This window comes from Dendropsophus ebraccatus, chromosome 1, assembly GCF_027789765.1.
Source record: "Dendropsophus ebraccatus isolate aDenEbr1 chromosome 1, aDenEbr1.pat, whole genome shotgun sequence".
Taxonomy (NCBI): Eukaryota; Metazoa; Chordata; class Amphibia; order Anura; family Hylidae; genus Dendropsophus; species Dendropsophus ebraccatus.
Window position 1 is genome coordinate 69528720 of NC_091454.1, and position 144179 is coordinate 69672898.

Below are 144179 nucleotides of genomic sequence, written 5' to 3' on the forward strand. Positions count from 1 at the left end.
AGTGGGTCACCATAGAAGCCTGTGACTTCAGAATGACATCATGGAATTTCTGTTTTCATGAGGTAAATGGGTGAATTAGAAGCAGATGCCAGCTGCCAATTAGGTCACTGCTTTATATCAGTTATATAGAAACAACAGGAGGGGCAGATTGTATCTTCAGCACAAAAATATACAAGTTGAGGCTATAGTTACACACTGTTGGAGGCCGGCCGTTCCGTGATCCGGACGGTCTTTGAAAACATCATACTGCAGTACGAGCCGGATGATCTTTAGCGCCGCTTACTTCTGATGGGGCGCGCACGGATGCCTCAAAACTCTCCACTGCACACTATGGAGCGTGCGGCCGGAGCCGCTCGCTTCACAGTGTGCACTGACAGAGTTTTCTGCGGCCACTATTCAATGAATATCGGCCGTAGAAAACGGACATGTCAGTTTCTCGCAGCACAGCTGGGGATCCCGGATGTTGTGTATACTATGTGTATACACTCCAGCCGGGATTCCATAGGCGGCAACGGCACGCATATTTTTGTATTAATCAAGGCCAATCGGCAACAACGGCCAAAGGTATTTGAAAATATACGTAGTGTGAACATAGCCTGAAAAAGTAAATAAAAAAATGTAAACCATGAGACCAATGTAGAAGTCCACCGTCCTATTTGTTCATCTGCTAATAGGCCCCGTTAACACTACGTAATTGGCGCTGAGATTATGGGCAGAACTCCTCCGCTCGGAATCTCGGCAGCGATTACGTAGTGTGAACGGGGCCTTAGGCAGCATCATATTTGGCTCACTCTGTCGTACCAAATGTGGAGTCTGGGGCTCTATTACATTGTGTACCCTCTTAAAGTTTGATTTGTTACTGATACAGAGCCACATTATGAAACATGTTCTTTTCTAGTCGGTTTCTATTTAGAGATAGTATTTTTTATATAGTTTTATTAGGGATGCCATCTTGCTTGAGCTATTTTAACAGAATTTGGAGATATGCACTAGGTGATTCTACAGAGACGGTATGCTGAGTTGTGAGCAACAGCTATTGTGTGTATTTTTACTTGGGTTGGTTATTGTGCAAAAATTGTTAAATTGTTTGAATTTAAGCGATGTTGTGTAAATATAACAAACAAATAACAAAAATTAGTTTGTATGTCGTTGATCATGTCTTTTGAGCTGGCCTCAAAATCATTCTTAATTGTTTGTTAGTCTTTCAGTGTAAAGACCTATCTTTCACAGCATATAGATACGAATGCAATTACGAACATTCATGGTATATATATGACCGCAATTACGATCGTATTGATGACTTCTCTTAGCAATTTATTATTGTCTAAACATCTGTTGTTTATGGTGCGTTTACAGAGATTTATCTGACAGATTTTTAAAGCCAAAGCCAGGAATGGATTTCAGAAGAGGAGAAATCTCAGTCTTTCCTTTATGACATGTTGTCTGTTTATATTCCTGGCTTTGGCTTAAAAAATCTGTCAGATAAATGCATTTGCAAAATTGCTTTCTTTTGCATTTCCCACCACCTAACAAAATTTTAAGTAATAGGAATACCCCTTTAAGAATAATTAAAATACCGTCTCTTAAAGATTCCTAAAGTAATAGTACCAAAAATGTCAATTACACCCAATAAAACAAAGTGCATATATATTAAACACCACAAAACTGTACAAAAAATTGCTTCTCAAAACAACATAATTATCAATATTCTTTAAAAATCACAAGCATGAAATTGTGTACCATAAAGTTCTACATTTTACACAATGTAATACAATGAACGATTCCACAAGTCGTATGTATAAGATCCAGGCGCCATATAATACATTCAATTCATCACACCATTCAAAGTGCATTCTTTTCTTTTCAATAAGTATTCTTTTATCCATATTTGAGTGCGTTATGTCCATTTTAGTAGGGATCCCTGGCTAGCCAATCACCATACAGACATGCATACCTGTGTAAATAGGAAGATGCTTATATTGTTATGGGCTTGTTGTGTCCCATGGCATCACAGGACAGTTGGCATAGCAAGTCTGTGTTCAAACTAGACACACAACCTAAAGTTCCTGGGCTCCAATGCAAAACCTATAATATGGCCTTAAACTTACCATGTACCATTTATAATACTCTTCTTATGTGACAGAAGGGTCTTGGGTGCAACTGCTATGTCTATCTTCATTAAACTTGCACCCCTGGTTCAATCCAGGGCACTTGGAAGACTGGGATAACCTACCTACATTTGTATTCTGCATGCAGAATTCTATTTCTCCAGGAAAGGGACAGAACAATCTAACCTGTTTATATATCCTTAGGCTTGCTGTATTCCTGGTCTATGTTCACAGACATACTTTTGGACTTATTTTTTTTTTCCAAAAGCAAGACTGAATTTCAACAGAGGGAATGTAAAATTATGGAGGCAAACACCAACTGTGTACATGAATGTGCGCACACAAGTCCGCACATTCAGTACAAGAATTATATACATGATATTTAAATCATTGCTGACAGAGTATTCCTGTTATGAGCTACACCATCAGACCTTCAGAAATCTTGTGTAGTTCATGCCTTGAGACAACGGAAATCTGTTCGGGTGGAATAAAAGGAACCTACATAATAGGCAGGTGGTGTCATGTTATAGCTGATTGCTGTATCATAATAAGACTTCCAATGCACTCCATTCTTGGTGTATTGTATTTGGAACTTGTAAAGAATGTAAATAATAATCCAGCATAAGGCACATCCACTTTTTTTGGACTGTTCAACTATCAAGTGTTGATAGCCTCACTATGGTGATTATTACTTTTTTCAATTTTATATAGCATTTTTTATGGTTTTAGTGTTCTAACTATGGCTCACTTTAGGGCCCTATTAAATGGAGCGATAATATGCCATATTAGGCCGACTCAAGCAGATTTCACTCTGCGTAATAAAGACGTCAATCAGCTGGAGAGGCGCTCATCTTCTGACCTTTTTATTTTATTTAAAAATCATCTCTATGTGTAATAGAAGGCGTGTGGCCAAGGCTGATTGTTACATAGTTAATAAGGTTGAAAGAAGACAAGAGTCCATCAAATTCAACTTACAGAAACCCTACTGTGTTAATCCAGAGGAAGGCAAAAACTCTTATGAGGCAGATGACAATTGCCCCATCACAGGGAGAAAAATTCCTTCCTGACTCCAATGTCAATCAGAATAATTCCTGGATTAGCGTCCTATCACATGAAATCTAATGCTCATTACTTGAAATGTTATACTTTTCAAGAAAAGCACCCAGGCCTCCCGTACACGTATTTAATGAATGAGCTATGACAACATCATGTGGCAGAGAGTTACATAGTCTCACTGCTTATACAGTAAGATGGTGTGATATATGGTAAAGATGATGATGTTGTAAAGAAAAATAATAAAGATTAGGCTGGGTCCACACTACGTTTTTGCAATCCATTTTTTTATCTGTTTTTGCAAAAAAGTGATGCATTTGTGTGCAACCGTTTTGATCTGTTTGTTCCATTGACTTTCATTGTAAAAAAAATGGATCAAAATGTATTGTTTTTTTTTAACGTAAGGTCAACTACGTTTTTGTGTACATTAAAAAAAAAGATGCGTTTTGATCCTTTTTTTTATAATGGAAGTCAATGGGAAAACATGCACACACATGCATCACTTTTTTGCCTTAGGCTGGGTTCACACTAAAGTTTTTTTTATTTGCTAACAGATCCGTCCATGCTAATTTAATCGGTAAGCAAACAACTGATGAGCAAACTGATGCAAACTGATTGCAAAATGTGCACCTTTTTTCATTGTCCGTTTGCATTTTGGCTTCAAAAAACTGACTTTTGTCGATCAGTCAGCATAATTTTGCATCAGTCAGCATCCGTTTGCATATCAGTTTATTTTTTTTCCTTTGGTTTTTCACTTCTTCAGCGCATGCTCAGTGAAATAACTAATGCAAACTGTTAACTTGCAAATGGATGTGAATGGAAATACCCTCTGTTTAGATCTGTTCTCATTGACTATAATGTAAGGAAACCAGAAGTGCACTTTCTGTTTGTGTTCCGTTTTTTCAAACAGGAAAAAAAGCTGCATGCAGAATTTTTTTCCTGTTCATAAAAACGTAAAACTGACAAAATACATGCAAATGGAGCATAACTATGACAAACAGAGCACAATAAAAATACATAGAAATGAATGGGGTGTTGGACGGATAAGTCAGATTCCGTTCATGTTGTTTAAAAATGAAACAGGTAAACAGAACTGTGGTGGAGAGAATAACGCCAGTGTGAACCTAGCCTTATTCTTACTTTTCCATACTCCCCGGTGTTCTCTTGTGTGTTTCCTGCTGACTGGAGCCACCAATGAGGCTTGTACAACCATCTCTGAACTAACAGGCCGCTCAGCCAATCACTGGCCGTGGTGCTGTCCTGTCTTGGCCAGAGGTTGACTAAGCAGCCGGTCATTACACAGAACTTCAACGGTGACTGCAGTGAGCAGGACACCAGGGAGCATGAACAGGTAAGCATGATGTTTATTACTTTCTATTTAAAACAATGGTTGCACGGACATAGCTAATGACTGCATAATAATCAGGCAGTTTAATTGGCTCTGTAAGTGAGTGCTAATCTAGCAAATCTGTGCTCGCTTAGGCTGGGTTTACACTGTGTTTTTGCTGTGTGTTTAATGAAAAAAATAGATGGTAAAAAACAGATGCATTTGTGTGCATCTGTTTTTGTCTATTTTTTTTCCGTTGACTTCCATTATAAAAAACTGATCAAAACGCATCTGTTTTTTTACACAAGTACAAAAAAAGGTGGCCAACCACATTTTTATGCACACTACAAAAAAAAGATCCTTTTTTTCCCCATAATGGAAGTCAATAGAAAAAACTGATTAAAACATGCACACAAATGCATCAGTTTTTTCACCTTTTTTTCCCATTAAACAGACAGCAAATATCTGTCTTGACCCTGTGAAGATGGAGACAATTTACAAGCATGGCTGTGCAGATCACACTACAACACAACCAATTCACTGTTGACAAACACCATGGTTACTATATCTAGGTCTCAGGTATTGTATATATGTTTGTCTCTGACCACTTGGCCATTTCAGATCCCATTGTTATGCAGCTACTGTACCTGAAGCTCTTGCCACAGTTCCACGTTTGTAAGCAGTGCTAGAATGCAATGCCATGCTGAGCATATGTACAATGTCTACTGTATGCAGTGCACTAGTCCCCCAGTGCAACCACCACTAGGCACAGGCGTACATGGTAACTAGTTCCAGAGGTATGAGCTGTTAGGGATATATAGGGAATCAGTGAATGCATTTCTCTAAGCGTTTTCTCATCATTAGGTTGCTGCCCTAATTCATCATATTTACAGAGCTGCTTATCCAAGAGGTTCTGCCATCTTAATAATGTATTACACAACTAGGCTGTATATGTATGTGTCATGCCTTATGGGTTCTGCAATATATTATAGCTCTGATTAAACATCTGTCATATGTATAAGGTTCTTCATCACCTTGGTAGTGATATATTGATAATCTATAGATTGCATTGTGTAATATATAATTTCTAGGTTATTATGTATAAACATTAGCTCCATAAAAGAGGTGTTTTAGTAGCTGAGGTTTGATATACTAAGAAAGCTCATAATCTGTTTTGTAACGTATGCAACTGCTAGGTATTGTGGATGATATAGAAGTCTATTGCAACCAAGTATCAAATAGCTGGGCTGATCTAAGGGGTTCTGCAGCAGCTGGGGTAATAGACATTATGTAGTACACCCCTAAAAAATTTTGTGCAACCAAACTTTGGGGCTGTTGGCTGCTATCTGAGGTTCTGCAGCAGATAAGGTATAGTATAAAGTAATCGTGCAACCAAATATATAACTGCTGAGCTGATGCCTGTCATCTCTAAGAGGTTCTGTAACAGCTGGTGTATTGGTGGTGATAGACAATCCCTATAATGTACTGTGCACCACTATAACTACTGGACTGGTACCTATCATTTCTAAGAAGTTCTGCAGCAGCTGTAGTATTGTTGGTGATATAGAGAACCCCTATAGTGTATTACACAGCCACTTATATAACTGTTGGACTGATGCCTGTCACCTCTTAGAGGTTCTGCAGCAGCTGTAGTATTGTTGGTGATATAGAGAACCCCTATAGTGCATTATACAAGCACTTATTTAACTGTTGTGCTGATGCCTGTCACCTCTAAGAGGTTCTGCAGCTGCTGTAGTAATGTTGGGGATATAGAGAACCCCTGTAGTGTATTATACAACCAGTTATATAACTTCTGGATTGATGCCTGTCACATCTAAGAGGTTCCGCAGCAGCTGGAGTATTGTTAGTGATATAGAGAACCCCTATAGTGCATTGTGCACCAGTTATATAACTGCTGGACCCAAGCCTGTCACCTCTAAGAGGTTCTACAGCAGCTGTAGTAATGTTGGTGATATAGAGAACCCCTATAGTGCATTACACAACCAGTTATATAACTGCTGGACCCAAGCCTGTCACCTCTAAGAGGTTCTACAGCAGTTGTAGTAATGTTGGTGATATAGAGAACCCCTATAGTGCATTATACAAGCACTTATATAACTGCTGGGCTGATACCTGTCACCTCTAAGAGGTTCCACAGCAGCTGTAGTATTGTTGGTGATATAAAGAACCCCTATAGTGTATTACACAACCAGTTATACAACTGCTGGATTGATGCATGTCACCTCTAAGAGGTTCCGCAGCAGCTGGAGAATTTTTTGGTGATATAGAGAACTCCTATAGTGTATTGTGCACCAGTTATATAACTGCTGGACCCAAGCCTGTCACCCCTAAGAGGTTCCGCAGCAGCTGTAGTATTATTAGTGATATAGAGAACCCCTATAGTGTACTGCACAACCAGTTATATAACTGCTGGACCCAAGCCTGTCACCTCTAAGAGGTTCTGCCGCAGCTGTAGTATTGTTGGGGATATAGAGAACCTCTATAGTGTATTGTGCACCAGTTATATAACTGCTGGACTGATGCCTAAGACCTCCAAGAGGTTTTGCAGCATCCGTAGTATTAATGGAGATATAGAGAACCCCTAGAGTGTATTGCACAACTAGTTATATAACTGCTGGGCTGATGCCCGTCACCTCTAACAGGTTCTGCAGCAGCTAGAGTATTGTTGGGGATATAGAGAACCCATATAGTGTATTGTGCACCAGTTATATAACTGCTGGACTGATGCCTAAGACCTCTAAGAGGTTCTGCAGCAGCTGTAGTATTGTTGGGGATATAGAGAACCCCTATAGTGTATTGTGCACCAGTTATATAACTGCTTGACTGATACCTGTCACCTCTAAGAGGTTCTGCAGCAGCTAGAGTATTGTTGGTGATATAGAGAACCCCTATAGTGCATTGCATAACAGTTATATAACTGCTGGACTGATGCCTGTCACCTCTAAGAGGTTCTGCATCAGTTGTAGTATTGTTGGTGATATAAAGAACCCCTATAGTGTATTGCACAACCACTTATATAACTGCTGGTCTGATACCTGTCACCTCTAGTTATATAGAGAACCCTATAGTGTACTGCACAACTAGTTATAAAACTGCTGGGCTGATGCCCGTCACCTCTAAGAGGTTCTGCAGCAGCTGTAGTATTGTTGGGGATATAGAGAATGCTTATAATGCATTGTGCACCAGTTATATAACTGCTGGGCTGATACCTGTCACCTCTAAGAGGTTCTGCAGCAGCTGTAGTAATGTTGAGGATATAGAGAATCCCTATAGTGTATTGTGCACCAGTTATATAACTGCTGGACCCAAGCCTGTCACCTCTAAGAGGTTCTGCAGCATCTCTAGTATTAATGGTGATATAGAGAACCCCTATAGTGTATTGCACAACTAGTTATATAACTGCTGTGCTGATGCCGTCACCTCTAAGAGGTTCTGCAGCAGCTGTAGTATTGTTGAGGATTTAGAGAATCCCTATAGTGTATTGTGCACCAGTTATATAACTGCTGGACCCAAGCCTGTCACCTCTAAGAGGTTCTGCAGCATCTGTAGTATTAATGGTGATATAGAGAACCCCTATAGTGTATTGCACAACTAGTTATATAACTGCTGGGCTGATACCTGTCACCTCTAAGAGGTTCTGCAGCAGCTGTAGTATTGTTGAGGATATAGAGAACCCCTATAGTGTATTGTGCACCAGTTATATAACTTCTGGACTGATACCTGTCACCTCTAAGAGGTTCTGCAGCAGCTGTAGTATTGTTGGGGATATAGAGAACCTCTATAATGTATTGCACAACCAGTTATATAACTGCTGGGCTGATACCTGTCACCTCTAAGAGGTTCTGCAGCAGCTGTAGTATTGTTGGGGATATAGAGAACCTCTATAGTGTATTGCACAACCAGTTATATAACTGCTGGGCAGATACCTGTCACCTCTAAGAGGTTCTGCAGCAGCTGTAGTATTGTTGGGGATATAGAGAACCTCTATAGTGTATTGCACAACCAGTTATATAACTGCTGGGCTGATACCTGTCACCTCTAAGAGGTTCTGCAGCAGCTGTAGTATTGTTGGGGATATAGAGAACCTCTATAATGTATTGCACAACCAGTTATATAACTGCTGGGCTGATACCTGTCACCTCTAAGAGGTTCTGCAGCAGCTGTAGTATTGTTGAGGATATAGAGAATCCCTATAGTGTATTGTGCACCAGTTATATAACTGCTGGGCAGATACCTGTCACCTCTAAGAGGTTCCGCAGCAGCTGGGGTGGTTCTCTCGCCCGGGCGGCGCAGTGGCGGCAGCCCCGGGTAATGTAGGACAAAGGTCTCCGGTGAAGCGGTGTAGTGGCAGCGGAGCGGTGCGTTGCCCCGGCCCCTGTGCCCTCCCCTTGCCGGCACCCCCTCCCTCTGCCGCCTCCTCCTCCTCACTGAGCTCTTCTCTCTCCTCAGTCTGGGAGCTGCACTCGCTGAAGATGGCGGACTGCAGCACACTGCTGGATGAAGCGCTCGAGTCCTTCGTGTTCAGTTACCTGACTGACAGCCCGGTAAGAGCAGCCCCCCGGGGGCAGAGCCTCCGCCGCTGCATGCAGTGCACGTTACTTGCCGTAGATGCACCAGTGACAGGTGGGGCGCCCCATTTTCCTGCAGACACCCCATGTTCTACCGCTTCTTGGGGGATATTTAGGGTGCCGGCACTTTATACCCGCTACAGCTGGTGCAGAGCCCTCCGTGCCCCTCCGCCTGCCCGGCATGCCCCCCCCCACTCTTCCCGAGCCCTCTGCTGCCCCCCATGTGCGTGCCGTGCCCCTAATATGCTGGTGTGCCCCCTGCTTCCTCACAGCTCCCCACGTGGAGTGCCGTCTGTGCCCCGTGCAGACCGGCCGGCGCGCCGCAGTGTGTGAACAGGCTGTCAACTTCATTCATTCCCGTCACCTGACACGTGGAGCGCCCAGAGCGCCGGGGGGACGTGTGTGCTCAGTGCCCGGGCTCTATACACCGTGCCCGTGTCCTGGCGCTTGGCACCGGCGTTCTGTTGCCCCGGTTTCCCATGCGGTTTTCAGCAGGATGTATCATGCGGTGCTGGAGGGGGCGTGTAGCCGGCCTCTGCCTATGGGAGCCGCTTGTGTGAGTCACTCCGGTAATCCTGTGTCCATGTGGCGGGCACAGTTCCCCGGTGCCAGGCATGGCGGTGGGCACGGATTACACCAGTAATAGCCCAGGCTGGCAGGATATTGGCAGCTGCGGCTCTTGTTACTTTGTTGTGATCTATTCCCTATATTGACTTCCTCTCCCATAGATAATGTGTGGTTGGTGCTGGGCACTGTGCTAGGCGTTACATCCTATGGCTCCTCATGCCTATAGGTGTGGGCACTATCCTTATAGACCCAATATGTGTCCTTCTACCAGTGCCACCTGAGGGGCAGAGCTAGGGGTGATGGCAGGTGAACCCAAAATAGCAGTATGATACCTACCATATGCCATGCTTATCTATGGACCCATTGCTGCCCTTATGTCCTACCATATGCCATGCTTATCTATGGACCCATTGCTTCCCTTATGTCCTACCATACGCCATGCTTATCTATGGACCCATTGCTGCCCTTATGTCCTACCATACGCCATGCTTATCTATAGACCCATTTCTTCCCATCACATTGCTGCCCGTGTGTCCTACCATACGCCATGCTTATCTATAGACCCATTGCTGCCCTTATGTCCTACCATACGCCATGCTTATCTATACACCCATTGCTGCCCATCACATTGCTGCCCTAGTGTCCTACCATACGTTATGCTTATCTATAGACCCATTGCTGCCCATCACATTGCTGCCCGTGTGTCCTACCATACGCCATGCTTATCTATAGACCCATTGCTGCCCTTATGTCCTACCATACGCCATGCTTATCTATAGACCCATTTCTTCCCATCACATTGCTGCCCGTGTGTCCTACCATACGCCATGCTTATCTATAGACCCATTGCTGCCCATCACATTGCTGCCCTTATGTCCTACCATACGCCATGTTTTTGGCTTCTTTCTCATTTTCCATGCTTGACTCTGTATTGTACAGACCTGTAGTGTGGTGCTCCAACTATTCCAGAACTACAACTCCCAGCAGGCTCAGACTGCCAACAGCTGTTCGGGCGTGCTGGGAGTTGTAGTTTTGCAGCAGCAGGGGAGCCCTGCTCTAGAAGATGTTACACAAGCTGTGTGTATCTAATGTAGAAGCAATATCACATTTCCATCCTGCCTCCTCCACCTGCAACAACAGTTGATACAGTAGAGTGGAGTTTGTCATTAGGCATACTATTTGTTTACATAAGACTACACATTTATGGAGTAGTCCAAGGCTATGGTCACATGAAAAACTACAATGGAAACATCCTACGCTTGAACATAGCCTTTTAGATGGCTATTACATGGATATTGTGAAACTCCGAGTCTGAGGAGTCGTGTTGGGATTAGGGGGTAGATCTATAACATAAGGATCGTCTTTGTGCCAGTCTTATGGTCGGTTTAAAGCGTCTATCTCTGTAATACTGTACATTACAGGCAGCAGCTGTAGACAGAAGTGTGTATAGTAGTAAGCACTTGTGCAATGTTATATAATGCCTGGCTATATACTGATCCTGCCAGGTAGATATATCCTGATCCTGCCAGGTGGTGTGATGTGAGGAAGTGGCTACCCAGTGCTGGCTCCATAGTAATGGTGTCCCCGGGTCTACAGACAGCATACACGGTTATGTTAGTGTCACTAGTGTTGGTTTCATAACAGCAGCGCAGAGTAGTGGTTACAAAACGGAGCTGTTCTGGGCATGTGTGTGATGCAGCCTGCTCCAGGCTATTATTATAGGCAGAGAAATCCTGCTATATTGACATTTATAATGGATGGAGACGTGATTGCATGAATCATCTCCACTAAGACTGCTGCGGCTGCTTCAGATGGCATCTTACTCCAGCTAGACTGATCAGGTCCTTGGGTTGATGCTTGTAAATGATGGGTAATGTTTGGGCAACAAATGCATAGCTGCCTTATGCAAGATATGCTCAGGCTTATTAATGTTAAGCTGGAGGATTGCACCATTGTGCCTCTATCTGTGTAGAAGGAGCCATTAAATGTATTGATCTGTAGTTACCATGTTGATATGTAAACAAACATAGTCAATGCCCTCTTACCTCAGTCTTGATCCCCATAGCTCTACCTTTTTACTGCAGCCTAGACTATGTTTCATTTACCCCTAATAGGTTCAATATGGCGTATCATTATTATTGCATTGGTTTACTTGTACATCAAGGATGTGCAGAAATCTGTAGTAGCAAATGTCCCTGGTGGTTCAGGGTTCTGACCATCTCTCACCTTACTGATCCCCTGGAGCTTCTGTGACTATACTTCCCTCTTTAGCAGACCCCAATAAAGACTTGTAGAGCATGCCATTTGTGCAGGGATCGGGGATGTGTCGCCATGAGCTCCAGAGGATTGAGAAGGTGAGTATAGCGCTTAAGGGTCATATTCTCATCTGCAGATTCTGCTGCATAGAGGATACAGACTCGTAGACAGATATTGTGTCCCCCATAGCATTCAGTGTGACAATTCTTCATCTAATCTATACACTCTCTGCAACAAAATTGACATGCTGAGGATTAAAAGACCTTCACTAAAGGTTGATATCCATTGTACAGCATTTGGAGGAGATTTAGAAGAATTGGGTTTGGAGCAGATTTCCTCTAGAATGGCCAATATGGTTTTTTGATGGACAGACAGTAGGAACTAAACAACCCAAGAAGTTAGGTCTAGGATACAAATCTCTAGGTGTAATGGATACCTGGCTCCTATGTATATACTGCAGATCTACCAGGAAATGTAGAGTATTTGGCCTGTCTCTAAGGTCAGGGAATTGGTCAAATGGCTGCTGGCTAGTATATTGGTGTCTGTTAAGCCACCTGTCGCCACATTAGGGGATGCCCACAAGCAGCTTGGTGAATTGTGGTTAATAGCTGCTGGCCCAAACAACTTTATGGAGGCAAGACTGGTTTCACACAAGTGTAACATGGTGCACATTTTCGGCTGTATTAATGCTGTACATACCAGCTTGAGCGCAGGTGGTTGGGCCTTGTGGCCATGATATGGGTGCACAAAGGTGCCGTACTACTCTTGGTGAAACCATGCTGTGTACCGTAACTGACATCAGGCTAAACTCGCTCATTTAACCTATGCTTATTCTTTCAAATGGAATATACATGTGTTTCATAGGGATAGACTATACAGAACAAATCATAGCTAGTCATCATGGATGAAATTTTATGGGGCAAGAATTGGAATTTCTTCAGCATTTGTAATGTCACAATATAATAATATGACACAATATTTAGTGTCTGCCTTTAGTATCAAAGACCTAAGGCTCCATTCAAAGATTACGGGGAGCAAAGGTTATGAGTGTAATAAGTCTCACAAACAGCAGTAGTAGCGGGAAACTGTAAAACCTGGATTAGATTAACACACAATGGACTGGAGATTAGCAGGGCACTGCCTGTGACATCTTCTATACATCCCTATGGGCATAATATGTGACTGTTTTATCATATGTTAGCACTGTGGGCCCAGTCATTGCTCTACCATGTTTATTTCATCTCCATATGTAGAGCTCTCTGTGTAGGCCCCAAGCATGCAGTTTATTGCTTCTCAGCCTCGCAGCCTAAAGCTACATGAAATGAGATTAGAGATCGAGTGGAAATATAACCCTGCATGTTAATCCCTTTGCTGGTCTGGCTGAATGGATGTTGCAAAAGTGATTAAATAGTCTAAGCCGCCTGGTAAAATATTACCCAGCGTATGTGTGGTCAGCAGTTGGCTGGTAATGCCTAGGTGCAAGTGTCATAAGGCAAGAGTGGCATGTGCTTCTGCTTGCGTGTCGCAGGACTGTGTAGTCTCTGATGCAACTGCGTGTAAGGCTTCCTGGAGCAGTCACATGCTTTGCTATTGTAAATTATAAATGGAAGGCGTATGTCCTGACGTCCCTATTACTACCTCACCAGCCCCCTTTACACCCGCCCCCCGCCGGCCTCCTCCTTACTACTCACTGATATGTGAATGGAGGCAGCTAGAGCAAAGTCTGCTTGACTGCATGCAGTGATATGAAGGACATGAGGCGGCAGAGCAGTGTGCTTCCTCCTAGATGTCTCTTCCTCTCTAACATGTGCTCTGTTGCAGGCCATTCACTAAGGCATTTGTAGGCCGCAAATTTTCTGAGTAGTAAGAAAAAGCCATCAAATATTTAATAATTCATATTCCGTAGGTTTATATTTTTTACTTTTATAGTAAACTACTGAATTGAGATGTTTTACAACTTCTACTTTACAAGAGTGGCGACAACATTGAATTTGCTTATAGTAGCAGTAAATCCACTTTGTGAACCTGTATTGCTCTCTCTTGCAGGTTAATAGACTGGTTTACACCTGCAATTCACTATTAAAATACAATTTGTGTCTTTTGCTTGAAATAAAAAGCTCCTGATTTGTGGTGGTTGTAGATGTGGGAATGGAAATCTACTTCGCTAACCTTCAGTACACCTCATATAAGTTGGCTCGGTGGCACAGAGTTCACTAACAACTGATTAACCAGCGCATATTCCAGAGTGCGGCCGGCATATTTATCAGGAGCTAGATACCACCGTGCTAGGCATGGGGATGGTATGTAATGACTTTACAAGTAGGTAGCGATAATGCAGACCTGCAGGCGCTAGTTAACCGGTAACAGAAGTGAAGTAAGCCTTGCAAGTCTGCTAAAGGGATTTACATTGTGTTCTATAAATCTCTTTGGAGTTTATTAGTGGGAGGCTGGGGCTTCAGGGCTTATTATTCTGTTTTTTTTATTGAATCATTCACCACATACTTCTGACATTTTGTGTTATGTTTTTGATGAAGTGGTTTCTGCATATTGTAAGGAAAGATGGCTGTGGGTGACATAGCAGTGCTTCATATATTGGGGACTTCTGTTGGCGAAGTTGAGATGTGTGATAACAGATGGGTACAATGGAGAATACATTTGATCCTAGGAATAACAATCCTACCGTAACCTTTCATAAAGTGCTTTTATGGGTATATGAGACATGGCAGATTATTTTTGCTGCGGAATTTACTTAGTATAAAAACGAACACTCCATAGTCCAACAAACTGACATGTTTCGGGCTGCACGCTCTTAGATGCAGCCTGAAACATGTTGGTTTGTTGGACTATGGAATGTTCATTTTTATACCAATAAAGATATTTGCATTGGTACCTTGGACTGGATTTGGATATCCATTTCCAGTATCCTGAATGGCTGCATTGCCACACAGCAGTCCTGTGCTCCATGCTTAGTATCGATAAGAAAAGCGGTGAGCTGCTTTATTTCCATTTGGACTATACCAACTAGTGTTGAGCAGATTTGCCAAACTGTTAGTGTTTCGGCAACACTCTCCGAATACGAACGAGAAGTTGGTGTCTGGAGAAGTTGAATGCCGCTCTAGAGGGGCTTAGAAAACATGGATAGGCTGTCCTGGCAGCCCCAACTTCTCCAGATGCCAGGAGTAAATGCTGTTTAGCAAGTCCACATCAGCAGCAAGATTCAAAGGCCAGGTCTGATTTGCTCATGAGTCTTGTAAAACAAATATATAACTCAATGGACTTTAATTTGCTCAGGTGTAAGTCGCCATATCTTTTTAGTATGTGGATGCGTTTTCTATACCATCATCTATGTCTGCTGTATTTTACTGTAATCCACTTTAAATTTCAACTTGTAAAATCTTTACCGAATCCTCGACATGTTGGCCATCAGCTACGGTGTTGCAGGCACTTCCCAGATATGCCCAGCACTGCCATAGTACCTCTTATGCCTTTGTTCCCTGTTGAGTAGATGCACAAAGAATAACAATAAGTAATTTTCACCATCTCCGTGTAATTGGCAGCACCCTCAGCCTCCTGCTGCTTGCTTCACAGAATGTGACAAAACTGCAGATTTATTAGACTTGTGATGGGCATTGCCACATTTTCCTGTGCTGCTTATGAAATGATTAAAGTTTCTCATACAATTTATAGTTTCTGTGGTGTTTTTTTTTTTTAGCTGTGAATTAAACACTGTATTGGATTTCAATAGTTGTGATCGGTGCCTTAGCAATTTATTCACTCGCTAAACTGTGTATTGGAGTGCTGGAAAATATCTTGTCACATATGCCAATAAACAGATGTAATGGCTTCATGACAGCCATGTACCCAAACCCAAGTTTTACAGGGCTCCAGACTAAAAAATTTACCTAGGAGCCATTGGCTCCTAACCTGAAAAATTTAGGCGCCAAATAGAATATTTGGTCGCCAACATTTTAAACCATGTAAAATTAATGTTATGTTAAATGGGACTTACTGTGTGCAGAGGCCACGGCAGCATCCTCCTCCTTTAGATCCTTTCTTTTCTTAGTTTGTATATGGTTGTCAAGTTGCAAGTTTCCATGTTGAACGTTTTCAGTCTGACTCAGTACTTCAGCCTCACTTGGCTAGCCTTCTAATGAGGCTTACTCTTCTGAACTTGAACTTAAAGGGAACCTGTCGACCCCCGTGCCGGGGTGACAGGCTCCCAACCCCCCGTTAGAACCCCCTATACTCACCTCATCGCGCCGGGTCCCGCTTCTGAAGATGGTCGGGTCACGGAGATCTCAGCCGCTGCAGCCCGGCGTGCGCTGAGAGATGAGTCCAATGCTCATAGAGAATGACGGGAGAGTCCAGCGCTCCGTCATTCTCTATGAGCATTGGACTCATCTCTCAGTGTGCGCGTCAGGCTGCAGCGGCTGAGATCTCCGTGACCTGACCATCTTCAGAAGCGGGACCCGGCGCGATGAGGTGAGTATAGGGGGTTCTAACGGGGGGTTGGGAGCCTGTCACCCCGGCATCGGGGGTGACAGGTTCCCTTTAAAAGCTTGCAACAGTCTATACATACTGAGCTAGACTTCTGACTGCAGCCATAGTGACCCCCCCCCCACAAGATGTGTATATAGATAGATATATCTCACCTAGTGACTAATGCAAGTGACCCCCTACAATACAGACACCTGAGGGGCCCTGATAATAATAATTGTGCATATATCTATCTCCCAGTGTCTGCAGCCAGTTTGCCCTACACTTATAGATGGCCCCCTCCCCTTATAGATGACCCCCTCTACCCCCATTATAGATTCCCCCTCCTCCCCCCCATTATAGATGCCCCCTCTCCCCCCCCCCCTTATAGATACCCCCTCCCATTATAGATGCCCCCTCTTCTCCCCCCCTTATAGATGACCCCCCCCCCTTATAGATGCCCCCTCTCTACCCCCATTATAGATGCCCCCTCCCCCCCCCCATTATAGATGCCCCCTCTCCCCCCCCCCCTTATAGATACCCCCTCCCATTATAGATGCCCCCTCTTCTCCCCCCCTTATAGATGACCCCCCCCCTTATAGATGCCCCCTCTCTACCCCCATTATAGATGCCCCCTCCTCCCCCCATTATAGATGCCCCCTCTCCCCTCCCCTTATAGATACCCCCTCCCCTTATAGATGCCCCCTCCTCTCCCCCCCATTATAGATGCCCCCTCTTCTCCCCCCCTTATAGATGACCCCCCTCCCCCCCCATTATAGATGCCCCCTCTTCTCCCCCCCTTATAGATGACCCCCTCCCCTTATAGATGCCCCCTCTCCCCCCCCATTATAGATGCCCCCTCTTCTCCCCCCCTTATAGATGACCCCCTCCCCTTATAGATGGCCCCCTCCCCCCCCCCATTATAGATGCCCCCTCTTCTCCCCCCTTATAGATACCCCCTCCCCTTATAGATGCCCCCTCTCCCCTTATAGATGCCCCCTCTCCCCCCCCCATTATAGATGCCCCCTCTTCTCCCCCCTTATAGATACCCCCTCCCCTTATAGATGGCCCCCTCTCCCCCCCTTAAAGATGGCCCCTCTTCTCCCCCCATTATAGATGCCCCCCTTCTCTTCCCCCCATAATAAAGCCCCCCCCCCCTTTCCTCTATGCTAAGCAATATTTAAAAAAAAAAAAACAAACAAACTCACCTGACAACCCGCTCCCCCGGCGATCCTCTTCTTCTTTAGGTGCTGTCCCCGGCTGATGCGCGGCTGCCGGGGGTGTTCCGTCCTATCCCCGGCAGCGCGGCGCGTCAGTGTACGCCGGGGCTGTGACTTCTGACACAGGAAGCGTCTCTGACGTGCGCTTCCTGTGCCGGAAGTCAGGGCCCCAGGCAGCTCACTGATGCGCCGCGCTGCCGGGGATAGGACGGGACACCCCCGGCAGCCGCGCATCTTAAAGAGACAGCGCGCCGCCGCCGGGGCCAGTCGCAAATGGCGCCCAGATTAATAAATCTGGGCGCCATTTGCAAAATGGCAGTCGCATTGGCGACCATTTTGGTCGCCATCTGGAGCCCTGTTTTAGGTGATCCATAGGCCGACACAATATGATTCAATTGGTTATTAAAAGGGTTACCAAGAATCAGAAAAACATGGTTGCTTTTTTTTTTGGGGGGGGGGGGGGGGGGGAAGCGCCACACCTATCAACAGGCTGTGAGTGGTATTACAGGTTTGCCCATTTATCTCTGTGTTGCTGGGTTAGAATTGCAGATACAACCTGTGGACAAGTGTGGAGCTGTTTTTTAAAGAAAGCAGCTGTGTTTTTCTAATCCTGGACAGACCCTTTAAGGACCTCTTAAAGGCATGTTTAATTCATACAGTCTCCAGTGACTGCTATGGGGACTAGCTTCCATACACATTAGATTATGCCTGGAAGAGGTCACAGTCAGTTCAGCTTATTTTAACCTCATTTGTAGGGTCAGGTTTACCTTCTAATGTTCCCATTCCTATCCAGATAATTTTAAGCAGGTCAGCCATGCACTTAAAGGGAACCAATCGCTGCCAAAACAGTCCTGCAGCACTACATACATTGCTATAAAGCCGTCAGCACTGATTCTGACTATAAAACTATTGGCTACCAGCTCTCCTCCTAGCCTCCTGAAAACTTCCTGTGCCGTATGTTAAATACCTCTATCTAGTCATCTGGGCAGTCCTCTCTAGCCAAGTATTCACAGCTGGTGGGAGATTTGTGCTGTAATCACACCCAGAAAGCCGTGATTACAGTTGCAGAGCTTGGAGGGGTGCCGTCCTGTATGCACACCAACGCCACAGCAAGGCTGTAGCCGAAACAGTCTATAGATTAGACACTGGCATACTCTCATGTCCGGCCTAGTGACGCCATCCGCGTCCATACAAGATTACAGGAGCCCCCCCCCCCCTTGTGACTCTGCAAGCCCTGCAATTGTAATCAGGCCTCTTGAAATCTTCCACCAGCCGTGACTACTTGGCCTAAGAGGACCGCCCAGATGACTAGCTAAAGATTAATAGCATGTGGCATGTGAAAAAAAAAGTTCTTTTTTAAAGTGACTGTACCACCAGGCCCAGGCTGAAGCACTGGAGGCGGGCCGACCCACCCTTAGTGGAAAGGAACTCCAGCCCCTCCATGACTTGACATGACTTAGAATCAATCGAACCCTATCATAGAAGGGCGGGGGTTTCCTCCCACTAAGGGTGTGTCGGCCTGCCTCCAGTCCTTCAGCCTGGGCCTGGGGGTACAGTCACTTTAAGGTCTAGTATTGTCAGAATATGTGCTGGGGGCCTTTTATAGCACTATATGTAACACTGCAGGGTTGTTTTGGTGGTGATTGGTTTTCTTTAAGGTACCAATGTAATAGCTGTCAGACAGCCAGCTGTCTTTTCTGTTACCTCCATACACATGAACTCTCTGCTTAGCTGAGCATTCAGGTGTTTTGGATTGAGAGAGGAGAGGTAATCCGCAGCCATTATCTGTATGGGGAAGGTAAGGAGGCCCCCGTACACATTTGACAGTTCACGATTATATAAAAATCCAAATGAAGATAAGTATAGATCTGTTATTTCTTATTGTCCCAATGTGCTGGTGTCCTGTTAATAACCGATCAACTATACAGCTGCATTAAATAAACCATCTTGTCCCCATTATGACTACACTACTTGAAGACTCAGCCAAACATGACATTTTTAAGAAAAAAAGTGACATGTTTATAGTTCATAGTGACAGCTTTTTCAAGCAGCAACTGAACCTTGGATGCCACATTACTCTTGCCTGGAGCCCAGTGCCGATGGCTCTGAGACAGAGTAGAAGTGGAGTATGCAAGCCTTGATATGCTATTGACTCTAGATTAGTGGCTGCAGCCTTTGTCCTGATGTCTGTGCATTCTAATCAGTATCCCTGGAAGTGGAGAATATTTCTCAGAAGCCCTGAGCAAGTCTTGTACACTACAAGCCGAAACTTTCCCAATGAACTCCTTGACATTTGTGCAAATGGTTTCTGTTTTAAGGATGGAAGGCTAAGAATGCATTAGGACGATACAGAATCATTCTGAACTTTGCAGAGACTTTCAGAATCCTCGACAACCTTTGGTAACATAATTGGAATAAGCTCGGAACAGGATTTGTAACATTTGCTGCAATTCCTGAACTTTGACACCAGTAACTATAAAACACATTTCAAGGAATTTTATGTATGTTATATTTAGTAATATATTAGATCCCATTTGGCTACAGCAATAATACAAGGGTCACTGAGACAGTAGAAAGTGCCAATCAGAGTTCTTGGTCTCTGGGTGGCGCTATACTACTAAAGCCTGTGTTAGTTATTTTACACGACCCCATATCCTGCCCATGACCTGTTTCTGATTCGCTACCTATTTTACACACGATACAATCACACAGGATCAGAGGGCATCTGGTCGCTTGTAGCAACAAACTAAAAACTCTATTTTTATACTGATCTTAGGTCCTTGCAAGTGTTTTGGGCCTTCCTCTGTGAACATGTTTTACATAAATCACTGTAGCAGAGTTAACCACATGCAGATTCACAGATCAGACAAAGCATTGATAACACCTACTATTTTGTAGGTTCCCCTCGAGCTACAGACTGCTTTGACCACTGATCTACAGGCTCCACAAGGCTTTTAAAGGTGTTCAGGGTTAACTTTTTCAAATTTTTTCCTGTGAGATCAGGCTAGCTCCATTCCCTGTATGCATCGATGAGCCTTGAGCCCCTATTACATGGGGCGATGAAGAGCAAACGAGCACTGTTAGTGCTCACTTGCACCTCGTTCCCCGTTTGCTGCCAGTGCTATTACAGGTGTTGGCAGCGAGCAGGCAAGTGCTGCGGGGCTGCCTGGGTGATCACTAAATCATCAGGGCAGCCCATAGAAGATAGCAGCGATCTGCTGCCACTGCTCCTATTCCATGGAGTCACTGCAACAGATCGCTAGTCATTTTTCTTTCAACATGTTGAAAGACGACAGACGACGGTCAGCCGACATCGTTCATATTGGCTGATCGTTGTCTTCTATTACACAAGACAATTGTCGTCTATAACGGCCGATAATCAATTCGAGTGATAGCGCCTTTAGGCTTCCACTTCTTGGTTGCTGTTCACCAATTCTTCCTTAGACCACTTTAGTAGGTACCAGGAATACCCCACAAGGCATCTCATACAAGAGATGCCTTTGTCTAGCCATCTCAATTTGGCCCTCATCACTTCCTAGTCTACACCACATTAGTTGTGACCTATTTATGAACCGGGGATCCCTGGATGAACAATGCTCAAGCCTTCTTTAAGATTGGTACTAGTATTAAATTTTGAGCAAGTCAATCTACCCATTTGAAATCCCTTAATTTATTTGAATAAAGCGATTCGGTTGCTTCTGCCAGCTGTGTCACCTCAATGGCTTTCTGCGCCTTAATGATGTCTGGTTAAGGGCAGATCCGACCCTTATCAGATTTCTCTGTGGTTACTTGTATCATAGAGCGGTAACAGTGCAGTCCAAACAAGCTCGATCTGTTTTCTGTGTGATTAATCCGCATGATTAGTTTGGTACAATGCCGCTATTGGGCTCCATAAATCATATTATTTGTACTGGTAATTGTGAATGCAAGCTGGCAGCATGGGTGTTTCTCAGATGTACATGATGTACCACAATTCTTCCTAATGTAATAAATGGGGTTTTGATGACAAGTGAGTACAGCAATACCCTTTACATTCCCGGTAACTATTCATGTGCCGAATGAAGTTCAGAGAAGCGAGACATTGATGTTGGTATAGGAGGAAGGATGCAGATTATCTACTAGTTATCTGGTGATCAATCTCATAAACCCAGGGACAAGCCTGTTTAGCTGCCATGTAAACCTTATTGCTGGCTTCTATAGGATCTACACAAGGCCACAGGCCACCGAAAGCTAATAATCTATCACGTGCTGCTATGTTCAGTTAAACTTTCAGTGCTATAGGCACTGGGAACGACCTTGGTTAAATAAAATGTAGGTTATTCATTGAAAGTTTAAGGGCAGCCAAGCATTTACCATGATTGGTTCCCAGTATCCCCCCTCCCTGGAGACCCTTGGTGCTTTTTCATTTCCTGCAGATCATTAACAAAGACTAGGAAAGGTGTCACGGGCGAGAGGACAGGTGCTGGCTGCAGCTGATTTTACCTGTAGGGTGGATGTATATGTATGCAAACCAGGCTTCCTGACTGTCTGCAAATGTATGAGGAAGTAATCCTGCACGTACGCTGTGTACTGTCACACAGCCGCAGCAGACAAACCGCATTCAACTCTATGGATTATTATACATATTCTGTGAGAAGAGGCAAGTCTAACCCTGCTGTTGCTGTTCTAATTCTATCCTACGCCTTCTCACTCACACGAGTCCCCATCCTACGCGCATATTTTTAAAAGCTGCAGCACTAAACGTGAGAGATGCCTACTGTGATATTTTCCTGTACGGACATGATGTTCGGACTCCATCAACATTGCCGGGTGCGAATAGGACTAGTATATTTTCATGGTATCTTTTATAATCAGTTTTTTTTTTTGCCAGTAACGAGAAATACAGCACAGGATATCAGTGTTTTTTATATGGTGTTTTATGCTTTTAATAAGCATTATCGATTACAGCGTGACTTTCTGCTGGGGCCCTATCTGATATACCAATGTAATGCCTAGGGTTCACCATCTATGGAGGAAAGCCAGGCAAAAAGGACATACATGGCTTAGTCTACCTTTTTATTTTCCGTTTCAAAACCAGCCAGAGCAAGAGAAATGGTTGGCTCACTAGGGGGCGCCTCACAGTTTGAGAAGCACTGTATTAAAGCAATGTGTAGATTATGGCCGGCATGACTACATTGACAGTAGCAGAGCTGCTTTGCTGTCAAGATCTATATCCATTGTGGTATTAGACTCTGATTCTGCTTAGTACCTTTTGCTACAGGACCATATGACTGACGGTAGACATTGCAAACTGTAAAACCTTTATGGAATTTTGTCTACCTGTACTCAAAGATTTAGCACTGGCCCGATCAGCGAGAAATCCAATCTGCTGTCAGAAGTTTGGGTATCCATGAATACAACCACACTGGATTGGTAGTGTGCACGACCCCCTTTCTGATCCGCTTAAGCTTGTGCACAGTTCTGACCCGGCATGGTCGTATCCATTGATACCCAAATTTCTGGTGGCAGAATAGATTTCACCCAGACGGGTCACTGTACTTTATAACAGGTACACTTTAACATAATTTGCAGCGGGCATATTCTTTAACATACTTAAGTTGTGTAGGACAATGCACAAATGTCCCCCCCCATCATCCCCATACTCCATAAGAAGCTCTTTTACTGGATGCATGTAACACTGACACAATTGGGGTTCATTCACCTATATCTTTATCAAATCCATTTGCATTTATTATCCTATTTCGAGAGATTTTTGTTTTTTATACCCTGTTTACACACCCCAGATAAAGTCCTCATAGAAAAAAAATGGCTAAAGGCTGGTGTCATGTGAGTATATTCCAGTTGTATTTTTGTATCTGCATTACTGACGTAAGTCCTGGCCTGACTGTGGGTTTGATGACACTTGTCAGTTCAGGTCATCAAAACAGCAGTCAAGGCTGGACAATGGAAGACGCCCTGACAAAGTAGCGTTTTCTGGGTGTCCTCCATTCTACATAAGAATAAACGCAGTCATGAAAATCTGGAACATTGCAAGCCCGTCTGCCACAGCGCCTGAGGTTTGTTATTTTCCCCTTGACTATAGCATTATTGCCCACATGGATGTGTGTCAAACGTTCAGTTCCGTTGCTTTGTATTTTTTTTTTCTTCCTTTTTGGAGATCTACAATGAATCACCCAAAGCAGAACAAAGCATAGGGAAGCATTTCCACCATAAAAACCCTAGTGCAGAGATCTCAGGCCATGAGGAGGGTGCGAGTGACTGCTTCCTTGTATGTGGTTTCTAAGAGCGCTAGGCCAGGATTTCCAGATTTAGATCGCGTTCCATTGCTGGCTAAAGTGCTGTGTGACAAGTCTTGTGACTCTGTATCAGACTGGAATGCATGAGAGGGGTTGTAAGGCGCTGCCTCTTCTCTTTACTGCTCTGTTCTGCTGGGAGAGGGTTTTTTGTGATTTCCTTTTAAAGGCATGATTCCAAACAAAACCCTCCTGATGTTCCTGGGGGGGCGACCACTCGCATCCTTCTGCTCGCTACTTTTAGAGCAGAATTGCAGTTTCTCATGTGATCGACTTGAAGTGGAAAATTTGCAGCCTCCATGCAGCACAATCAGACTGATTGTTCTCTACCTCCTCTTCTCTCACATGTGATGGTGAACATATTTCCTACCACTGCAGAGACATGATATGCAGGCAGTACAGAGCTGCATGGACGTCAGAGCTGACAGCAATGTGCAGCAGTGTTTAGCATAGAAATCGAAGCGATGCAGGGGAGCGTGCTTTGCACACATTTGTCCTCATTCTGGAGAGCTTGTCATGTTTTACATGGTGTATTGCTCTAAAAATAGCATAAGTTGTGTCAGCGATACCTATAAGTCCGCCTCTAGGTTCGGTCATAGTCATTCTTAAAGGGAATCGGACAGCTTTCAAATGCAGCAAAATCTATAAAATCAGCAGTGTATGCTGTATACTAATTTCAGCAAAGTCAAGGGGGTGATGGTGCTGTCAGGAACAATTACAAAGGGGGAGATTTAGCAAACCTTGTGCAAGGGAGCAGTTACCCATAGCAACCAATCAATTGCAACTTTCATTTAATTAGTTGCAATAGCGAACTGCTCCACTGGTGTGATAAATCCCCAGTGGTTATTTCTCCGAACCCAGATTGGGACACCACCAGATCTCACATACGTGAGTTTTGCCTCGTACTACTTGGACATGCGCAGTGAAGCTGGACTCCTTTCTGTAAAACAAATGCATGAAAACTGTGCTTTGGAGATTTGGAGGGGGCTGGTAGTAATGTAACATGGCTAGGGGTGTATGATTATAACCTTGGGGGGTAAGTTTAGAAACTGGATTATGTGACACATTATCATGCCATCGACCCAATGACTCTTCACTAGTAATTTGTATACAGTGGGTTTTATTCTATTTGTTGACTTCATAAATTTTGCTTTATTGGGGTATGGTGTTTTAGGGGCTATATAGGGATGAGTGAACAAGCATGGTCAAGTTTGTCTAAACCTGAGCTTGAGGCATTTGATTACTAGTGGCTGAAGAATTTGTATCTAGCTCTAAGGGCCCTATTACACCAGCAGATTATCTGACAGATTTTTTGAGTGACAGCCAGGAACGGATTATAAAAAGAGAGCAGGTAATAAAGGAAAGACAGATTTCTCCTCTTTTCAAATTCATTCCTGGCTTTGGCTTATCAGATTATCTGTTGGTGTAATAGGGCCCTAAGGCTGCCTGGAAAACATGGGTACAGCCATAGGCTATGTTCACACATGTTTGACCCAGCCGGGTCAAACAACAGCTGATGTCTGAGATGTTCACCCAGCCAATACTGTAGTATCAGCCGGATGAACATTACGTTATTTGAATTGGAATGCAAACACATTCGCGTGTGCCCGCACTCAAATTAGCCATAAACCACAATGTAAAGTACGGCCAGGAGCTGTACTTTACACTGTGAGCACAAGCTATTTTGTATAGCCACTGTTCACTGAATAGTTGCCGCACAAAATAGACCTGTCAATTATTTTGTACGATCTCATAGAACACAGGCTGTAGTATATACAGTGTGTATACATCACGGCTGTTGTTCTTATACACTTCAGGGTAAGCAAAACAACGTCCCTTATTGCAGCTTGCAAAAACTAACTAACATATACAGCGTGTGAACGTGGCCATAGGCTGTATCCATGTTTTTAGGACACTCTAGGGCTGCATCCAACTTCTCTAGACTCTGGTAATCAAATGGCCCACGCTCAGGTTCACTCATCTCTAGTGCTAAAACAGGTTCTCCAAAATAACGTTAGTATAATAGATGTGTGTAAGATTGTGGTTAAAAATGCTAGGTTGGTTAAATATATAAATTAACCTTCCATCATTAACCCATCCTAAATTTAATCATTGATTATTTTTGCAGCATTTTTTTTGTTATGTCATGTTATAGCCATATGTTGTTATTGTGATTAGTTACTATACCACATTACTACAGCAAGGGCTGGAAACAATGGTTCAGACTTTAGGAGTCCACCAGCTGTGTGTGTGTGTGTGTGTGTGTGTGTGTGTGTGTGTGTTTTTTCTCCCCCTCTAAGAGTGTTAGCTGTCAATTCCTTCTCATGTTGACCACAAATAATACCAACGACAGATCTGGGGTCAGTATGTTCATTTCGCCTGTACAAGGCATCACCACCGCCTCAGTCCGTAACACATTAGCATCTACAGAGCAGTAAATGGTCCACGAAATAAGAAGCTACATTGATCGGAAGCACAGAATATTCCAACGTCATTTTAGCATCCTCCATCTCTAAACATAGCTCATGCCTTGAATGCTAAAAGCTAGCGTGATATCACAGCCTCTGCTTCACTGGTCAGTAAAATGAATAGTGAATCCTATTCCCTGAGGATGTGCGTCTCTTGCACACAGCTTTATTGGCTTCACTTTCTGTGATCATATGACTGCCGTGCTCCTGTCAGGTGCATGATAATAAAGATGGGGGTGTAGGTAGGCTGCTATCTCTTATCTAGCCCTAAAAGCCTGGTTGTTTGGTGTGTCCATGGTGCACAGGTGGATGAAGATCAAGCTTAGTCAGTGTGACAGATTTATGTCTAGCTGATGGCTGAGACATCTGGACTATTGAGAGGATAACCTTTAAACCTCTTCTACTTGGGGGGACACGAGGACTGCTACTGAAAAGATTTGGTTATCTCTAGGAGGATTTGGGTGGCAACAAACATTTCTTTACCCTACTCATATCATACTTGATTTATTGTATATTCCTGCATCACCACAATTAATATACTTTTATGGTACATAATGCAAAGCTCTTTTCATACCCTTTTTTCTGACATCCAGCAAGGTATCAGTCTATTTGCATGATCCAGCAAGCAAAAGTACAGAAGAACACATTTCTTTTACTTGTCAGCTAAAATTTTTGGCGTCGAAATTCAGGACTGAGTGGTCCATCATCGGAAGGCAACAAACAATTTTTCTATGTGTTTTCTTATAGGGACCTCAACATCTGTTAAACAAGTCAGAAATGTCTCTGTCTTCTTAAGACTTTTATGCACCCAGTACAAACCAAAAAATAAGCCTAATACAGATCAATCTTTGAATATAGCCACAGCTTCTCCACTGAATTTCTTTCTTAAATGAATCTTAGAAGGCCACCCAGGGTTTTTGAATCCGATGGCCGCAGCTTATAAAATATGTTTATAGAGGCTGACTAAATTTGGTTACTGGGTAATGGTGGACAGCTGCCAGCCACCCTGAAGTGGTCAGTCTCGCAATAAAAGATCACTGCACCCAGTCCTTTAGGAGAGGCTGCCCCTTCTTCTATGGATGTTGACTTGTAACCTGTAGAAGCTGAAATGTCCAAAAAGGTTTGAATGATTTTTCCCTCCATTACGGTAGTATACCTTCTGCCTTGAGCACTGTACAGTTCTGTAATAGGAAGGGTAGAGGGGGTTGTCACTCAAAAGAGTTCTATTTCTGTACTGTGTGCACACTAGCTATAGCATTTCATATACGTAAAGCATTCAATGTTCTACCTCCTGTCTCTTGCTATAGTCAGTTGGCTACGCTCTCTGGAAAAAAGGCTGCTTATAACCCTTAATGGATTCCATTTTTGGATATCTATGGCTCCAGGGAAAGCTACTTATTCATGCAGGTGAAATTGGTCATTTTCTTCCATTACACAGGGTACTGAACACGGAATCCCCTGAACCTGCTTTGAACTGTATTCTATCACTGGTGAACAAATTTCTTGATATTTTACAGAACGTTGTGGTCTCATCTTTCTGTATCATACTGAATTACAGTGCTACCTAGCGTAGTGCATAAAGAGTACCTGGAAAAATATGATCAGCTGAGTCTTTTTGGACCTTTTCTTCTACTACCTCTTCTCCTGCAGCTTTTTGTTTAAATGTTAGGTGCTAGCTTTCTATTTGTGAGCCAGGAAGGTCAGGATGAACAGTCCTTAAGGCTGGAAACACACACAGCAGTTTTTTGGAAAACTGCTTTTTTGTGCCAAAACCAGAAGTGGATTCTAATGGGATGGACAATATAAAGGCAGGACTTCTCTTTTCTATTGGATCCTCTTCTGGTTTTCTCACAAACTACAGTGGCAGTTTTTCAAAAAAACTTGTATGTGTTTCCAGCCCAAAGAGAATGTATTTGCAGTGATTTTTCTTTTACTGAGTCAGATACTAAAAGTTGTTCTTTTATTCTAATGTTTCTATTTTCTGACAGTAGTTTCTTTTTCTCTTTTTTTTTTTTTTTTATAATTTTTATGGGGCTGCCATCTTGTCTGAGCTGTTTTTACAGCAAGCTTCATGGACATAGACTGCAAAAGACATAGTCTGTCCCTGTGCTCTGTGACCTTTGAAGTGGTCATTCTACAGGGGACTGCTATTGTCATCTCTATCTACTGATGTTACATGTTGCTGCAATGCTGTACAGATGACTTTACAGCGGCCTCCTCTTATCACCGCAGACAGAGCAGGAAGTCTCGGCTTAGTTTTTGCCCCAGTGATGAGAATGAGAACTGCAACTATAATTATTTGAACAGTAAGACATTTTCTGATGATTCATTAACTTTAAATAATTGAGGGTAGAATAGCCAGTATGTTAACAGTTTGTCTAAGCCGATGATGATACATGCTTTTTATATATATATATTTATTTTATACACACAAGATGATTGCCATGTTTTTAATGCCTGGCATTGAGGGAGAGGTTACTGCACTGGCAGAATGTATCCAGCTTTAATGTATAACTGTATGTGCAATGAGCCCGGTGACAGGTTCTCTGTATGTTATACAGAAGGAAAGGGATCCCTGTTAGACTTGTCACATGCCAGAACACATCCGTTGTACGTGTTCTATGGAAATCACTATGACTAGGCAACATCTCTGCATTTTTTTTAGAAAACTTCTGAGAACCTGCGTGACAGATGTATAAGAACATTTTCAGATAGGAGCAAAGTTCTCCAAAAATTTGGACAATCGCTTTCTGTAAGAAAGAACCATTGACAATAAAAATAAAGTCATAATGAGCCTCCCTATCGCAACCCCCAGTGATCAGCTGTAATCTGTGGAGAACCCGTCTGAAAGTGTTCCGCTTTTCTGCAGCGCCAGTGTCTGGGCTTTCTTTGGCTTTTCTTAGAGAGTGGCAAAAGCAGAGCACAGATTAATAGAAAGTCTGAGACTTTCTATGAATCTGCATGTGTAAAGGTGGAGTTCACGTGCTAGAACACATCCATTGTACATGAGAGTCACTGTGACTAGGCAGAATCTGCATCTACAAAATTAGGGCTAATCTTAAAAAGACAACATTTTTGGAGAGCAGTCAAGTTTATTTATTTATTTTTTAAACCTTAATTACAGGGCTCTTTTAGAATATAATGATCAAGCCGTTTTGGTCTTTCCATTATCTCATTCCATTTGCATAGTTTTTCTGTCAATATAACCATGATGTGTTTTTGTGGGACAAGGTCTTTTTGTTTCCCACCTTTTTTATTTGTACTTTTAGATTTATTGTTCTATAAAAATTAATGTTATAGTTTTATATATGCTTACTTGTTGTTCGTCCCACAAGGGGATTTTGACATGCTCCTGTTGAGTTGTGCCTATAGTACACTGCACTGTTAGTAGTCATGCTGTGTATTATGCTCGGCTGCACAAAGCTGACAGGCAATCTATTCATCCCTTCCATATATCGATATGGCTCTCTGCTATCTTGGAAATCCATTGGCACCTGCAGATTGTGTCATGGGGGTGGTGATGGGCAATAGATCCCTCAAACTGCCAAGATGTTGTGATGACTAGTTGACTGTGGCATATAAGAGGGTAAAATACCAGGATTGGTTGTTTCTACATCCCTGGCGATTAGAGCGGTAACATGACAGTGTAACTTCTGTGATCCCGTGATTCGCAACATGGAAGACCCACACCAGACTATTTCTGCCATCCGTAAAAAGATGTGTATGTGCTGGGAATAAGGCCGTTTAGTGACCATAATACAAAGGTATCTTGAGAGTCACTAAGGAGTTCTTGTCAGATGATACATGCATTACAATAATGTGTTCACATGCTAGAACACATAATTTTCCATGTTCTATAAAAATCGCTATGACTAGGCAGCACAAAACTTGTAAAAGAGCTACATTTTTGAAGAGCCGCCAAGTAATCCCTAAAGGGTTTTAGCTGTTTTGGACAGTTCCTGCTTGTTAAGAGGGACCCGTGACAAAAAAATAAGTTTATCATAAAATGTCCACCTGTTGCACCCCCCCAGTGATGAGCTATAATCTGTGGAGGAACTGGTAGTGAGTGTACACTGTTTCATTACAGCGCCAGTGCCTGTAGTTTTTATTGGTGGGGTCTAGCTGTTCAGACCCTAACCAATCCCTAAAATGAAGAGGCCCAGCTCCCAACTGAGCAAATGTACATCTTAACACCCGGCCCCCACTGATGAACTTCTGACAAGTCAATGTTGGATGTTTGTAGAAACAGGTTATTCAATAACCATTCAATCCAATGAATTGTCTGTGTGATATAGGACAGACCCCAGAACAAGAGACAATACTATGGTCGAGAGGTAATATGGTGCATGACATGGATAGTCCTTCTTGGTTTGCTATCCTCCATCCATAGGCAATAACAAACTGAATGTTGGGGGTCCAACTGTCAGCACCCCCATCATTCCTGAGAACAGGGAATGATGAATGGAGAGCTTGCTGCACCTGCCCAGCCTCTGCACCCTGTACTCAATTAATTCCGGGTGGGGGTAGGTTGGGTCCCTAGCAATCAGTTGTCCCCTTTCCTATGGATAACAAGCTAAGATGGGAATAACTCTTTAATGCTGCGTTTACACAGACAGATTTATCTGACAGATTTTGGAAGCCAAAACCAGGAACAGACTATAAACAGGGATCAGGTCATAAAGGAAAGACTGGGATCTATCCTCTTTTCAAATCCATGCCTGGGTTTGGCTTCCAAAATCTGTCAGATAAATCTTTCTGTGTAAACGCACCCTAAGTGTTATAAACATATTCTAATAGCTACCATCAAACAGTGGTGCCCCGTCGATATTTGGAAAGTCCCCCAGTTCTGCAGTACAGTGTTATGATCATACCAGAGAAACCATTGCTCCTGTCAGGCACACTGACTTTAAGCAGTAGCTGGTCTATTACCAAAGCATTTTCAGTTCTATAACCAGAGGCAATTGTTTATTTTCAGCCAAGGAGGAGGCATCAGTGTGCCGCGCACAAAGCTATTAAGTCAGGTTGTTAACATAGCCCGGATTCTGAAGACAGCGGCAGGAGGAGTCCTGTGCCTCCTAAAACTCCTGTTAGTCTTCTATGTCTTTTATGGATTGATCCTCAGATCTTTATTTGTGTACCGATGGCTTTTGTCCTTAAGAAGATGTCCTACTATACACAGCATTGTTCCCTCTTAAGGTTTAGTTTTTGAACTAAGAATATACATCTCCCATTGTAAGTTTCGCTATTTTAGGATTTGTCATTGTCTTTTAAAAGGATATCTTTTCCATGCCGTTGGTTTTATGGTGAAAATGGCAGATGTCATTTAGGTGGGATTGTCTTTGTCTTTTTTTTTTTTTTTTTTTTTACCGGTCTTACTTTGGTGTTTTTAAGACCTGATTTCTAGAATAGAGTGCTGCTCTTATTGTGTGGGAAAGTGAATCTGTTGACTTTTTGGCACTTTGTGTTACTCCCTGTGACTTTAGTAAGAATTGCTTGAAAGGTGTAGCACCACAAGCAATGCTTTTTATATATAATTTCAGAGTTATGGAAACAGCTTAGCTTGCAGTGCTATGCAGTTTACGGCGCTCCCATTAAGCTCTATGGGAGTTATTTAAACTGCATATAACACCTATTCAGCTGTTTCCAGCCTCCCAACCACCTCTAGTAACCACAAGCAGGCTGATAAGGGTTGGGAGCCCTCAGTCTCAAGATAGATGCAGGTTCCACTTCTAGGACCCACACCTATTACACATGTATGACATCCTGTGGCTATGCCATAAATTTCACAGCTGTGAATACCATTTTAGGTCTCATTACCCATTAATACTGCCTTGCCTTAAGGGCCCTATTACACCCAAACTATTATCGGTTGTACTTGGCCCATTACAGGCCGCTCCGGATGATAATTATTTGTTGTAATAGTTCATATTAAAAGGCAATTATGAGCAGACATGCAAGATGACGACGACCTCTGCTCTCTTGAATAGGCCACCACCAATCCCACCACGTCTTCCTCGTTTGATGTTTGTGCATGTAATAGCACAGACAGCGAGCAAGTAATGAGGAGGAAGCGAGCACTGACCTGACAGGTCGGTGCTCACTTCCCCCTCTATACGGCCCTAAGGCTGGGTTTTCATGTAGAAGCTGTTATACAACAAAACTTTTACAGAAGTCAATGCGATTTTCAGATCGACCACACGTCATGGTGGTTCTTGTGGCATCATGGCCACATTGTGAGAACCCAGCTTTAGTCAAACTCTCCTTCGAAAGAAATGCTTTTAATGCCAGGACATCAATTGACTAAAATCACAAGATAGTCTTCACTGGGAATACCATTTATTTTTTCCATTCATTGTCAGTATTTGTTTCAAGCTTGAGCCAAACTGGATGTTTAAATCTCTGTGGGAAGATTCGGTCTTGGCAGCATTGAGAGAAAATTACTCTGAAATTACATATCGCACTGTACTGGTTATTGGTGCTTAGCAAAAATGTAAGCTAATTGTTATGAGAGCAACTGTTCTGGTATGTAACAAGCAGTGACATAAGGGTACGCTAGAAATCCTGGCTGCTTTCTAATGCTCGGGTTGCCCTGCAAACATCTTTGATGCCATTTAAAAGCAAGCGACATTCTGTTCGGGCAACCTTGTCTATGCAGTTACAGAAGGTGGAGTGGGCTGAAGCTGTTAGCTGGCTGTTTTACACTGCCCCCTTGTGGGTGTATTTACATTTACTTTTTTATGCTGTTCTGTTATAACTCAAGGTCAGGATTCTACTTCTTAAAATCCTGCCAATTCATTTACAGGAGCTGTCATTCCAAAGCTTTAGACTTGAGATTATGTTGCAAGGAGCTATTTTTCCTATTTGTTATGATATCGGATTGGACAATACAGTACAGAGATTATCTTGCATAAATAATAAAAATACTATAAGCTCAAAAAAGTAATTATCAGGACCTGAGGGGTATAGTGAGTATACACATCCAGCCACACCTGCTTTATGGATGGCCCTATATGAAGGTCTGACTTGCCAATGGTGGAGAGCAGCCTGGTCGAGTCTGACTTATCTTGATTCCAGGGAATTTCTGTAGTGTGCCAAGTGTTATCGAGACGTTTTATAGCTACACAAATACTCTTCTCTAAAGGTTGCGCTACAGGTTCAGCTGAGAGAAGGAGACCAATTGTACTGTGATTTTCCCTCCTTCTTTCCGTTGGTCTCTTGCATTCAGTACAAAGGAAGGCTAGGCAGAGTATTACATCATAGGATCTTAAAGCATGTCAAGGCGCATTCATTTTTTGTTTCCTCAAAGTAGCTACACAATATGAGACTGGATATATATTTCAATGACTGTAAATTTCAATCGGCTGACAAATGAGCATTTGCTTATTTTTCATCCGATTGCTGGCCCCATTACATGGGCCGATAATAAGGGATGAACATTCTTAGTCTAAGGGTCAGTAGGGATCCCAGCAATCAGATCCCTATTGATCAGTAAGTCAAGGCATATCCTATAACATTAGCAGTCTACTTTTCTTTCTGAGCCTGACTATATAACCAGCATTAGAGATGAGCGAATCTCGAGCATGCTCCAGTCCATCCGAACCCGATCGTTCGGCATTTGATTAGCTGGGGCTGCTGAAGTTGGATAAAGCCCTAAGGCTATGTGGAAAACATGGATATAGTCATTGGCTGTATCCATGTTTTCCAGACAACCTTAGAGCTTTATCCAACTTCAGCAGCCACTGCTAATCAAATGCCGAACGATTGAATGGACTCGAGCATGCTCTAGGTTCGCTCATCTATAACTAGCATCAATAACCTAGAAAGAAGTTCACACTGGCCACTTATTACTTCTCAGTATGTGATCGAAACTGAGTACAGTACAGACTAGCAGAAGTATGAGGTTCTTTTTTTTTTTTTTTTTCTTCCCCCCCAAATATTCTTGGTTGACCTTCTTAGAAACAGATGATTGTGTCATGTTTGGACTGTACAGAATTGCACCATATACATCTTAAAAGTATTTATCTTCTTTATAGATGATGAATAAATGAGTGAAAAAGAACTGGAAACTGCTACTTAAAGTGTTGTTGTCTTTAGAAATGTAACCATGTATCTCTCTCCTCCTGCACTGATTACTTTCATTTTACTAGTAAAAAGAGGGATTATCAGTTCGCCGAGAGCTCTAGTTACAGCTGCTGCACTTTATGGAGAAAGGAAGGGAAGGAGCAAATACTGCTCTATAATGTCCTTTATGCTGCTGCTTCTGAAGGTGAGATATAGGGGGAGCAAGACTGCATGTTCTACGTGTGCCCTGTGTTATAGGAGATGTCATAGCAGCAGGTCTCTTTCCAGTGTAAGGTTGATTTCAGGGAAAACTAACAAATAAAAGTGGAGTCTGCAGAGGGTGAAAACTGCTGGTAAATGCAGGATACATGTTATGTAATAGACAGAGAGAGTCATACACCTCTCGTACACACACAACAGCTTATTCTGTATAGTCACCTGAAGTGGCAGTTTTCTCTGAGGATTTTTTATGACTAGAAATATTAACTGTAAATTGGGAATTATGGAATGAGTCAGTTGTCTTGGGCTGATCTGTAATACCAGATGGAGCTTGGGTACAAGTTGGAATTTCTAGAGTATTCTCAAAATATCCAGAAACATCCATTGTTGGATCACGTCTGAAAGCTAAGATCTCTGAGGCTGCAATGGGCACACAGGAAAATGAACAGAAGAAAATACCACCTATAGGAACTGATGTGCTCATTTTTGAGTTTATATACTGTATTAGCTTTATTATATTTGGCATGGTTGCTGACCATCTGTTTAGACTTCAGACTCACCATGTCCTAATCCAGCAGAAAACCTTTGCAATGTGTTGGAATTGAAGATAAATGATATTACAAAGTAAATACTTTTATTTTATTTATTTTGCATTACCTTGTTACATTAAAGCATAAATGTAAGGCTAGGGCTCAGAAGCCTCCCTGTATTTTGTAGTGTTTCTTCTAGTTTACTTACAAGGCTGTCTCAAGAGCAACACGCAGGATTCCTAATCGATTATGCAGTCAGTAATCAGATCTCTTGTCGTGGTAACAGGAAGGTGAATTGGAAGTTAATATATGAGTGCGCTGATCTATTTCACTGAAACCAATCCTAACATAATGAGCCATGTAGACGGTAATATGGCTGCCTTCTCTATGTGCAGAAATGAAGTGTGATGTACCTGGATTCTGTTTTTTGGTCACCATCTTGAAGGCATTGATTTAACCCACATAGTAGCTCCTTTCATTTCTGATACAAAATAGTGTTTTCAGGACACTGGCTTGTAAATGCTTATTATTAATTCCTTCTCGATTATTATAACAGATTCCTTGCCGTATAGTAAGATGTGACTATATAGCATGCACCTTCTTCAATGTACGGTCACTGCCCCACTTGCAGCGTTACCTTTGATAATAATGCAATGCAGCACTTCTCTGTGATTTCCTTTTACAGTATAGCTGGGTGGCTGCTGGCGAGCACAAGGGATCTCTGCATTCCTGCTCCTTGCCTTGTTTGGTCCTCCTTGTTATCCCCTCTGCTTTCTCTTCTTTTACACTGTCTGTGCATACGTCTGAAAGCTCTGTATTAGGAATACAATGTTACAACATATTTACACCCCTTAAAGCAACTCTGTACCCACAATCTGACCCCCCACCACCACTTGTACCTATGGATAGCTGCTTTTAATCCAAGATCTGTCCTGGGGTCAGTTCGCCAGGTGATGCAGTTATTGTCCTAAAAAACTACTTTTAAACTTGCAGCCCCGTGCCCAACGGCCGAGACTTAGAGTATCTGTGCCCTAACTTTGCACCACCCTTCCGTCCCTCCTCCCCACCCTAGGGGCATTCCTAATGATGAACATTTTCTCCTGTCTTAACATTGCACAGGTGCCTTAACGATCCAGCCCATGTTCAGTATTCACACAGCTGATGAATAGGAGACAATCTGCCTGGGGCATTCCTAATGATGAAGAGTGCGGGGAGGAGGGACAGAGAGGTTGTGCCAGCCTAATGCATACACAATCTAGACCACGGCCGTCTGGCACAGGGCTGCCAGTTTAAAAGTTGTTTTTTAGGACAATAACTGCATCACCTGCTGAACGGATCCCAGGACAGATCTTGGATTAAAAGCAGCTATCTGAAGGTACAAGCAGTTTGGGAGGGGGGGGGTTCAGATTGTGGGTACAGAGTCACTTTAACTCTCTGGGCCACTTTGGTAGAAGAAACGTTGCCTTTGGATAAAAATTAGAAACATCATTGAGATAGAGATATATCTTAATTAAAATTTTTTATATCTTGGAAAGCCTTATGCTACAGCTATAGGTGCTATAAGCTTCATGCTATGTTGCCTATAGATGAAACATAGGATTTTGCAGAGTAATATACATAGTCATGGTAAAGCATATGATTAATTGTAGCTATTAGTTATATAGGATTAAATAAATTACTCATAAATAGTGTGTGCCTGTATAGTATATGTAACATAGCCTGGGACCTATAATAGCTATAGATGCAGTGTAGGGCTTTAAGAGTAATTTCCTTAGCTCAGTTATGCCACCCCAGCCCCAGGAAAGTCTGTTACTTCTCTACAGCACCAACAGGAACCAATCTCTGCTAATCCAAGCTCCTCTTCTTCCATCGGTCGAGAGAAGCAAATGGCGCTTAGCTATCATGATGGCATCTGGTAATACATGAGTTTGGACGGTGGCAGGACCAGCACCACACTCAGACGTAGTTATGTCTGCAGGGTTGAGACCATATACTGTGGTGGCGCAGACAATGGCCATCATGTGGGATTATATTGGGGGCAGTCACTGAAAACTCCCAGACTGCCCTTATAATCTGCCCTTGGTTGGGCTCTCCTAGGCCCAGGGCACACTCTTTTGTATGTTTAGCTTCAAAGCAAACAAATCAGCTTTTGGTTTGCATTTTTTTATTCTCCTGTTTTTGTGTGTGTGGTGATACATGTTTTGTTTTGCACAGAATATTTAGTTGTGCCCATCATATACTGTATTGTTAACTGTGGTCTCAGTACTAGAATGAATGATGATGAATAGCAGACTCATTTGCATTGGGGTTATACTTGTTTTGATCAATATGAAAATGATTTATTCTCTGGAGCCTCATAAATCAACAACGGCTCAGTAGGTCACATGCAGAATTGGTTCACTTTGTTGTTTAGGATGGATAATGGTGTAATGCAGCCTTGATGCAAGCTTTATATTATTGAAATTGAACTCTTTATAATGGGTAAATGCACCATACAGTGCAGTGGTATAGAATTGTACGAATTTCATATACCGCCATACATGATCATTGTCATGCACATGACGTCTAAGGGCGCCTCTACACACAGAGATATTTATCTGACTGGTTTTTTTTAAGCCAAAGCCCAGAATGGACTATAACCAGAGAATAGGTCATAAAGGAAAGACAGAGATTTCTCCTCTTCTCAAATCCATTCCTGGCTTTGGCTTCAAAAATCTGTGTTGTGCGGTGTGTTTACACAGCAAGGCTGGGTTCACATCTATGTAGGTGGCTCCATTGGCTGAATAAATGTTTTCTGGATTGTTTAACTTGGACATTCGCAACTTTGGGAGCATATAAGGAAGAACCAGCAAGCCTAGGTGGTTCTGTAGAGTTATGAATTTTTGATATTGGTCCTGGCACTGGATTATCGGTAAACACTGAGCGGATTTATGGCCTTCCAGTAATTCACAATCCAGTGTGGTTTATGTCGGTTTTCTGTCCCGATGTAGACAAAATCAAATAAGAGCAGTCACGCCAAGAAGTAGTTGCTCGATAAACAGAAAAGTGTAAAGCAAATATATAAACTTTTTCTTCTCCTGTTTAGGATATAGACGTTTTCCTGTCATTGTCTCTCTCCAGAGCTAACTGGCTGGATGTAGTGTGTAAACAGTAGTGTGTGTACACAGTCAACACCATTTGTGTGTGATGTGTTTGCTACTTTGTATACAGTGTAGACATTTACCTGTCTGAGCCAGCAGTCCTGTCAGCTTGGTGTAAACAGCTCCTTAATTATTGATAATCACATCATCAATAATGTGCAGCCTGTCCCTTTAATCTTACAACATAGGTATAAAAAAAATCCAGTCTGTCAAGTATATAACGTCTGCATACCACACGTAATACATGTGTGAACACAAAAGGACAATTACAGCACAGCAGATACAGACATGTAGGTCATATTGCTGTTATAGGACTACGTGCCAAATCTTCTTGAAAGTTAGTGCCGTCATTGATAGGTTGAAACACGCAGCCATATAAAGTTCAAATTAATGGATACGCATATCTAGGAATATATATATATATATATATATATATATATATATATATATATATATATATATAATGTGTATGTATATGTGTGTGTGTGTGTATATAATATGCATTTACATAATTTGTAGCTTTCTGCTCCACCACTACAATGAAATGTAAAAACAGTGCCATATGTTAGTGCAGTAAGGTTTGACATGTTGGTAGATTGCGTTAGTGTGACCTGCCATGTCCTTATCACTGAAGGGTGTGATGTGTCACAACGAGAAGACCATCAGGCTGACGTGAAGACTTGAAGGTCATGTATTGGTCCACTGGGAATAAAATATGCAAAGTACCTTACCAACAAAAGAAAATGGGCTTACTCTCTGCTGTTACCTTTTGGAGGTAGCTGATAAGATGCAAGAGCCCCCCCCCCCCAAAACGCTGTCTACAACTTGAGTAGATTCTGGTTCGGGTAGTACTCCCTAAGCATAGCTCAAAGCTCTTCAGAATGTCCCTGTCATTTACAAAATACTTGACCATGATGCATTCATACCCCCCACCAATCGTTAGAACGAGTCTGGGGAAGCACGCGGCTGTGCACTTCATCACTCCCTGGCACACTGCAATCTACTTCCAGTTGCATGTTACTAATTATTTTTGTAACCTGTAAAAATGTGCCCAGGTAATGCATTTGCATTTAGTTGCAGCACTGCAGTCTTGGTTTTAAATCGGACTAGAGCAACATCTGCCTGGAGTTTGTACATTGTCCCAATGTTTGCATGGATGTCCACTCCTCCATGAGTTTTCCGGTCTCCTCCCAGGCTCCAAATAGGTTAGATTGTCATCTCTATTCGGTGCAGGCGCCAAAGAAGTAAGCCTCTAACTTCTTTATGTCCATATAGTCTCTTCTCTACTTAAAAGCACAAATATAATCTATTGTGGATTCATTTTGTACAGAACATTGTATCCTTTCATATCCTATGTACAGAGCTTTTATTAGTGTTCTTTCATTCCAGGCTCTAAGCAGAAGCAGCCTGCGGCAATGCAGGTTTTCTTAAGGGATGTGACGGAGCTGTCCTCCGCATGCGCTCCATTGGGCAGCGATAATAAATGAGTTGGCTATATTTAGACACGCAGTGTGTAGTATGGTCACGTGGCTGTCAGCACATTTTACTATACAGTGTATACAATCTCACCTCTGTCCACTGTTGCAGGGCTTCTCGATGCATCTTCGCAAAGACATTTTCTATTGTGTCAGTAGAAAGTAATGTGAAGGCTGCAAGGGTCTACCCAGAAGCAAATGAATGACATTCCAGTTGAGCAACTTGCTCTCTTCTGCAAGCTCGGCCTGTCATGGAGTTTTACTGCTTTATTTTAAAGGTTATAGGAGAGGACGTAATACATTTTCAGCACACACTACTGTGATGGTACGCTCTTGGAGCCGGCTGATTGTTTTGTGCCTACGTAAAGTGTTGCCAGAGCCAACAGTTAACATATGTTTAGTTATTTTTGGAAATGCAAGGTTGTAATTGAGCATCATCACTTTCCCAGCGTCCCCCTTTATTGCAACCTTTGGGTTAACAAGAATGAATTATTTCCTATCAATCATGCTGTCAGCCTGCAGGATTTGTGGAGAAGATGCTGCAGCTGCTCCGGATCATTCCTTAGCAAAGCTCACATAGCGGCATTTATCTGTGCTTTGTAAAATCAGACTGAACACTGATCTGTCTATATTATTGTATGTCCGTAAAGACGATACACGGTATAAAATTGTACAGAGCTGTAGCTGATTGTTTTATTTTTTATGTTTTCCATGCAACTGACTGCATCAGAATTTCATGTTCAGTCTATAGAGAAGTATTCCATTAATTAAAGACTAGATCACTTATCAAAATATCAGAAGGAATCTGAAACCATGAAGCCTTAGTTAGTCATGAAATGGGACCCTCCGACCATCTCGACAAAGGACGATGGTACAATGACAGAACAAGGATAATATGATAGATGGGGAGATGGCCACGGAAATGGCGTGTATTAATTTTGTAGCATTAAGTATTGTTGGAGAGAACTGTCGGCAATGAGAAATGTGCTCAAGGGTAGAGTTTTTAAACAGGTGCCATTAGTTCATGGGTGCTTGCTTATTGAGTAGGAGGGTAGGGATATGTAGGAATTGTCCGTTGTATGCACCTTATCACAGCTTTTTAGAAATCCTTTTGCTAGGTCTTAAAGGTATTGTTTATTCGGTGATGGAGCATCCTGTCCAACATAGCTGGTATTGGCTATAGTGTGTCTGTTCCTGGGATGGACTGTGATCCCTGGCAGGGACAAGAACTGATGTGAGTGTGTGAGTCTTGCTCTACACAATATTCAAAACTGTCCTTTTAGTGTCGCTCTGGTTTCCTGCCGTTAGATGCCATTGGCCTCTGTTCTTAGTGCAGACATTGCTTGTGTTGTAATTTGCGCCCCTGAAGCTATTAACTGAGTGGTTTAGCAAGTTCTGGTATTTCCCAGGGAGGGCACTTGGGTTGAACAGGAGAACAGAGAGGAGTATTCTGATCCCTTATTAATTTTGTACTGTTGTAAGCATTCTCCTGGTACATAGGAGATGTTGGTAACCCTATCTAGAGGACAATGCAAGGTCTGCCGATTCCAGTGTTCCCTTGGGCTCTCTACTAACCGCAGATGAGGGTATTCTTTACAGTATAAGGCTATTAAAAATTAGCATTATTTATAATATGGACCATCTGCATTGGTGCCACTGAAGCCCCTTATTCTCCGATGTGACAGACAATACAATGCTGCTTACATGATCTTAAAGCTACGGCCACACTTTCTGAATAGAAAGGAAAATAAAATTCAGTGAGATTTGGTATGGTTTTGCAACTTTGTTTCATTCAAGTGAATGGAGCTTTATTGCAAAACAATATCCAAACTAGAGACAAGTGTCATGCTGTTTCTGGAAGAAGGTTGCCATTTTTCTAATCCTAGATAACCCCTTAAACTCTGAACCCACAATTTGCCCCCCCCCCAATCACTTGTACCTTCGGATTGCTGCTTTTAATCTTAGATCTGTCCTGGGGTCCGTTCGGTAGGTGATGCAGTTATTGTCCTGTACCACCAGGCCCAGGAAGAAGCACTGGAGGCGGGCCGACCCACCCTTAGTGGGAAGAAACCCCAGCCCCTCCATGACGTGACTTCATTAGAGGGGCTAGGGTTTCCTCCCACTAAGGGTGGGTCGGCCCGCCTTCAGTGGTTCAGCCTGGGCCTGGTGATAGTCACTTAAAAATTTTAAACCTGTAGCCCTGTGTCAACGGCCGTGGCCTAGAGTAACTGTGCTTTGCAACACCCCTCCGTCCCTTCTCCCCACCCTCTTCATCATTAGGAATGTCCCTAGAACATTTTTCTCCGGTCTGAACACTGCACAGGTGCCTTAACGATCCAGCCCATGTGCCGTGCTGACACAGGTTATGAATAGTAGAAAATCTGCCTGGAGCATTCCTAATGATGATGAGGAGGGTGGGGAGGAGGGACAGAGAGGGTGTGCCAGCGTAATGCATACACAATCTAGGCCACGGCTGTTTGGCACAGGGCTGCAAGTTTAAAAGTTGTTTTTTAGGACAATAACTGCATCACCTGCCGAACGGACCCCAGGACAGATCTTGGATTAAAAGCAGCTATCTAAAGGTACCAGTGGTTTGCGGGGGTCAGATTGTATGTACAGAGTCGCTTTAAATTCGTTGGGGAAATTGAAAAACTGTGGATTTATAATTTGTACTTTAGGTCTGTTTTTTTCCCCTGCAGCATGTGAGAACGGTTTGTTAAATTCACTTTACTGGTGCTTTTATACGCTGTGTTTTTCCGCCCACAAATCTGAAGTAGAAAATTTGCAACATATCTGGCCTGTGTGAACAGGGGGTAAAGTGGATCATATCAAAGAAGCATTTAATAAGCAATCGTTTAATTATATATTTTTTTAAGTCTCTTGGATACTTTATAAAAGCCAAAAGAGAACAAAATGGAAGTATAACTTAGATGGAAACATCAAGGCCTTAGTCATGTTGGGCGTAAAGACTTTGTAGAGTGTGCTCGTCTGACAGTCTCTTCAAGAGGAAGGACAATAAGAAAAATTGGTTTGAAGAATTTGCAGCAATAGATGTGAGAGATTCACTTTTGACCTATTTTTTTCATAGTCACTCTGCGGATAAATTACTCGTTTATTTTTCTGTGTCTTTTAAACTGAACAGATAGCATGCACATTATATAACTGGAAGCCAGCGATTTGAGGAACACTCTTTTGATTACATTTTCATTTTTAGCCAGCCCTTTGTATATACATTTATGTGAATATACATTGCTTATTGCTTTCCATTTACAAGTGAAAATATACATGTAATTTAAATGAAACACACACACACACACACACACACACACTGTATATATACACACACACACACATATATATATTATACACAACAAGTCCACCTGAGCATGCTCACATCTGCCTAAACCAGAGTGTGCAGCATTTGATTGGCGGTTGCTGCAGAAGTTGGATGAAGCTGTTTTCCAGGACTTCCAAGGGCTGCATCTAACTTCGCCACCACTGATAATCAAATGTCTTATGCTTTGTGCTCATTTTCTAATATACAATGCAAGGTTTTGGCTTGATTGGTGTAAAGGAAAATGTACCATGGAACCACCCTCTCCAGTAGTCCAGTTCTGATCCACATGCCCATAGAGCTGGTTGTAGAACCACTAGGATAGTAAGCTTCTTAAGGCAGCAATAAACAATCAAAGGGGAAGAGGAAAAAATATTTTCTACTAAGATATTGAAAGTTATTTAGATGTCTCAATGTATGTGTATGTATTACTGTGTCGGTGCAGTTCTGTCGCTCTGGCAATTGATTGACATCTAGGAAGTAAAGAAAACTGGCCTTCCTGCAATCCATTCTGTCTCCTGCTCCCTCTGATGGCCTCCCTCAGGAGACAAAGATCATGTGACCACTGTCTCACATTCACTTTGTTTGCTGAGTACAAACTAAGCATGCACATGTGACAGGATGCAAAGAAGGGGTTGAGCATGTGCTAGAAGGCCCAGAAGTAGGCAGGACATGGCCTTTTCCTTTTTAAAGGCCAGTTCGCAGTGAGTAAATTTGGCGGTGCTCTCCGCCTCGGAATACCACCTGCCTCAATGTCAAACTGAGACTTTATGGGAGGGCTCTTGTGCCTCTGCTCCCTGTCAATTCTTTTGGCACACGCGTCCCCACGTGAAGACACTGCAGGACACTGAGACAGACAGGATTCCGTGGCGGTGAACTGGCCCTAATCTAGTATACGGTTTCTGTTCTGTGGAAATCATTTTCGGTCATCTTCTAAGTATGTTACATATTAAGATATCACATAAAGGTCTAGTAGACAATCTGATCAATTCCAGCCATGTAATCTCTGGACATAGACGACCTTTTCAGAGTAATTAGTCATATTCAGCTTGATATGTGGTCAGTACATCATTCATCACCACCGCCCACAAGTCATTTTGTCTTTGGAGGATCAGCATTTTGCTTGCTAGAACCCTGAAGAGCAGCTTGACGTGAATCCAGAGTGACTTGCTATCACATCCGTAGCCCACCAGTCTTCTAGGCTCAGCACTTATCATTGCCACATTTCAAGTGGTTTCTCCTGAAATGTTTTGTGGCATCCAATGTAATTCATGTATGGGAGTCACTGGAAGATAGAAATGGAGGTAGTGATTCCCACTTTAATGCAATTATCTAATAACATTTTCCTCTGAGACTAATGTAAAAAATGTAATTTCTGGAGCTGGTAGAGCAGGTAATTTCTGAGAGTAGGGGGAAATACCCTCAAGTGTCTTGTCAGCAGATATGACAAGGTTTAGGAGTGAAGAATAAACAGGACATTGAAGGGCAATTTCCATTGATGCATCGGTAGGCTTCCATCTGTGTAACTGCTGAGTAGTCGCAATGATACAAGATGGGCAATCCAAAGATGGCTCTCTATTCTCATAAGGTAAATGAACATCTTCCACATAGGATAAGGAGGCCACCGTCTCTAGGGAATGCAGTTGACCCTGAGCTTCGCTTGAAGAATTCAGAATTTCCTAATAAATTTGATGAGTATCTTCTCTGAAAGGTGTTCATACCTATATTATACAGTACTGGTAGAAAAATATGCAAAGTATCTTTTATTGAGAAGAAAAGGAGCTTGCACTCTGTCTGCCTATTGATGGTATCTATTGTGTCTATGCAAGTCACTGCTGGATACTTTGATGACTGTCAGTAATAATAGAAAACCTATGTAGTACATTTAACTTCAAATCACTTTTCACTTCTACGTTCAGGTTATATGTTAACAAATTAGCAAAAAGGTATGCCGACATATTCCTCAGGTTAGTGATATTTAGTGGACTCATTGTAGTCTACTGCTGACTATGTTCTATCCACTTATTGAATGTATACTACCTCTTTGTGGGACTCAAAAGCACAGCAGACCATAATATTGAGTCCTGTATAGAAACTGTATATGTTTGGGAAATCAACTGGACATAGCGGTAGACAACATTTGTTCCATTAAACTTAGCAGACTCACTGAGAGTATGCGTCGGCACATTTTTTTTTTTTTTTCTGTCACTATACACCCCAAACATACTAGTAGGCTACGTTAGTTCCATTAAAGGGTATATTCACACTACGGAATCCACACGGAGACTTCAAGCAGATTCAGCCGGGTGGCCTCTGCTTGAAGTTCTGCCTGCCCCATAGAGTCAATGATATTTGCTGGCAGATTCTGCAGTCTGTCCAAAGAATTGACATGTCAATTCTTTGGGTGGATGGCTGAATTCGCCGGCAAATATCATTGACTCTATGGGGCGGGAGGAACTTCAAGTAGAGGCCACCCGGCGGAATCCGCTTGAAGTCTCCACACGGATTTCTTACTGTAAACTTACCAAAACTCTGCAGACTCACTGAGAGTATACATCAGCACACCTTTTTGCCAACGTATACCCCAAACATACTAGTTGGTTTCATTAAACTCAGAGGGTATGCTGTGGTATTCATTGGCATACCCTTTCACTGATGCTGACGTATACCTGGAATGTACGAGTAAAACGTGATGTGAATGGACCGAATAAAAAAAAAAGTCTGAAAAAACAGTGAAATTGAAAAGACTAAATCTAATAAGAAAAGGCATTCATTGTACATTCTGTGCTGACGTGAATATCTAAAACAGCTACCATTGGGATTTGATACTTATGTGAACCTGTGCAATGTGCAAGCACATAGTGAGTAACAGTACATGACAGGCTTGCAGTAAGTGACGGTACATGACATGCAATAAGTGACAGTACACATGATGCAGGGAGTGATGGTACATGGCATGCAATAAGTGGCAGTACTTGATATGCAGTAAGTGACAGTATTTATCATGCACTAAGTGATGGTGCACAATGTGCAGTGAGGGGCAGTAAGTAACAGTGTATCTTATACAGTAAGGGTACAGTACACCATGTGTAATAAGGGACAGTATATGAAGTGCAAAAGAGAACAGTATAACATGCAGTAGTGACGGTATATATCATGCACTAAGTGGCGGTACACAATATGCAATAAGAGGCAGTATATATCATGCAGTATTGACAGTATATATCATGTGGTAAGTGGTGGGACACTGTAATAAGAGGCAGTATATATCATGCAGTGAGTGGGCAGTTCACAATGTGCAATAAGGTAAATACATGATGTGCAAAGAAGGATCGTATAACATGCAGCAAGTGACAATACATGATGTGCAGTATGGAACACTGTACAGAATATCACAGTAAGTCACAGGCTATGAACTTGCTGAACAGTTTGTTACCCCCATGTTCTACCCTACTAGTCTGCAGTGGGTGACTCCTGTTTGGTTGTAAGACTTGGACACAAGTGAGGCGACGTAATGGATTTTACTGACTGCATTGTTTGTTGAGTTGTGGGTATATGTCTGGTTACGACAGCCTTTTACCACATGTTTAGATATGACAAATATGTGACACTGAACATATTATTATAGTGAGTAAAATGATGATAAATGAGCAAAGCGATGAGCCTAGAATGGCCACCCCCATGGTGGCTAATGGTCAGTGCATACCTGCTGGCTTGTGACATAAAGGCTCTGAGTATAACCACTGTCAGGTTAATGAAGACAAAGGCTGCCAGAGAAATACTTCCTTCAGCTAGTTCATCCCAGTTCTGTTGTTATAAAACAGAAGAATGGCGCTAGGCTTAACAAGGGCAAACTAGAACTGACTGGCTAGGCCTCAGAGGTTACTTCAAGGAGTAACATGCTGGGCTTGTTATGCTGAGGGAGATGTCAAGGTTATGATACTATTACAGTACAGCATGGGGTTGTAGGGGGGGGGGAGATTTATCAAGGCACTTGCAAGGGAACAGTGGGAGAGTTGCCAATAGCCCCACCTTCAGATGGGTTATTGTTTTTGCTTTATAGATTGTGATATCCCATCTATAGAGCTGCGTCAATACAATAGCTGCATTGTCACACAAGAAGGGCGCCATTAGGCTTTTTGGGGGTTAAATATAAACTATTGCTTTATTCAGTCACTGCAAGATATGTATGTATAAAAGTACAAGGCAGTGTTTATGGCCTTTCCAGACAGTACTGCTGTAGGTGCGGTGGATTGTTTTCCCTAGTTTGTATTCATCAGCATTACAATAGAGTGCTTTGCTGCAGTAAGTTCTTTATTATACATCTGAATAGGGTATGTATAAATCCATGCGGATGAATAAAAATATTGCTTGTGGACATATACTTGTTCATGCACCATATTTCTACTATTCCTGGAAACCCTCAGACTCCTGCACTGTCTGTATGTGTGCATCTTGTCCAGATCTCCCGTAAAGGTGTGTAGGAGTGGATGTGTTACAAAAGCACCGTTCCAGATTTGTAAGTCTTCCCATCCATGTGTGCCTCCTGGGAATGGGAGGGGAGGACAGCTGCACATGCCAGACTCCGCATCTCTGCAGTGCCTGAGAAAGTGGAGTGTGTCATACACAGCACACCCTCTAATGCTGGGAAATAGGAGTTTGAAGGAAGTTCTTCTCCATTGGCTTGTCTCCAGGCTCTGCAGAATACACGTTTCTCTTATCATCATCGCTCTTCTGTGTGATGTTTGCTTGATAGGAAAGTCTTGTAATATATGGCACATCACACTGCAGGATCTGGTAGTGGTAATATACAGGCAATGAGCATTCATTATGACCGTTCCAGTTAGATGGTGTAGTGTGGCTTGATTGAATTATGAAAAGTGACTCTTAATTTTTTTTCTTTTTTCAGCCGAGGTTAAAGCCATGAACTCTCATATTTCCCTGGATACAGAGTAGATCTATACGTACTTGTTCGTATACTGAAGGTTAAATGTTAAGACTGCTATTCAGACCCAATTCTTTTACAGCAGAACTCCTTTCAGGATTTATTTTTAAGAGGATATTGATGTTATCTCAGCTCAAGGGCAGACGCGATATTGACTGGTTTCACTCGCCCTATGACCAAATGCCAGTATTCCAGATTAGAGACTTCTTTCTTTTGAAATTGCTTGTAGCTAACTGAGATAGTTGATCTTTATGTGATGGCACATTGCAGATTATGACTCGGTAACTGGAACTGTATTTACCGAGCAAAGCCCTGCTGCAGGACTGGTATGTATCAGGCCTAAGGCAATATAAAATGGTCTTAACTCTTCTATGTTACTGCTTTCGATGCCAGTTTCAGGACATATGCTCCAGATGCGGACCTCCGACCTATATACGACCAGTGTGCTGGCCCATCTGGATTCACAGAGTCTGACCTATAGCGTCTGTTCATCCTGACTATTCTAAGCTGTGGAATTCTCAGAAAAGTTAAGGTGCTTAGGACCTAAAGCCCCTACGTTATGGAAATCTCTGGGGATCCAGTATTGCTGATGCCCTTCCATGTCGGGTCTGCTGAATTCTCTTTTAATGCCCCAAATCTAAAGGCTTAAAATAGTTGTTTCCTTTTTATTAGAGGTATGATGCAGAGGCCTAATGTAATACTTGGCCTGAATCAACTTTTACCGTGGGGAATTCCCATTAGGGATTATAGTTGTTCACCAGCTGTAACTGCATAGAGGTTAGGCATATGGCAGCTATGCTCAGATTACTTTTCACCTGTATTTTAAATAAATAAAGCCGAAAACTTTACGAAGAAGCAAACTGGCTGCTGAAAAGTCGCGTGTAAATCATAGAAAAGCATTTTGGCTTTGAAGCCTCAGAAATATATTGTTTTAAGTTGTTGCCTAATGGAAATGTTTGTACTGCGGCCCTTTCTGCACCTGTTTTCCTGAACTCTGTGGGAGAAGGGCTTACTGCTTCCTTCTCAGCATTAAATATTTATACATTGGAGAGCTCTTCCCCAGAGAGAGACGTCGGCTGTGCTTATAATTATAATTCAATGGTTGGTGGCATTCAGACAAAGGGCCCAGCAATTCCTATTCACTCTGACATTTTATCCAATACCATAGCGGGAGGTCCCGCTGCATTTAGTCACTCTTTGCATGTGACATTAAAAAGCCGACAAATGCCATTCTTCATCTCCACAGTGGCATATTTTTATCAGGCTCGTGGGTGTACAAAGTGTTAACCAGACAGGTAAAGCCGAGGAGAACTAGAAGCCCCCAATATGGCCTACAGGTATAACTTGTATTTTCTTAAGAGTTGCTTTTGCAGATATTTTCACTTTTGTAACTTGCTTATAGCTGGATCTATATGGCAAAATATAGCTGGGGGTCTTCTATGTAAAGAAACTATTGTCAAAATAGAGGTTTGAACTCTATTATGCTGAAAAGTTGGACATAGGGAAAACTTTTAAAGGAGAAGTTCGGCAGGGAATCATTAAAGGGAGGGGAAATAAACAACTTCTAATCACCTGTCCCGCTCCTGGACCCCGCCAGCTGTCTTTTGAGCTCCCAGCTGGCTACATCACAACCCGGCTGACAGATGCCCTGTTTAGCCAGTCATTGACTGTGGCGGGACACCACTGCAGTTACTGATTGGCTGAGCGGGCTAAATCCCACCAGTCTGTGACGTGGATCCCAGGTCGTGACGTACCCGGGAAGAAAATGGCGGCTGGCAGGGTTCCAGAGCTCTGTGTTGCGGTTCAGCACGGGCTTTGGGAACGGTAAGCATAGTGTGTTTTTATTTCCACCCCCTGCGTAATGATTTTTTTTTTAAGTTCCCAGCCAGACTTCTTCTATTGTTAACCTATGAATTATTTAATACCTAATGTCTGGAAATGTTGCTGCAAATTTTTGTTTATGTGGTCATACTCAGAATTGGTCTCATTCCACCTCATGCAGCTGACAATACATTCTTTTGTTACTGTCTCTACATATTGGTAAGATGTGACTGTGGGAAAAGTACTGTGACTAGGCATGTGTGTCCATTAGCATCCAACTCAGTCAGTGGATGTGCTCATTCCTATACACTTTAAACATCAAGTGGCACCATACTATGTAAGGAAAAGTTATAATGCTGCAAATGAAGGCAAGTCAAATGGAAAATATTGATTTTTATGCACAATAATGTTTAATAGTAGGAAAAGTTATATTGATTTGTAATTTACTTCTATTTAAAAATCTCAAATCTTCCAGTACGTAACAGCTACTGTATGTTCTGCAGGAAGTGGTGTATTCTTTCCAGTCTGACACAGTGCTCTCTGCTGACATAAAGCATCTGTCCGAAAAAAGCAGCAAATCCCTGTAGAAAACCTTTCCTGCTCTGGACAGTTCCTGGCTCAGACAGAAGTGGCAGCATAGAGCACATAAAGACTATAAACCCTGGAATTACAGTATTAAGGTGAATCCACATGTGGGTTTGTTGCTTAAAGTCCTGCAACTGTACTATACATGTTAATGGAGCTAGCAGAATCCCCCATTCAGATGAATGAAGCCGAATGTCAACAAATCTGTGTAAAAATTTTGTTTTCCATAGGTTTTGCTGGTTTCCTGCCCGCACTATGTTAGTGTGTTTATGGCACATGTAAGGTTCTCAGGTCTAACTGCACTAGTGCTGCTTCTGCCTCCTGTTACTATTTTGCTGATTCCTGTGCATTGTTACCATTACACGTTGCCTCTCCCTAGTGCAGAGTCCAATAAGGATGAAATTCTCAAGAAAAATGAGACCGCCAAGTTTATCATTGTAATAAGTCTCATAATACCGATGGGATAACACAGTGATAAGTCAGTGTTTACAGGTTGTATATTAACCGAATGAATGCTTGTGTTTATGAATCAAGTTGTTAAAGAAGGTGCACTGCCTTTTTTAGGAACCTACCCAAAATACTAATTTTTTAAGCGCCTAAGGATAATGTGTCCTCTATTGATAAGTGTACTGTACGGAGTTAAGGGTTCAGAGTTGTACTATTTTTATGCTTTATTGCAGCCAATGTGCTGCTCTGGTGAGTAGTGAAACCAGCCAGGCATACAGGTTGGTGTCTCTGTTAAGGATTTACATGCTTGCCCAGCATTAACATTTGGCTAAAAAATTAAGCAAACTTTAAATTTGCTGATACAGAAGTAGAGTCTCAATAGTCCAAATGTTCAGATTTCACTCAGTTATGTTTTTTTTTTTCCCTTTTATGTGAACAGTGCCTCCCTACCACCAACCCCTCTAGTGATCCTCCTAATGTCAGTTCTTTGTGACCATGACGGAAGAGGACACAGCCTGTGTTTCTATGAGGGTTGCTGACAGTCATTGCTAGGATACTGCATTTACTGTAGTACACCAAATGGTTACATTACAAATCACCATAATGTCTTTCCCATCCTTCATCCGTTTAATGAGAGTTCTTGCTGGGTAATGTGGTCATTTTGTAAGCTTTAAAACCAAGCAGATGGTTTGTAGGCTGCATTAACAGGGCTTTCAGAAAAAGCCGTCCTGGACACTTTGCTCTGCTATACATCATAGTGCTATTGGTGATCTGACTTGCTTTATTCCAGTTTTACCGGGGTATTGTTTACAGAGCGCCGCAGTCATCAGTACTGGAGTATTAATTACATTGCCTTGCTAAGCTTATTTGGATTAGGCACTTTTGACCTACATTGCATGGACTCTATGGGTGTCGCCAATGTTTTGCTTATGTATCGTAATGATGCCAATGTATAATTAAAAATATTTTTAGAGGGTTCATGTTTAGCCGTTTTAAGAACATTAAGGTTCTATTCATATGTGACTCATATGTGATATATATAATGTCCTAACACCAGTCAATGGCAGGGCAGCAAGAGTGCCCAGGGGGAAAAAGCAGCGTGCAACACACCTGTAATATAGAGGCGATCTTGAGAAAAGGGTAAATATGGACTGAAGTCCTGGCCTTACCAAGGGTCTAGGGACCTAAACGGAAAGCATCATAGTATAAGGGACAGAAAGTGGTAAGTCCAGCATCTCATAAATCTTGAAGCTTTAGTTTTCTACAATCCACACTAAAAGAATCAGGGAAAGCCGCCCAGGCCAGGTGTCTGGCTATCTGGAGCCAACCCAGATTGGAACAAGATGGATACAATGCTACCAGCATTGCATTGGTGTCCCATAGGCACAAATAGGGCATAGCACCCGTCCTATGGACATCTCAGCATAGTTGCCTTTGAACCTGTCATATTATGGATCTAATAAAGGTGAGAGATGTTGCATTCCTGCTAACTATTGTAGCTGAGCTAAACGTTCTGCCTCTGGTTTGATCATAGTAATGTACAATGCTTTCGGTTCGGTCCCTATTACGCACATGTGAAAGTGACCTCAGTACAACACACCAGCCAATGATTTGTTCACAAAGCAGCCGTATTGTTACGGTCCTGCAGAGGAGCTTATTCGTATCCCCAATATTAGTGGTCACCTCCATAAATATAGCTATTCCCTGAGTTTTGCACTTGGACCAGTGTTTCTTTCCATTTTGAAGCTTCTGTCTCAGAGGTGATATTATCAGATGATTGTGTTTCCTGTATCTGGATACCATGTTTTGTACAGGCTTAAAATAACTTATGGCTCAGGGGGACAGTTCCATATTGCTGGTTATAGAAAACTTGAGGTATTAAATTTGGTCATCCGTTTCTGTGTTCCTGACTGAAGGTGCAGTCATGTCTGTGCAGTATACTTCCAGAAAGGCTGCACCCCTGCAATGCATAGGCTTACTATAGTTTACCAAGATTAGCAGCTATTATTTTCTACTTTTAACTTGCACTAAGTAGTTGTACTGCTTCTTAAAAAACCACATAGGGCCTCACCTAGTCTGTATTGTGTATCTTGTAAGCTTTGTGTTTTCTGGGAAAAATAAAAATCCTCTGGTGATGTGTTTGACAAGCAACTTAAAGGGAACCTGTCATCATAAAAATGCTATCTAACATATTAGCGCCATGTTATAGATTGATATTGATTATATATGTTTACGGGAAAAGATTCATCATAACTTATTGATTTGAATCCCTGCTCTTTCTATTCTTAGAAACATAAAAGATTGTTGGCAGAAAAAGACCACCTGGTCCATCTAGTGTGCCCTTATATTATTATCTTAGGATAGATAAATGTTTATCTCATTATTGCGTCCATGAAACATGTTCTATGTGCTGGCCGCACTTCTTGAACTCAATGGGACTCATAGCATCATACTGAATGCAATGAGCTCCTGAATGGCCGGAGAACTACCTTCCCATTCTGACATAACAACCTACATTCAATATGTTTGTTGGGTGCTGTTCCTGGCGTATGTGCGAAACGTTATAGATGTAATGTATACCCACCCCAAATTAGGGTTTTATTGCCAACAAATGTGATTTATATGATGGTCACACCCTGTCACTGAAACAGCAGTAATTTTCTATAAAGGGTTGTGCCATTAAAAAAACTAGATCTAACCTGATGCATTATGTGAAATTAAACATATTTCAGATTACCTGCATTGAAAATGTACTTTTGAGAGATAGAGGCTTCATGCCTAAAACACACATATGTGTTCAGTCCTTGAACTATGTTTTGTGTTCTGGCCGCATCTTGTGGATTGAACATGTACCTTTATACAGGAATCACTCACTAGATTAAAACTCCATTATGGACTTCATGGACTGAACAAGGATCCCCCATGTGACTGTTTTATTGGTGCCCTTGGGCCAGGCATGCTCGGTTCCGCTACAATCTCCAGGAACTTCTGGCAGTTGGTCTCCACTGATCCTGCAAGAAATGGGGGGGGTGCAAAGTGTGTGCACAGTTGCAGGGTCACTGTTTAGAGAATTTTAAGGGGTGGTTACAGCACTACAAAAACATGGCCACTTTTTTCCAGAGACAACACCACTCTTGTCTCCAGTTTGGGTGGGGTTTGCTACTCTGTTTCATTGAAGTGAATGCAGCTTAATTACAAACCACACCTGAACTGGAGACAAGACTGGAGTGTTGCTGTGCCTGGAAGAAAGTGACCATGTTTTTGTAGTGCCAGATAACCCCTTTTAACCAGGAAGTGTTTAGATAAAAATTTGCTAGAAAAGTAGAGATTTCACCATCGCTTCTTTCACAGAACTGGACATTTAGCCAGAAATAGGAACTAAATGAGTCCACCTAACGTACACACTCCATGCCCTCCACAATGAGGACACGGACCTTGTTTGTGATACACTCCTCAAGTAGTATTGACACATCTGTGCGTTACTAAACCAGACAGATGATAAAATCTGTGATCTGATTGACCAACTTCATGCCTATTAAGATATTCTGAATGTATAGTGTCATTTTTGTGAGATTATCAGTTGCCAGGTTCACTTTCTTACCGTGCAGAACGCAGAGCCAGACAAAACCACTCCCCTTACCCTTTTTATAATGATCTGTCCAATGCTTTCTCAATAACAATATACAATAAAATTTTATACCTCTGTATTTCCCTATATATTCTATATTTCCTAATATAAATAACTGCAATTTACTTCTTAGTCTTTTTGATGTAATATTTAGGTAGGGATTGTCGTATACTAATAAAATAATCAGTTAATGTATAGACACCATTTATAAAAATTCTAGTTGTGTCCACCATTTTGTGACTGAAACTTCTGTCTAATGTGATAGAATAAATGAAGGTTAGCAAATGGTGTCTGCACTATTACTCACTTGCAGTTTCTTCACTGTTTCTGGCTTCTTTATCGCTGTCGCTCTGGGAGAACTCTCTTGTGATACAAGTGTTGCACCGCAGTGCAAGGGCCTTCAGCTGCCGTCTGAGGAAACTGGGTCATAGTTCAGCTTGGCCATTAGGAAATGCCACGTCGATGACTAGGGAAAACATATTTCCCTTTACACATTTATCTTTACACATAGCGAGTTTGCAACAGATTTCAACCTGAGAGTTTTGCGGCAAATCCACTGCGATATTTGGTACCATTACAGTTTATGGCCCTCCATTGTCGCAGCTGATTTTTATTGTCAATGTCTTCATAGTGATTTTCGTAGTGACGGTCTTGTTTGACTATTTAACTGCTGTGGTGGTTAAAAATAATCAACAGCCAATGCTTACCCACCTGCATTCACTCTGTGCGCTCCTGCGTGAGTCTCCGGGTCCCTGGTCACTGACAGCCCGCTTAGCCTATGGCTTTGCAGGACAGCGGCTGAGTGTGCAGGGGTCCTGAGACTGAAGCAGGAGTGCATTGTGGGATCATGGGCAGATAAGCATAGTTAACCAAGGCAATCACTACATGGAACGTGTATGGGTAATGTATATCGTTAGTCGCCGCTCGTGCACCGCTATTACACGCAGGGGTGCGCGGTCAGCGCCCGACAAAAATAGGTTCTAACCTATATCAACGATCAGCCGATGATCGTTGTCATCGGCTGATCGTTGCATTTATTACACGGAGCGATAATCGGCCTAATCGGGCCAATTCGGCCGATTATCGTTCCTTGTAGTAGGGATAGGCGAATCTCAAACACGATCTGGTCCGTCTGAACCCAAACATGTGTCATTTGATTACTAGTGACTGTAAAAGTTGGATGCAGCCCAAGGGAATCCTGGAAAACATGGATACAGCCTAGTGGTGTATCCGTTTTGCAGGCAGCCTTAAGCCCTATTCACATGTCTGTGAATTCACCTGCAACTGCAGACAGAACATAGGGCCAATAGATAAGAATTTTGTACGGGGCCATGATCCATGCCACAAAAGAAAAGCACAGGACCCAAATTTAGATCACTATCTTCTATATATTTGTTAAAGGGGTTATCTAGTGCTACAAAAACATGGCCACTTTTCCCCCACTCTCCAGTTCAGGTGTGGTTATCAGTTAAGCTCCATTTACTTCAATCTGGAGACAAGAACTGGGAAAAAATGGCCATGTTTTTGTAGCGCTGGATAACCCCTTTAATAAAGCACAGAGCACTATTGATGCAACCTCGGACTGCACTACAGAACTTTTGCTGTAGCATTTTTACTTCTGCTTGGGTGGTTTAGTTAAGAGTTTGTTTATTTTCTATATGGCATAGCACAGACAGTGCTATTCTATAGAGTCGTATATAGCAAAAAAAAAAAAAGTCCACCATACAATTTTTTTTATTTTTTTTTATTTAACATGGGTGTCTATGAATGATCAATGCTATTACTGTGACCGAGTATACCTCCGACTGACAGTGCACATGTAGTGTGAAAAGAGCCTTAGGCTGGGTTCACACTGCATTCAGTGTTTACATTTCACATGCACATTTTTAGGCTCTTGAAAAGAAAAAAAAAAAACCAACAATACAGCAGACTTGCATTATAACAAGAAAAACCAAAATGAAACAGAAACCAGTGAAACACAAACAAATGGAAATATTATGCTTGTCCTGCAGAAGTAATTGTGTACATTTACATATACTGTATATTTCTGTCCTTTTTCTCTAAAAATATATACCATAAATGCAAACACAAAATGCAGTATGAACCCAGCTTTAGTTGTTAGTCCTCAGTGGCCCAGTAGGCGAGTGTTTATTTTGTGTGTATGTATATGTGTGTGTATGTATGTATGTATAATATATATTTTATTTTACATTTTTTTAAATTCTTTTTTGTTTGTTTCTAGGTCTGGTGTTCCTTTTAAATATCAGATCACCCAATGTTAGTGGCGTATGTTTGATATGTTCTTTATGTATGTGTTCTTCTCATCAATTGATTGGACTACAATTGCAGCCTTTTGAATTACATTAAAAAAAGTAATTTCATTTGGTCAAATCAGCCAGGGCACTTACTGCGTAATCTGTATCAGCACCAGGTAATTGCCTTCAGTGCTCTGTACAGTGCCCTTGCCAGACCTCATATGGGGGTATGTTCTCACAGGATGGGAAGGCTGCGGAGATAACATGCCCTTGTGATTCAGATAAAATGTCCCTTGTATAACACTTGTATTGGGCAAGTGTCCCTGGTTATATATACTTCATTCCAGAGCTGCATAACCTGCTTGTGAGGTTTAAGGATCACATGCGGATGTTTTAAATATCTCCATTGCAATCGTCATGTAACAGTGAAACATGAAAGGATAATTCTATCTTAAGTAACCACAGAAGTTTATAGATGGACAGATAGCTGGAAAACAAACCCCACAAACAAGGTAGATCAAGTGGCAAAAAATGTTTTTGTTTTTTTTTCTTTTGGTCCCATTTTAATTTAATATAGATTCATTAGATAAGATGGTGAGTAATGGATATATAACCCGTTACACAATGGACTTTTAAGTTGGGCCAAAGCCAAATGTTATAAAACGAATATGATGATTGTTTTTTTTTTTAGGCGGGTGCTGAGGAGTCCTTAAAGGGATTGTCTAATTTCAACAACCCTGTTGCAGACCCTGCCTCCTCTGCTTGATGCATGCTTAGGGGTGGGTGTCTGTGCAATTCTTATAGACATTGGGCTGACGTCCACACCTCTAATGTTCCCCCATACTAAGAGTACATGTGTGTAAAAAGGGCAAATGCATGGTTATTGAGGAATTAAATCCAATTTTTATTTTGTGTATCTTTGGTTTACACATTTATTTGCATGACTGGATGTGGGATTACAAATCCTTTCAGAAAAAATCCCCACCAAGACACAGATTTTTCAAACTGTGTAAAATAGAAACTGGTAACTCATAGCAACCAATCACAGCTCAGGTTTTAAGCCTTATTTACACATTCTGTGCCACAATCGCAACATGAATCCCCCAAGAGGAGTGCGGACCTGCTACCATGGACAATTTTATGGGACGTGTGAATAGGGCCTTAATCTCCTGGTAAAATGAAAGATGAGCTGTGATTGGTATATATGGGCAGTTTACACCAGTTTCTATTTTATACAGTTTGATAAATCTAGGCCTAACTAATTTTATGCTGCTGCCCATAGGGTCTACTGCCGCCGCTCCTATTCCACGGAGCAACGGCAGCAGATCGGTGCTTTATGAGTCATTTGAGTCAACATGTTGAAAGACAAACGACTGCGTTGCCTTCTATTACGAATACGTCGAATACGGCTGATAATCGTTCCGTGTAATAGGGCCTTTAGGGAAGGCGATTTATTGTCGCCTTATAATGAAGAGGCCATGACAAAATACTTAAAAATAGCCAGCACAGGGGCAACAGAGGGACCAGAACTCCAAAGTTAGAAAAATTGACCACTTTTTCCAATAGACTGCCCCTCCCTTTTTTATAGCAGGTGGGTCAGAAGGATTCCCTAAACCAATGATCTATATGCCACCAGATTAATTCCGTAGAAAGGAGAAATTCCCCTGGCAACCAGAGTCACAAGAGCCAAAGGTTAAGACCCAATTGGCTTTGTTGTTGACCGCAAAAAGTTTGGCAAGAAGCTTCCCTTCCAAATTTAAATGAAGATTACTAGAATCCCACCTTATTATCCAAGATCCCTCATGTCTGTGTGCTCTATAGCTGGTATATATAGCCAGTAATCATACACACCAGATTTCTCTTTCATTAGCATTTTAAGTGTATGTGAACTGTTAGTCACAGTCTTTACACACTTGGTAAGATATATTGTGTGCTCTATTTCTAGGTCCTAAATGAGCTGAGTGGGAGTTTTGTGAAGATTGTCACTGTGCAAAACCAAAGTGAGCAGTTGCTGTGATTTTCAATGAATATATTTGTATAGTATGTACCTGCAAAAAATGATAAGGCCCCCTTACTGCGGGTGTTTTTTTTTTTTTTTTTTTTTTTAAATTGCGTGTAGAAGTGTATTTGCTGCTAGGCACTTGCTTTAAATCTGTTACCATAAGGAGGAGTTAGTTGCATTGAGTATAAAAGGTAATCAGAAACCAAAAGGATAATGAGTAGTAAAAAAAATTTTTTATATATTAATTTTTTTCTCTTAATTTTTTGGTGTTTTTTTTCAGACACAATGAAATGTCCAAGGCTTCTTGATAAAGAGAGGCACATAGGGGCCAAAATAACGGTGTCCAGATAGACTGTGTCAGAGCATCTCTTACAATTAAGTGACCTAAAACCAACCTTAAACAAAAATGCAATCATGCCAAAGTGATTAAAAAAAAAATCTAGACCCTTTTTAAATACCAGAAAAAAATTATGCAAAAACCTTTTCTTTTTCCTCCTCTTTAAAGATGAAAGTAATTTCCATTGTAAGCTTTGGATTTTATCACCTTAGCAGACCTATCCTGTAACTAATTTTTCCTCCCGCCACTGCAGCAGCCAATATGTTAAATGTTCCTGTGAATGACTTTCTGATGCCGCCAGCTGCAATCACAGACCGCACATTGGAAATATTATATCAAATAATTAATACAACAAAGGTGTGAGAGCCCCAATTTCCTGCAGTATCTGAAGAAAAGCATTGGGTCCCAATTCAAGGCGGCCACAGTCGTAATAAACCTGTCAACTAAAAATAGGAAATCTTTGCAGAAAAATCAACACTTGACTTTGCAAAGAACATGACTTATTCTTTCATCGTGAGCTTTTCTTCACATGTCAACCAGCGGTACCATTCTTGTAGCTGAGGTATAGTTGCCATTTTTATGACAATCCTATACCTTGCATTAATGGTGATCCTAATAAACAATTTGCTACGGGTGCCTCCTATTTTTTCCATTAGTATTAAGAAATTAATCTCGGCTGTCTAGTCGATGGATGCTTATACCCTCCATCCAGATATAACAATGGGATACGTCGTCCATTCATTGATCGCACTTCTAGCATTTCGTCACGTAAGATATTTTTCTCCATATGCTGCTTATGTGGATAAGTTACCTACTCCTGAAAACTTGTATCATTTACCTCTTGCTTTACGTAATACAAACAGACAGTGAGAGTGTAGAGGAAACAGCCACTCTAGGTACCAGCTGCTTGCTGTAATTAGAGAGATATATTTAGCCTGTGTTCCCAGAGCATAGAGCTAAGTCCTACGCACATCACAAGGAGGGAGGGAAGCGAGATGTGATACACAAGACAGAGCTCGGGCCTCCTCTTTGTGCTGTGCGAATAGTGGAACTTGTTTTAACACCTCTGCTGCCAGCGTCCTCTATTGTCATAGTCACATGGAAATGAGTAGGTTAAAAAGGACACAAGTGATGCTGGAAGCATAGCATCTCTGGAAATGTACCCAAGCATTATCCGATCTTTAGACGTAAGATGGGATTGCACATCAGATAAAGAAAAGGCCTTTTTTCACATTATTAGATTACCAATAATGAAGTGGCCCTTTCTGGTAAACATCAAGTGCATCTTAATGAGACTGAGGAGGATGGCCGTGAATGACAAACCAAACCTGTAAATGGCTTCATTGCATCCATTCTCCAAGCGTCCATTAGAAATATAATAATATATCCGTTTTGGTTGACATTTAGTTTTAAAAAATAGTTTATTTTTAAAATATTTTGTATGTTTATTATTACAGTTTGTGGATAGTAGTTGAATGTTCCGTAAATTTAGGCTGGGGTTGCACATCCTATTCTCTACATTCAGTATGAGATTGAGGTCACAGCAGCAATATCAAAGTATAAGACTTCTTTCAGACGGGCAGACAGATTACCAATACAAGCACAAATTGTGGCGATCATTGGCATATGGAATAAACTGCTAATATTACGAAAACTGTGCTGAAGCTAAGAAACTTACCTTTATCATTGGTGATTCTTCTAACCTGCTGATAGTTTCCCTTTAAGCCAGGAATGGGGACCCTTTGGCCCTCCAGCTGTTGCAAAACTACAATTCCCATTATGCCTGGACAGCCAAAGGTAAAGCTTCGGCTGTCCAGGCATGATGGGAATTGTAGTTTTGCAACAGCTGGAGTGCCGAAGGTTCCCCATTCCTGCTTTAAGCTTTGCTCTTCACTTCATAACATTGCTCTTATAAGATATATTTCAATTTTTAGCAAAAAAAAATTATATATATATCTTTTGCACTAGCTGGAAAAGACAGCTTTGTAAAAGCATCCAGTACCATTCGGATGAATGTCTGAGGCTCTTGTTGACAATCTAACGTGTACGGAGGTTCTCACTGCACCTTAATTGCAGATACGGAAGTCCACTACTATAGGTCATGTTAGATGTCATCATGGACCATGCTTTTATGATAAGTCTCAGTAGTGTTTAACAGCAGTTTGTCTTCCTCCTATTAACTCTTGGATGACCAATCATTGGCCTCTTTTACTGTGGTCATTAATGGACTGCAGCGACTGGTGGAGATAAAAAAAATGGAAAATTTAACAAATGCTTGTTTGTTGCCATCATGAGGGTACATATGTATCCACAGTGCCATCAAATCTCCATAGTTTGTGGTGCGACTCAAAGTTAGTTAGGAAAACTGACCTAGAAGGCTATTACGTTGTATTCCTATTAGGCCACAGTGAAATCTACTAGAGGTTAAGAGAAGATTAGGCTTTGCACGGGAGAAGACTGTGTTAGCAATTGAATGTCTTCCACTTGCGCTTATCCAGAAGCATTTTGGTGGGTTTACACAGAGATTTATCTGACAGATTTTGGAAGCTAAAGCCTGGAATGAATTTGAGAAGAGGAGAAATCTTAGTCCCTCCTTTATGTCCTGTTCCCTGTTTATAGTCAGTATCTGGCTTTAGCTTCAAAGATCTGTCAGATAAATCTGTCTGTGTAAACGCACCCTTTGTGAGATGTATCTTTCTTAATTGATTGATCAGCTAATTCATGACGTCTTTGGTTTTTCTTGAGCCGGTCATATGATAACTACCAGGAAGTATAACCTATACAAGGCCAACGCAACATAATTAAAATAAAAGATACTGGCAAATAGAATTTTGCAGTGTTCCCCTTGGGCAATGGTTAATAATAATGTTCTGAATATTTTAGTTAATTTTACAGATGGGGAACATTTTGGTCTGCTTTTGGAGTTCCTACTCCATATATTGCGCAGGTAGACATGAAAGGTCTTATTCATTACTAATAACTGTGCCAAACAGATCTGTAATCTGGGTAATGACAGAGCTCCTAAACCATCCTATGGGTCATCTGAATATTGGATTCAATCGATTTTTAATACTAGGTCGTCTAAGCCCTATATTTTCTGAACTAATGTGAAAGGACAAACCCAATTTCAATTGATCTTCAATGTCATTTTTTCTTAGGCTTGCTGAAATCAAATTTGTTTTCTTATCTTGGCACAAATTCACTTAAAATGTACACTTTTAGCAAGAGATGGAAAAATGAGCGAAACAAAGATCATATTGCTGGGTGTAAAATGTTGTACATTAACCTATGGAAAGGATAAGCATTGCAGCACGCACTGAACATTATTATATCACACACTGTCTCGAGAGATATTCTGTAAATAGCCTAAAAGAGAGCAGACATTTAAAGTGTTTGCTTGGTCTTATCTTTCAACATGTCATTTGTCATAGGAAACCACTGGTGGATCCATGAGTGGTGTTCATACAAGGAGGCCACAACCAAGATATTTTGCTTTTGGAAATGGTCCAGATTTACTAAAAATGTCTTAATTTAACGGGGTTATCCAGCGCTACAAAAACATGGCCACTTTCTTTCCGAGACAGCACCGCTCTTGTCTCCAGTTCAGGTGCGGTTTGCAATTAAGCTCCATTCACTTCAATGGAACTGAGCAGCAAAATCCCTCCCAAGCTGGAGACAAGAGTGGGGCTGTCTCTGGAGGGAAGTGGCCATGTTTTTGTAGCGCTGGATAACCCCTTTGATAGACAGTGCATAATTAGACTAGACAGCATGCACCAGATAAATTGGTGGCATTCTTAGACTGTCTATGCTATTAGTTGGCTTAAACTGTACCAAAATATTACATCTTACATGGTTTTACAGCTAAACCATTGTGTGTGTATAGTATGTGTTTGTGTGTCTGGCCAGACCTGGGTTTTCTTAGTGGTGGTTCAGTTAAATTCTATTAGGCTGCACGCAGTTTGATATGAAGACAAATGGTATGGAATGGTCTTCCAGTGTTGGGAATAGTTTTCTATATTAATGCTTGGAATAGGTTGCAAATAACATTTCCAGTTTGTCTAAACTGCAATAAGAACATGCATATGGGTCAGTTCAGGACTTTTCATGTCTGTGCAGACAATGTCACATTGCAAACCTGGTTTGGAACTCTGAATATAGCATGGCACTTGTATAGAATTGGAATTAAGCATCTTAGTTTTGCTGTTTCTATCATGTTGCTGAATGCATATGCATCCAGCAATAAGGCACTGCTAGAAATATTCTATACTTGTGGTATGGTGTAGCAGGTATAGCTTTTCAGGCTGTTTTCAGAGCGCATGCTTGCCATTTGGAAGTTGTATTTTTTTTTATATGCTAGATGTTGGAGGCCTACTAAGCTAGTTATTTGCGCTGCCAATAATGGGATTTTCCTGATGTCCTGTAGTGCAAGTAATTTTGTTTATCCTCATGTGTCCTTTGCTTCTCTTTCAGGAGCCTGGTGAGGAGTCTCTGTCGTTGGACTTTCCTGAGATCGATCTGTCCCAGTTGGATGCTGGAGATTTTGACACTAACAGCTGCTTTAATGAGTTACAGTGGTGTAATGATCAGTCGGAGAATGAGTCCAGCCAGTACAGCACCGATGACTCTGAGCTGTTTCAGGTGACTACACACTCTTCACATTTATGCTACTTGCATGTTCCTTGGGTCCATACATCTACTAATGCTACCCAACAGTCTTGTACTTCTCACTCAAAATGGATGTGGACTCCCTGAAAAGGCTTAGCTGTGCTTAGTTTCTTAGGTCACACAAATTTTTAGATTCCACCTGGAATCCAATCCCTATTGATTTTAGTGTGAAATGTGATTCCAATTATTGATAAGGATTCAGTGTGGTATCTGCTTTAATCAGAGAATGACTAGTAATTAATGGGGATTCTGATAAGGAAATGGCAAGGAATTTTTATTAGGATTTGTTCTAATCAATTATTTAATATATCATAGTATTTATTTTGTTTTCCCACCTAATTATTTTTTTTCCCTTTTGTCAGGTTTGTATTACACTTAGGACTTTTGGATGTATTTTTCCACCCAGGTTTAAGGCTCTCATTTGTCAGCATGGATTTAGCCTCTCTGGGGATCTGTTAAATGCAGAGTACAGGATGTTTGGGAGTTTGCTGCAGTCTGAGACATCGGAGGTGTTTAAACACAGAGTTCGTGAGAAGACTAAGGGGATTTGGGAGCTAGGTTACCAGCAGGTTATAGCAAACACGAGTGCCAGAGTCTGGAAATGGCTTAGATCCGGCAATGAAACTGCAGAAGAAGCAGAAAGTGTTTCCTCCTCGTGGAAAAATCAATCAATTCTCTCTCGATCTATTGCTAAACCCAGAGTCCACATTAGATGGCTTAGTCATTTGGGTACTGGGAGACATAAACATGAAACAGTCTGGAAGTCAACATAAAACATAAGTGCCCAGCTTATTTCACAGCAGTTTTCAGCCACCATTTTTCATGATCTAATACACTGTATGACAGCATGTCTAATACCAACAGCCTATAAATCTGTTGCAGTGGGTCAGATGTCCCTTTATATGAATATATTCTTAAAGTGGTGTATTTTAGACATTGATTTTATCATTATTATGGTGATCAGACCCAAGTGTGTAGCCAGCTCTAAACCTGAATGAACTTGTACACATCTTCATAGTATAATCATATCTGATGTTGGGCAAGTAAAACCGAATACATGCACAAAGCAAGCAATTTGCCCATCATAGTCAGTCTTTAGGGCTATCTGTAAGCGGGCATAAATATTAGGCTCTAGTAGGTTCACATCTACATTAGAGGTCTATGTTGCTAACTCCATTTAACTGGATAAAATATAATGAATGAAAAAGCAACTGGAACCTCCATGCAGATGTGTTCTTGGGCTGGTACCAAGAAAATTTATTCTAATGTGTATGATCCGCATTATGTCACAAAAGAGGATATCTATGCCTTATAATATTGCCATTATTTAATATATTGATCTTGATAGGTGGGGGTCCCCGAGGTGAGACACATGATGCATGGCTTATATTGTAGATATGCTGTACATGTCTTCTGGTGGGAAAACCCCTTTGATTTTGCACTAATATTAAATGTTTGTACACAGGACTTGCATAAATCCTGTCGCCATTTCTATTTCCAGATTGATGGGGAAAATGAGGCCTTACTGGCGGCCCTCACACAGACACTGGATGATATTCAGGAAGATGATATCAACTTGTCAGCCTTCATATCCTCTGGAGATGGGGACATCTACCCCGCACCGGCCTTTTCTCCAAAACCCAGCCGCCCAACTGAGTTCCCTAAGAGTCTAGAAACTGAAGATGAGCTGTCTATAGTAAGAAACACTTCCTACTGTTTAAAGTGGAAATGGATGAGGCCCTGAATAGCCGCCTGCATGGGTATGATAGGCACCAAAGGTCTGAATTTTTTCATTTAAGGCTTTAAAAATATACAAAACTCATCCATATGTTGTTTGTGTAACATGTTCTTACTAGTATCCAGGCGCACACCTTATTAGACTAGGGGCACTAGACAGGTTTCTTATACTGTAGAGGCCATGAAGTACTGGTGACATAAGGAGTACTTACAGGGAATACTCTGGAGAATTTAGTTCTCATGCCACTTATTTAGAGTAACAGAGTAGTTTCTTTTGTGCATTTACATGTACCACAAACCTGTTGTTGTGTCCTAAAACTACATGAGAATCATACAGATACATTTATTATATATATTTTTTTTATTACATTTTCATTTTCCCCATGTAGTCATTGTGGTCTTTTTTTCTTAAAAGGCTGAAACTAATGAATATTATCTATAGTGATCTGTATATCCCCCTTTTAACATTCAAGTCCTCTCTGTATTTCATTGGACTATGATGTAAATTTCACAATCTATTACCATTATACAGTGTGTATTTTTTCCTTATGGCATTAAGTTAAATGTTAGAGCAAAACATTATAAACCTTTTATGTTAAAATGACTACACTGACTCCTAAAGGGGAACTGGATTCATTTCTTGGATGACATTAACACAATATATTTCTTATTATATTTATACTTTGTTCTTTTTATCCATTGTAAGGATATTCCATATAATCAATACAAGAAAGACATTAGAAAGTCATTTTAATATGTTTATATATTTTATTATGTAATTTATTGAAGGGTAACCTTTTATTACAGGGGATAAACCTTAGGTTTAAATAAGAAAGTTTTATTATTTTTATCACAAGAAGTGGGGATGTTTGGTGGTGCATGCAAGTGATCTAATACTTATTACACAGACGAGCAGGCTGGCAAAAAGGATTGTTTATGAGGAACTTGTGGATAACAAATTTGCTTTGATGGGTTATGGTCAAAATTATTTATTGTCATGTGCCCACATAAACTTACCAGGGCTGGCATCACATGGGCATAACACAGATGTATCTTTACATCTGTATTACTGTCACATGTCGCTGTCTGACTGTGCGTCTTGATCTGAACTCATGTCTTTCAGTTTGGGTCATTAGACTGGGTCTCTCGTCCATAATATATGGACTCAAAAATGCGGCTGCAATATGCCTTTGTCTTTTCTTGGTGTTTGGACTATGTTGTCATAGTCTCCCTCGCTGTGGAAACATCACTCCTGCTGCTCAGGCAATTGAGGACTGCTTCTAAATGGTCAACTACGGTTCCCACAAGAAAATTGTTTTTTTTTCTGCCTGTGGCAACCAATCACAGCTTGGCTGTTTGTTCTCAATCCGCTCTGGTAAAAAAAACAAAAAAACTTAAGTTCTGACTGGTTGAAATGGGTAACCAAAGTTTAAGGATCCATTCACACATACAGGATCTGCTGCAGATTTGATGCTGTAGATATAATATTATTATTATTATTATAATTATTATTATTAATATTATTATTATTGCGCCAACAGATTTTTTTTAGCACTTATATGTAACAGATATACATGTAACCATATCAGATCTGTTGCAGATCCTGTACTTCAACCCTTAAACAGGTTTGAGACCCATTGTGGGAGATGAACAAAAACTGTAGTTTTTGTAGTTTGCACCATCTATTATTTGGCTTAGTTATGCCAAAAATGTATGCAAAAATTAGGCACACCTCTTTGCAGCTAGCTAATATCCTATAAGCCATGCCTTGAGTGAGGTGCAACAGGGTCTAAAACTCATTAAAAGGAGGTGCAGCTGGCAGCTCGCAGTCCTTCCCTCTCATGTCTGCTGCCAGTGCAACTGCACTAGACTGAAAATGGTTGAAAAAATTAAACGACAAATCCTTTTTCCTATACATTTTAGTTGATACAGCCCAGGAAAGGTAAAGGTAGACAGAGCAGTGAGCACAGTTGTGTTTACTAGCCATACTGGCCCTGTACAGTGAGGACAGACACTGTACATGTGTGGGCTCATTGCACTGGGAGAGCTACCATTCCATGCTTGAGCTGCACTATACAGAATAACTGCAGCATGTGTCCCGTAGCATCCATCTGACTACATTAATATCTCATGTGGTATTTTTGTAGGGTATGCCATAAAATATCTCTTATGGAAAATAGATTATAATGGAAAAAGCTTACTGATTTTACATATAGGGGGCAATGAGCCATTGTTAGAACTTGGGAATACCCCCTTACTAGATACTGTTTGTCTATTTGTACAGTATCTGTTTTGCATAACTTACAATCTTAAGAGAAAAAAAAGTGAATTAATACGTCCTTGTAATACAAAACAAAAAAATCGGACTCTATCATTAGAATAAATTAAAATCCTGGTTGGTATATCATTTATTTATAACACTACACTGAATTAAAACAAACACAGTGGGAAAAATGACATAGCTCCCTTAGGAAAACTGCCCTTATACCTGTGCAGGCATTGGTTTTGTGCTGAGATTACTAGAGAGCGGATGCTGTCTCCATGCGTGCTACGTTCTGAGGAAACTAACGCACGCTAGCCTAATTGAAGCCATGCTTGTATTTTAGTGGCGTGTTTATCACATGTACTGAAGCTTTTATCATTTCCAATGTATGGTCTCTGATGTGTCCTCACTTCATCTTTTCCAGCTTAAGAAGTTGCTTCTTTCTCCAGCACAGACGCCCACAGGCTCTGATGCACACAATGAGAGCAGCTCTCGACATCAAGGAACCTCAAAGGTCCGTCTTCAGCGACAATCTTTAAAGGTAACGTCAGCCTGTGTACATTCTTGTTAACAATATATGACAGTGTGAGTGTTTTGTTTTCTTTGTATGTTGTTTTGGTAGAATGTATATTCTGTGAAGATGTCTCAGCTATGTATCGGTATATGCATCCTTTATATGTATACCCAATTATTTTCATGGCCGTTGTCCAGATAAATTTGTTCATATGTGTATGTACACAGTACTTTTGATATGGCCAATACTTTGTGTACTATATGGAAGCCTATATCAACGTTGTAACCAACTCAAAAACGTATTCCCTCCTCATACGATAGAGGGTAGCAACATAATAGGTAAAGGTCTGACTGCTGACACCCCCACCGATCACAAGAATGGAGGAAAGCTATCCCCACTCACTGAGGAAGGTATTCTTTAGTTCACATTCGTTAGGAGAGACATTATTTAAAGTGACACAGTCAAGTTAGATTAACCTCTACCTAAGATGTGGCTTACTGTGAATAGAGCTTAAGAACATTACTTGGGTTTGGTGCTGATACGGTAACCTATTGCAGTGCAAATCACAGACTTGATCACACCTAAAAAGTCATCGGGTTGCTCATGCTGGTGGAATATTAAAGGCATAGAACAGCCAAACAGTGGCTTTACCCACTCTGACTAGTAGAACTTAGAGATGTAGGAGTAGATGTAGATGATCCCTGGGGTGGAATGGAACTCTCAAATTCCTTCACTGTGCGTGGATCAGCACTCAAAGCATAGGAATACAATAACCACACTGGTACAGGATTGGGATAATGGAGGGATAGATAACTTATTAGCTTAACAGTTCTGAGGAGAATAAAATCTCCCCATCTGGTGCCGGAGCAGGGAGATGTGCACACAATGCAGGCCTGGGCCAGACTACTACTACAGACATAGGCCCTCACCAGTAAACTTGACCAGGGACTCTCTCATTGCTGAAACAACATGAAACCAAGGTCCTCTATTCTCACACACAAATATTAACCCTCTGCACTTCAGCAAATGCAAGAAATAAGAATGTATTTTAGTGCAATTAAGAAACATCATTTTAACAGCGACCCAAATAGCGTAATGCAACCTCCTGAAAATTATGCATTAGATGGTGGCTGGTACAGTGGCTCTAGGGCACTGCACATGTGTGCTCTGTATGCTCTCTGCCAGGCTTTGATGAGTTAAACTTCTTATCCCCTATATTGTGAAAATTGAAATACCACTTTAAAATATCCAATATCCAATGTACAGTGATATCCAATGTAGCTATGTAGTTGCACTCTAGGGGGTTTGGGGGGGGGATGGATGGATGATGTTTACTCCAGGCCATAAGTTGTCATAATGAAATTTGTCTTGCAGGTTGAGAGTCCACAAGAAAGACCCACTGGCATTCCTCAAGCACAGGGCAGAAGCTGTAGTGAGCTACACAGGCATTTGGTATCCACCACACATGTCACTCAACATGCAGCTAAGGATGAAAGCAATGAAGAAGAACATGATTCAGTTGAAGAGGTGCACAGCGATGATGATTCTGGAAGTTCCTCTCCATTGTATTCTTTACAGGGTCAGGAGCCACAGTTCACCTGTGAGAAGGAAAAACATGCAGTTGTAGAGCTCATCCGGTATATGCACACCTACTGCCTTCCGCTCAAAAAGCATCACAGTGATGAGAAATACCAGCAATCTAGCAGTCTCTTAAAGAGAACTAAAAGCGATTCCATGCAACCCAAGTATACTTGTGGAAACAAAATGAACTTGGCAAATGTCAAAGGGAACTGTCTTGCTTTAGGCATGCTCAAAAGGACAAAGCGAACCTGGTCAGGGTCCTCAATCCTGAAAGAACTCCTAGCGAGAGACATTTGTGAGGACGTGAGCAAGCCATACCGGCTGGCCCAGCCAGTATATGCAGCATTCTCTCATTTATCTTGTAGACGTTTGCCACAAGATAAAGTAGAAGGGGGTTTGGGGAAGGGGATCAAACCTGCAATGGAGAAAACTGAAAAGCCATATCTGGCTCTCAGGAAAGAGGGCCGATGTATGGGAGCAGATGCTGCTCAAGAGCAGGTGACCAATAAATCTGCTTCCAAACAGGAATGCTCTGTTTATGTAAGACGTTCAAGCAGACTTAATCCAGAGTTCTGGTTTAATGATGAAACCTCTCTGCAGCCGTGTATAGCACGGACAGACGGTGACAGCCAGCCTCCAGCAGCACAGAACCTCTGTTTGACAGTGGAACCTTTTGTTGATGAAGAGCAGGTTGCTGAAATAGAAGTTGAAGAGACAAATGAAACAAATGGCCAAACAGAAGACAGAGCTTTACAGGATCTAGACGGCCTTGAGAGTGATGCCCCAGAAGCACACACTAACATCACCAACCAACAGTATCATCCCCAAGGTAAGATAGAGGCATTGTGTAAATTAAGGTTTTAGAATCATTATAATAGAAACATGATATGATTTATAACCATGCAGAAGACCCTAATGTCACTGGTGGTTAGCTTTTATAGACCTGCGCCACTTCAGGCTGGTTATCACATTTGCCCTTTTATAAAAGATAAATTATTTAAAGAGAATTTGTCAGCACCCGGGCCCTATCCAAGGTGCTGACAGTGGGCTGTAGTTGGCAGTCCCCTAGTGAGCATGGTACCTTTTGGTAATTTGTCCATGGAATGGATTATGTGTCTCCTACTGTAATGCAACAGTTGCCCATAATCCAAATTTAAAGAATGTTTGGTCGCAAGAGACTTTTCTAGCATTGCTCTTAATGCAAGATTTCTCTGTAATTTTGCTTTTAAAAAGTAAGGGCCTTATTACACAAAGCGATTATTTGCTGAATCTGGTTGATTTGGACAATGATCAATTGAAGAGCTGATCATTGTCTTCCAGGGTTTAAAAATCATTGTCCGCTGCCCACGTATTGCTACGTGTAATACTGATGTGCGGCGGATGCCAGAAAATAATAAAGATGTATACTTGCCTGTCTATGCTCCCCCGTTGTCCTGCTGTCTGTACCCTGCATTCCCTGCTCACCTCAGCCAATCACTAGCCTGGGGGCTGTCCCCTCACAGTCAGTGATTGACTGAGTGGCCTGTCGCTGAAGAGACTGAGCCAGAAGTTGCTGCGGTGAACAAAGAACAGGCAGGAGGACACTGGCGAAGCATGGACAAGTATAAACTTTGTTATTTTCTATGTAAAAAGCAGGGATGTTTGTGCAGCCCTCGTGCACAATTTTCGACCAGTGTATAGGCTTGGTATAAGCAAGTGCCAAACTATCAGATTAGTTCTCACTTACAGTGCAGTATCAAGGCTTTTAATGTGAAATAGGTCCTTTATTTTACAGTTAAAGAGGACCTGTCACCCCCCGTGCCGGGGTGACAGGCTCCCGACCCCCTGTTACAGCCGACTATACTCACCTGGTCCCGCTTCCTGATCCGGTCGGGTCACGGAGATATGAGCGCCCAAAGCCCGGCGTGCGCGCTCACAGAAGAGTCCATGGCCCATAAAGAATGACGGAGCATCAGACTCCCCATTCATTCTCTATGAGCGTCGGACTCTCCTGTGAGCTCGCGCTTCGGGCGCTCATATCTCCATGACCCGACCGGATCAGGAAGCGGGATCAGGTGAGTATAGGGGGCTGTAACGGGGTCGGGAGCCTGTCACCCCGGCACGGGGGGCGGGGGGGGGACAGGTCTCCTTTAAAGAAAGAAGCATTCCTTAATATAATAATTTCCACCTGGCTGCAGGCTGCCACATATACTTACCCATGATCATCAGAGTCCCGCAGCACAGCTTTGCTACCATCCTACAGCGCCAATCGGATCCCGCTGGTGCCCACGTGATCTCTGCTGCTCAGGAGGGCAAAAGTCAGATTCTCCGATGCATCTCCATGATAGCACACTCATGGAGATGCATTGGAGACCCTGGATTCTGGCCTTTAACTGACCTGTAGAAAGAACAGGAGTCAGAAGAGCGGTGATGCCACCACCAGTGGGATGCGGGCAGTGCCGCAGGATGGGAACAAAGCTGTGCTGTGGGACACCAATCATCATGGGTAAGAATATGTGGCAGCTTGCAGCGCGGGGAGAATTTTAAAATATTGGAACTCTTCTTTTTAAGTGTCTAAAACCAAGATGTCCAAACAGTGTGAGTGACTTACCCCTGACAATAGGTATATGTGTCCCACAATAGGCGATTTTATATTAATGCAATTTATTTATTTATTTATTTCACGCTGCAAAATCTGCTGCGATTCCTGGTGCTGCCAGTTTGTATGGGTTTACATACTTGCAGCGGATTTTTCATTCTGCTGCGACTATACAAAGTCACATCCCCCTTATCCCACCGCTGCCGTTTAATACTTTACCTGTCCGCGCTCTGGCCAGCTTCTGTGGCTCCCTGACATCCCGCTCATCCAATCAGTGTACTGTCCTGACGAAGCCAATGATTGGCTGAGCAGAACGTCAGGGATCCGGGCAGAGGCACTTAACTGAGCACTTTTGCCTCAGTTTATGAGGGGTCTCAGCATGAGGATCCTCATCCCTCAAAATGTTTGGCATGATGATAGTTAAATCAATAGTGATGTTTTATACAGAACGGGAAGTATGAAATACCATGTGGATCCCTTCTGGAGAGCCCATAATCCCCAGTTCTGATAATATACATATTAAGATGAGTCTTTTTTTTCCCTTGTGAGGTTATTGCTGTTTATTTAGTTCCATCTTACAGTGGCATAGTTGAACCTGACATTTGTAATAGTAATCCAGTCAAAGTGATCTTCATGTATCTGTCACACCAGAAGATAACATTGGTGAAGTTTGATCTAAGGCCACAATGAAAGGGCTCCATAGTTCACTTCTACCCATTTAGCACTAGAAAGATATGAGATCTAAACAGAGGTTCATTCTATTCTTCAGCAGTACGGTCTGAATATCTTCACATTTCTATCTTGGCAATGAAGGTCTTCAACCCTACCCAAAATATAAAGTCTCTATATGCTCGTAGTTCTTATGGAATATGTAATGTTTAGTATTTTTTTTATTAGTGTATGTGTAGATTTTAAATATTAAGATAGATGTGCACCATACATGAGGTGTAAGGAAGGATATATGCGTAATATACAGTGCCATGTATTCTGAAGCCTAGAGCGATGTGTTTTTCAGCATACACATTTCCTAATCATCTCTCATAAAGTCCAGGTAATTGCTAGTTCAGTATTCTAGTCAGAACTGCTGTTATTAGCACTAATGTACCCTGTGTTTTTTATAGGCTGTTGCATCATCTAGTGGGGGAAATTAGTATTGCACATATCACCTAAATGCATTTTATAATATTCTGTTACTACTCTTTTATTTTTATCCTTTCAGATAACACCAGATGCTCTTCGTTGTCTTTGACTGAACCGTAAGCACTTCTTATATTGCTATAAAGGATACAATTTTTATCTATTGTTTTTTGTGTTGTTGTTGTTGTTGTTAAAATTATTAATATTTAATTTTGCACTCAAGTTTAATATAGAGAACCTTTTGGCCCTCTAGCTGTTTTAAAACTACAATTCCCATCATGCATGGACAGCAGGCATGATAGGAATTTTAGTGGAGGGCCGTGGTTCCTCCTCCCTGGTTTAATGGGTAACACATGATTTAGTACTAGGCTTGTTATAATCTTTTTTTAAAGGCTGTATTCAGGGGATTCAATGGTTAGAAGGTACATATATATGGTCCTTTTTATAGCAAAATAAATCCACTAGGTTTTCGTTAAAAAAAAAAAAAAAGTGCTCGGGCTAGCCTTCTGCAAACTCTGCATATTGATGCATGATGACGTTTTTTATTCCTCAAGCACATATATGCCCAGAAAGCATGACGCTAGAGCCACACTGCAGCTTTTTATAGCACTGCTTATTGATTTTAACCATCAAGCTACAGCTGCAGTGCAAAGCCATACATTGAGTATTAAGTATAACATTTGCAATCAATCTGCACTGTTGCAGATTTTGCGATAGAAAAGCTGCACATTCCTAATATACATATTGGTAAGTGTATCCACAGCAACAAATTCACAAGTATATCTGCGCAGTCTATTGCAGAGTTACATGAGGTTGTGCTGGAGACTTTTCTATCCTGTGTAAAAGTAGTCTTGAGATGATAAAACATTTTCTTCTCTCATCAGTTGGCAAAGTTGAAAAGTCTCCTTATATTTCTTATGTTATTTTTCAGCACTTCTGCGTTTGAAAAGAGGACTTTTGAGGAAGGACTTACTGTCGAGCTGTGTGGGACTGCAGGTACCAACTGTATTTTGTGATGTTTACAGATTTTTACTACAGATCAGTTTTCAGAATATCGGCTTTCTGTTATAAGTTTCACCCCCTGCAAGGCATCCCAATGATTTTTTTGTATGGTTTGCTTTATATTTTCCATCGTGGGTTTATATACAAAGCACCGCAAAATAAGCAGTGCATTACAGTGGCAGAAACATGGTTAGGATTTGTTAAAATACCATCCAGGGGCTGCGAGAAAACATGTATAAAATCTGCATAGAAATTGAACCATGGTGTGGAGTTTAAATCCGCAGCATGTCAATTTATTGCGTTTTTTTTTCTCCTATTAACTTCCAAAGCAAAAAAAAAGTAAGTCAAATCTGAACATGCGTGTATTCTACACTAGAGATGAGCGAACCTCGAGCATGCTGAAAATGGATAAAGCCCTAAGGCTATGTGGAAAACATGGATATAGTCATTGGCTGTATCCATGTTTTCCAGACAACCTTACAGCTTTAAGTATGGGTAGAGTCCGACAGCATCCAGAGTAGAGTTTCAAAGGCTTTATTAGCACATCAGGTACAAATAGCGACGTTTCGACCTTGCGGTCTTTATCAAGCAATGCTTGATAAAGACCGTAAGGTCGAAACATCGCTATTTGTACCTGATGTGCTAATAAAGCCTTTGAAACTCTACTCTGGATGCTGTCGGACTCATCCCATACTTGATGTTCCTATGGTCAGCTACTAGGATTGCTGTCGTCCTGGCGTGCATCCCTGCGGTTTCTTTACCACCGTCCTGAACTTTTATCTACTGGTGCTGTTGGACCCTTTGAAGTGATATGTTTAAGGGTCCATTTACACAGAAAGATTATCTGCCAAAGATTTGATGGCAAAGCCAGAAACAGACTATAGGCAGAGATCAGGTCATAAAGGAAAGCCTGAGATTTCTCCTCTTTTCAAATCCATTTCTGGCTTTGGCTTCAAATCTTTGGTAGATAATCTGTCAGATAATCTTTCTGTGTAAATGGACCCTAACCTTAGAGCTTAATCCAACTTCAGCAGCCACCGCTAATCAAATGCCGAACGATCGGGTTTGGATGGACTCAAGCATGCTCGAGGTTCGCTCATCTCTATTCTACACCTGTTTTTTTTTTAAGTGTAACTGATCCCCACTGCTACCGTTCTGATGGCCCCTGGTCTCTTCTGCTTCCTCTGACATGTTGATTCTGTATGAAATGTCCTCTCGCTCTGTCACTGTTTAGGCAGGTCTATACTGCTGCCAGTGATTTTCTAAGCGGACATTTCCTGCAGGTACAACACATCTGGGAAACTGCAGAGCAGGGGGGGGAACAGGCAACATCAAAATTTCTCTAAAATTTTCAGTTGTAAAATTTATAGCAGTGAGTCTGCACCCCAATCTGTGTGATTTTGTATAGACGTGCCTGCCATGGTTACTCAAGATCAGACTGAACCCATATGACTATCCCATGTATTTTACAGATTGCTACAGGGAAATGAAGTATGACAGGGTACCCATTTAGATAAAAAGAGGACTTGTAATACATGCTTTAATATAAGCAGCTACGCAATCCAACTCATATGAAACAGTGATTCCGTAAACCCCTATAAGCTATAGACTACCATCTCTTTTCACCTATCATCTTTAACAATAAATAACATTTACCATTATTTTTCCAATAGGGCTAACCCCACCCACTACTCCACCATACAAGCCTGCAGAAGAAGACCTGTACAAACCGGAAATAAGTCAGGAATCTGTGAATAAAGGTTCTCCCATTACCTTGTCTCTGAAAGGAGAGGCCGCTGATGTACACCTGTCTGTAAATAGGAAGCTTGTAAAGAAGCAGCCAGAGAGGACTGAACTATACGCACATTTGAGTCGATCAGAGTCCCTTCCAGCAAGTTCCCCATCACTAGGAATAAAAAGGCCATTTTCCCGCTCTTTCGGAGACCATGATTATTGCCAGGTTAAGAAATCAGAAACTGTATTCCAGAGAAAAATACTGAAGCCTCTGGATCTACCAAACTATGGTGATAAGAAAAAGAAGCAGCCTGTACCGCTAATGCCACAGAGGAAAGTCACTGAAGGGTCTTTGACACAAGACACCAAAGTGTTAAAAGACCACGAGATTCGAGCGAGTCTCACTAAGCATTTTGGTTTTCCAGATAACCCTCTTAAAGAGGAAGAGGATGATGTTACATGTATTAACCCTGAGTATGACTCAGTTTTTGAGGACAGTGACAGTGACTGCAGCTCTCCTGATGAGGCCTGTCTGTCACCTCTTAGAACAAAGTCGTGTTCTAGAAGGAGCCCCCAATCCAAGCTACAAAGTTATCGGCAAGGTCGGACCACTGCTAGAATTATAAGCTCAACCGACAGCAAGAGGACACACAGGTACACTTGTCTAGTATGGGAACGGTATATGCTGTAGACAGAGAATATGGAAATGACACACTTGATCGTTTGTTGTTCTTGGATTATCTGCTGGATGTGTTAGAAATAAATGTACATTTACAGTGGTGCCTTGGATTAACGAGCATAATTCGTTCCGGGACCGTGCTTGTAATCCAAATAACTCTTAAAGCAAAGCAAATTTTCCCATAAGAAATAATTGAAATGCAGCTGAACACAGCTGAATGTCATATTATAAGTTACTGTACGGTAATGGAGAGGATGGGACACACAAGGACTGATAGAGACTGCAGGGCACATAAGGGAAAGAGCAGGGCATATGTGGGCACATACATGTAGCGCACTCTGTTCAGGGAGAGGGGGGTTACAGCTATGAAGAGATTACCTCCACAGTCCTGTCCTCTGATGCAAGCCCCAGCCTGAAGTGGATCTGCTATGATTTGGAAGGTAAGGGAGTACAGTGCTGGAGACCCCGCTATGCAGACCCTGCCCCTCCCCCACTCCCGCTCCCACCAAGTACAGGAAGCTCTTAAACAAAGTTACAATTTTGAAAAACTGTGAGCTCATCTTGCAAAACGCTCTCAATCCAAGTTACTCTTAAACCAAGGTACCACTGTATTCTTTAAATTTGTTTAGCCTATTTTTAATATTATGCTAGTCTACTTGTTCCTAAAAGGCTAGATTAACATACCCTTTTAGAGAAAATAGCAGATGGAATACGTGCCAGGTGGCATCATGTCTGTATTCTGCTCACCATCCAGAAATATTTTGCTAACAATGCTTAGGTTGCAATAACATTTCAGTCTGCCATATCTTAATGCTTTCCAGTGCTGATTCTTGGGCTGGATGCCTAGTGTCTGGTCACAGTAAATGAGATTGCTTAGGGGTTTTCTGCCATAGTATGGGTTATGCCTTTAAATTATTCATTTCTGTGACATTTACTTTATGCATAATACACCTTATGGCTTCTCTGTGGGTGCTGACAATAGAAAATGAATGTATGAATATATACATATAACCTTACTGATTTTAATTTACCTGTTTCTTGTATCTGTTCTTAAGCAGATGTGAAAGCAATGAACAGAGACAGACTGGAAATATGAGCCAGAGGCAAATCCAGAGGAGGAGGCAGAAGGCAATTGTAAGTAGTGAAGCATCCTATACATTCTAGTTTACCTCTCGTCATACACAGATCAGCTTTCACCTTAATGCATCAAAGCAAAGCAAAAATCATGCTTTTTATTCATCTTACAGGATCCTTATATAGGCCATTTCTGCCAGCTTAAGAGCTCAGCTAGTGTAGTAGAGCCGCATTAAATGCATGGCCTCTGACTATTCCTATTTGTCTATCTACTTTGGAAGGTGTATAATTCCCCTGAGTTAGACCTGTACTGCTGACTAACCTGTATGCTGCAAATGCTTTTACATTGCAGATATGTTGTGTACAGGGTCAGGCTGCATTAAAGGCCCTGGGAATACAGTAAGCAAAGTAAGTGCTCCCGGGGTCAGTGAACCTTCCTGACACAGCAGCTTCTGATAAAAGTTCTGTATACATCAGGTCACCTAGCAGTAAAGAGGCCGACTGTAAAATGATATATGTAGCCTCTTTTCCTACATCATATTTTCAGAAACGGAGAACCTATCCAAAGTTCCTAGTGGATCAAAATATCTACAGAGCGCAAGGGAAGAACTGTTTCAAGTTTATTGTGGAGATTACAAAATAGGTCATATAGACTGTGTTACAGCCAACTACAAAAGCAGGGCACTTGCTATCTAACATTCCAGTCTTTGCCTTATCTCTTCTGCTGTTCCATTTGGTACTGTGGTGGAACACTAATAAATAGTTACAAGAACCATTACTTAAAGGAGTTATCCTGCACTACAAAAAAATGACCACTTTTTTCCAGTGACAGCCCCACTCTTGTTTCCAGGTCAGGTGTGGTTTGCAATTAAGCTTTTTTCACTTCAGTTCAACTGAGTTCTAAAACCCACCCAAAGTGGAGCTGTCTCTGGAAGAAAGTGGCCATGTTTTTGTAGCGCTGGATAACCCCTTTAAAGCGTACCTCTTGTTTAAATAAAAATAAAAATTTGACAAGAATTTTGATCAGACAGGGTCTGAAGGTTCAGACCCGACTAATCAAGACATGTCTTTGTGACATGTCAGAAGTTTTCTTTAATTAAAGGTACACTTTAACTGAAGTAAGTTCATGGCTTGAGCATTACCATTCCCCATTTAAGTCCTATTGATGTGAATACACCATGCAATCAATACAACGCTAGAAGGTCACAGCGGAAACAGAGGTCTGGTCAAATCAGCCATGTATAAATTTATTTACAAAAGTGCAATATTTTGGCAAAATGCCCTTTTTAAGCCATGCAATCAGTCAGAGGTCTGATATAATTTTCTGCACTAGAGCAATAAACCTTTTAATGAGTTGTCTGATTCATAAAGCTCCTATTCTTTCCATTCAGCTGTAAATATGAATTGAAGTTCCATGTATGTTATAATGTTCTCCAGGTGGATCATGATTCTTTTTCCTTCCGGTCTTCTGCCGATGTCTGTACACTGCAGCAAGCATGCATTGTGCTGTAGTGTATAATAGTCCTACGTATGTAGAAATGGTCCGTATCTCGATCACAAAGCCTGCTTAGTATGAGAAAATTGAAGTACGGCCAATAACTCAGAGTTGTCATATTTGCACACTGTGCCACCATGTATTCTGGATGCAGTATATGTGACATGAGTGGAAGACTAGATGAAAGGCTGGGTTGCTGATTTTTTTTTTTTGTTTTTTTGCCCTAATGTATCTATAATCAGTTAGTGAGACACTGCCATAGGAGGTCCTGCAAATCCTCTCAGTAGTCACTCATTCCAGGTGTGCTGGGCGCACCATTTTGCATGTTGGCTGATAGCTTTTAGCAGTTGTCACTCTGGTGGGCCTCATGATTTCCTATTCATTTGGGTTAGGGCTATGCAACACTGCAATCCCAGGTTTCAATGGTTGCATTCTCCTTAAATGGTTGATCACAAGAAAGGAACATGGGCTGTCCCACTTAAAAACCACTGAGAATCCTATATATAAATCCTTTATGTCAGCCAAATGTATTCCAGCTCTGCATCCCTCCATGTGTTGTACCCCCCCCCCCTCCATACACCCCTCCGAGGCCATGTGCACACGTTCCTTTTATATATCAGCCATTTCTCTATTAAGTGCTCAGTGAACTGAAAGCTATTCATGACATTGGTGCCAGCCAAAGGCAAGTGTCAGCAGAGATGAGTGGAAAATTGAACATGCCATGTATTTCCTATCTCTGTTCTGATATTTTCCTATAAATAGCGCCCGTGTGCACTGTCAGCACTATTACGTGTCTTCATTAAAGTATCATTTTTATTTTTTGCACTTATCTATGTTGTGTCACTAGTTATAGGCAACCTATATATCTAAGTGCTCAATCTGGAATGGAGACCCTGTTCTATAATGAAAGAGTATTCTGTACTATGGAGCACTACCAGTCCTCAGTTCTCACACACACCCTCACCGGCCTCTATCTTTAGGCTTGCATACTACTCTTATGTACTAAGCTTCCTTGTTTTATAATGCTTAGATTTTAACTGACAGGGGAACGGTGGATTGGCATTAGTCAAGCAATAGAACATGAATTTATGATGAAACTAACAAGAGACTGCTGCATACAGCAGACTATCTACATAAAGATCCACTCAGAATGTAATTTTTCAGCTTTTTATTTCCTATACTGCACATATTGGAGCGCCTTCCTCATGTGTATATATAGCCCACCTCCCTCCCAACCTTATTTAGATATTTATAGGTTGCAGAATATAAGATTAATCCTCTATAGATGAATAAAACAAAGTTCTTAGTCTACCGCCAAGAATTCCACCACTGCTCAGACTGAAATGGACCGCAATGTCCTTCAAAATTACACAGCCACCAGCCAAATGTATTGGAAATTCAATAAGGGCAGCACGGTCCTACCGCTTCACATTCTTAATGCATCTTTCATAATTCAGCAGATTTAGATAGGAATTGTCATTTTTGATTTTGGGAAGCCAAGATCAGCTGATCATATTAAATATATAAAATAATGTTTTACTTATGGCAAAAGCTCCTTCTGCATGAATTGAAAATAGCTAATATTTTTATGTAGTGATTAGAGATGACCGAACCTGGAGCATGCTTGGCTTCATCCGAACGTGAGCTCACAGCATTTGACTACCGGTGGCTGAAGAAGTTGAAAGCAGCCCTAGAGAGTCCTGAAAAACAGATACAGCCAATGGCATGTGGCATGTTTTTTTAGGCAGCCTTAGAACTGCATCCTATTTCTTTAGCCACTGGTAATCAAATGTAGAGTGTTCAGGTTGGGCCAACTCGAGCATGCTCCAGGTTTGCTCATCTCTAGTAATACAGGAAATATTAGCTTTACATTTCTGTAATATTTGTGGCCTGATATGAAGAACTACCTTGGAACCACTTTACTAACATATTAGGGAATCGCCATCATCGCAGTCCCTTCCTTTGTAGATGAACGTAATACAGATCCCTCCTGGCATGGTCACCAGAATACACCTGTTTACCTAATATTAGGTGCCAGTATTACCATTTAATAAAACCTGGATGACAGGCACGGGCAGTAATGTTCTGCACTCTATATTCTTTGTAACACTGAAGCTCATCTTGTTTATTGACACAACATGTCTTCTGTGAACAGGATGAAGGACGTCTCATCTGCATCAGAAGTCTCTCCGCCAGCGTTAGTGCTAATGAGCTGAAGAGGAGGTTTGAAGTTTTTGGAGAGATCACCGAATGTCTCATTCTCAGCAGGAGCAGGTATGTCCTCTTATATGTGTGTAGAGGCAGTCTTTACCCCACCACACCTATGTGCTTTGTTGCAAATGTTGGGCTTATCCTTTCTGCCTTGTATTTCAGGGGAGATAAATATGGCTTAATCACGTATCGGTTCCATGAGGATGCTGCGTTGTCTTTAAAGAAGGGCCCTTCCCTGAGAAAAAGAAATGAGCCCTTGTTCCATATGAGCTATGGAGGTCTCAGGCATTTTTTTTGGACCAAATACACTGATCTAGGTAAATTTATAATGACCATGTGCGTTTCATATTTGTGGAATACCTATGCTATAGTCCTAACCTATGGGTCTTGCCGTCTTGTGGGTATGATCTACCCACATTGTGCAGCCGTGCACATTAGTCACACACTACTGTATCATCGGTGGCACCCTGTGTACTAGCCTAGAGGTGCATGGAGCATAGTATAGATTTTTCTGCTGACATACAGGAGCAGGGACTGTCATGTTCTCGTAATTGGTAGTGCTGTATGCATCTGTGCGGCAGTCGCAAAGGTAAGTGACATTACTATATGATACAATGAATACAATGCACATTTGCTGGGCCCCTTCTGCCCTGGTAATATTATTGTGTCTGTGCATCAAGGCCTAAAGTGTACACTTTGTCAGTTAGTACATGCAGGCAATAACATTGGGCAATGTGGAAAGTATTTACATGAGCAGGCACTCGTATCAGTGACAGGTGTCCCTGCTCCTGTATGTCAGCAGATGGTGGCAGCAACATCTATACTAAGCAGCAGTGAAAAACTGAATTCTAGTCTCATTTTACAATTATGGGTGCTAGAATTGCACACTCAAAGATTATAAGTATTTAGTATGTAGTAAACTTTTCCTTATAGAGCGATTAAACATTGGGTACAACTAATTATTTTACACCCATTGAAAGAGGACTTTCAATTTATTTTTTTGTGATTATCAGATTCAAATGCAGCGGAGCCATCAGCAGCTGTAATGAAAAGCAAGTACGAATCCATGGATTTTGACAGCTTGCTGAAAGAGGCACAGAGAAGTCTACATCGATGACAGCCTTATAATGGAGGAGTACCTCAATACCTCAGTCAAGGCACTTCCAACATGTTTACGTTTTCGAAACAAAGTGGAATACAGATACAAAAGACTTTTATCCTTTTGAATTGATGTTTACATTGAACAAAGCTGCTTCTGTATGTGATCTTCCCATGGTGTTGCTGTCTCACTGCCACATTTGAGTATCCCTGCTTTTTTTTTTCAGGTGTGTCTGTAAACATTACATCCTTCCTTCTCCCCTTGTGGTTGCGGCTGTGTTCTCCATAACATTTTTGTCTGTAGTGTGTAAAACAAATCGCCACAAAAAAAAGTCTTTTGTGAATAGTCTGGATTACTAAACTACTTTTAATAGAAAGATGTATATTCTTAAACAAATGTATTTATGGTTCACATGTACTGTATTTCATATTGTTGTTTGCTTCATTTTGAACTATGCACTCTAGTGAGGTGTTTGCAAAAGATCCGATTTAATCCTTGTACATTAGGAATCACAGGGCATGGACTGCAAATCTGTAAGATCGGGGGCATTGAAAACTTTATACATGATCTTGAAACTGAAATCTATATGTGTCATATATTCTAGTAAGGACACTGGATCTCACAGTCTGGAGACTGTTCTGCTGCTTGTTTTTCCCCCTGCATTTCCCATTTTCTTTTTTCTTCCTAGAACTGTAACCTTCTCCCTTTTTATATTTTACAAAGCCAGTTTGTAACTCGCACAAATAGGTGCAGAGTATTAATCGATGAACCGAATACTTGTCTATGTGACGTCTACATTCCTTTATCAGAGTTGATGTTGAACATAAGAGCTTTAGTGCAATGGGCATCTGTCTGCCAGGCCTGGCCAGAGAATGCAGGTTCTATATCTGATCAGCACTTCAACATCTGGTATTACGTTGCACAATAGCAAATGGGAATGACTGACATGCATGCAGAACTTGACTTTGCAGTTCAGGTGTCCTAACTGTACCCATAAATCCAGTATTCCCCATGTAGGGTATATGTACTTGCCCTGTATCCCGATGTGTGTGTACAATAGGTAATGTTTCCTGTCACATACTTTATGAATTATTTCCAAAGAATACCAAGGAGCTTATCCTCCTTCTCACCTTATTGTATGCATTGAGTTTATGATATGTGATGTTACTGACAGCAATACACAGCTGAAATAATGCCCGCCATATCCTGACAGAGACAGAAAGGTTTCTGGGTTAACATTTTAGCTTGGTATAAAAGCCATTCTTTCCAATGACACCCAGGAGTGTTGTATATACCATCTACACTTGGGAACTGGAACTGCTGAAGCCGTTTTATATGTTTACCAGGGTAGCATAGAATGTAGGATTAAGCCATTACGTGTAGTTTAGGAGACATAGCCTTACTTCTTTAAATAGTTGCCGGTAGATACCTCCGGTCTTATTTTTTTATGTTTTGCCAAAGTTTCCAGCAGCTCCAGCGTACCCCAGGATTGAACATACCTCTTTGACAAACACCTTATTGTAGATCTGCCTTTTATCTGTCATAGTATTCCCATACAACAATGATGTTTACATGTGATTGCTATATAGTTTACTGTAGAATACAATATAAATATTATATATATATATATATATAAATAAATATATAAGAATATGATGTTGCCCTTAGGGTGAATCGTTACGTCCTGTGCTGTGCTGATAGTTTTGAGAACAGTATGTGGAATATTCTCCGAATAGACGTCTACAGTTTACACAAAGCACATATGTTGCATTGGGGATTCAATTGTGCAAGGGTTAATATTCAGTAATTCAGCTTTCTAGCAGCTGCTTCAGTGACAGGCGGGTGAGTCCTTGGAGCCTAGACATGGCCAGTGAATCTCCTGCTTCTAATGTCCAGTAGTGCTTCCTTTTGCTGACCAGCTTAGTCTGCTCTCATTCTGACAGTGGACATGATGGCAGACGCCTACATGATTATTTAGTCATAACTTGGTGTTTTGAAGGAATTTAGGAACTGTAAGAACTTATTTCCATGAGGCCTTTAGATATTATTTAGCAAAGCTTATTGTCCAGCACTTATGCAAAGCGTACACGCACAGGTAGTCTCATTGCGGGTCCACTAATAGTATCTATGTGACCATTGATTTTCATTGTTTCTCTACATGGCGTGCACTTAACACTTATGAATGTATTTTATGGTAGATTGTGGCCTGTGATAACGGTGACAATGATTTTATAGTGACAATTGTATTTTTAACATGAATTAATTTAAGGGATGTGCATAGTCATTGAAATTTGATTATTCAGTTTATATCCGGATGGACTGTCATTTATTCGATTGGGTTGGGCTGTGAAATGAAGTAAACTAAAGTATTTTCACTGCAGAAGTCCTGAGTAAAAATCTAGGTCGTATTAAGAGGCAGCTAGATCATCAGATCTTCAACAGATTTCATGTTACACTGGAAAAGAGGTCTAGAGCCAGTGGTTAATTCTTCATGCTTATTATGGAGTATAAACCTGTTGTATTTATTGTGTAGGATATGTCTGGGTACTTGTTATCACATTCATGCTGCCCGAAACAAAAGATATTGGGGCCGTCCTCAGTTACTTTGCCCTGCCCCACCATCCTTATTTGTTAGATCTCTTCCTGTTTGGTTATAAGGATAGATCTGTCAACTAAAATGGGTGGGACAGGCTAGCCGCTAGGTAAGCCAAGCCGTCAGGGACCTCCACAGTAGCTCAGGCAGCATGGTAGTGATGACAGGTTCTCTTTAAAATGCCCATACACATAGCATTAAAGTTGATGAAAATGAACAGTTTTAGCCAGTAGTTGATGAGGTGAAATTTTAATAACAAAAAAGTTTGAAATGATCATTTACAGAGACTTATTGTCTAAAGTAAAATAGTCCATCTTTAACATTTTCATCTAATAGTCACTAGCTTACGAATGATCTTTCTGTGAAACAAGGTTCCCAGAAAGATTTTGTCCTTCGCCCAGTGTCTTTGATCATGTATGACTGGTTTAATCAACCTTAATGTACATTATGGACCAAAATATGTATGGCTGCATCAGCCATATCATCAGCTGTCAGTCTACTTCTGCATAATGTGAATGGTCACCTTTCGTTCAGACAGGAGCAGACTTGGAGAGGTTTGGGACTAGTAATGTCCCATTCAAAGATTCTTGAACATTGTATAAAACTCTTCTGAGGACATCCTAGTGCAAATTAACAGAAAATACAACAGATATACTGTATAACCCATTTAGTGTTATAAAATTTACCTTAAAAATACCCAAAGACTAAAGCTGTTAATTTTTAAGCATTTTTTTTAGCTTGGAGAATTCCAGTGCTGCCCAGTTTTGTTTTTTTGTTTTTTGTAGTAGTAGTATTTTATGTCACTAAGTATAAGGACTTCAGCCAGGTTTCATCTGTTGACTGTGAGGGTTTAGATTTTGGGATCTTATGGCCTTAGACAAGAATTTTTTATCAGAATTATCTGTAAAACTAGTGTATTGGAAAATTGGAATTCCTTTACATTTAAAAAGATAACATTGGAAATAAAATAACATTTAAGTTGAAATACTTAAGATAGCCCTGCTAGCTGTAAAATATCCATCATACTTGGCGTATAGACAACATGCCTTAATTGAAAAAGGATTTAAATTACTATTTTAGGTATTGTCCCACAATATAAGGTTGTCTATGTAAAACTAAATGGGTAGAATCCATCCTTATTTCAGGCCAATGCTGTCAACTTATAGTCATGTAGGAAGGATGTAAAGGTACTCGGGAAAGCCATAACAATGTGAGTACATAAGCAACTAGTTTATTTGCATCTTCAAAAAAAAAAAGATGCATTTGCTACTATGTAAAGTATATAAAAGCACCTTGAAGCTTTATAAGGCAAAAGTGGAGTATTATTTTGTAGATAATCTGTCGGGTTTTGGGTTAATCTTATCGATTATCAGGCCACATTATTATTTTATTTTATTGGCAATTGTTAATCTGCTGGTTCTACGTAAATAAATCTTTGTTCAATTCTAAAAGAAGCAATGTGATTTTTGTATATCACCTTAAGATTTTAGAAAAAAATTAGGAATAGTTTGTCTGACTGAGCTGACAGTAGGTATCACAGTTCAGCAATACTATTTCCTTCAAGTGGCAGTTTTCGTTCAGAAGAAAAATAAACATTTAAAGACAAGTAACACTGAACTAAAACATCTTTTTTTTTTTTTTTTTTTTAACCCATTGGGGTTATAGTTCAGTCTCCTGATTTTGATTTAGAGTCCATTATTGTGATGTGGTGTTGGTTTTGTTTTGTTTTTCTTGTACAAAATTTGATCATTTTTGACTTTTTTTTTCTCTCACCATGTACAGTTTCCCACTTCATGCTTTGTTTGCCCTATTTTTTAAAGGAGTGTAAAATAAGACTTTGCCTTGTTTATTTGTTATGATTGATCCTAAGCAATAGTATAGAAGAACAATCCAGCCATATTTTTTTTTCTGTTTTTTCCCTGTCATTGGTGTTGATATGACCTGCATTACCGTTTTGGAGGCACCTTGTTTAGCTTTTCAACCACAGCAATCTATTGGACCATGTTAAGAAAACTGCTGATTTGGTGCTTTCCATTGAATAGACATTGCTCCCGAGCTTAGAATCTAGAATGTAGTAATCTAGGTCATGGTGCATGGGTCATCACTACTAATAACATGAGGATACTTTGTATATAATTTATGCATTTCACTATGAAGGTGTATGGGTTTTTGCCGCACCACATTGGCTGTGTTATTTATAATTACACGATAAATCTATTTTTTTTAAAGAACACTTCTAATTATTGAATTAATGGTTAATGTGTATGAATGATTTTTTGTTTTGTTTTGTTCATGGTAGAGGGTTTTTTCTTTTTATATTTCACTTTTTCAGTTTAGTTGTATCTTTTTATTTATGTACCATTCATTTACCTTCAGATGGTATGTATTGCTATGTCATTTCCTTTTTCATTTTTAGTGAGATTTAACTGTCTACCTTATAAAGAAGAGGATGTTTTATTGTATTTTTACATTGTCAGATCCTATAGTTTCGTAGATAATAATTTAACCAAAATCGCTCGGTGTATTATCCAGTGAGTAAAAATATATTTTAAATTGTGTAAATACTTTCTGGACTGGCTTATTTTACTCAAATTATTATATTCCTCTGGATAAGGAGTTTCTTGTTTACATTACAAAATAAACTGTAGAATCTCTACATTCATGTACTGTAAATAGCAATTGTGTTCAGCCTACGAATAAAACTAAACCGTGGATGGTAAAAGTTTAACCACTAAGTCCGTGTCTTTAGATTGCTTTTTTTTAATTTTAATACAAGGTCATGTAGACAGTGGTAATAAAGTTAATATTGTTATGGTATAGTAAAATATCTACACAACTGATTTAAAAAAAATGTACCCACCTGCTGCTATGAGTTCTTTATCCTTATTATCATGATGATCTTGCTGGTTTACAACTGTGCTCCTGCCACAACTGCCAGTGCATTTATGGAGCACTGGTGGGTTATCATAGAAGCTGGTGCTAACATAAATTGTTTAAGTTTTATAGAAGTCATTTTTTCATATGTATTTAAAGGGGTACTCCAGCGTGGGGGCTATTTTTAGATGTGGCCGGGGAGGAGGTGGCAGGAAAAAAAAGACGTCCACTCACCTCCCAGGTTCAAGCGGCGGGTCCCACATCGCAGCGCTCCGGTGCCTGGTTCCCAGCCGCTTCCTGGTCTCTGACGCGGGCCCGAGATGGGACGTCTCAGGTCCGCTCAGCCACTCAGTGAAGGAGGCGAGATCCCGCCTCCTTCACTGAGTGGCTGAGCGGACCTGAGATGCTGCGTCAGGCACCCGGAAGCAGCCGAGAAGTGGACAGAGGCAAGTGGACGTCCTTTTTTTTTTTTTTTTTTATGCCACCTCCTCCCTGGCCACATCTAAAAATAGCCCCCATGCTGGAGTACCCCAATGCCCATTGAGCTAGGGAAATTTTGCTAATACATCACCCAGCACACTTCCTATGCATGTTCCTATCCCCTGCTTCCCTGCAAAGTAAAAGTGGTAAACCTTTATGAATTAGTGAACCACATGTACAGTAAATAATCCCTAATAAGTTATCTGGGTGGTGGGCCATTTGCAAGTAGTTACTATCCCCTGGCGGTCTTGCGATGTAATCACGTCCCTCTGGTGGTGAGGGGTGTTATTCAAACAGCAGTGATGCCATGACGTCATCCAAAACCTCACATCTGCACATCTACACTCATCAAGCTGCACATCCGCAGTACAGTGAGTCCATTCCGTGCTGTACTGTGTGTGTTTAGTGTTATGAGAAAGTAGGTGCACCAACGTGAGGAAAGGCGCGCCTCTGGATGATGTCACAGCACACCTCTGCTGTTTGAATAACAGCCCTCACGACTGGAGCGGCATGATTAAATCACAGGGCCGCCAGATGGGGATAATTTACATACAATGCACCAATTTATAAAAAAATAAGCTTACAACTTATAGACATTGATAAACGATCGCAAACGAGATAGTTTATCATTAACCTAAATCGTTCACCATATTACACAGAACGAATGTCATCAGTTACGATTGTTACAATAATCGCTATTATGATAATTTATTTCCTCTGATCCCAGCAAGAGAACGAACAATTTGGAATTACACTGAACGATTAGTGAACAAATGTGGAATTACAGCAAACTATTTTAGTCTAAGATCCAAATAAATGATCAACGACAAAAAACAATTTTTTGATTGTCTGCAATTACACAGGACGATTATCAAACGATTTAATAATTGTCCGCACGATAATCCTCCCGTGTAATAGGGCCCTTTGCAGGGAGGCAGGGGATAGGAACATGTGTGGGAAGTGTGCTCGGTGATATATCAGATTATTTTCCTAGCTTAATAGGCATTTTTTATGTGATATTGCATCACATACGATCTTTTTCGGGCTGAAAGTCTGAGACCCCGATCTCCGACCAGCACTCTGTCTTTAGGCCACCCCACCTCTTCTAGAATGATTCATAGCTCATCTTCGGCTGTGCAGGATTTTAACATAAGCTGGCTGTCAATCATTCTGGCGGGGTTGCTGGAAGACAACGCAGTGGCCGTAGAGAAGGGAGGGCGCAAACAGTGTCAGACTCGCCTCCGAAAAAGTTATTTTTACTTTGCTCTGACAGTGTCACAAAAAAGCTGCATCACAGAGTAGTGCTAAAAGTAACAATGCTGCGGTTTCTCCTGCTTCTGTACTGCTGCATCTGACAGTCCAAGCACCAGTACAAGTACAGGTGGCCTGGACTGGAACTGCATGTCACCTAGCAGCAGTTCAGTGATCTGACACTGACCAGCCGTTTTGGGGTGTGCAGTTAGTTTTCGGAGAATTTCTATTGAATCAATGGGACAGGCACAATTCCAAGCAGAGTACAAACTCTACTTGTTATTAGCCACCTTTTCCGTAGTGTGAACATACCCTAATGGCACCACCCCTGTGCGAGGTGGTGCAGATACCCGATTGTATTCTAGACTACAATCTGTTCATGGGAGGAGTTGATCTCTTGCATCAATTCCTCAAACTATACAACACGACTAACAAACCAGAACTTGGTACATAAAGGTGGCCGTGCACATGATGCAATGATTGGAAGGAATGGGAGATCCCAGAAAAAGTACAGTGTGTGTCGTAAAAGGGGGATTAGAAAGAACACCATTTTCTAAATTTTTTTACCTTATTCTTATTTAATCTATGGTTGCTAGGAGTCATGATAGAACATTGATCCAGGGATTTATTCTGATTGCCATTTTGGTATCTGGAAGGATTTTTTTCTCTTTGATGGGGCTATTGGCATCTGCCTCATGAGTGTTTTTTTTGCCTTCCTCTGGATCAACACAGTAGGGTATAGGTTGAACTTGATGGACTCCTGTCTTTTTTTTTTAACCTTAATAATTAAATTTTTACCAACTAATTATATATTGGGCCTCCTTCCCTTTGGAGGCTTGCTTTATGTCAGCATGGCAGGGCTCCAGATGGCGACCAAAATGGTCGCCAATGCGACTGACATCTTGCAAATGGCGCCCAGATTTATTAATCTGGGCGCCATTTGAGACTGGCCCCGGTGGCGGCGCGCTGTCTCTTTAAGGACAATGACCGCCTTCCGCACGCTGTACCGAAGCGTGTCCCCGCACACTGGGGACACGCTTCTCCAGTGACGTCATTCATTGGACGGACGGACGCAGAGGCGCCACACTCCTCCAGCGCCTCTCTCCCACCTCTCCTCACCCGGCGGTTCTTCAAGTTCACCCCAGCGGCACCAAGCTTAGATTGTGGGTGAGTGGGTGAGTACAACCGGAGGGACGGCAGGGGTGGCGGCCGGCCAGTAATGTGTGTGGGGGGACCGCGGCCTGGGCGGGGGATTGGTAGTGTGTCTGTTGTGATGGCGGCCAGGTGCAGTAGTCAGTGCGTGTGGGGTGCGAGGGGGGGGGGGGTATGTATAGACTGCACAGTACCACTTCCCTCAGTGTCTGTATATATATAGACTGCACAGTACCACTTCCCTCAGTGTGTATGTATAGACTGCACAGTACCACTTCCCTCAGTGTCTGTATTTATAGACTGCACAGTACCACTTCCTTTAGTGTGTATGTATAGACTGCACAGTACCACTTCCCTCAGTGTCTGTATATATAGACTGCACAGTACCACTTCCCTCAGTGTGTTTGTATAGACTGCACAGTACCACTTACCTCAGTGTCTGTATATATAGACTGCACAGTACCACTTCCCTCAGTGTCTGTATGTATATACACTGCACAGTACCACTTCCCTCAGTGTCTGTATGTATATACACTGCACAGTACCACTTCCCTCAGTGTCTGTATGTATATACACTGCACAGTACCACTTCCCTCAGTGTCTGTATGTATATACACTGCACAGTACCACTTCCCATATACATTGCCACAGGGGCTATATGTCATCGGCTGCCGGGGGCTATATATATATATATATATATATATATATATATAGTAGATCATTGCCGGTAAGATGGCAGCTGGCTGAGGGAACACACCGGCAGCAGGGGGGTATATGGTTGTCAAGTTGCAAGTTTCCATGTTGAACGTTTTCAAACTAAGAAAAGAAAGAATCTAAAGGAGGAGGAGGCTGCTGCCGTGGCCTCTGCACACAGTAAGTCCCATTTAACATAACATTAATTTTACATGTTTTAAAATGTTGGCGACCAAATATTCTATTTGGCGCCTAAATTTTTCAGGTTAGGAGCCAATGGCTCCTAGGTAAATTTTTTAGTCTGGAGCCCTGCATGGAATAGATGATGAAGACCATATCATATTTACAAAGCCCTTGTGTTGCCAAGACAACACAAGGGCTGGCACAAATGTGCCAGTCACCAAAGGGTCCATATGCTCACTGCACCCCCTGTTACATTCCTTGTGGGTTGTAGTTTCCATAATGGGGTCACTTGTGGGGGGTTTCCACTGTCTTGGCAGCACAGGGTCTTTGTAAATGTGACATGGCCCTCAAAATCCATTCCAGCCAAATCCAGCCTGCAGAAGTCAAATGGCGATCCTTCCCTTTGGAGGCTTGCCTTGTGCCTGCATGGCACGTTATGCCCACATGTGGGGTATTTCCAACCTCAGAAGAAACTGCTCTACACATTTTCTGTGGGTTTTTTTCTTTTAACCCCTTCTGAAAATGTAAAATTCAGGACTAGACCAACATTTTAGTGTAAAAAAATTTTGGGGTTTTTTGTTATATTTGGCTCCCCAGAGCCTCTGCTAACCTGCAGTGGTACTTTCAAAAATGACCAAATATAATGGAGTTGTCAATTGTCACTAGGAGCTCCTTTATATCTAAAGATTATGGCTGAGTCAAGTAGTGCAATAGAGCCACATATGGGATATTTCTAATAAACTGCAGAAACAAGGCAATACATATCTCAGAATCACCAGAATAGATACAATTTAGGCTATTTCCCTTAGGAATTATTTTATTTTTAAACATAATTTACCATAAAGAAATACCAGCAAAACAACTTGTATAATGACACAATAGGTTGCCACACTTTTTCAACACCATTGTTCATAGGGTCACAGCATATCCCAGGGATCCAAATAGGGTTTCTTTTACTGGTTACACCAGGGATGGGGAACCTTCGGCCCTCCAGCTGTTGCAAAACTACAATTCCCATTATGCCTGGACAGCCAAAGCTTTAGTTGGGTTACACCATCAAGTGCAATGTTTCGACTGATGTATTGCCTTTGTCAAGCTTGACAAAGGCAATACATCTGTTGAAAAAAACATTGCACTTGCATTGTTAAAGTAACCAGTAAAAGCTTTATTTGGACTATTTTGGACTTTATTTTGACTATGCTGTGGGCACTATATAGATTGCTTGGTAAAAAGTTTTTTTTCCCAAAAAATTCTTCATATAGCTACATTAACAAGAAAAAATAAATATAAAAACAACTGGAAGCTGAGCGTTGACTCAATCAAGTAGTCCGCAGCACTTGGGAATGCCCCTTTGACACTGCACAAGAGAATAAAAAAAATGTGTATGCCTCCTGGAACCACAGACTGATATATAAAAGGTATCATGGGTCGTTCTGATCTAACAGTGTCATCAGTTTGGTCTGCTGTAGGAAACCACAATGTGGATAATAGTAAAAGCCAGCTCACCAGGTTCACAAGCTGCCCCGCATGGTCCGTCACTCGAAACTGTGCTCAGATAATCCAGAAACGATACAGAGGACCAGCGTGTGCAGGTGAATAATCAAACTTCTTTACTGTAGGACCCATAAAATCGCAGAAACAACGACCAGCTTCTCACAAGTACGTGATGTGTCTGCGATTTTATGGGTCCTACAGTAAAGAAGTTTGATTTTTCATCTGCACACGCTGGTCCTCTGTATCGTTTCAGGAAAACACAATGCCTGTGTGAAATTTCAAATGTGGCTTGGTGACGTAGTAGCAATATCTTGAGTCAAGAAGTAGTTCACATAAATCAGTTATGCCTGTGGAGTTTTGCACTGTGGTAAAAAATACTGTAGGATACATTTCACTTGTAAAAAAAAAAGATTAAAAAAAGGAATCTGTCAGCTGTATATCATGCTTAGAGCCAAGTGATGAGGGTTTTGCTATACCGCAGCATGCATGCCTTCTTCCTTTGCTTCCACCACTGTGCCTTATATGTCAATCAGTCAAGTAAAGGAGGAGGCGTACATTCTGTCCTTGGGCAACACCTCCTTGACACTTGAGCTCTGAGCCTGATCTAGAGCTGATTCCCTTTAAAGGGCTTTGTCACTTAATTTTCTGTCACTTATTTTTGTGTCCTTGCTGTGCCGTTCTTTCTGATCCTGTGAATAGTGAGCTTGTCAATTATATGGTTGAGCATGTGATATGCACTTCACTTGGCTTCCTTCCCTGTGCCTGTATATACCTGTGGACGTTCCTCCATGTGTGATGCACTACTATGAGGCTCGACCGGTCACTTGCCACATGGTATTGTGTGACGCCACTACTGTGGTGGTTGGTCGCAGTATAGCTCAGCCAGATGGTAAATTGGTGTGACGCCAGTGCCAGTTGGGCACACAGGTATGGGGCACACCTGCTTTTAGGCTGGCTATACCCTTTTCCCCTGTGTTCGGTGACCTGCCGCTTGTGAGGATGTCACTTGGGCGCTTATCACGATGGTCCAGAGTGGAGTTGTGACCCACCCGGACTATTGGTACCGCCACCAGGACCAGGATAAACGTTCATACATCATTCTGTGCTCACAGACTATAAAAATGCTTTTATTTTAAAGAATAAAGAGTCAAAGAGGCTTTCTCTTGCTCTTGAAAGCAACCTGTAACACCTGCTTACTCCCCTCCCATACCTTATCTACATGCAACTCAGCTTTCAGGTGTCAATCAAGCAGGGAGGGGGAGAGAGGAAATATTCAAACTTGCAACAGATGAGGAGCTTATGCTGCCTTTACACGTAACGATTATTGTGTGAATTTGCGCAGCAAACGATCAAACGACGATCGAGAAATAGTTCATTTTGATCTTTGAACATGTTCTCAAATCGTCGTTGATCGTTCGCAAGAAATTCGCAGATCGTTCCGTGTGAACAGTCGTTCGGCGATTTAACCAATGTGTGAGATAGGCTTAAGCGATAGCAAAACGATCGCAAAACGAATTTTCCGTACGATATATCGTACCGTCTAAATGCTGATCGTTATGAAGAAAAACCCATTACTCCGACATTGTTAATCGTACGATCGGTCCAATTATCGTTTCGTGTAAATGCAGCATTAGGAAAGCCTATTTCACTCCTTGTACCAGAAAATAAAATATTTCTACATCCTGGAAGCACAGCTGGATATATAAATGGTACCATGTGTCTCCTTGTCCTAACAGTTATCTAAAAGTGTCAGCAGTTTTGAAAGTGAATAACAGCTAACAGATCCCCACTTTATTCCTGAGACAGCACCACTCTTGTCTCCCATGTGCGTGGTGTTTTGCAACTCTCTTCCACTTAAAGGGGTTGTCCAGCAAAAATCTTTTTCTTTCAAATCAACTGACATCATAAAGTTAAATAGATTTGTAATTTACTTCTATTAAAAAATCTCAAGTCTTCCCATACTTATTAGCTGCTGTATGTCCTGCAGGAAATGTTTTATTTTCAGTCTGACACTGCTCTTTGCTGACATCTCTGGCCGAACTCTTGTCTCGGTTCTCTATGAATCCCCATAGAAAACCTCTTCTATGTCTCGGACAGAGATGTCAGCAGAGGGCACTGTGTCAGACTGAAAATAAAACATTTCCTGCAGGACATATAGTAGCTTATAAATATAGGAAGACTTGAGATTTTTTAATAGAAGTAAATTACAAATCTATATAACTTACTGATATCAGTTGATTTGAAAGAAAAAGATTTTCGCTGGACAACCCCTTTAAGTGAATGGAGCTTAATTTTAACCTCTTAACGACGCATGACTGGTATACCCGTCATGCGGCCGTTAAGAGTAAACAGAGAGGGCTCCCGGCGTGAGCCATCTCTGCAGCGCGCGGTCCCCGGTTGCTAAGTGCAGCCAGGGACCGCGTGTATTAGCCGCCGCGGCAGGCTAATTAACTATTCAAATGCCGCTGTCAAAGCTGACAGCTGCATTTGAATAGCAGCTGTGCTCCCTCTCCCTGGTGTCCAGTGGGGGATCTCCCCCCCGCGATGCGATCGCGGAGGGGAGATCCGTTCTAAAGAGCTGGCCGGGGCTCAGCGTCGGAATGACGCTGATCCCGGCTCGGCAATCTATTCAGATGGTCTGCAGCAGACCATTATAATAGAGCACCGATCTGATGGATTATTGCTCTATTATATACACAGGATTGATCTCAATGGGAGATCAGTTCTGTGTATATAGAAGTCCCCCAGGGGGCTTCATATTACTGTGAGTGAAAGTGAAAAAAAGTGTTATTAATAAAAAATCCCCTCCACTAATAAAAGTCTGAATCAACCCCCTTTTCCCATTTTACAAATAAAAATAAATAAATAAACATGTTTGCTATCACCGCGTGCGTATTCGCCCGAACTATTAATTAATCACATTCCTGATCTCGTACAGTAAACGGTGTAAGCGGAAAAAAATCCCAAAGTGCAAAATTGCGCATTTTTGGTCGCATCAAATCCAGAAAAAATGTAATATAAAGCGATCAAAAAGTCGCATATGTGCAATCAAGGTACCGATAGAAAGAACACATCATGGCGCAAAAAATGACACCTGACACAGCCCCATAGACCAAAGGATAAAAGCGCTATAAGCCTGGGAATAGAGCGATTTTAAGGAACGTATATTTGTTAACAATGGTTTTAATTTTTTACAGGCCATCAGATACAATAAAAGTTATACACGTTACATATCGTTTTAATCGTAATGACTTGAAGAACATATATAACAACTTAGTTTTTCCATAGGACACACGGCGTAAAAATGAAGCCCCCCCCAAAGAAAAATAATTGCGTTTTTTTTTTTCAATTTCACTGCGCATATAATTTTTCTCTGGTTTCGCAGCATATTTTATGGAAAAATTCAGCCTGTCGTTGCGAAGTACAATTAGTGACGCAAAAAATAAGGGCTCATGTGGGTCTGTAGGTGTAAAATGCAAGTGCTATGGCCTTTTAAGCACATGGAGGAAAAAACGAAAACGCCAAAACGAAAGTTAGCACGGTCCTTAAAGGGTTAAACCAAACCTGAACTAAGACAAAAGTAATGCTGGATAACCCCTTTAAGAAAGTTCAAAGCAAATACTCAATGCACAAAACATTAAAGGAGACCTGTCACCCCCGTGCCAGAGTGATAGGCTCCCAACCCCCAGCTAGATCCCCTTATACAGACCTCATCTGGCCGAGTCACGCTCCCGGGACGGAGATATCCCGGTCAGAAGCCGGCGTGTGCGCTGTGCAGATAGGTCCGCTGTCCATAGAGAATAAATGGAGCCGGACTCATCTCTGCAGCGCGTGCACAGCTCCATTCATTCTCTATGAACCTATCTGCACAGCGCGCGCGGCGGCTTCTGACCAGGATATCTCCGTCCCGGGAGCGGGACTCAGCGGGATCAGGTCAGTATAAGGGGATCTAGCTGGGGGTCGGGAGCCCGTCACCCCGCCACGGGGGGTGGCAGGTTCTCTTTAAGGGGGAGATTTAACGGGGAGATTTATCAAACATGGTGTAAAGCGAAACTGGCTCAGTTGCCCCCGGCAACCAATCAGATTCCACCTTTCATTTTCCAAAGAGTCTGTGAGGGATGAAAGGTGGAATCTGATTGGTTGCCGGGGGCAACTGAGCCACTTTCACTTTACATCATGTTTGATAAATCTCCCACAAAGTGTATAGGTGCTGCCAAGCACAGTTCGGTATCTGTACGATCGGCCATATTTGAACTACAACTACTCTACATGTCAACCGCATCCATGATTAGGCCCTCTACAACTTCAGTCCTTCATTCCTCACAGGAATTAGCAGAAGCAAAGCATGATTGTTGCTGGATAAACAACTGCCATCACAATATCACCAGGGCTGTACTTTCCTGGCATATGTAACGCTGTCAAAAATAGAACATTTTAGAGCTTATCTCCAGTGATCCACTTAAACCTCTTAGAATATGTACCAGAGTCTGATGCAAGTTTCTAATGCAGAATTACCATTTTAATTGCTCCATTTTAATGTAAGGCATATGTGAAGGAGTCTTGGATAGAGCAGCCTTTTATTTCTACCTTGTTGAAAGACAGCTCAACAGGATCACAAGCAGTCTGTGTATCTGGAGAAGAAATGGCTAGCAAATGAGGTCCTGGGATCACATCAGCAATCAAGCAGTCTTTGCAGTGTGAAAGAAGAGACTTGTAGATGGGGTTACTTGGACCTTCTTTTTTGTTACAGACCCCTTCCTATAATTCACTAACAGCTGAGCACATTTACACAAAGACTGTGCATGTACTGTACATTAGTATCAAGGCCCTGTGACCTTTTTTTTTTGGGAGGTACACTTTAATTAATGTTCCACAAATTTTGCTAATTTTCTGGTCTATTACACTATTTTTTAACTAAACTGATATTTGTATGGGTGTGTTCACACATTCAGGTTTTCAATGACAATTATTCAATACTAAGCCAGGAATAGATCACAAATGGAGGACATAGTTGAAGAAAAGACAGAGACCTCTTTTGAAATTCACTACTGGCTTACTATTCAGTAATTCCAATTTAAAAACTTGATTGTGTGAACATTCACTTAAAGATTAGTTGTTCTCCTTAAAATCTGTTTTTGTAAGCAAGAAAAATTATCAGAACCCACTTCAAGGTGTTTGCCAGTCACTATCAACAGTACAACTGTAGTCTGTTTCAGACTGGGGTACCTTGGGGCCACAAGGGAGGCTAAAGCTAGTAGGTACGTCGGTTTCCTCCTGTATGTAGGATCCCCTGCTATTCCCTCATATACTTATAATGCCTCCTGCTGTGTCCCTCATTTAATAATAGTGCCCCCTGCTGTGCCCTTCATACAATAATAGTGCCCCCTGCTGTGTCCTTCATACAATAATAATGCCCCTGATGTGCCCCCTTATACTAATAATACGCCTGATGTGCCCTCTTACACTAAAATGCTCCTTGCTGTGTACCCCCATACAATAATATTAATGCCCCATGCTGTGCCCTCACATAGTAATAATGCCTATCCACTATTAGGCTGATCGCTCCACACTGTAAGTTTAAGAACCTGCGGGTCATGTGACTCTTGCCTGTAGGCTGCCACCCCCTTCAGTTGCGGCAGAGCGTTGTCTGAGGCAGGCACTTAACCCCTGCCTCATGGATGAAGAGACGCTCAGTCTTTTTGCCGTTGCCTAAGTTTGCGTTTCTTTATTTTACTAGGTACTGTATATGATTTTATGCTTATGATGTCTATGACATTTCGTATAAAAAAGGGAATGGATAACAATACTATGACGCAGATCACATTTGTCGACACATTTATTTTAAAACAATTTCCCAGATTACAATGTCTGTTAAAATCACACAGTCTTCTCATGTAACTTTACAGGTAACAGTATATACAAGAAACTACAGATAGTGTGCATATTTCCAGTACAGGTCCAGAATAAGAGGAATCCTCGCTTTTATTGTGACATATTAGAAATCCCCAAATCATAAAGGTTTTATCCCAATATATTACATGTTCATTTGTATACCACCACAATGCCTGTAAGATGTTGCACAAGTGCCATACTTCTATTAGGTAAAAGTTCCCAAGTGATCTGGTATGACATTAAATCTTTCAACTTAGGGTAGGTTCACATTTTTCCAGTCTGTTTAACAGATCCACTTTAAAATGGTTACTTTTAACATACACAAAAATGTGGTCAACCACGTTTTTGTGTATGCTTGGGGGGAAAAAATCTATTGTTTTGATCATTTTTTTTTATAATGAAAGTCAATGAAAAAAAACGGTTTCAAAAAGCTGATAACAAACCATCCCATTCCTGGGACATCCAACAATAAGTTATGAATTCTATGGGAACCTAGAAACAAGTATTTAATCCCCCTGTAGCACCATTACAGGAGAAGTGAAGAGATGTTCTTTGTATTGTCCTCGCGCTGCGAGTATGTAAATGCCGCCCCCATTAACCCCTCGCTGCCGGCTCCCGAAGGCTTCCGGAGGCCCCGCGCAGCCAATCAGTGACTGTGGGCCGTGCACTGATTGACTGGGTGGAACCATCCGGAGTATGTAAGCACATTGACAGTTACAGGAAAGGTATCTGCAGCAGATTTCGCTGCGAATTTGTAGCGCAAAATCCACTGCGGATACGTTATGTGTGAAGCTACCTTATCTTAAATATTATGCATTACATACTATTTTGCTGCAAACATTCTACTTTAAGGAGTATTCCCATCTGGACATTAATGGCATATCTCAGAGTGTGGGACCCACACCTATCCTTAGATGAAAGGCCCCTACTTGCCTGTTTGTGGCAGCTGAAGGTCATTGGGACACTGAAAACAACTGAACAGACTGTTTTATACTCCATCTAAGAGGTGAGACTCCTGTCTATCACACATCTATGGCATATCCTGTGGATATGTCATAAGTGCAGAGATGGGAATACCCCATGCATAACATATTAATTGCATCCAAGCTTGCAAAGCAGATACAGCGGCACCGGCACCACTACCCTCACTGTCTAAATATGATTCAGATCATGATTTCAGAATCCCGTTGGGAGTAGATACATGCTTAGCGTCACAATGTGGTGCACCAATGCACAGTTTACAATCAATGGCAGCAATTAGAGAAAGTGAGAAAGGTGGGACACTCACCAAGTCTTGTTAGTGACGATTTATTTTCAAAAATAAAAACAAACAAAACAACATGTCTGCTAAGCAGGTGGAGCAGAAGCAGACATGCTGTTTTGTTTGTCTTATCTTTGCAAATAAATCTTTACTAAAATGACTTGGTGAGTGCTCTCCTTTTCTCCCTTTCTCTACTTGCTGCCATATTATGTAATTGGTTCTTAATATGAAGTAACGGCACAGCCCTTAATATTACTGCAAATATTACTCCAAAGTCAGTGTTTCTACCCACATTATTATGCATCTAATTGGTTGATTACATTAGAGGGTGTCGTGTCGGTATCCAGAATTTACCGCCAGCGGCTTGAGAATGTGGCAGAAGTAACCATGATATGCAGCAGAGCTGCACCCTCCAGCAGTAGCAGATTCTGTATTTTACTCCAAGAGGAAATGAATGTGAATTTAGAAATATTAGTGAAAAATGCCTGAGAATAATGTAACGAGATATAAAGCACAGAACATTTAGAAAAGAAGCTGTAAGTACAATCAGTATGTCATACATGTCAATAGTGCTATTATCTAAATAGTACATGCAAAGTATAAAACCTATGCCTAAGCCTAAAGTCTATAGAGTACATGCATGCAGTGTGTCGTTTATCTACATAAAGCCCAGTCACAATGTCTCAACATTACACCATAGTAGGGAGAGATTCATGCAGTAATACTGTACACAGTCTGCTTTCTTGTTACTAAGCTATTTTTGCCAATAGAAATGTTATTCTCCGTCTGCCTAAGGACTACTCACTGATGCTAATGCTAACATTTCAGGCCTTTGAGATTAGGAATCACCTTGCATTGCTGATTAAATTATTGAAAAGTACAACATAATTCAAACATTATAAACTGATACATTCAGATGTATCCTTCTTTAACTCCTTACAGGTATACGGTAACAGTATTGTGAATACATTTATTTGGTTCATCCTGGACCCAGTAATGACCCATTAAGTCAGAGCTTCATAATGGCCACCTTATGGCCACCAACAGGTTAGGTTTTAGGATATCCCATACAAGGAACACCTGTGATAAGACCTGATGAGTATATTTATATCACTTGTGAAATGCTAAGGAAATCCTCAAAACATGACCTGTTGATGGGCCATGAGGGCTGGGATTGTACTGAAGTAGTGACCCACTGTAATCACAGTTTGATGCATCTTCCACCTAACTTATGACTTTTAGTAATGATATTAAGCTTAAAGTGTCACTATTAGAGATGAGCGAACCAGGTTCGGGTTCGAGTCGATCCGAACCCGAACGTTCGGTATTTGATTAGCGGAGGCTGCTGAACTTGGATAAAGCTCTAAGGTTGTCTGGAAAACATGGATACAGCCAATGACTATATCCATGTTTTCCACATAGCCGTAGGGCTTTATCCAACTTCAGCAGCCACCGCTAATCAAATGCCGAAAGTTCGGATTCGGATCGACTCGAGCATGCTTGAGGTTCGCTCATCTCTAGTAACTATCATCTCTAGTCACTATCCTTATACTTACTGGTCCTGAAGGCAGCTTTTTAGTCTTATGGTGGTTGAAAAAAAGAAACTAAACACAGGAAGTCCCGTTCATCAACACACTCACAGAGGAGACAGTCATTTGATTGATGGACGCATTGAGCCGTGACACTCTGTTCTAGGGACTTCCTGCCTTCAGGAGACACCTCTCCTGTTGATTTAGATTTTTAAAATTATAACAACAATTATAACAACAACTTATAGTTGTTGTCCCCTCTTATGTGGCCTTAAAGTCTTGTTACCAATTTTACAAACCTTACAGGGTTATGGACAGCTCCAAGCTGCCAATTCTTATCCTTCAATCTACATAGCAGTTTTATATTACTTTTTGACTGCCTGTTCCAGATTCTGATTGATAATAACAGTGTCTAGATGCAACTTCTACCTCTCCTCCTCTAAACATATGCCCCTGCTTTTGCAAATCATAGACTTTATTATTTTACATTGATTATATAATACGTAATGATTGTATAAGACATTTTTGTTTTAAGTCATTTTGTTTTATTAATTACGTCACCCTAGGTGTCTAACGCTAAGATGCTGTTTACATTATACTTTGGCTATATACCAGAGTTATACTGTATGTCAGGATTCCATTAAAAAGGTAGACTACTCTTTTGTGTCCTGAAAATGAAACAAATACAAAGATAAATCGGTAATAAACCACATTTGGTGTATTGAAAGAGCCACATAGCTACCCCAGCGTATAGGTCAAAATACCTTTTTAATAGAATCCCTACACATGGAGTACAGCCAAAAAGCTTAAGGATCCTATTACATAGAGCGATAATCTGCGGAATCAGGCCAATTTGGAAGATTATCACACCATGTAATAAAGACAACAATTAGCCGATGACAACGATTATTGGCTGATTGTGTATTTTTTGGTATGGACCTAAAATCATTGGCTACCAACGATGCATCACTACGTGTAATAGCAATGCGTGGTCAATGGCTGATGAATCTGTAAAGAATATAATAAACTGCATATGTTACCTCTCCATGCTCCCCGGTGTCTTCCTGGCTTCTCCACATTGCACTTAGCAGCCGTTACAACTTCAGAGCCAGTCTCTGAACTGACAGGCTGCTCAGCCAGCGTGGAAAGGCCAGGAAGACACCAGTAAACTTCAGTCTAATATGGCCCTAAGACTGTGATTTATTTAGCATCAGAATCAAGTGCAATTTTCTTTTCTCTTTGATAAGTGGTGGTAAGATATAGTGGACTTCATTTATTAAAACTAGTGCACACTATAATATGTGCCCCTAGTCCTTAATAAGAATCTAACTTCCACATATTTCACTTACTCACTGGTCCCTAGGGCAACTTTTCGACCTTATGTCTGTATTTGTTTGCATACACAAGCCCAATGCAAATAGGCTTATTTTGCTGACAGTCTTCCTATGTAAAAAGATGATCATTTATACACATATGTACAATTAACACTAATTCCATGAACATTACCACTAAAATTCCGAGCTGTGTCCATCTTGATGGTTTTATCTTCGTGACTCAAGACCAAATACAACTCTTACATCGTACACACTCCACGTATTTATTGTGCTTTGTATCTGGGAACACTTTATATAGGCTATGTTCACACTACGTATATTTGAGGCTGTATATTTGAGGCTGTATAGCAACCAAAACAAGGAGTGGATTGAAAACACAGAAAGGCTCTGTTCACATAATGTTGTAATTGAGTGGATGGACGTCATTTAATGGCAAATATGTGCTGTTATTTTAAAACAACGGCTGTTGTATTGAAATAATGGAAGTTGTTTACCGTTATATGGCGGCCATCCACTCAATTACAACATTATGTGAACAGAGCCTTTCTGTGTTTTCAATCCACTCCTGGTTTTGGTTGCTATGAGGACCTGACATGAGGACCAAATACAGCCTCAAATATACATAGTGTGAACCCAGCTTATAACTGAAACAAATAATCTGTCTGCAATCACAACAATATGGAGGATTGGGAAAACCAGATTTTCAGAGTATTTAACGCATATTTCTTAGTCATTATGAAACAATATAACGTCAAAGCTAATGGTACTCCTAGGTAACAGGAATCGCTATGTCTTTTGGTAATAGTTTGTCTCCTGCCCTAGGCTCCGTACAATCAGGTATGGAAACTGCTGAAGCCATATTCTTCCCAATCATCATTAAAATACTAGTAAAAGAAATCAGAATGGGCACCTCTCAATATTGGTCTTTTACTGCCTTTATGCCCTTTCCAGCCAGGGATTGAGGCTTCCATTCATTCTGTCTGATCAGTGTTATTTGCTCATCCTTTTTCTGATCAAATTCATAGCAATCCATATACAAAATATATACAGTAACGGATTATAATAGGTCCTTTTTGGGCGGTAGCCCTGGGACCTTAGCTCCTGAAGAGCCCATGGCCACCCAAAAAGACATACTTTCGGTGGAGTATTGTCCCTGGATATAGCTTTGAAATGATTAGCAAAAAATGTATGCTTTTTTTTTTACCATGATTTTGCAAAGATCAGGGCAGCATGATATTATCTATCCCGTACTATGAACACCACGCTAGCGCTGCCATATGTACAGTAGGGTAGGGGGGCCCAGGATTGGTAAACAGCCCGGGGCCTATGGTAGAGTTAATCCGCCCCTGTATATATAAACCTCATGAGAATATTAAATTTAATAACTGGTTAGTAATATGGTTTCTCAAAACATATTTGTGTATCAAGGCTTTAAAGGTAAGGCTTTAAGGCCAACTTATCTGGCCAACGAGTACTCTGCAAATGTGGGGTAAGCCATGCTTGTGGGGCAAGTGAAGTACAGCCTTATTATTACAGCTATAGGAAGCTTAAATAGTTATCCTTATCCTCAGATGGCCTATCTTAAATTGGCAGTGGATTCCCGTTTAAACGACAGCTGTTTAAAGGGGAAATAGCACTTGTGTGGGTGCTGCAACCTCATTAATGTTCACATCAGCTACGGGCTACGTTCTCACTATGTGCTTTTTCAGTAAAGAACGGACACTGATTGCAATGGAATAAACGTCCGTTCTTTACTGTAGGGGCGGCATTGCTTTGAAATTAATGCATGTTAAAAATATGTACATGCCTATTATTTCCTATAATGTACATGCCTAAATTATAGACTCTCGAAAGCTTACAATCAAATATATTCAGTTAGCCTCAAAAAGGAATCGCCTGATTTTTTCTCTATTCTACTAAATTATAGCTGATAAAACAATGTAAAGGCAGCCGCACTTTGCATTGAAGTGAATGGTTTACTGATTTAAGGGCACACCCGATGCTGCCCGCAAGTCAATGTTAAAAAAGGAACGTTCCTGCAGCCGATACAAATGTTGTAGCTGCTCAACCGGTCACTTGCTAGATGGTGCTGTGTGACGCCACTTCTATGGTGGATGGTCGGTGGAATATAGCTCAGCCGGTTAGGATGTTGTTGTGACGCCAGTGCTAACTAGGCACATAGGTGTGATGGTATTCCTGCTTTTAGTGTGTGGCTGGCTATATTGCTCCCCAATGGTCGGTGACCTGCCGGGTTGTGATGGGTTTCTTGGGCGCTTATCACAGTGGTCCGGAGTGGATAGATGACCCACCTGGACTATCAGTACCACCACCCTCAGAAAGGGGAGATGACCAAAGGATGGTATAGCTTGTGTGTAGGTGCTGGTGCAATGATCACTGAGCCCCAGTAGAATAAATAAAACTTTTCTTTACTGGCAAGTCTCTGATAATGCAGGCGAAAAATACTTGACTGAGACAGACTTGCTCTCACTGGATCTGTACTGAGAGATACTGAGGTAGTGAGTAGAATAGCAGAGTGTGAAGAAAAAGGAGTAGGGATAGGTAGAAGAAAAGAGTCTCTCTCATTGGTGTACATGATCCCAAAACACAATACAGTAACCCTTAGGTGACTACAGCAGTGCAACATATATACATAAATAGACATAGTGATCAAGTGGCAAAACTTATACAATACTTCATCACCACTTAACTTTTGAAGTACCAGGCTTTTGCGAGCGGTGTTCAAAGTAGAAACACCTGTGGTGGGACACTACACAGAGGTATCGGCTGCAGGAACGTCCTGAATGCAGCCCGGCGACCGGCAGTTTAACAGCTTTAAACATTGTGTGAACCTAGCCACAGACTGGTTCATACCTGCAAATGTTATACTTTTTCATAGTGGGTATAAAAGTATTGCAGGCCTCTCCCTTTCACTTGAATGAGGCAATAATACAAAACATTACATTTTAGCTACAAATATTACAGCATGTGAAACCGATATTAAACATTAAAAAGACTGCAGTGCTCCCACAAACTCTACAACATCTTCAAACAGTTAATCAGGGATGACAAGAGTTGGACTCCTGCCGATCTAGTATTGTTGGCCTAGACTCAGTTTTTAAAGGCCGGTTTATCCATTTACACCCTCCTGACATGCTGGTTTTAATAAATACTGTTATAACCATGTTGCACCATTCTGCTGTTTTTCCTCTGGTAAATGTACCGTATGAATAAACTAAAAATTTAGGTTTGCAAGCAGGTCTGGATGGTCAAGGTCCTCATGGTCACTAGATATATCAGTGCACAATGTTGCTTGTTTTATAAATTGATAATTGGACCATTCTCCTTGTTGATAGGGAGTGTGCCTTTACCCTCTACCACTATAAGCATTGCTTGGATAGTGTCAAAATGGCATACCTAATTGGTAATAAGGTATGCCATTTGATAATTGACAATAAGTTGTCAATTTATTCATATATTTACAACAGAAATTATGGAGGAATGGCACAATTCTACATGTAAAAAAAGATTGTCCAGAATTATTGTATAGGAAACATGAGCATTCACAAAAGAGACATGTCAAATCATCTCTTATAGCAAATCATATTAGATGTATGTACAATGCATGTTGGCAACTGCTACATTTGTATGACCTTTTTGAGCTCAATGGTCTTAATTCAGGAGAAAGTCAGGGGGAAGTGTTCTATAACACAAGGAACAGAGATGGCGGCTCACCTTACCAGACTGTACAATTATTTATAGCAAGTGTATTTTTACTGCAATATTCAAAGTAGACACAAAGTGACTGCACCAAACTACAGCCTTACTCTGTTACAAGCCATCCATTGGGCTACTCTTTCTATCACATCAGTACAATGAACATTATTGCATTATAAAACTGGGAAGAAATGACTAGAAACTAACATACCAAAGTGAATATGGGGAATACTGTTCTGATTGCAGCTTGATTTTTATTTCAGCCAACAATAAACGTTGGTATATGATGCTTATTTATGTAAACTACAAAAATAGACATTTCCATAAATGTGGGGCAATAATAACATTACAAATGTATGTTGTCAAAACTCTTTACGGTACGTGAACTAAAGTATAATCATATAACATGATCTACCCAGAAAATGAAAAACAGAAAATGAAACAAAGCAAAAGTATTTACAGTCTCATAAGATAGAACAGCTTTTTGACTGAGGTGCTTGCTCAGCTATGGGGACATTTCCTCCATTCTCTTTCCCTGTCACTGCTGGGGCTGTAGATAAAAAGAAGGATAATAAACATCAGGAAATTGGTCACTTGAGTAGGTTCTCATAGTTATACAATTAGATGATCAATCAATTCAAGAAATTTGTGACACGTGTCAATGTTGTGAGTTAATTTCCCTTTTTAACCTTTAAAGTGTCCCTGTTATTTAAAAGAAAAATATTGACAGGTCACTGAACCATATTAAAAGTTTTGATTGGTCTGTGTCTGGGTGTTCAGACCGATCATTAGATGAAAAGTTGGCTAAACCCTAGCTATAACAAAAACTAAGAGCTCTTAGGGGCATTTCACACAAAGAGATTATCAGCTAAACAGGCCGATCATCGCCCTATGTGAAAAGTTCAGCTGTCGGATCAGCAAAATGCTTCTTTGTAAGCTGGTCTGCATGCATAAAATATAGATTTAGGGTATATTCACACGAACGGACTCGCAGCGAGATTCTCGCTGCGAGTCAGGCAGGTCCTGGCAGTTCCCACACACTATATACTCGCTGCGGTCTGAACGACCGCAGCAAGTATGAAATTCTACCGCCCTTAACCCCTTCTGCTCCCGCCCGCCTCCCCCGCTGTAAGCATACATTACCTCTCTCCTCGCTGCACGGGGTCGGGCGTCCTGCTCTCTCGTCAGGCCAATCAGTGTGTTGCCCAGCTGCAGCCACTGATTGGCCGGATGGGAGAGCAGGATGCCGGACCCGTGCAGCGAGGAGAGAGGTAATGTATGCTTACAGCGGGGGAGCCGGGCGGGAGCAGAAGGGGTTAAGGGCGGTAGGATTACATACGCAGCGTTAAGACCGCAGCAAGTATATAGTGTGTGGGAACTACCAGGACCTGCCGGAGTCCGTTCGTGTGAATATACCCTTAGTCTTTCTTAATAAGACCTATGGCCATATCCTTTTATATCCCCACCTGGCTTCGCAGGCTGGATGCCTTTTGCCTTTTGCTTCTCCTCTTCTATAGCTTTCATTTTTGCATCATACTCATCAGCCAATGCCTTCCATTCCTTTTTGTTGTTGAGAATCCTGTCATACATCGGTTGTATCTCTGGATGAAATCTTGAGAACTCCTGGAGCAGGAAAAAGAACCATCCATTAAAACAAGACTATATGCAATGACAATCAAACTTTATATCAATGTTTTCCAATCCTGACCTGTGTTGTCTCCCTTACCTAGGTTAGGTATAAGAAGAAATGAAGTCTGCCAAGTTCACTAGGAATGACATTAGATCAGTATTAATGTATTTTACGTAACTGATCTGAGTACTACTCCTGGAGGCTTCCATTGTGCATTTTTATGAATTTACGACCTGAATTAGTAGCAACAAATGAAGTACATTCTTTATGTTACTAGGTGACAAGAACTATTGTAGGAAACCTCTCAAAAGTGGTTGAAGTAGAAGCATGCAAAGAGGTGGAAAATTTGCCCAAGGTTCACAAAAATACAGTGCAGATGGGAAATCAAAGGACTGTACAGATTTTCTATGAGCCCATACAGCACCCTTTGAGAGTCCATTGTATTATGAGAAATCTTTTATTTATACCAAAGCCTTTTAGTCCTAACCTTTTTTTTCATTATCTATGTTTTGTTATATAAAAAAAAATCTCTTTCTATCTATCTATCTATCTATCTATCTATCTATCTATCTATCTATCTATCAAGATAATTGAATAATTTTATATTTATATATATATAAACACGAATAACTTACCTTATATACAAATGTGCATACAAAATCAATAAAACCACACTGCAACTTAGGAAGCTCGTCTGCTTTGTTTCTGTCCATCATTGGCTATAAGAAAACAATATAAGAGTTCACTAGAAGGTTGTCTGTTGATGAAAGTTCAGTAAATGTGTTCTGTATTAATACTGCTTATTGCTATGCCCTCTGGATCGCAGCAGTTGCTAGAACAGAGTCTACACTGTACAATTGTTGTACAACTAGTAATAACACATACTTTACAATAACAATAAGAGATTAAAACCATATCAATATCATATAACTATTATTGAATATCATAATTCATAATCATAAGTTTTTATATGTCTACATAAGTCATATAAGACTTTTGTGGCTTGTTGGGAATATAGGCGGTAGGATATCTGAAAGGTAATATATATTATGTGAGTATCATGGAGATGGGTCACTTCTTAGATGGAAATAATTCTTTAAGGTGGCACTAAGAGCGGTCAACTACATAAGAAATTCCAAAGCGTAGTGATTGTCAGAAATTGTTGTATATTAATGCTTAAAGTTGACTGTTTTATATGGCCCTGAGGACCATTTTACCTCTTTGAAAACCTCATGAACTAATAGGAGACTAAAAATATAAAAATATTTTCAAATATATAATTCGAAAAAAATGCAGCTTTTCTTCTCTAATATAGAAATACAGCTTTGGCCCCTGAAGAACTGTAGTTGACTTGAGTTCAGAGACCCAGTGTGCACTGTGCACTTTTTTGACCTAATACTATATAGGAGAAACAGTAGACTGGCACTACACCAAATCACCATGCATAGTCAAGTAGCTGAAAGCCTATATAACGGGGTGCTCTCTCGGGGAATGCAGCAGCAGCAATATTGTACAGTTCCAACAAAAGAGAGAAGGAGAGGCACTCGCCGTATAAAAACTTCTTTATTGAATGCTTTTAAAACATGATCCAGAGAGTGTAGCAGACAGCGTGGGACGCCGAACAGCAGCGAAGGCCCTTTCCCACGCGCATGCGCGCTTCCTCAGGAAGCGTGTCTGAGGAAGCGCGCATGCGCGCGGGAAAGGGCCTTCACACTATCAGCTGCTGTTCGGCGTCCCACGCTGTCTGCTACACTCTCTGGATCATGTTTTAAAAGCATTCAATAAAGCACTTTTTTGACCTGTTCATGTTTGGAGGATTTTTTCACAAAAGCTGGATGTGGCCCCCCCTTTCTGATTAATTTAATATTTAAAAATACTTATTTCTGGCAACACTTTTGGCGCAATCCACACAAAAAATTGATTTTGCACCTGGACAGGGATTTATCAAACCCTATCAGCATTTTCTCTTTTGTGGTATGGCTGCTGGCTTTTTGCACGCAGTAAGAAAATCAGATTAACTCTTTGCATGCAGCTATGTACTCATCTTGCAGACTAAGGTGTCATTCACGCTACAGAATTAGCACAGAATTTCCAGCGGAATCCACACTGGGGACTCCGCTTGAGGTTCTGCCTGTCCCATGGATTCAATAGGGTGTCTAATACGCACTCTGCCATCTTCCAAAAGAAATGTCATTTCTTTGAGTGGATGGCGGAGTGAGCGTGAGACACCCTATTGAATCAATCGGACAGGCAGAACTTCAGAGTCCCCAGCATGCATTCCGCTTGAAATTCCGCGCTAATTCTGTAGTGTGACCCTACATTCCGTAAATTCACACAACCTAACAGTGATGGCCATCTTTAATAATAACAGCCGACATTGTGCGAATAAATTTTCACAATGACGGACATTATTATGAAAGACAGTCATCATTTTCACATACTGTAGTGTAAACCTAGCCTAAGTTTTTACAAGGAGTTAGATCCTCTTCCATTAACTTCTTTTACCTCCTTTAATAATCTTGGATGTGATGTATATATTCTATTATGTATAATAATCTGCACATAAGGCACCTCTTGCCATTTTGTTGGCATTATACACAAGCTACATCCTGAGCTTCCTACACATAGTGATCTTATTGTGGTAATGACAATGCGGTCATTTGTTTCACAATATCTTCTTCAGACATTATCTCACAAGCATTCATTTAGAACCTTACAATAGGGTTTTGTTGCAGTACAGTTCTTTCCAGGTCACCTTGTTCCCAAAACTCAGCTGCAACCAGAAGTGCAACCTAAAAGTATAAAAAAAAAACAACAGGTGTGACATAGTAAGTGTATTTTAATATAATAAAGCTAGTTCATATATTAAGCATTTTATAAAGTCAGATGTGATAACAATAAACTATATCTTTACATTGATTTACACTGATGGAATGATGTAGAGCAAATATTTACTTGGTAAAGGGCCTTTTATATGGGGCTATTATTGTTTGGGTTTCCCCATAGGAATTCGGAATGTATTCTGAACACAGTGGAAACCACGTAAAGTTATAGATAAAGATCACTACAAAGATCTCTGTACTGTCCGTTCATATATTTGCACATGGTGATCAGATTGTCCCTAAGACGTCTTTTTTTCTAAAGTAAATAACCCCAAGCTTGATAATCTGTCTTGGTACTGTAGCCCACCCATCCTCTTGATTATTCTGTTCATCCTCCTCTGCACCCGCTCCAGTTCAGCCATGTCTTTTTTCATACGGGTGCTCAAAACTGTACACAATGGGGGAGATTTATTAAACTGGTTTAAAGTAGAATTGTCTCAGTTGCCCCTAGCAACTAATCAGATTCCACCTTTCATTTTCAAAGAATCTGTGAGGAAGTGGAATCTGATTGGTTGCTGGGGGCAACTAAAACCATTCCACTTTACACCAGTTTGATAAATCTTCTCCACTTGTTCTGACCAGCAAAATTATGTTCTTCTCGTGAGCTTCTCTCTTTTGATGATTTTATTAGCCTTGGCAGCAGCTGCCTGGAACTGATCACTAAAGTTACATGTACTGTCCACCAGTTCCTCCAAGTCCTTTCCGGAAGCTGAGTTACCCAGTGTTTTATTATTTAGCACATAATTGTACACTTTATTTCTATGACCCCATTGCATAACTTTACCTCCTCATAAAATCTGATCAGATTACTCTGACAGGAACAATCCCTTATATCTTAAATATTTTGTGACCCCTTCTTGAATAATGGCACTACATTTGCTAAACACAATCCTGTGGAACTATCGCTGTCATTACAGAATCTTTAAACATTAGGAACAATGAGTTATTACTATAAAACTCTGGAATGGATGCCATCTGCTCCAATGATTTGTGGATTTTAATATTTTTAAGGTGGCCCCACACTTCCTGTGGGATTAAGCAGGTTAGATTTAATGAATAAAACTGGATTGAACTACTGACATATCATTTCTTATTGAAGTTAATGGGAGATGTTTTTTTTTCTTTTAATTGAATTGTATGGTTTTTAGCACAGAAAACCACAGACATTAACCACCGGTTAATGTTCATGAGAAATAAATATTTAACTTCAAATTTAAATTAGTTGAGAAAGATTTTAGTGAAAAAGATTTTTGGAACTTCAAAGCGAATGTACAGTCAGGGGGATCGCTTTCAGTTTTATACATGAATATACCAACACCGGCGCAAGGATGCCGATGTCGCTGTCCTTTTTTTAACCAAGGGCCATTTGCCGCACGTGGCACGGGTTTATCCCTGGGCACCGGCCAGGGCTAAAGCACTGGAGGCGGCCCGTCGGTCCTCAGTGTTATGAAACCCCTCCTATGATGACGTGGCTCCTTCGATTCTAATGGAGCCGCGTCACAGAGGTGAGAGCGTCACACTGGGGGGCCTCCAGTGCTTTAGGCCTGAAGGGTGCCCAGGAATAGACTGGCACCGTGCACAGGAACTGGGCCTCGGTTAAATATAAGGACAGTGGCATTGGAATCTCTGCATGGCGCTGGTCTATTCATGTAATAAACTTAAAGCGATGTACCTGATGGTACATACGTTTTAAGGGCAAAATGCTTTTCTTTAAAAGATAACATGTATGTATCTAGTTTTATGGACAGTTTAAATACATACATACATGTTGTTGTTACTGTTTTTGTTATTAGTGACTTTATGCAAATATTCCACAGATACTGTTAGAAAGGTTTGGGGGGACCAAAATGTGTTTATTACAATTAAGATTTTAGTTGCATCTACTTATCTTCTTCTGTACAGTAACAGTGTGAAATTCAAGTTCCATTAATAGGCTCTTTGTTGACTTTCATCTAAAGCGCCATGGTATTTATACAAAATTTTTGAATAGTGACCATCTATATTTTCTGAGTCCTTCCTTGTTCCCTAGTGCCATTTTGAGACAACACATGCTGACAAAACTTCTGACACACTTCTGGATGTTATGTGGCTAACATTAAGAAAAGAAAGAACTCTAAATTACATCCCATCTTCATCTGTCTTCTACACCCAACTTAGTTGAGATTTCCAATAACAGAAACCTCATAGTAACATCAAATGGGTTTCTTCTGTACTTCCTATTTCTTATATTCCTGTAAATCACTTTTATTCTGGTAATAAGTGGTGGTCAATGACTCTCTGATGTGTATCTATGGCATCATTACTTTGTCTAGACATTTTATTAATAGTGACTCAGAAATGTATTTTTTACACAGATTGGGTGAGTGTACCTTGCTCTGGATCTCCCAGGGTTTAGCAATGGCTGACAGGTCACATGCAGTCATCATCATTGCCCTTAAAAGAATAAGAAACAAATACTTTCTCACTTCATCTTGTGGACATGTACATATGTTAAGTAGATAGTAAGCATAACTAGGTAGGTCGGTATCCTGATTGTGTGTTATTGGGTATACATCATTATTAAATAATATGATTTATTCTATCTAATTCTCACAATTGTATGTACAAGGTAAAGTTGACTTTCAATTTGGACATAAACCATAAATGTTCTTCCCCCCAAAAAATAAAGAGGTTAGGATATAACATACATTACAATTTCTTTGCGAGTCTGTTCCAGCTTCATATATTCTGTCCAAGCTTGCTCACTCTCATATGTTTTTGACTGGTCTACTATCTTCTGGAACATAGCCCTCTTCCTGTAGACAAATATAAAAAGAAAAACAATCAATATATGTTGCCTTTTTCCATTTTGAGTCACACATAGAAACAGCTTTTTCAGTGAAATCATCTTTCCTGACATTTAAAGGGGAAGAAGGGGCAGATTTATACATATGAATCTACTGGTATGTAACTGTAGTCCTTTTCGTGCTGATTCAAATGGCAGCCCTTGCTGTCTGATCCATTCCACCATTCCTCTATTATTTAGCAAAATCCAGATATGTAAATTAGGCTGGGTTCACAATATGTTTTTGCAATCCATTTTTTTCATCTGTTTTTAAAAAAACAAATGGAAAAACTTATGCATTTGTGTGCATCCATTTGATCTGTTTTTCCATTGACTTCCACTATAAAATCTGTTTTTCTTAACGTAAACAAAAATGAGGTTGACTATGTTTTTGTGTACGTTAAAAAAAAGGATCCGTTTTGATCAGTTACTTTTTATAATGGAAGTCAATGGAAAAAAGATCAAAACGGATGCAGATAAATGCATGTGTTTTTCTATTGTTCCAAGAAAACGGATTGCAACAACATAGTGTGAACCCAGCCTTAGGTCGTTGGGTGCCCTGAGGGACCAGGGAATGTCTGCCTGTCATCCTTTTTTGCACCGCCTATTCATGCATATGTATGCATAATGTAGTAAGGTAACATTTCTATGACAAAAGATCATTTGCGTTTTATATGTAGTGATCTATAATTTCCATAGGGAAGATCCTGCGCTTATGAAGAGCAGAGGATCTTTTGTTGGGGAAATGATAGATAATTATACATATAAATATACATGAATTTTCTCTGTGTGTAGAAGAAAGAAGGCTTGTTTCTTGCAGGACCAATGCATTTATTTAATAGAACAGTTATTAAGGTATATACATTATTGATCACTTTTTTTATTTTAAGGATGTATTTAAATAGAAAACAACGTCGATTCCAATGTTTGTTGTGTTTTTGTTTACATTGTTCATGTGGTTTAAATAATATTCATTTTATTGTACACGTTGTTACAACCGCATGTTTGATAACAATATACTGTATTACATACACTTTAAATACAAATAGCCCCAATAATGTTTCTATATCAATGACATATAAGGATTAGGATTAGTTTGTCAACCTCTAATCTGCTGGTCTCCACAGATCCCGAGTATTATTATACCCCTGTTAGACAGCCATGTCTTAACATACATTTCCTTTACAATGGTTAACCATGTAATAATAAAGATGGCTTAAATCTGTAGGCTATTTTGGTCAAATTTAGGATTCATCTTAGATGGTTTAACATTCAATAACAAACTGTAATTGTACTTTTTATTGCAGTATTTACCTTTGTTAGAAATGCATTTAATTAGAGTTATTACAACTGCATGTTTGATAACAAATATACTGTAGTTACTAAATATGAATTCCTTGCTATAAAAAGGTTAAATCTCCAGGCCATGAGTAGAGAGATAAATGACCATTTTTAAACGCTTATGTCTGTTGAGGTAAAGAAAATCAACTATTTAAAGAACCCTTTCCTATACAGATGTCTGTGAATCCTCTTTTCTTCATATGCAAAGGAGAATGCCATGCCTCTTTGCACAAAGTGACCTCTAATGTTATATATTATTGTACTTGCCCGCCATTGAATCTTCTTGTAGCAGTTCTACATTCTTAACCTGTGGAGCCCAAAAGTAAACCCAACGTGCAAGATTGATGGGGGGGGGGGCAATTTATTTATATATATTTTTTGGATATTATACTAGATCAGTTAGCTTTTTATCAATACTACAGCATACAGCTGCAGCAAACTAATAATGTTCCTAAAACATTGAATAACTTGCAATGAAGAATCTATTGCTATTGTAACACCTCACAGTACAAGTGTTACTATATAACTTTTGGCTTAAAAACAAACACAAATCTCATTAATATTCTTATTATAATTATTTAAATTTTTGATTAAAATTTGGTAAGTATTCCTACGTTGTTTTGCTTACAAGTATAGAATAAGGCCAAGCCTACACTACGAATTTTTACAATAAACAACTGACGTTGTTGCTAGTTGCAACGACGGCCATTGTTTAATGAGAGTGTGCAACTACATTACACTGTATGGGATCACGGCCGTAGTGTATAGACTCTGTAAACACTACGGCCATGGTTCTCTGCAGCCGCACAAAATAATTGACAGGTCTATTTTATGTGGTTGCTATGTGGCCGCACAAGATAGCCTGTGCTCACATTGTAAAGTACGGATCCCAAGCGTACTTTACATTGTTCTCTATGGCTAGTTGGAGTGCGGCTGTTGTTTGACACGTCAAACACCGGCTGTGTCAAACGACAGCCAATGTTCTTACAGAAAGTGAACATGGCCTAAATGTTGGAAATTGCACAAAACTCTATAGAAATCTATACACAATGGGAAATGTAAAGGATACTTACTTAAAATACAAAGCCAAGTCTGTTGCAATAATTGCAATATCCATCATATGGATGGCATGATCATATTGTCTCCTGTTCAGATTTTGGTAGATATTTATTGTCTGTGAACCACAAGATACAAGGTATATCATACATTCAATTGACAAGATAATAAATATAGATATGTTGAAATGTTTACATTGTGATAAGAACAGAACAGTAGTTGACATAAGAGTTCATATTTGAACACCATATTACGTTATTGTTATGGAATATTATTATATGCACAAAGAAACCCAATTTTGTAAGGACATTGCTTTACTTTATTAAGTAAGGGGCTTAAATTACATGCCTCATTACAGTCTAAGGCTATGTTCTCACTACAGGATCATAGAGGGGAAAGGCAGCCATCTCTTAATATTGATGGCTACAAATAATCACCATGATCAGGATGGCCGTCATTTCGCACTATGATCCCGTAGTTGGAACATAGCCGGGGGCTGCCTTCACACTACGTATATTTCAGTCAGTATATTTCAGTCAGTATTGCAACCAAAACCAGGAGTGGATTTAAAACACAGAAAGGATCTGTTCATACAATGGTGAAATTGAGTGGATGGCCGCCATATAACAGTAAATAACTGCCATTATTTCAATATAACAGCCGTTGTTCTCAAATAACAGCAAATATTTGCCATTAAATGGCGGCCATCCACTCAATTTCAACATTGTGTGAACAGATCCTTTCTGTGTTTTTAATCCACTCCTTGTTTTGGTTGCAATACTGACTGAAAGATACTGACTGAAATATACATATACTGACTGAAATATACGTAGTGTGAACGCAGCCTAGGCTGGGTTCACACTATGTATATTTCAGGCAGTATTTGGTCCTCATGTCAGGTCCTCATAGCAACCAAAACCAGGAGTGGATTGAAAACACAGAAAGGATCTGTTCACACAATGTTGAAATTGAGTGGATGGCCGCCATATAACAGTAAATAACGGCCATTATTTCAATACCACAGCCGTTGTTTTAAAATAACAGCAAATATTTGCCATTAAATGATGGCCATCCACTCAGTTACAACATTATGTGAACAGAGCCTTTCTGTGTTTTCAATCCACTCCTGGTTTTGGTTGCTATACAGCCTCACAAATACAGCCTCAAATATACATAGTGTGAACCCAGCCTCAGGCTGTACTCACAGTTCTGATGGTTGCCAATGAAAACAATTTTGCAGACAGATACACCTCTGTGAATTGTGAATGCTGTGCTGAATTACACAGGTTGCCACTCAAAAATAATCTAGACTGTATAATGTATTGTGTTATTAGTACTACTTAAATTTTAAACATTATTTTTTTTACAGGTAAATTATAAAACTATGTACAAAAGCAAACACAGTAAGACCCAAACCTGATTCTTCTGTGATTATAAAATACAATACTCAAATGGGTATTAGTCAGAAAGTTACATTGACTTGTAAATTAGTTCTATTTAAAAGTCTTAAGCCTTCAAGGACTGTACAGCTCATTGAACTTTCACTAGTGCTATGTCATGGCAAAACTGAGAAAAGTATGTGCTGTGATGTAATTGGCCAGAGAAGCCTGTGTATACTAAAGGCAAACAGCCCAGGTCCTGACCCCCCCCCCCCCTCTCCCAATAATAGTAGTGGGAGCACTAAAATCAGTTTGTCACCAATCTTACAAAATCGTGCAGGTTTTAACCCCCCTTACTCTATGTGCGGTTCTCCACCCTATTCACAAGCTTAGATGTTGCACATCTGCAGCTTAGATGCTGCACAGAATCCCACCTGCTTGGTGTCTCTATGGGATGGCTCGCACGCCTCCGCTCCCGTCGCTCTCTGCTTAATGAATTGACATGTCAATTCTTTGAGCGGAGAGTGACAGAAGCGGAGACGCACAAGCCCTCCCATAGAGACACCAAGCAGGTGGGATTCTGCGCCGGGGGGCTTCATCGCAGATTTCCCGCACAGACAAGTGTTATGCAGGTATATATTGAATGTGCAGCATCTAAGCGGGTCCCTAAAAGTGCTTCATTTTATCGGTGGACAGTGACACCTAGGTAGAAGATTTATGGCAGTTAGGTCATCTCTCCTATATGGACAGTGGCAGCTGGGCTCTATCTCCCGGGTGGGTAGAGGGCCTAACTGCCATGAAACCTCCACCTAGATGACACTGCCCACTGATAAAATATACAGATTTTAGAGCAGAAAGAAGACACAAACAAGTGTTAAACAGGTATATATTGAATGTGCAGCATCTAAGCTTGCGGATGCTATAGACAATAACGTGACAATATCACTTTAAAACTTTTTGAAACAACAGGTACACTTTAATTACAAATAGCCCCAATAATGTTTCTATATCAATAACATTAGGATTAGGTTGTCAACCTCTAATCTGCTGGTCTCCACAGATCCCGAGTATTATTATATCCCTGTTAGACAGCCATGTCTTAACATACATTTCCTTTACAATGGTTAACCATGTAATAATAAAGATGGCTTAAATCTGTAGGCTATTTTGGTCAAATTTAGGATTCATCTTAGATGGTTTAACATTCAATAACAAACTGTAATTGTATTTTTTATTGCAGTATTTACCTTTGTTAGGGTACTATTTCATGGGCCGAGGAGGGCTCGATCAACGATGTAAATGAGCGCCGATCTGTTAGATCGCCGCTCGTTTACTGGGCCTATTCCACGGCCCGATGATCGTTGAGCGAGGGCTGCAGGGACATCGTTACCGATGTCCTTGCAGCATCATACATTACCTGTCAGGTCTTCTGCTCCGCTCCGTCTTCCTCCCCGGGTCCCGCGCGCTCTGCCTTCAGAATGGCCAGTCAGCTGACAGGCCACTCAGCCAATCACAGGCTGCGGGGGTCCCTGCCTGTGATTGGCTGAGCGCTCCGTCAGCTGACAGGCTATTCTGAAGCCAGAGCGCGTGGGACCCGGGGAGGAAGACGGAGCGGAGCAGAAGACCTGACAGGTAATGTATGCTGCTGCTGCTTCTCAAATCGTCGGTCGCCCGCCGCGCACCGCTATTCAACCGTAGCGATGCACGGTGGGGGAACGATGATTTTAGGTCTGGCCCTAAATGAACGATCAGCTGATGACACGATCATCGGCTGATCGTTCTCTCTATTTCACCAAACGATAATCGGCCGAATAGGGCCGATTCGGCCGATTATCGTTACTGTGGAATAGGGCCCTTAGAAATGCCTTTAATTAGAGCCGCTTCTGCTATGAGGGGGAATGAGGATTCCGCGGCAGGTGGCAGATTCTCAGTTAAGTCAATCTGACTTATCTGAATAAGACTCCACAGACTAATAGACTGCTTGCTGAATTCTGTAGGGCCCGCTGACCCTTCCTCCCCCACAACACATGTTCGGCAGGAGGAGGCAGGTGGCACAGACAGGAGCCCCATGATGGGTAGGCCTTCTGTCTGCAGGGATGAGTTACTGCCACTGTCAGGGATCCCTGGAGTGGGCACTGTCAGGAATCCCAGGGGTGGGGTGGGCACTGTCAGGAATCCCTGGGTCACACACACTGTATTTATCTACCTTCAAGGGCCTAACATGACCTTCCTAATGATGTCATCAGGTGTGTGTGTGTGTGGGGGGGGGACCAGTGGGAGCAGTATCTGTGGTGACAGTATATAGGGAGTATGTGACAGCATATGTAGGGTCGACATGCATTTATTATTACTCCATATAATAAAATTATTCAATATTACCTCATCTTTAAGTAGTGTTTTGCTGAACTCGAGATGATGCCTTTCTAGGATAGATGAACCATGGAGCTTTGCTAGTGGATGTCCTGATCTGAAAAGGAAAAAAGATAAAGGAAAAGTTCACATAACAACCAATTAAACAAGGATGGGAAATGATCTTTTATTTATTTATTGTGTATAATAGAAGAGTGGAGTTCTTTTTTCAAGCAGCACACTTATATTTGTGTTATTTCTTGGTGTTAGAGCATACACAGGCTATATCAATCACAATTTCTGAGCCAATGACTACACATGAAGACTTTCCATGAAATGTTGACTAGTTTTATCAGGTAGCTTGGAAAGGACCTAAGTGACTTGCTTTTTCTTTCCATCTTGTTGCATTTCTTCAGATTGACTGGTGAGTATTACCAATAAGCATTTTCTCCTGAAAAGTGTAGCTGAGACATAGTAAGTGACTACAAAGGAGGTTCCAATGGTGTCAATCTTGAGAATGGAGTCTAAAGTCTCCTGTAGGAATTGAGGGATGGTCCTAGATGCACACTGCAGCCCCACAGACATTACATGGCTGCCAGTCTAGATAGAGATAGAGGTGATAGAGGGTCCTGTTCATGATATTTCATAGGTCTCCACTAATGGGACCTTCCATAATCATACGCTTATTCCCTATTCTGTGGATAGAAAAAACATATTAATGGTTGGGCAACCCCTTTAGGGGGGTTTGGGCATAGAGAGAGATGTCTTATTATCTGTAAGGTGACCAAAGAGTTTTTAAATAACTGGATAACAACACCATATGCAGGTATTTGTTGATGACAGTATGTTTAAGAAGAAGATTATATGTTACTATGTATGAAAATGTGAAAGTAGACTTACTTCATCTGGTACAAGTTATTAGTACCTCGGTGGTCAATATCATGGCAGAATGCAGCAGTCACCATTGCCATGGCCTCAAGATCTGTATAATAGCGTTTCAAATTTCCTGTCTGGAAACAAGCAGAAAAAAATTATAGAAGGCAATACCAAACTGAAAAAGAAGTGAACATAGTCATAGGTGGCTGTAGCATACATGGGTATACTACATATTAAGCTTTCCATATATATTAGATCAGGGGTCTCAAACTCGCGTCCCTCCAGCTGTTGCAAAACTACAATTCCCATCATGCCTGGACAGCCAAAGCTTCGCTTGTCCTCAGGTAAGTAAGATACCGTCAGAGGTATCGGACAACAGCTCTTCATTCAGAACACTCAACTGAGCATGCATGTATGGGGGACGAGGAGAGATAACTGTTGACATTTATCTTCTGCATATGGCCAGCTTAAAGGGGTATTCCAGGAAAAATTTACTTTTCCCCTATCTACAGGATAAGGGAAAAATAGGAGATCTCGGGGGGTCCGACCTCTGTACCCCCTCCCGATCTCCATATCGGACCCTGGCTTCTGTGTAATGAAATAGAGCCGTGGGTCTTGCTCCGTACCCACGGCTCTCTAATTATTCCTATAGGGCTGACGGAAAGAAACGAGTACAGCGATCTTCTGGCGTACGGCGGGGGTACAGAGGTCAGACCCCCTGCTATCTCCTACTTTTCTCTTATCCTGTTGATAGTGAAAAAGTACATTTTTCCTGGAATACCCCTTTAAGACAGTTGTCCCTGAGTTGTCCCTGTAGTCTTCTGCTCTGTGTTGACCTATAAAAACAACAAACTCCTATCAAGAAAATCCTATTATACATCCACACTCTTACCATGAGGAGAGTGAACATGGTTTGTCCTACATTGAAGCCATGCCGCCAGTTGTGATAAGTAATTTTTCTGTATCCTTTGCTTAGGGAAAATATGAATCGCACTAAAACCTGTATGAAGAACAAACAGACATTTCTGAGTATAACCCTGCACTTTTAGAGACATTAGTGGCCCTTTATAGTGTTGCCACTTTGAAATGTCAGAGTAACTATCCAAAATTCTATTCAGTAATTTTTACACCACCATGTAACAAACACCAGCAATCATCTTACCTCTTGAGGTATATGAAATTTGTCAACCACTTCTAACTCATAGTACATCTGAATCGCACATTTTACTAAGAACAGCTCAGTTTGAGGCAAGTCACTGAAGTGGAACTCATAAATTTCAGCTTCCTCCGGATCAGGCAATTCTTCTTGCTAAAAGAGTACAAACTATCTTAGCAATAAACTATAACAGAGAAATAGTTTTTCCTAGTTTGTTGTATGTAATTTTTGTTCCTTTAATCATTACTGCTGTATTTATGCTTGGCAATAATGACAAAAGCCTGGCCTGATCATATAAAGCAGTGCTTCTTAATTCCAGTCCTTATTGTCCACCAACAGGTCATGTTTTGAGGATATTCCTTACAAAGAACACCTGTAGTAATACCTGATGCACTGACCATAATTATATTACTGTGAAATACTAAGGATATCCTTAGAGAAGTTTTTTTATGGGGATTTGCTACTACTTTGGACAGTTCTTGTCATGGACAGAGGTGGCAGCAGAGAGCACAATCCAGACTGGGAATAAAACACAACTTCCTGTAGGGCATACAGTAGCTGATAAGTACTGGTACCAGTTAATTTAAAAACTATTTCTTTTTCACTGGAGTTCCTCTTTACCTGCCTTTAAAGTGACTCTGTACCCACAATCTGACCCCCCCAAACCACTTGTACCTTCAGATAGCTGCTTTTAATCCAAGATCTGTCTTGGGGTCTGTTCGGCAGGTGATGCAGTTATTGTCCAAAAAAACTACTTTTAAACTTGCAGCCCCGTGCCCAACGGGAGTATCTGTGCCCTAACTTTGCACCACCCCTCTGTTCCTCCTCCCCACCCTCTTCATCATTAGGAATGCCACTGGAACATTTTTTCCTCTCTGAACACTGCACAGGTCCTTAATGATCCAGCCCATGTTCAGTTTTCACACAGCTGATTAATAGGAGCAAATCTGCCTGGAGCATTCCTAATGATAAGGAGGGCAGGGAGGAGGGACAGAGAGGTTGTGCCAGCCTAATGCATACACAATCTAAGCCCCGGCCGTTGGACACGGGGCTGCCAGTTTAAAAGTTGTTTTTTAGGACCATAGCTGCGTCACCTGCCAAACGGACCCCAGGACAGATCTTGGATTAAGAGCAGCTATCCGAAGGTACAAGCGGTTTGGGGGGGGGGGGCAGATTGTGGGTACAGAGTCGCTTTAAAAGTGGTACATTTTACAATGGCCCTCTGGACAAGAAGGCCTTGTACACACCAGAGGTGAAGCTAAAAAGCATAAAGTAGAGGAAGAACACTAAAACCAATGTACTTGTAGTAATCCTGCAGAATGCTCGCTCCAATGTAATCAACTAAAGTCTTCTGACAGTGGGAGTTCCATTCAATCCTGTGTCTAATAAGAACTATTCTATTCCTTTTAATAAAAAAACTACTTTTAAAGAGAAATTTTATTCAGCCACTATTCATTTCATTACGAAAGGCCAAAGAACACAGGGTTCTAGGCAGATTAATTTATGCCCATATATTTTCTTAAGCGTTCTCAGAAAATTAAACAAAATGTAAATTTAATTTATATAGCTAGAGTTCATTATACTTTCATTTGTAACTTAAGTAAGTAGACCAAGCATACTTTCTAAAGTTTTTTTTTTATACTTTGGCACTAGTTATTTTAATAAATTGTCTACTGTTAATTCTCTTGGGGAACAGACAATAAGTGTAGGCAGTTGGTTATGTTAGGAGTTGTAGTCCTAATATTATACCAATATTCTTCAACAACTGTCTGATACAGTCTGAAAAGATACATTGTATATTTTACATCTTTCTTTTTTGTTGCTTTAAAATCACAGAAAAGTCATGTTGAAGGTCTGATTTACCAATATTTCATATAGTTCCTCTTCTTCACATTCTTCCGGTACTCGATTCAACAATTCATTGGTTTTCTGTGCATATAAAAATGTAGAAATAATGCAGATTACACAGTTTATCTATATTTTATTCAAGGCTGTCAATGAAGAGGCCTGAAAGCTAAAATGTTTGACCTTTGAGATATTCGTATCTGCTTGACTTATATGTTCCTTAATGTAATCTGGGAACAGCTGTGCCCCAATTATTTCATCTATTTAACTGTGATTCAATACATATAGCATAGACTTAACCTCAACCATAGACATTATAAATGTTTTCCCTCTTGTAAAGAGATGGTGACTTTTATATTCAGGGTTCTTGTACCAAAGGGTTGGTTAAAGGGGTTCTCCACTTTGCTTAGAAGGGGGCCTTCACTATAAGCTGGTCACTAAAGGTCCCTTTCCTAGGTTTCCAAAGCTTTCAGCTGTGATCTATCAGAGAACCTGCTGGACAGCCTTTTAGTCTCCCTGCAGTGCCACCCCAGGGGGTAAATAAACATTACACAATGCCTATCCATATAAATGAATTGTTGGTTTAATGCAAGATGGAGCAGATTCTATAAAGTGAAAGGCACTCTTTATAACTGTATAAATATCATGGACTCCTCTCTGGCCAGGAGATGAATGTCCTGAACATAGAACCCCCAGTACCCCCCTTTCATACCAAGACAACCACTTTAAGACAACAAAATATGGCTTCAAAAACTATTAAAAAATTAATATTTTGTGAATTGTGGAAAGATAATTACTCAGAAAGTCTTAGACCTCTCTCCATTGTATAGATCGTGGAAGTGCCCTATATATCTCCTGTTTATGACTTGGTATAGCTTATTAAACTTGCAATCCCGAATTCACAGGTTTTACCATAGGTGCACTGTGTAGGTCATAGAAAGGGATTATAAGCATGGCTTGAAACCTTCCCTAATAATGTGTGCACCTCAAATGAATTACACTTATAAGAAGCTATAAAAGCACTCCATTGTTGGCGAGAATGTGCTCTTACCAAGATTATCTGCAATTCATCATTGGAGCATTTCACATGATAATTAACCATATCTTGATAAATATCTTTTCGGTTCTCAAGCTTGTTCATTTTGTCATAAGTGTCAGTGTTCAGAACAGACCAGCCTAGAAACTGTGCCAAAGACTGTAAATAAAAGTGATAAGAAGAATAGGAATGAAGTAGATTTGAGAAGAGTGAATAGCAGGGTCGTAGCAATAGAAATATAAAGGTAACCATCACATCTAAGCCATTGTGCTACCTTTCCCATGCATCACATGATTCTATCTGCTTTGGCAGCAGATACCTGGTACTAGTTGTTAGAGATAAGTTTACTGTAACTCAATATCCCCAAGTGTTCTTCAGTGTCAGGTTTACCTAGTGTTTAATATATAATCATAAAATTTGTTTTCTCATTCCAAGTGCATAATATAGTAGGGATATATAAATAAATTATGCTTTTAGAGTACATTTCTACAAATTCAGTCCTACAGCCCGACATGTCTTATCTTGGGCTCCACTTATATTAACATTCCATCCGATTTGATGGTAGGAATAGCGCCAGACAGATGCTATAATAGAACCTTTTTGGATCCCATTAGAGATCAATAGGGAACACTGCATGCTGTAGGTTATATAATAGAGGTAGTAAAGTTTCATGACTTTATTTATAAACAGAAGCCACAATGCAACTCTGAATAGTCATATCTAGTTTTTACACTAATCTAGCATTTGGATAACTTATTGTTTTAAAATACAAAATATGTATGACCCAATATACAGTACATGTAGAATACCAACATAATTCATATCGTTAATTAAAAGTATAGACAACGTGCCCCAATTTTCTGTAATTGCTTTAGTTATCAAGACTTTCAAGAAATGTAGTGTGCACTCACTTCAGTTAATACTTCGTCCATTTCATCAAATGGTTTTCCATCCTTTCTGTTGTAGAATGTGGCAACTCCAACAATTTCTTCCTTTTTGTTGACAATTGGCAGTGAAAGGACATTTTTAATTATCCACCCGGAGTCGTCAAGTGGACCTTTCTATGGAGATAGAAATGAGAACATGTTCAGTTTCTGAATGTTTCTGTTGAACGTATCTTACTGCTGCAAACCATAGGGTAGGGTAAATCTATTATAAAGCCTGATCTTGTAGTGCCTCTAATAAATACGGTGTGGGTGACAGAGGTTGATATTTAGTTATGACCTGTATATGGATAAGATGTCTGGACAAATTCCCCCCTTTGTGTTTCACACATTACTCTTTGGACAACACTACATGATAATAGACTGATGGGAAAACTGCACATTTTAAACTGAAATGGGAAACCACTAACAAACCAATTACAGTCTAGTTTAGGGCATCCTAGGCTTCCTCAAACTCTGACCTCACAGCCAAACTGCACACAAACATAACAGGGCCCCATTTAAATAACATTTTTAGTCTCCAGACCAAACCTACAGCAAAAGGGTATGCAGATATAGTAAAACAAGTTTTGTTTAATATATTTTAATTATTTATGTGTATTCTTTTTTTGCTTTTAGTTTTTCTAAATCAGCATATCATATCTGTGTTTCCAAGTCTTTACCTGAAACTCGAAGTACTCATCAGCACGTGTGTTCATGATATTGCAAATCTGAAAGAAACATATCAATGTTTGATTATCATTTTATACAGATATGTGATGACTGTGAATGAATAGATTAAGGTGTTCTTCAGTAAAACAAAACAGTACTTACCTTTTCTATCCCATACCATTCTACAGTGGTGCAGATCCTCCTGCAGTATCTCGACAATCTTTACAAGCTGGCAGTAATGATGTGCTATATCGGGAGAAGTGGCCTCAATGGTCATGTGTTGGGCTTACTGGCATCAACAAGCAGCACATTATAACTGGCAGCTTGTAAACAAACTAAATATACATCTTTGTTATTCACTTCAGCTTTTTTTGTGCCTGTTTTTTATATTAAATACAATGCTACAATGCTATACATTTAGCCACTAGGTGTCTCATTCATTGAGGCTCCATGACTGGCCTTTAGCAACAGCAAAAAAAAAACAAACAAAAACAAATGTAGGAAGTGATCTTAGTTTGTCCAATGAAGATGAATACTGATTCATAATAATAATAATAATTATAATAATTGCTGCTTCATGTGCTTGTTTCTAATCATTTATAGAGAGAAATCATTAAATGCTTAGAATAATGCTTAGAAACAACTCATGTCTATATACTGTGAGGGTATGTTCACACTGAGTAAAATAGGTGCACCTCCAAGCAGAGTCCGCAGCTGGGGCTCCAGCGCAGACTACGATCAGAATCCCTCTTGCCTCAGTGTGTCAATGGGATGCCTCGCGCCTCCTTTCTCGGCTCAAAGAATTGACATGTCTGTGGCGGGTACTCCGACGCAGAATTCCACCTGTTTTACTTAGTGTGAACGCACCCTAAAGCGTCTACATTTATTATTCTGCTCTACTAGTTCATGTTTTAAAGATATATGTGCAGTGGTTATCATACTTACCAGACCATTTTCTGCAACGTATGTGGGAAGTTTACTAGCCAAAGCCCAATGATCGGCAGGGGGGTTCCTGTCAAAGACATGTCATTAAGCTTTAGTGGTGTAGTGTGCTCTAACTATTACAAAAAATTTAAACTTTGATGAAACAGCTCAATTTCTGAAGTATTTGGACAGTGACTCCATTTTCATAACTAAGGGCCATACTGTATGTGCAGTAAGTCAGCAACGATCTGCTAGATCAGCGCTTGCTTATAGAGCCTAAAAGACAATGTCTGTGCAGCCCTTGCTTTTATAGAAAGTAATAAAGTAAATACTTACCTGTCCACACTCCCTGGTGTCCTCCCGGCTTCTCCTCACCCAAGCTTCTGAACCTTTCTGTGCAGTGACAGGCCACTCAGCCAATTGCTGGCTGAGGTGGGACAACGCCACGGCCAGTGATAAACTGAGCAGCCTGTGTCTTCAGAGATGGCTTAAGAAGCTTCAGCAGTGGCTGCAGTGAGCAGAAAAAAGGCAGCAGGACACCAGAGGGAGTGGAGAGGTAAGTATTATGTTCATTATTTTGTAAGAAATAAGAAAATGATGATCAGTGTTTTCTGTGAATGACTGATAGAGGCTGCAGAAGAAGCCTCTATCAGTCATTTACACAGCAAAGCCCACACACAGACGTGTGAGACTTGCAGCCTGGACATGAGAAGAGGATCAGACATTGGCAATCACCACTAGACCACCAGTGACATGTTTAAAGCCCTTTACAGCCCGTTTTCAGACTTGAAAATGGGATCTAAGGGGTTTAATTCATGCTAGCACAGTGATCTGGCCATGTTGGTTTGAAGCGGCGGCCCTCTGCTACAGAGGGCCACCTGGTGTAACGGGAGGTTGGCTACCGATCTCCTTTTATCCTGGCAGTGCCACACCAATACGTTATTGTATGTCTCAGTGCGGCTAAGGGTTAAATTATCCATCATGCTTGAGTAGTAATAATTTACATTATAATATTTATACATAATTGTTCAAAGACATGTAAAGTGAAATTTATCGTTGTTTCATAAAACTTTTTAGTCATTATAAAATTGAGCAATAGTATTTCCATTAAAACTTACGGAATAACTTTAATCTCTTCCTTTCCGTGCAAAATATAGTCAATCACTTTATAAAATGATATTTCCTGGAAGAGAGAAAGCAAATTATTTTAATTTGGTAAAGAATGATAAACACTTTTAATCGTAATCTTCCAAATAACATTTTTGGCTGAAGTAGGAACCAGTCAAAGACAAACAAATAACTTCTAATATATAAATTAAACTTACAATTTTGAATATTCAGTACATGATGGCCTAATTCTTATCATCCAAAACTTTTGCTTTCATGTATTTGCAGAAACAGAGAGCCCAGGAAATACTGTGCTCAATGGGTTTTGTGCTCTAAATAGATTATTTGTGCATTTGATCTAGTGATCTATGTGATAAGGTCACATGTTAGCGGGTGCAAAGGGGGGCTACAAAGGTCATTAAGGGAATGGGTGGGTTACAGTACCGGGACAGGTTATCAAGCTTGGGGTTATTTACACTAGAAAAAAGACGTCTTAGGGGCGATCTGATTACAATCTACAAATATATGAATGGACAGTACAGAGATCTTTGTAGTGATCTTTTTACTCCTAGGTCTGTAAGCATGACAAGGGGGCATCCTCTACATCTAGAGGAAAGAAGATTTCACCATCAGCATTGGCGCGGGTTCTTTACTGTACGAGCGGTAAGACTGTGGAACTCTCTGTCATATGTTGTGATGGCTGATTCATTAAGTAAGTTCAAGCGAGGCCTGGATGCTTTTCTTGAAAAATATAATATTACAAGTTATGGGCATTAGATTTCTGGTGATCCATTAATCCTGGGATTATACTGATTGCCATTGGAGTCGGGAAGGAAATTACAAACACTGTCTTCAACTAATAATAATTTACTATGATCCTCTTCTTACCCAGATCTTATGTAATCAACTTTGTGCATTTCTGAAATATCCTACTTTCTTGCTTATTACCTGATTAAATTCTTTAGACTTTTCTCATTCTGGTGACCCCTTATGGTTTCCCTTTAAGGTCCCATGTAAAATGCTATGTCATAACAGATTTAGAGGGGGGGGGGGGAGTATTGTTCCTTTTATATTTTTTTCTACACACGAAGGCCTGCATTGGGAAGGGGAGGTGATGATACCTAACAGGGTGATGTCTACATGGTGGGAGAGGAGTTAACTTTCAAGGGGATGCCTACAAGCGACATGGGTTAATTTTTGGGGGATGTCTACATGTGGGGATGCGGCTAATTGGTGTGTGTGTGTGTGGGGGGGGGGGGGGTATTTGTGCACATGGGTGGGGGCTAACTTCCAAGGAAGATGCTTACATTAAGGGCTTGGGGAAACTAACTGAGGAAATACCTACATACAATGGTCATCCTTGGACGGATTAATATTGTAACTTGAGAATCCATTGTATATACTGTTTCTTAGTTATTTATATAAAGTATAAAACTACAGAACATTGGTACATAAGCATTTATATTAGGAAAACACAGAATCTGGGCTTGAAGCCATACTCTGCCATCTGGTGTCCTTGGTCCAGAATATGGGGGCACTTCACCCATGAGCACTGGCCACTGGTCAAAAAATTCCTGTAAAAATCAAAACAAACATTATCAGCAAGATTGTTATAGTCACACTTTACTGGTAAATACTAATATACCAATAGTGTAGGTCACCATGTAATGTACAGTAAGTACAGAAGCAGTCTATGTGTGCAGCAACCTAGAGGTAAACAGCATGTATGTATCTATCTATCTATCTATCTATCTATCTATCTATCTATCTATCTATCTATCGCCACTTGCAAAGACTCCTCTTCCTACCTCTTCTGCTCTCTGGTGCTCCACTTCCTCCCTTTGAGTGTTTTTGGTGATAAACTTCCAAGATGATAAGAGGGCATGTTGCAGGCATTGTGTTCAGACAAAATCACATCCACATGTAATGTCCAATAGCTGCCCGATGTCAGTGCAACATAAGTAACATTGGGCAGCTATTGATCATTGCTTGCAACATCCTCCCGCACCCATCTTGTCTCAGAAGTTATCCCCAGAGATGGTCAGAGGGAGGAAGTGGAGTGTCAGAAAGCAGATTAGGTACTACATTTTCTGCCCTCCGGATAACCCCTTTAAAGGGGTTATCCAGGACTACAAAAACATGGCTTCTTTCTTTCAGAAACAGCACCACCCTTGCTTACAGTTTTGGTGGAGTTTTAAAGCTCAGTTCCATTGAAATAATTATTTCAATGGAACTGAATATTTTACCTATGAGGATAGGAGTGGTGCTGTTTTTGCAAGAAATAAGCTCTGCTTTTTCTAATCGTGGATAACCCCTTTAAGTTCTGTGTCAAAAAAAGAGTGCATAATTTAGGACCTTTTAGAATGAAAAAAACAAAAAAGCAAAAACAAAACACGAAATTGTGGATATACTTAAAGTGACAATGTCCCCCTTTTTGCATTCTGACTTGGCCCTGCCCCTCAATCATAGGCACATAGGCCCCGCCCCCTCACCGACCATTGGAACATACTGGCCTAAAGGTGTAGGCCCCAACCCCTCTAGGTCAGCCCATAAAAATGGGCATTGAGGGGGTGGGGCCTATGTGTCAATGACGTCCCAGAGGGGTGAGGCCAACGGTTGCACTGTGGGTGGGGCTAAGTGCCGCTGTTGCCGTGAAGCCCCGCTCACTTAGCACAATCTGCAGTTGATAAAAGATCACCTTTTACTTGAACAAGCACTATGACATATGATATAAAATAAGGTATGAAAACAGCAAAATGTACCCATTACACCTGTGTAGGGAAGTCAGAATGCAAAAAGGGGGGACAGTGTCACTTTAAAGGGGAACCTTTCCAAATTACAAATCTAACCTGCTGATAGCCCCCTATTGCGCATGAGGTGCCGAGGAGGAAGGTATGTCTCTTAACTTCCTTCTCTGTGCCATTCTTGTACTGCTAGCAGTGTAATCTTTGGTCCAGAGCTGGCCCACCCGCTCCATTGATTATCATTAGAAGGAGCGGGGCAGTGCTCCTAATGGTGCTCCGGACCAAGCTCCACTGCTAACAGGGGACTATTAGGAGGTTTGATTTGTTTAAAAATGAAGACTTGACAAAATGTATACTAATGTTTATCATTCATTAACCTTTGTCTTTGTCATGTCAAGCAGCCCCACAGAGTATCTATCACAGTTAAGGAAGGCGCGGACTGTATAAAGGGCTTTGTGAAACTGTCTCTCAATGTCAGTAAGTTCTTCGAAGACCTTGTTGGCTGACCACAACAGTATCTATCGAAAAAAAAGAGAAAGAGAAAAGTTAGAAAATGTTCGAAAATAAGAATATTCACTGTAAATGATGTGGCGATACAATTGTGGTCCCTGTATACCAAACTGTACCCAAACTACATATGATGTTGTGGCAATGTTGAGATAATCCTTCTCTGATGAAAGCTTCAAAGCAAAGAGCAGACCACCAGAGGTCTGACTGTTAAAGGTACCCATACACATCAGTGAAAGGTTGGCCAAACCCGCAGACTGGTCAAATGACAAATGTGTATAATGGCATAATTAGCTTTCCCTACTGCCTGGTTGCTATGGTAACTTATTTTAAGGCTGTCAGAAATTACTACCCCTAAATCATTCTGTTCGCAAGACTTTGCCAACACAGAACTGCTGATACGATACTTGGATTAAAAATTCCTTTTCCCCAAGTGCATTATTTCACATTTGGAAACATTGAACAGCAGTTTCTATTGTTTCGACAACTTTTCGACAACCTATTGCACAATATCGTGTCATTAGTAGAGATGAGCACAACTCAAACATGCTTGAGTACGATCATTCAACATTTGATTACCGGTGGCTGAAGAAGTTACATCCAACTTCTGCAGCCACCAGTATTCAAATACTGATTGATCTGACTTGAGCATGCTGGAGGTACACTCATATCTCATCATTAGCAAACAGACAAACTTTATCTACCAAACCTTCTTCTATGTCACTTAAAAATATTACAAAGAATATAACAGACCCCCACTGATCTGATATGAATGGGTTTTCTCGAGGGTAGACAATAAATTGTTACAGGCTACCTAATTCCTTTAGAGTGTCACTGTTGTAGGTGATTTTAAGAAACTTTGTAATTGGGTTTTTTAAGGCAAATATGCCATTATCTGCATTCAAAAAGACTTTCCCCAGGTCCCCCCCTCTCCCTCCTCTCTCTCATTCATTGCTCATTATCAGGAAATCTCGACTGTTTTACATCAGTCATGGCTTGTGTAACTTATGAAGAGGGGAGGAGGGAGGAGGGAGATTAGTTGCCAGCAGAGAGCAGAGAACAAAGGATTACACAGCTGGACCTGTGTTAAAGCTGTATTCAGGGGTCAGAGAGGTCAGTGCTGACTTCAGAGGAGATAGCCTGGTGATGTAACTGTAAATTAACTCTTTGTTGTTCTGTTGTGGTGCCTCATCTCTCCCCTCTCCAAAGAGAACAATAAAGACAGGGGGATAGCAACAAAGTTTCTTAAAATCGCCTGTACTATTGATTTCTGCAAAAAAAATTTAACTACAGTGACACTTTAAGCTGAAATAAGGTATTGCCAGAGCAAGAGGCCCACATTTTTGGAAGTTCTCCATAATGTCTAATACAGGGGGGACACCCTGTATTATGTTTATATACCCTTTAGAACAGCTTTAGCTTTGGCTGTCAAGGTATGATGGGAATTGTAGTTTTGTATCAGCTGGAGAGCCTGAGTTTGACACCTGTGCTTTAGAAGGTATATGAACAGAAAGCATTTTTGTGAGACAACCCTTTTAATGTTTATTTGGGAGGCATTTGGTGTTTTTAGTGCATAGAAGATATAACACTGAATATGATAAATTTACCCATTATTGTTCTATTACACCATATTTACATACCTGGCCTCTTCTAGTTTCACAATTGTGAAGGTAAGATAGATGATACACCTTGAGTATCAAATTGGCAAAATTGAGGTACTTAAGGAACAGCTAAAAAGGAAATATAATGTTCATGTTAATTCCTGTTCTGGTGAAAATAATAAATAAATAAATAATAAATAATAATAATAATAATAATAATAATAATAATAATAATAATAATAATTAAAACACTCCAGGAATGAGGGTCATTCAATGAGAAGGTAGGGTTGAAACACGAGAGCTTGAAGGTGTCTGCAGCTCATTTTCAAGTAAATTTGCTAAGAATGGCTTTCAGATATTTTTCTGTTGCCAATATCTCCTCTATAGAGCTTAATGTGCATAGGAGTGCCACCTATAGACTGTAGTTTTCTGCAGTCCTATACTATACAATCCTATCAGACAAGAACAAAATGAGGATTTTCACAGCAACACCAACCATCTGTTGGAAAATGTATGCCTACTATATTAAGTCTGAAGCAGACAGGTGCACTGAAGTGGTGCAAAACAAAGATGGTGCCTCATTTCTCTAATAATATCATAAGATACCAGTACCACATCTGGCTTTCAGCATCAAAATTTGATAATATGGAAAGTATTGTGTAGTACAACCCCAATTTAAAAAAAAGTTGGGACATGTCTACCATTGTCTGCTCTAAAGGGGTACTCCGGCACTTTAAAACTTTTTATCTAGTGCTGCGCTTATATAAAACATAATAAACATCTTATTCTTAAATCTCCACACTCCCCTGGTGTCCTCCTACAGCATCTCCAGGTCCTCTGTTGACTGCAGCTGCTGCAACTTTCAAGACAAACATGTCTTGGCAGTAACAACCCACACAACCAGTCACTTACTGAGATGGGACAGCACAGAGGCCAGTGATTGGCTGAGTGGGCTGTCACTGCTAAAATGAGTCCATCCACAGTGAGTGCTGTCAGTGAGGGACCTGGAGACACCACAGGAGGACACCAGGGGAGCATGGTCAGGTAATAATAAGTTGTTAATTATGTTTTTTTATAAGGGCAGAACCATATATAAAGTTTTTATCTACATTTGGAAAGTGGAGTTTTAGGAATGAAATGTACTTAATGTGCTCAATTTCTAAAAACTGAACTGTCCTATATTTTGTTTTTCTCTGTTTATTCCTGTGGAAGGTTACATTGGTTATTCAGTACTTCTAAGGTTAGACCTCTAGTCTACATCTCCGGTTTTCCCATTCTTGTCCCAGGTGATTTGCGCAACTTCAACAAATAGGATATAACTGTCATAACACTTTTCACTGTCTGAGCCGCAGTGGAATGAAATGGGAAAACTGTTATTATGGTAAGGTTACTGCGCTACTCCACAAGTAGACAATATTCATGCAGATGAAGTTGTAAGGTAGTGCTCTCTCTTCCTTCTTCTCTCTCTCTCTCTCTCTCTCTCTCTCTCTCTCAATCTAATTAAATGACACAAAAATGGAATATGATAAAACAGGTGTAATTGTCTTTACCTCTTCATCTGTACTTGTAAAATTGCCGCCATTATTTTTGTTAACAGCCATTATTACAGCCACCACGTCTTTTCCGTTCATTATAGGGGCAGCCAATATGGTCTTTGTGGCATATTCAGTAAGGTTATCTACGAAACTGCAAAAGTGGGTGTTCTAAGGAAAAAGATATATATAAAAATTTTAGAAATATAGTTTTCATCTACTTTTCATTAAAAAAAAAAAAAAAAAAAAAAAATATATATATATATTTGTTTTACACAACCTAAAACATTAATAATAAGGAACCAATAAAACCGTAATTTTACTAAATTGACAGAGCAATAGAATAGCCCAATATTTATTTACCACATGTGGCCCAAGTGAGCTTTCTGGTTGATAAAAATCCTCAGAATACACCCTGTAACCCCTGAAAGCCTGTACTTTACCTAAACAATTACTGATAGGGCAGTAAGTATGGATTATTGGCATGGATTATAAGTATAGATGGGCGAAGCATGATGAGCTGCAAATTTGGGAAAAATTTGCCTCGTCAACTAAGCAAATTTTCCCCAGTTTTGTTACGAAAATTCCCAAAAAACATGGTGACTGCAATGGTGGACGCACATGTTTTCATGCTTTTCATTGAATTGGCAGATGCAGGACATTATCCCTTTGCTTACTCTCCCGACCATGACTCTGCTTCCTCCCAAACTACATAGCCAACTGCTCCACACCGCCATCAACTCCCCATCAAACCTGTTCCAACCTATGTAAATCACCCCTTCCATTCCCAAGCATCATTTAACATTTAACACCGCTGATCCACCTGCGTCCACTGCTGTCCATGGAGAAAAGGTAAGTATACACGGCTAATCTATCAATGTCCACTGCTGTCCTAGGAAAAAGGACAGCTGTTTTACGAAACATTACTCTGTAATAGTCACACTATTGTAGCTTCAATGGTTAAGCAGTTTTATTACAATTTGTCAGAAATCGATCCTTGAAAATTTGAGAATTGCTGCCGAAATTCTCACTAAACGAATTTTTGCTGATTTTCTCATCTTTAATAATAAGCATTAATCACTTCATTGTTGCTAAATGGAGGCACTGACAAAGCATTATGCCCCTTGATTTTACCATTGCCATGGTGTCCATGTTTCTGACCCTCCATTAATTCAATCTGATTGAATGAATTCAGTGCTCCCTGATAAAGTCAATGGGACATAGAAGATTGACCACTTCTAGTTTAAAAGTAAGTTTTCATTTTCAGTTTTTCCTTCCCTAGAGTTTGTAAAGAATTTACTTAAAAGGCCATGCTCACAGAAGCAAAAACTGAGCCAAAAATTCCACCTTAAAATCAGCACAGAATCTGTAGTTATTGATTTTTTTGGGCACTTTGTAGCAGAATCACATGGATAAGAAAAACACAACACTGTTTTTCAATTTTTCAACTTTTCTCTTTTCTGTGTTAAAATCCATATAGGTTTTACCTCTGTGAAGTAGTTCCATACCAGAGTATTGTCCCTGGTAATTGCAATACCAATTGTTACCAGCAGATGACATACTCTGACCATTTTCCTTTTTCAATACTAATGTTTTTCCAATATTATCAGATCATTTGTAGTTGTCTAGAATCTAGAAAGTTCAGGCTTGGCCTCGCTACACTGGTATCTAATTGGTTTAGTAAGTAATCTCATCTAACTTAACTTGTGATGAATATTGTAGGTAAATAGCTTCCACCATACTAGCAAGTAAATAATAAATAGTAATTTGCAGACAGTACATTGTTGCTATACAAACAGTGTCATTATAACAGCAGTCTGGAAGGACCGTTCAATGTCACAACAGTACAAACATTACCTTTATTGACATATAAACACCACTATGGTAAGGAAAATCTTCAGGTGACACAGTGTACCAGGTACCTTGTATCCCCTATGTTAGAAAGGGTCTGTTAAAGGGGAGAATCTTTCCCACAACTGATGTCAGAAAGTTGTTTTACAGATTTGTAAATTACTTCTACCAAAAAAATCTCAAGTCTTCCAGTTCTTATCAGCTGATGTATGCCATGCAGGAAATGGTGTTCTCTTTCCAGTTTCCCAGTGTACTATGCTTCCACCTCTGTTCATGACAGGAGCTGCCAGAGCCGGAGAGGTTTTCCAAGAGGATGTTACTGCTCCGAACAGTTCCTGACACAGACAGAGGTGGCAGCAGAGAGCACTATGTCAGACTGGAAAGAATACACCAATTCCTGCAGGACATACAGCAGCTGATAAGTACTTGAAGGCTTGAGATTTTTTTTTAATAAAAGTAATTTTAAAATCTGTATAACTTTCTGATAAAATTTAATTTAATACATTTGTATCTTTACTTTCAAACAAATGTGAATACTTTCAGAAAGAAAACATAGAATGTAGATATTACATAGCAATAAGGAACAAGATCTCGATATGGACATAAGCGATAAGTTAACACAATAAGTAGGTGAGGGGGAGAAGCCAAGGAATGGGTAAATAATGAACACTGCTAGAACATAGTGTAGAATATGTCCAGTAAGGAAGCACTGTGGATAAAGGGATATGGGCGAATACTTGAAATCAATATTTATGAGTAAGCTAGAGTTTTTCAGAAGGACCTGGGTCAAAGAGTTGCTAGATAAAAATGAGGATGGGCCAGCTTGATCCACAGTCCACGGTACCTCACAATCTTATCAGATCACACTCATGCTTCCACACTGCCGAAAAGCAGAGGGGACAGAATAGAAGGAGAAAATAGTCTTTTCTAGTTAGTGTGGTACAGGGCCGGCTGTCTGCTGCCTGTGTTATATGTGGTGTGTGTGTGTGTGTGATGGGCTGGCCGGTTACCTGCACTACTGGCTGCTACTATCTGATGCTGAATCATCATCTGATCCGACCCCCATCATCTTCCTCCTCCTCCTCTGTCCCATGCACCTGGCCCTAGGGTCCTCCTGTGGATGATGGCCTGGCTGGCTCCGCTTACTGACACCTGGGGTCTGAGGTGAAGAAGAAGGCCGCAGGCGAGACTGTGAGAATACGGACAGCACAGCAGTGTGTGCTGGGGAGCAGAAAGAAGAGGCTCAGCAAGCATCAGAAAACAGTGCAGAACCCTGTTGCCTATTAAGTTATTAACCACTGCAGTAGCCTTATTGGTTCTCATATAGTCATGGACCATGGGGGAGGGGGCTGATGCACCAGTGTCAGTGACTTTATTGACCCCTGCAATACCCTTATAGGTTCCCATATGGTCATGCATCACAGGGGGTAGGCGGGTGTTGGGGCTGATGCACCAGTGTCAGTGACTTTATTCATCCCTGCAGTACCCTTATAGGGTCCCATACAGTCATGGATCGCTTGGGGGGAGTTTGAAAGAATATGCAAGTAACACAGTAGTGTAAAACTGACCTTATTTTGATGCATTACTATGCGAATATTGGCAAATTTTGTAAGCTGGTAGGATTTGCTTTTTGGTCCCCGTCTGGCCCTGAAAAAAGTCTTTTCAAAGGCCAGCATTCAAGGAAAACATTTGCAAATTGAAAACTATATGCAAAGGGATGATAGGAAATAGAGGGGGATAATTTATGGAACATATTCAGATTGGGTTTTAGTTAATAGCGGGGGACCTCTTTAGTCAGTATTAGATCCTCTTCTTTCTTTTTTTTTTTAAAGAATTTATTTAAATTTTTTCCATGTTATACAAAAACCAACAAACAGGCACAGTCCGCCCGACATATGCAAAGTAAGAGGACACCATCAGGAAATACAAAGTGTGGGATGGCTTAAAGCCCCGGAGAACGGTACAGGGAGCAGTGCAGTAGGTGTAAATCTTGAGGGGAGGTATCTGCCACAAAGGCAAAAGTATGTACGGGTGGAGTTTTGACATAACACAAAGACCTGACACACAACCACATATACACAGTCATCCACACAGAGGCACAGCGGCACAGCAGCAACCCCCCCCCCAAAGGACTTCAAGAGAGTTAGACATCTACCGTCTCATCAAACATAAGCCAGTGTATACACATTTTCTTGAATTTCTTGGGGCATTTGATCCTCTTCTTTTTAATATATTTATTAATTACCTTTATAGTGGGGCTACATCTCTATATTTGTAGATGATACTAAACTGGGTAAAGTAATCAGCACAGAGGAGAATAATATCATATTAAAGAGGAATTTGGAGAGGCTGGAGGCTTGGGCGGAGAAATGGCAAATAAGGTTTAAATTGGATAAATGTAAGGTTATGCTTTCAGGCCATAGAAATTATAAGTACAGTTATGTGCTAAATAATAAAACACTGGGTAAAACTGCTTCCAAAAAGGACCTGGGGGTATTGGTGGACAGTAAACTCAACTTTAGTGATCAGTGCCAGGCAGCAGCTGCCAAGGCTAATAAAATAATGGGATGCATCAAAAGAGGTATAGATGCTAAAGATGAGAACATAGTTTTGCCTCTTTATAAATCACTGGTCAGACCACATATGGAATAATGTGTACAGTTTTGGGCACCGGTATATAAGAAGGACACAGCTGAACTGGAGCAGGTACAGAGGAGGGCGACCAAGGTCATTAAAGGAATGGGTGGGTTACAGTACCCTGCTATGTTTAGCATCACATGTGAAGCATTGTTCTAGTATACTTTCAACAATTCATGTAGTGTTGTGTTGGACAAAAATGATAAAGAAACATCCAGAGATTTCCAAATCCACAGTGTTTTCAGTACAGTATGTCATACGGGAAAGGTTTTTAAAAAATCTGCACGCTAATGTTTTTGCCTTGTGTAAAGATGAAGGTTCCCCTCCCCCCTAATTTTTCTGTTCCTGTAATAGTTACTGAACCATGACATCTATAATTGCGGCTTATTATACTTATTATTGTGTTACCATTGCAGACTCTCCAGCTTCCTTATCGTAGTTTGTATCCTTCCTTAAACCTTTCGGATATTTCAGGGAATTGACCAAACTGCATATTGTAATTGATGTTCATTATGATACTTACTTGCCTTATCTGTGAAAGTGAATAAGGTGCAGAGCCTGGAGAATTTAAAGTTATATTCATATTGAACATGCTACTATACAGTTTTTTTTTTAAAGATTCATTATAATTTGTAATTTATTAATTTACAGTAAATACAGTAAATACAGTAGTGGTGGTCTAACTTAACGTAAGCTTTCTTTCTTTTTTTTCTCTATTTAATTTATTATGGGCTCCTAACAAACTACAATAGTTCCACCTTCCACCCCAAAATATATAATTGAGCCTCTGTTTATTAAGGGCCTTTTGCATGGACCCTCTAACAGTAAAAACACTCAATCAATGCAGGAAACCTCCATTTTTATTTCCTAGACCTTTGACATCATATCATCAATTTAGGGATACTATCTTCTACCCCATACTCCTCTTCCTTAAACCCTATAGGAAATAATACGATCCCTTAATGGGAATTACACTTCCCTTCAACTAATACATTATTTTGGATTCTACTGAAACTATTTTTTAATGCTTATTGTTTCATCTTTGTTTTTTGGGATGTATGATAGCAAATATGCCAACACAGGCCTGAATGCTTACATCTGTTACCATGCAGCAATTTTATATGTATACCATTGTTGTGTATTTTCTTGTTAAAAAGTCAGTAAAAATTGATTTAGAAAAGGTGACTTATACACTGTTGTTTTTTTTTAACAGTTTAAGGCCCCGTGCAGACTACGAAAGAGACCGGCCGTTCCGTGACCCGGCCGGTCTCTGAAAAGATCATCCGGATGATCTTTGCAGCCGCATCCATGCGCGCACGCATCTGAACTCCCCACAGCACACTATGGAGCGTGTGGCCAGAGCTGCTCACTCCATAGTGTGCACTGACAGAGTTTTCACTGAATAGCGGCCACAGAAAACTGACATGTCAGTTTTCTACGGTGCTGCGAAAGATCCCGGCTGCAGCGTATACTATGTGTATATGCTCCGGCCGGGATTCCATAGAAGACAAGGCAACGTATATTTTTGTAAAAAGTATGGCCGTTGTTGCCGATTGCAACAACGGCCGTACTTTTACGAAAATATACGTTGTGTTAACTTAGCCTAAGGCCACGTTCACACGCTGTATGAACATTAGCTGTTGTTTGACACTTGTCAAACAACAACTGATGTCTCAGATGTTCACCCGGCCGATTATCGCATTATCGCCCTGGAGAACATCACTTCATTTTAATTGGAATGCGGGCACATTCTGGTGTGCCCACACTCCAATTAGCCATAGAGAACAATGTAAAGTAAAGCCAGGAGCCGTACTTTTCATTGTATGCACAGGCTATCTTGTATGGCCACTGTTCACTGAATTGTGGCTGCTCAAAATAGACCTGTCAGTTATTTTGTGCAGCCAAAGAGAACAATGGCCGTAGTGTATGCAGTGTGTATACACTATGACCTTTGTTCCATACAATCTAATGTAATGCCACACTGTCAATAAACAGCAATCTGCAACAATGGCCGTTGGTTACTGTAAAATTATGTACTGTGAACATGACCTAAAGGTACATTTACATGCAACAAGCCTATAGCCCTGCATTCTTGCATGAGATTTTAATTCTGCTGTGAGAATGTAATGGCAGCTTTCTTTAACTAACTTCCATGCTGTGGCGGTAAAAATAATAAAGACACCAAATATTAAAGGCACCATGCTTACTTTCCCCCCAGTGGCTTATGCTTAAAATTTCTCACCTATTCTGTAGTGTACACATGACCTTACTGGCATGGCATGGAAGTAGTTAAAGGTGAACTCGGCTCTTTTCGTCGCTCCATAGGAATGAATAGAACCACGGGTCATGTGCTGTACCCATAGCTCTATTCATAACAGAGCTGGCGGGGCAAGATATGGAGATCGACCGGGGGTACAGAGGTCGGACCTCCCATGATCTCCTACTTTTCCCCTACCCTGTGGATAGGTGAAAAGTCCATTTTTCCTGGAATACCCCTTTGGGTCTGTATAAAAGCAGACTTACACTTGATCCAGGGCTGCCATTTTTCTGTAGGTAGTTAATGCATTTACATTTATAGGAATTATCACCTAGACGTACAGTATCGCTCTTCTCTGGGAGACCATGGTTACATAGAAACAGTAATGGACTGAAATATATCGGAGCCAATGAAACTGTGATTGTAAAAGGTTCACTGTCAATTTCCACAGAACATGTGCAGGCACTTTGGTAGGCTAGTCAATCATTGAAGTTACATTTTGCTTTGTTGACAGAACATAATATCCTGTATACAAACCAAGTGCTATATACAGTAATTTGGACATAGGAAAAAAGTGGAAAAAAAATTATTTTAGCATATAACACTGCATCTATAATACTAATCTGTATCATTTACATGAGAACAGAACGCCCCGCTGCACCCATCACCTAGAACAATTGTGTGCCCTGTCACTTCAGCTTGGAAGAAAAATGTCACCTAGCGGCTAAAAAAATGTTGCATAAATTAGGCCAATCATTTAACACCATGGTGTCTAATAAATATTAGAGCTTCCTTGTGTTATTATACAGCACACATGGTATGCTTTATTACCTTCAAGAAATACTTTCATACAGTTTACAGTCTGGAATTTATAGCAATATGGAAATAACAAATTAAGCTTTGTAACCAGCTGCTGGCAAGCTAAAGCGGACGGCTAAATCAACTTGTACCTCTAGGTTAATCTAGGACTGTTCTAATTAAATTAAGATTAAGAGATTAGCAGTGCCTATGTTTATTCTTTACATAAGTATGAGAACACTACAAGTGTCAAAAAGATATTTAAGACACTTAAAAGGTACTGTAGGTTTAGTTTTTTAAAGGTTTGATATGTGTCATCTAACACTGTACTGTTCTTCACTCCATCTTTAGCAACAGATTTAGAACTTTTATGATTTAAAGGGGTGTTCTGACGTAAATGAACTTATCCCCTGTGCACAGGATATGGGATAAGTGTGAGGTTGGAAGCACCCCCGCCCCCACAGCCCGATCTGTTTTAAATGGATTGGCAGTTCACTCTCTATGGCACTGCTGAAGAGAGCCAAGCATTGTACTTGGTTACCTCCTGCAGCTGCATAGACAATGTATGGTGCGGTAGCACATACTGTATGCTCCACTCAGAGCAAAGGAGTTGGATAAGTTAGTTTAAAGGGGCACTACAGTAAAAATAAATAAATGTTTTCTAATCAACTGGTGTCAGAAAATTAGTCAGTACTTATCAGCTGCTGTATGTCTTGCAGGAAGTGGTGTATTCTTTCCAGTCTAACACAGTTCTCTTTGCTGCCACCTTTGTCCGTGACAGGAACTGTCCATATCAGGAAAGGTTTTCTGTGGGGATTTGATATTGCTTTAGACAGTTCCTGTCATGGGCAGAGGGGGCAACAGAGAGTGTCTAGACTGTATAGATTGAAAAAAAAA

General features: G+C 40.8%; 2 protein-coding genes across 4 annotated transcripts in view; one reads left to right on the plus strand and one right to left on the minus strand.

Annotated features, from left to right (window-relative positions):
- Positions 1–8966: 8966 nt before the first annotated feature.
- Positions 8967–86279, plus strand: PPARGC1B (PPARG coactivator 1 beta). 2 transcript variants are annotated; one of them, XM_069972405.1, is made up of 12 exons: positions 8967–9053; positions 63607–63774; positions 65303–65497; positions 68226–68342; positions 69690–70725; positions 73694–73730; positions 74543–74607; positions 76287–77001; positions 78082–78160; positions 81751–81869; positions 81969–82123; positions 82820–86279. In XM_069972405.1, the coding sequence occupies exons 1-12, from the start codon at positions 8982–8984 to the stop codon at positions 82921–82923; spliced, it is 2862 nt and encodes a 953-aa protein (XP_069828506.1). In that variant the 5' UTR covers positions 8967–8981; the 3' UTR covers positions 82924–86279. The 2 variants fall into 2 exon arrangements, with proteins under 2 accessions (XP_069828506.1, XP_069828515.1); XM_069972414.1 differs by having other exon boundaries at positions 78085–78160.
- Positions 86280–107673: 21394 nt separating this feature from the next.
- The window catches only part of PDE6A (phosphodiesterase 6A), a 66171-nt gene continuing 29665 nt past the window's right edge, over positions 107674–144179 (minus strand). Inside the window, exons 2-22 of one of the 2 annotated variants that reach the window (XM_069955150.1) lie at positions 135758–135910; positions 134247–134336; positions 132477–132617; positions 130855–130929; positions 129367–129431; positions 128270–128336; positions 127336–127383; positions 126641–126790; positions 125745–125888; positions 124712–124777; positions 122855–123001; positions 122585–122692; positions 121717–121826; positions 120847–120934; positions 117106–117206; positions 114555–114662; positions 114237–114300; positions 111703–111777; positions 109621–109704; positions 108822–108978; positions 107674–107905 (exon numbers count right to left, since the gene is read on the minus strand). In XM_069955150.1, the coding sequence (XP_069811251.1) occupies positions 107820–107905; positions 108822–108978; positions 109621–109704; positions 111703–111777; positions 114237–114300; positions 114555–114662; positions 117106–117206; positions 120847–120934; positions 121717–121826; positions 122585–122692; positions 122855–123001; positions 124712–124777; positions 125745–125888; positions 126641–126790; positions 127336–127383; positions 128270–128336; positions 129367–129431; positions 130855–130929; positions 132477–132617; positions 134247–134336; positions 135758–135910 (2127 nt within the window). In that variant the 3' untranslated portion in view covers positions 107674–107819. Of the gene's footprint in view, positions 107906–108821; positions 108979–109620; positions 109705–111702; positions 111778–114236; positions 114301–114554; positions 114663–117105; positions 117207–120846; positions 120935–121716; positions 121827–122584; positions 122693–122854; positions 123002–124711; positions 124778–125744; positions 125889–126640; positions 126791–127335; positions 127384–128269; positions 128337–129366; positions 129432–130854; positions 130930–132476; positions 132618–132725; positions 132790–134246; positions 134337–135757; positions 135911–144179 lie in introns of those variants that run through there. The other variant, XM_069955159.1, reaches the window with a different exon arrangement.

Coding starts and splice junctions, on each gene's coding strand:
- PPARGC1B (XM_069972405.1), top strand. CDS start 8,982: ATGGCGGACTGCAGCACACTGCTGGATGAAGCGCTCGAGTCCTTCGTG. Junction 68,343..69,689: donor TTCAGCGACAATCTTTAAAG/GTAACGTCAGCC, acceptor TTTGTCTTGCAG/GTTGAGAGTCCACAAGAAAG. Junction 70,726..73,693: donor CCAACAGTATCATCCCCAAG/GTAAGATAGAGG, acceptor TTATCCTTTCAG/ATAACACCAGATGCTCTTCG.